The sequence below is a fragment of the Strix uralensis genome, chromosome Z, assembly GCF_047716275.1.
Source record: "Strix uralensis isolate ZFMK-TIS-50842 chromosome Z, bStrUra1, whole genome shotgun sequence".
Lineage (NCBI taxonomy): Eukaryota > Metazoa > Chordata > Aves > Strigiformes > Strigidae > Strix > Strix uralensis.
In genome coordinates this window covers 15,462,119-15,606,297 of record NC_134012.1, presented here as the reverse complement: position 1 = coordinate 15,606,297, position 144,179 = coordinate 15,462,119, and the positions used below count along the sequence as shown (strand labels likewise).

General features: G+C 40.3%; 2 protein-coding genes across 5 annotated transcripts; one reads left to right on the top strand and one right to left on the bottom strand.

Moving 5' to 3' along the window:
* The first annotated feature begins 23,435 nt into the window (after positions 1 to 23,435).
* PDE8B (phosphodiesterase 8B) lies at positions 23,436 to 68,912 on the top strand. Its single transcript, XM_074856592.1, has 21 exons — positions 23,436 to 23,487; positions 28,208 to 28,398; positions 29,670 to 29,729; positions 31,696 to 31,753; positions 36,747 to 36,835; positions 43,799 to 43,877; positions 44,417 to 44,557; positions 47,129 to 47,217; positions 47,867 to 47,927; positions 52,258 to 52,309; positions 55,277 to 55,354; positions 56,248 to 56,324; positions 57,576 to 57,740; positions 58,538 to 58,583; positions 59,016 to 59,151; positions 60,949 to 61,147; positions 62,131 to 62,348; positions 63,344 to 63,479; positions 66,398 to 66,565; positions 68,154 to 68,283; positions 68,800 to 68,912. Exons 1-21 carry the CDS (start codon positions 23,461 to 23,463, stop codon positions 68,910 to 68,912), a joined length of 2,313 nt encoding a protein of 770 aa, XP_074712693.1. The 5' UTR covers positions 23,436 to 23,460.
* A 110-nt stretch (positions 68,913 to 69,022) lies between these two features.
* On the bottom strand, positions 69,023 to 99,043 carry WDR41 (WD repeat domain 41). 4 transcript variants are annotated; one of them, XM_074856589.1, is made up of 13 exons: positions 98,861 to 99,043; positions 94,865 to 94,980; positions 91,424 to 91,472; positions 89,508 to 89,639; positions 89,082 to 89,144; positions 88,468 to 88,579; positions 87,014 to 87,076; positions 84,445 to 84,555; positions 82,950 to 83,134; positions 79,978 to 80,099; positions 77,780 to 77,868; positions 75,879 to 76,012; positions 69,023 to 74,021 (listed from the first exon to the last, which is right to left on the bottom strand). In XM_074856589.1, exons 1-13 carry the CDS (start codon positions 98,909 to 98,911, stop codon positions 73,869 to 73,871), a joined length of 1,380 nt encoding a protein of 459 aa, XP_074712690.1. In that variant the 5' UTR covers positions 98,912 to 99,043; the 3' UTR covers positions 69,023 to 73,868. The 4 variants fall into 4 exon arrangements, with proteins under 4 accessions (XP_074712690.1, XP_074712689.1, XP_074712691.1 ...); XM_074856588.1 differs by lacking the exons at positions 94,865 to 94,980; positions 98,861 to 99,043 and adding an exon at positions 91,931 to 92,147; XM_074856590.1 differs by lacking the exons at positions 84,445 to 84,555; positions 94,865 to 94,980; positions 98,861 to 99,043 and adding an exon at positions 91,931 to 92,154.
* Between the last annotated feature and the right edge of the window lie 45,136 nt (positions 99,044 to 144,179).

Sequence of the window (144,179 nt, the reverse complement as noted above, 5' to 3'; positions counted from 1 at the left end):
TTGTTTCTCACACTATTAGTAGGTTGAAAACCATGTGTTTGATAGATATTACTAAAGACTTAAGCTCAGACAAGAGTTGTACCAGTCTTAAAAATAATATGTTTAAAATCTCATCAAGTTGGATTCTGTGCATTCTGGTGTTAGAGATATCACTTTTTCTTTCAGTAATGAAGCCAGATGTTTAAGAAAGTGAAATATCATAAATTTATCAATAACATAAACACTAGTGGGACTGATCAGTGTTACATTCAACCAGAAGGAGTGAGGATATTGTATAACCTGTGGTAAGATCCTGCAGTGAATTAGATCTATACACTGCTCTTGGGGGTTTGGGCCCTCACAAATGTATGTTGAACAAAGTCTGGCTTTTCAGTGTGTTCCTGGGTTTTGTCCTAATATCTATAATTTTGTACCAACACATGCTTTAAAAGTTCAGGAGGAAAAACTAGCAGATGATGAGAAACTCTCTTTAAAAATAGTTCAAACCAACAGTTTTAGACTTTGGATTTACATTGGTTTGTTTCTTTCCTACCTTATCAACTCAGAAGGTTCCTTTGTTGTCTGTTTGCAGATATGCATTAACTGAAACAGCCAATGCGCATACAGATCTTTTTTGGCCCTCTGGTGTTTTAGTGGCTTAGGGACCATCCATACAGTTCAAAGAGTTCAGTAATGAATCATCTTCAAAGAAGGGAATCATTTTCATGGGTTCCACCAGATTTATACAAGAGGCTATTTTTAGATCAAGGATTTTTTTTCCCCTTAGAGCTATAAGACACCTGTGGCCTTGCCTTAGATTTCAAAAGTCTGCTGTGCTGAAAGTAACTCCTTTAAGGCTATACTTTCATGTTCATTTTATTGTTATTTTTCATTTGGTTGCAAATAGTCTGCAGACAGCTTAAAATTGAAAAGGGCTCTGTACTTCTGTAGCTTACATGTAAAGTCTTATTGGAGAACACTGTTTTCCTCCATGGTTAATGCAGATGGTTGCCTGTGAAAGGATGACCCTTAATTACCATGCTTATGTATATTTTCTGGTATCAATACATAAAGCAGTTTACCTATCCAAGTCTGAGATACTGTATGTTTACAAATTGGTGTTTTATGATACACATACAGTTTTTGGCATATAGCATGTTAAACAGCAATTGAGTAAAGAATATCTTCAACATACCCTTGTTTTATTTGCGAACTCATGTAGTATAACTGCACAGGATCCACTGGAACAAAATGAGGAAAAATGGAGGCAACTTGCTCACAGTTGCAAGGTGTTTCAGTTTGTGTTACTGGTGTTGTAAACTGGATACTAGACATATATGATCGTCTTTGAATTTGGGCTGGAGAGCTACTCCTACAAATTAAAATACAAAACTGTGTTCAGTGATACAACACTGAAAACTTTGTGCCTTTTTGCACTTCCAGCCCCAGTGCAGAAATGTGCAATTCATACATGTAGTCTGGTAGAAACGGCCAAATTCACACATTACCACTCCATATGTTAGAATGCAAATCTTGCTCCTGGAAAGACTTCACTGACATCAGTGAGATGAAGATCTGGCCTTTTTCAGAGAGGAAGATAGCAATGGGCAAAAGGCTATTCAAATTTTCTGAATGTTTTCCCAGGTTTTATTTTTAATCCAAATGATTTGGCCCTGATATCTCCTATTCTGGTTATTGGGCTGTCAGGCACCAAAACAGCTGACAGCATATCACCCACACAGCCCTTAGCTGTCTTAGCTGTAGCTAGTTGTTGGGCTGGGCAGTGCTGCTTCTCCAAATGCCTCATTCCTAACTCTCCCTGATAAACGTTCAACATACCTTGACGAGTGAAGGAGATAGTGGCATGGCATAGGTGCAGCATAGCAGATCTGCATCACTTGGAACGTCAGCTGTGCTTCTTGCCACCACTCCCTTTTGTTGATCTGCCACACTCACAGGATTTTTATTTTTCGCTCGTTCTTTTAGCATAGGATCACTGAAGAGGATAGCCTACCTTCTTTGGATGATGGGCAATCCATTTTTTATGTTTGTATGCATACTTGGTGTATGCTTGTGTGCAAGGTTGGATGAGCCACCTTCTGGTATATCTCTTCCAGTTTTGGTTGTTTGTTTTTTTCCCCCATTCGACCAGTTGCAGAGGCATTGCCATTGCTGAGAATGGGATCAAAGCAGGATATGTTTAAATGTGTGGACGTTCTTGGTTCTTTTTGGTCACAGTTCACATCCTGTGTCTATCCACTGCCAAGTCTCTCTGTTCATTCTTTGATGATCAGTTACGTTTTTTCTCACTCTGGAGGAGAGCAGTTCAATCTGTCTGTTCCAAGTATTATCAAAACTGATGAGTATCTGACAACAGTAGTCATACCTTCTTTTCTGCCACAAACATGTGTGCCATGGAGAGGAAAAAAATCATGGCACACATGTGTGACTTAAAACAGTACTTTGATTGCTGCCTATCACATAGCATTAAGTGTCAAACAGGAAAAATAGTCTGTGCATCCTCTCGAAACGTCTTCCAACTTTTGCTGCTTGTCTGCCCAGAAATTTGTTTGGCAACTGACTTGTATGCTGATGGGAAGTTAGTGGAAATTGGATTTCCTGCTTATTTGGAAATGTCACTTCAACAAGAGAAATATTTCAAAGATAAAATTCTGGAAAAATGTTTCAAGTCAATCAGAATTTACTATATTCAATCTCAGATTCTGTTTATATTTTGATAAAAGTATCCACCTGATTTACTGCTTCTTTGAAAGGCTTTACTTCTAATAAATGAGAATTTTCTGGTGGCTGGAAGGATCCAGCTGGAAAATTTCTGTCTGGCAATCCTGACTTTGATAACTTCATTTCATGATGCAGTTGGAAGGTCCAAAGACACATTACCATAGAGATACCCACAGTAGTTCTAAACCAACTTTAACTTTCTAAAGTTTGAGAGCTAATGATTACAGCAACATCAGCTGTAAAACACACAGAGGAAGGCTGGATATATGCTTCAGCAGCTGGCTGCACTGACAACACCTAACTACAGCCCAACGATGTATGCTTTTGAGGTCTCGTAGTTCTTGCTGAGATACAACCAGCCTCATACTAAGGGGCCAGACCAGGTGCCTAAACACTTCAGTTCTGCCAGTATTGTAAAGGACAAGTAGGTGACCTTGGACAACTGGATCAGATCTACAAAGGCTCACTGGCTCCAATAGGATTGCAGTGCTTACTGCTGCTCTTCTTTCTCATTTGGTAACTGACTTTTACTTTTTGTAATGATATATTTTGCATCTTTTGTAGAGGTTGCACTGTTAGATCAAAATTCGGGGTGAAAAATAAAATGAGTGATTACTTACTCTTCTTACCATCAGCCATAACATCATTTGTGTTGTTACAGATTTGGCTTTGCTCTCTGTGTTTAATGCTTGCAGATGTGTTCAGTGGCACATATGGAAATGGAAAATCATTCCCTTTGAAGGAAAAGATGAAGTGGAGCACTAAGGTGAAGAATTTAGCAACCTATCTTTAAATAAATATGGTTTCTGACTTGATTTGCATCTGAGTCCAAATCAGTCAAAAGAAGCCAAGCAAAATTTTAAATTGGACTAGTAGGCTGCTACTCTATCCGCTGTTATGTTTCTTTTCATGGAGAACCTAGTATATGAGGAGGCATATGAATGAAGTGCTTACACGATATTACTGTCAGCAACAGAAAAGTGAATGACAATCAATCATGTGTGTTCTCCTGTACATAAAAATTCACAGAGACTTCCGTACTGCTTCATGCTGTGTGATAAGTAATAATCTCAGATGGAAATGTCTGCAGTCTGCCTTTCAACAGCAGCATTGGCAATCATTAAACCAAGCCATCTTAAATAAGATAGACACTCTTGCAGCTGTTTCCTTTTCTCAGCATTAGTCTTTTCACTAGAGATCACTTATAAATCCTTGCCAAGTAGAGTGTATTTATTCTGTTTCTGTACACAGTCACAGCATCTTCACTAGTCTTCCAAGGATAATAAAATAATTTGCGGTGGGTACCAGTGAAATTACTGTGTTCATACTATAATGTAATTATTTGAACCTGCATAAAATTTCATTGCAATTTATAGCAAGTGTCTTATGCAACAAAGAAGAGCTCAATTAAAGTAACTGGCATGCATGAGAAATGGAGGAATATTTATTTGCTGTGAACATAGGTAAGGTTTCTAACATCATATTTTTCACTTTCTGACTCTGATAACATGATCGATAACTACAAAATCATAAGTTTCTTAGTACATGTAGAAATGGGATAGATTTTCTTCTGATATAGGCAAAGTCAGTTTGAGACTTCTGTGTCCCAAGTTCTGAGATGGCCTGATGTCTTTAATGCCATGGCTTTTGCCTCCCCCAAGATGTTTGGCTGCAGAGAGAGTTCCTGCTTTGCAGTGAGGATTCCTGCACCATCACAGAGGTTGTCTCAGTGTCGCCAAGTGGGAGCAAGCTCCTAGCTGACAGTTCCTTGGCTGGAAGGATAGTTCTAATCCAGAGATGAAGATCCCACTCTGGAGAAAAATGGGAACTATGCATAGAGTTGCTTTTAGTTATAAAACTTCCAAATGTATATTCCTTAGCTGGCTTATGGTAAGTGTTTTGAGGTGATCATATTTTAAATGTGGTAAGAATGACTGAATCATTTAAAAATATTTCTGCATACATCATGATTGAAAATTAAAATGCCAGATTAGGGAATTACTTTTTTAATTTTTATTTTTAATGGCAAAGGATATTTGTTTGGGCTGTTTTCATGCAGTAAAATACACAAATGCCTGTTAATGCAAATGTATTTCATTAGAACTTTTACAGGAAGAACTGTATTTGCAAATATATGTACCTCTTTACTGGAAGCTGCAAGAGGAATTAAAACACAAGAAATTCCTAAAACATGAAATATTAAGCATAACCCAGCACTCAGAATTTATGGGTGAATAGCACTTTTTCAGCATTTTGTATGCATTCATTGCACATTTTTTAAAAAATTGATGCTGAAATGGATCAACCATGCACACTTCTATAAACTTGCTACCGTTCTTGTCACTAGCAAAATGACTTCTCACCTTCTTTCTCATCTTACTTCTAACTTTTTTGAAGGCTTCTTTCCTAAGGTCTCCCTAAAATCAAATTATCCTAATTTGGATCTGAGAAGCATCATTCTCAGTTTCTGTAGGGAAAAAAAATCACTGGACAAGATGCACTTTTCTTTTAAAGTACGCAAGGCAATCTCCCATTTCAGAACAGATTTCTCTGCAAGATTAGTTCACCATGCTGACTGTTAAATTGCCTTAAAGGCTGTCAGAGCTGTTGTCTCAGAACTACTGTAGATTTAGAGATATGTTGATTCACACTAACTTTGAAAATATGACTTCATCTACCTTGAGGACTTAAAAATGGCTTTCCTTTATTTTTAATGGAAGTTTTCTGAGTAATCTGTGCCTGATACATGGCAGATTCTGTGAAAAACATAATGACTGCAAATTACAGAATGTGTCAGACTGTGCCTTCCTTTACAGCTATATATACAAAAAGAAGGTAGTGTTCCATGGAGCATTTCACATGAGTTCACTGGGACACTGAAAAGATAAGTGAAAGAGAGTTCTTTAAAGGATTAAGAAATCAAAAATTACTTCTGCGTATTTCAGAAATCTCTACGGCCTGTGATGGGGAACGGATGCAGGAGGTATCATATGTGCTCGTCCTGATCTTGTATGTATTAGCCGGTGTTGACCATTCTCAGAGATATGACATTAGTTTGGTGGCTTGATCTGACCCAGTGCACCTATTGTTATGTGTTTGCAATCCTGGCTTCCATTGAAGCCTGACTTAGCAGAATATTTAAGTGCACAAGTAGAACCATCCAGCTTGACTGGAAAAACCAGAGCACCGGTTTGTCTTTACATTTCCGCAGGGTCATTGCACTCAGAAGAAGTCTAAAACACCCTTGGTGTGGTTATAACCTGTGTCTGGCAGCTAAATATAGGACAGATGGTTAGCTCAGTGTTGCTAGAAAGGTCTGGAAAGGAAAAGTGGTATTTCCCCAAGAAGAGCTGTATATGTGAAGATTTCTTGTTCCAATAATGTTATGTGGATCTGAAGACTTGGGGCCTAAATTCTGTGAGGAGTACTAATATATTTGCAGTGCCATTACCAAAATAATCGGTGATGCTCTTGTGTTATTCAGTGCAGAGGATCCAGCTATCCATACTATGTTATCACTTCATCACAAGGTTTCTGCAGAGGGGACCAGTGAGCTGTTTTATGTGTGCCCAGAAGTGGGCTTTTTATGTTTGACGACTGTAACAATTACAGACATTTCATTACAGATGTATTTTGTTAGGAGGCCTCCCAGCCTGATGTCTCATTTACTTTTGGGGAACCATTTAAACTTTAATGGTAACTTGCTATGTGAAGTAAACTGCAATTTTTGGAAAGGACTGTTGGGTGAGAGAGCTAGCCCCTGAAGTTGTAGGAAGCCACCTTCTATAACCTGTTTAATTTCATTAGAGCTTTGAAAAAGTTCACTGCTGTTCCTCTCTGACTCTACTGATGGGAGTCCTAAGGTGCCACCTCTGCTTTCTCCCTTGTATTGAGCTAAGAAGGTCCTAATATATAGCAACATACATAAGTACACAGTGTGGCACTGCATACTGTTTGAATTTCAGCCCATTTCTATGATTCCTGCCCTCAAGGTTCTCTGCTACCCTACCTACCTTGCAGTTCTTTTATTCACCCCATTTTCTGCAGATTTTAAATAGCTTTGCCTGTGGCATCCCAACAAATGCCTTTCAGCAGTCTTGAACAGAACGTGTTTATTAAGTTTCCTTTCTCTAGAAAATAACTTTTATTATTTTATACGTTTTTATCAGTGCTCATATTAGGGTGACCCAGTACATTTGGTAAAATGGTATTCAATTGCATCTTCTGTTCAATATAACTCAATGTCTTTATTCTTCCATACAACTCTGGCACAGATTTTCAGTACAAGTGCCAATATGATAGGCCTGTGATTATCCAGATCACTTTCCCTGCTCTCTTGGCAGCTCATTTCCCCCAGATTATGTCAATCAAGTATTTCTCAGCTTCTTTGAAAACTGAATGTGACTCAGCAAGAAATTTATAGAAGTTACTCTTTTCTATATTGTGATATGCACTTGTGAATAAGTACAGTATTAAAAGGAAATACAGCATATTTCTCTGTAGAACTCATCCAAAGACAGTTGTAAAATACAGAGAGATATAAGGGAGATACATAACAGAAAAATCCAGCAATCTATTTTTCTGTTATAATCTCATGGACTGAAATGTTAGATTGTGAATAATTTATGCATAAGCAGTTCTTCAGTGGAGCTGTATGTGATACTGAGTCTAATCCACTAAAATGAAGAGCTCATGCCTTATAAAAGCTTTGTAGATGAAAATTTTGTCAGTGAATTGGAAATAAAATGTTTTATGGCTTTCAGGAACAGGATTTCTAGATAAAGGTGGTTGGAAAGTGTCAGGCTTTGAACTGTCCATGTGATCTCTTGGAGAAGAGATTAATGTTCTACAGTTCATGATATGTATATACTTCCTGTTGCTTAATAGTTGCTTAATTCTGCAAAATGGTGAGCATTTGGGCCATGCTAACTTTAACTGTACAGAAGCCCTTTTTGTCTCCAGTGATATTGCTCATAAAATAAAATTAAACAGGTGGCCAAGCTGAGGCTGTGGGTGCACAAAATTTAGCTTCTGCAATATAATGTGCATTGAAAATAGGCAGCGTATATTCTTTGGGGAGAGAAAGTGTGGCAGTTAACACTGCATTCAGCAGCAAGAACTTCTGCATTTAATTCTTGAGTGTGGAAGTTCATACTATGCATGTGCAGAAGCCATGGGAGAAGATTGGTTGTTGAGATATTTTGAGAGACAATTGTGTTTCATTATCTGTGGAGAACATAACTGTGTATTTTTTTATTCCTCTCAATATTGTGTTGGTAGTGAGTTGCATAATACATCCTAATTAATCATTATCCTAGTGGTGGGCTAAAACGACTATTTTAGTCTGTTCAAATAGATGTCAGTCCATAAAAACTGGAGTAACAGTAAGAGCTCTCTGTAGAACATTGGCATAACTCTTGTAATGCTGGGTCTGGAAAGAGACACTTAAATTTGGTGGTGCTTCTCCTTGTTAAGACTGGAATAAAATGTCCAAAACAAGTACTGTTCCAGAAAACTTTTAATGATTTTCCCCCACACTGTGGTAATAGTGATGAGTAATACCAAAATGATTATTAGTTATTGTGTAAGTAATAATTTGCTCTGGTGCAGCAGGCCAGCTGAAGGCCTGTGCAATGCCGTCTTTCCATACTTTTGCAAAGCTGATTTGGATTGCAGCTGTATGCAAAAGTTAAACCCTAACATAAGAAATTAATCTTTCCAGCATTTACATGAGTAGAGTAAGGGCAGTGAAATTAACATGACTGTATTCAAGTTTATAAGACTATGTAAATAAGTTTCCAGGTTTGTCTGGGCAATTCTTACTTTTGCAAGGTATGAATACTTCAGGTACATCTAACATGTGCTACTCTGTTCCTCTGGGTCAGAGTTTCCTTCCCTCTGACCGCTTCATGTGTGCTGCTATATCCACCTTGTATAAATACTAGTTCTACTCTTCCTCACTCTGTGTTTGGGTAGGGTTTATTGGATCAGTCAGCCTGTGTGCCCTATTATATGAGGTATTATAAAACTGAGAGGTGATCTTTGTCTCTGAGATTTATGACCCAGATAGATGAGACCAACTTCATAAACACTTCAGTCTTGAATGACAAAATACAGAGGGTGAAAATGCTGGTTTTGGGCAACATCCATGTGGCTCAGTTAGATGACTCACCAGTGGGTAACGCACCTTGCACGTCCCAGAAGGTGATATTCAGATGTCAGTCCTGGAGTCTTAGATTCACACACTACTGCTGCTGTCTGGATTATCTGCAGTGGCTTTGTCAAAATGAAAATATAAATATAAACTGAATTAAATGTAATCATAAATTATTCAGTCAGCATGAGAACCTCCAAGTTGTTTATTTTGATGAGAATTTGGCTTTGATTTGTGTTGTCTGCTCAATTTAGTGTGAGACATGGCACAGACTTTCCTGTTGATAATTTGTAGCTGCACAGTAACAGGTGGTGTTGAGCTGGAGGCTTTGTTACTGGAGAGAGAATCACTGTTGATACTTGAGATGGTAGGGTCTGCTTTGCGAATAATTATTCTATCTGTGGGCTTCTGATAAAAGGATCAATGGCAAAATAGTTAATTTTTACATATATTTAAATGCTATTTTTGGATTTTAGAGTCAATGCTAGATTGTAATGGAAAAAGTGCACATATGTATCTGTTATCCTGAAAACTTGGGAAAATGTAATTTTTGTTTTATTGGTGGTTCTACTGTCTATTTGCAATTTGGAGCTGTTGGGTTTTGTTTATATATTTATTTTTAATAGAATTTCTAGGTATAATTTTAAGGCATATCTTGTGTATGCTAAAATTTTAATTAAAAGGCCAAACTCGTTGGCTTCAGCCGCCTGTCCTGAGACTTGAACAATCAAGACAGAACTGCAAAGCAAACACCCTCTGGCAGTGTGAAGGAGTGGGGAGAGAGAACATTATGTCCTCGAATAAAGTGAAGAATACCCTATTCTTTACTAGAGGTTATTTTGGTATTTTGTAAAATGTAGATCAAAGTTCACAGCTGAGTTTTTTCTGAGTGAAAGACAATTCAGAAAACTTCAGAAAGTGACTAGCACTCAGCAGAACATCTTTGTTCTGGGTTTAGTTTTTTTTTCTTGTGTTTCAGCAGGAGGAATATAACATTGGTTTTAGGCTGAGATAATATGTAGGTGCCTTACAGTAGCTGGCAAAGGAGGATATAAGAAGACCTTGTTGATCCAGCTATGCCCACCTGGGATAAGAAATAAGAGAAAGGGATGCTAAGCCAAAGCTCTGATGGTGGCATCCATATGTGTCTCTGAAGAAGCAGCCTGCTAACCACTCCAGCTTAAGCTTGATATTGATAGCTAGTGGTATCTGTATTGAATAGTGTTGGAGAAATGGTGGACTAAAAACATAGTGCATGCCTTGGGTCAAAAAGTAGTCTTCCTTTTAACCCTTGGAGTTACAATACCTATGTGTGCCGTGCAAACTGGTATTTGAGGTGCTGCTTCCGACTGCTCTCAGACTATTGAGGGGCATAATCTTAGTGGTTTTGAAGGCAAGAAAGAACCTGTGAATTCAGCTCGATCTTAGTTTGTTCACTTTTAGTAAAACACTGTATAGTTTATGTTAGATAAACAGTAGAAGCCAAGACAACTAAAATTTTCTCCTTCATTAAACAACCTGATAGGTTATCTACTACTATGACAGCAGTAGTATTTTAAAAAGTAGTAGTATGTAAATTAATTGAGAACACACTGTTTCATATCAAAATCTCCCTGAACATCAAAATTTCCCTGAACTAAAAGAGTCCTCCAACAAGCAGCAGCCAAAGCCAGCAATACATTGAATGAAGAAAAAGGAGACAGATTGCCTTTTTCTAGTAGGAGACGACTCGTGGAAAACTCCTGAATATCCACGTATTAAAATGTTTAACTTCTTCCTTTGCTAATTTCCAGGAGGAATTTCAAATATGATAACTGTCTTCCAGCAAACTCTTACTGATGTCACAGAGCCCTGGAAGTATGGCCCCCCACAACCCAGCACAGAAGTGGGACTTGAAATTTGTTTTGGCAGCACCTTTCATGTGAGGGGGAGGGAACTGAACAGTGTAAAGCAAATGCTGAGCTGGCAGCTCCTCAGGTGTATGCAGTCAACCTCCAGATGTTTTTTCTTAGTTAGTCTTTGGAAGGCAAAGTTAATCTTACATTTTAAAATGATTGTTTGATTGCAGACTAACAGTATGCTTCAGAAGTTATGAGTATTTACCTAGACCAAGAGCTGATGGAAGATCAGGATTATTTAGCTAGCAGCTTGCTGCAAATTAATGTTGGAGCTGTTTCCATTCACACTTATATGAACATATTACCTGAATCTTTCAGTATTGAAACTCACTTCTTATATTTTTATATCAATTTTAATAGCCATGCCCAAGAATTGATCTACTGCATTGAACCATAGGTCTGCCAGCCTATTTTCTTGTCTCGGACAAGAGCAAAGAGCCTTACACAACAGACAGAAAAGAGGGTGAATGGAGAGGGATCTCTCCCTGTGCCTCTCTTAAACTATGACTAAGGAGCTTCTGAGTGGAGCTCACGTTCCTACTGATGTGTTTCACAGCAACATAGGGGTCTACCTTTGGTAAATTTTATTTAGCTGCTTTTTGAACAACGCTACCTTCAGTGGCCTGATAATTTAAGTGAAAGCATTATATTTGTTGTATTGTGGAGACTATTTATGAGTCAGTCTTCATTCAACTCTACACATTCGTGATTTCATAGATGCCTATTTTGGTTCATTAGTTACCTCTCTTCCCAGCAGAAGCAGCCTGGTCTTTTTAGTTCTCTGTAGATATCTTGGAATATCTATGATTACTCTTGTTGCTTTCTCTTTAATTTTTCTAGATTTGGTTAATTTATCTCAAGGGAAAAAAAGAAGATGTACAGCATTGAAAGTGTGGGTTCATCATAAATTTACATGGCAGCATAAAGTTATTTTGCTAGGCTCCTTGTTCCTATCCTCACACTGATCGCTTTTTTGACTAGATGAACATACAAAGAAGAAAATAAGATTAATTTTTAAATCTTTCTGTGTCTATAGTTTTGGATTATGTCTCTCCTAAACACTAGGGTATATATTTCTGAAACAGTTCAGGCTTAGTTTCTTTGTTTTTCCCTAAGATTGATGTAAGGATATTTGACTGGATTCTACACATGTGACTCACGCTCTTAGAGAGTTGAGAATGGACAGTAATGACAAATGGATTTACAGAAAGAGGTCTCACCATGTCAAAATCCACAAGTCTTGGACAGATTCTCCTTACTGTGACCGATGTTTGGAAAAGTTTGTTTTCCCCATGCCTCTTCACACTGCACGGACATTAACATAACTTACCTGCCATGTGTATTTACTGAAGTGAAATGTGTGTGCTAACAAAATAAATACACTTTCAGAGAAACTTCTGTTGACAAAGTCAATATTAAAAATAAACTTGAGGTCATTGGGGACTGCATTCTGTAATTGGTTTTCTTTCCACGAGTCTAAAAATGCTGCTGTTTGTGACACAAGTCTGTTTTTTTATTATCTGTGTGCTGCTGGATTAAAATGTGGAAGCATATTTTTCTTAAAGAAGCCATAATTTTTTGAACTTGCCACAATAGTTATACTGAGAGTTACTGAAGTTTCATATCCCAGGTGGAGTCCATAGGGTGTGTTCACTGTTCACTTTTAAAAGTATTTCAAAGTGAAATTTGCATGTTTTAAAAAAAGATGTGCTGATTTGGTTTGAATTTACTCAATATTGCAGGTAGGGGAAAGGATGAAACAAAACAGGGCTACATTGTGATAGCAGATATTTCTCTTACACAGTAGTTCAGAAGTTAACGCACTCGGCCAGCCTATCGATTTTAATTCCTTTCTTGTCAGTACAGGCTGGGAGGTGATTGCCTGAGCAGCAGTCATGCTGGAAAGGGATAGGCAAAGACACGCCTGACCTGATCTAGCATTGCAATAGCACCACCTGGAGGGACTAGGTGACCTTCAGGGGCCCCTTCAAGCCAACAGTTTTGTAATTCTTTACTCAGAGGTGTTTCACTGAGCATCTCTAGACGTTAGTTAGGCCCTTCTTCCTATTCAGGTTCTGAATACCTGGGGGAAAGGGAGGAAGTTTGCTACTGCTGTAGACCTTGAGGCACTGTAGATAGTCAGTGGAGAAAGGTATGCCCTTAATTTATGTGTCCTGCTGCTTTGTGAGCAGGAATACCTTGTCAAAATACTACTGGAAATCAATGCATTAGATTTTTGCCATGACTTAACCCCATAATAGGAAAAATTGCTGCACATTGTTTTTTGCTTTGGGGATGTTTGGTAGGTTTTTTTCATTTTTGAACAAGTTAACATCTGTCTATAAGAAGTCATCTGAGTCACCTCTCTGGGCACTCTGCTTTTGAGCAAGAAACATGAGGGTAGTAGATCTGGGAATGTGGGCCATTTATTGCTCTGCTGTAGGGAGGTGGTGAAGGAGAAGGAAAGATTGCCACAACCCAGTTGGCATACTGACCCAGGAGTTCACAAATGAAATAAATCTGAAATTGCTGAACTCCTGAGGTGTGTCACCTGTTCTTTAAACTGATCTCAGTGCCAGAGGAATGAAAATTGGATAACGACACATTAGACTTCCTTAGAAGACCTAAGATCATCTAGGAACTATGTTCTGTTTCCATACTGAACAAGACACTGACAAGAGATAAAAGGTAGCACAAGAAGATGTGGTAGGTAATTGGATAATATGATAATATGATGTGCTGGAGAAGAGTTAGCATGGCTTTTTATGTAAGGAAAGCATAAGCTGAGATGAGCTATCAGCATCAACTTTAGGTGGTATAAGGGAGAGTGTCATTCTGTTCTTGCCCTGTTTTTGCATTTTTCAGTTGTGTGTTTGCATTTTTCAATATTGTGTTGGCCACTTCTGGAGATAGGATGTTGGGCCAAGATTGGTTGGTCTGACTGATTTTTGGTTGTTATTCACAGAGCTTCTAAAAAGGACATGGGAATGTGTTTAGAAATCTCCCCAGAGATCTGTGGGTTTTTATTAAGGGATGTCCTAATCAACTGTGTTCAACCAACTGTAATTTGGACACCACATCTATTCTGTGCTAATATCAAGAACCAGAATAATGATACTGGTCTTAGTAGGACCAATGTGCAGATCATGAACCTTGAATCCATGTAAGTAAAATGGGGGGGGTGTGGGGGGGAAATTGTATGTACAAACCTGCAGGATTGCTTCCAGATTCTGTGGAAGCCTTAATCTGTGAATTATAGGAATAAAAGGGACATGGGCTACCCTTTATGGATTATGGGTTTTTTGTAGTCTATCTTCCCTTTACAGGTCTTAAAGCAGCTGCTGCTGTGAGCAGAGTTGAGGACTGATTGACAGTGGTAGTTTGTATGACAAATTTAACAAAGTAATTGTTAGTAGTATCTTTTCTACTTGATTGTTCTACTTCCTATTATGATAATGTTATTCATAAGGAAGCTGCTACCAAAATGTCAATGGAATGCAAAAAGTCCTAGTATTCTTTTTTAGTTATCATTTTATATCAGGCACACATTTGTTATATTAGAGCTCACAGAATTATTTTACAAGTGTCAGCTTGCTTGCTCAAGAGGTTGCTTAAAATTGCTAGCAACTCGACTGGTACATTTTGTTTTTCTCAATTCTTTTTCTCTTAAGGATGACCTAATTTTTGTGATCTGTTTGTGCTAGCAGTCCTTTGTTCCCCTCTCTCTTCTCCACGTCTTTCAGAGGTTTACTTGGATCCCATTGGTTTGTTTTTCTTTGCTTACCACTGATGTTAGATTGAAGCAGCAAGATTGTATTATCACTACTGTTTGTAATTGCTTTAAAATAGATGAATTATATTGCCGGGGGAAAAAGGAGTGAGAAATCGAGAAAAAACAAATCTGCATTTTCGAATACTTACTTTTCTAATTTCTTATTTGAAGCACAGGCCAGGAAACCGTGTAGAGTGGAATGAGGATGAAGGGGGAAAGATAGAATCTTAACATCTGTTCCTGAAGCTGACTCTTATCAGACAGATCTTTGCAGCTTTGTGTAAGAGCAGTTGTAGGAGTAGACTCTGAGAACCAAACTCAAAAAACAACTTAAGCATCCAGTAGGTTACCAACTGTGTAATTCACAGAAATTCAACTTTAGCCATTTGGTCCTTAGACTTTGAAGTGTTTGTGAGAACTTCTTCTTATCTCCAGAACTGCTGCCAATCTTAGCTTTACTAAGATATGCAGTCTTGGCACATACCTCACACTGAAGTGTGTGTGGAGTTCACAGCCAGAGATATTTCTATGGCAGGTCCCCTGAAGGACCCAGTCAGGCTGGTATTCTCAGAGCACATGGGAAATGCAGTGACAACAGTAGGCTGGTGCATCTGGTATATGATAGACTACGCCCAGCCAAGCTTGGTTTCAAATGCTTCTCTCCCAGGTGAGTGCTCCCTCACCAGGTAAAGGCAGAGTTGATGGAGAAGAGGGAGGTGGGAAAGGAGGTTAAACAATGCTTATGGCTCCTTTTCAGGCATAGGTCACTGAAAAAAGGGGTGCAAGGGTCATGGGTGAGGGAGAGAGCATGCAACAGGAGACTAACTTAGTTGCCCAGGGGTAAGAGAGGTCATGGGAGGAAGAGCTCTTCTTCCCCTTGACTTTCTCCCTCCCCTTTAAAAATTTTCAATTCCCTTGTGTGGAATGCCAACTAGAGGCATTGGGAGGGCCTCATCCCAGTTCTGCTTGCTTTTGGAAAGCAGAATAACCATTGCAGGTTTGTGAACTCCACCCTTGAGCTAGGTGCATGGAAGTACAGCAGAACCTGCCAAACCTATGTGTCTTTGTGGATTTTGGTCCACTTTATTGCCTGTGTGTGTGGTGTTTTCATGCTATATGCCTCTGTATGTGTTGTCCTGAGCTGAGGATTTGGCCCAGCTGAGTAGTTGGATGTGTGATAGCTACAGAAGTAAAAGACTTTTTTTTCCCCCAAGGGAATTTTGAGGTTTGTTGATTGTCAAGAAACATATAGTATTGCATATAGTATCTGGAAAAGAAGAATCCGTTACGGATCATGAATTTTGCTTATACATATGGGAAGAGTACACTCAAAACTACACAGTAAAATTTTCCTGATGTATAGGTAAGCTGTAAGTACTTAAATCATTTGACTGGGGAAATGCTACGCTGCATGAGTTAAAACTAAGATGCAAATATATTGCAGACCTCCTAAATGAGTGCTAAATTAATATATTAAGGAAAAAAACTATGCTTATCTTAGAGTTTTGTAGTGAAACTGTTTAATAATCTTCTTTATGGAGTATGCTGTAAAATTAGGTTTGGTTTTGGGTTTTTTATAACATTAACTTATTTGAGGTGCCACAATTTAGGTAACTCTTAAAAACAGAAAGCATTCTGAAATTTAACTAAAGTTTTGCAAAGCAAAAAGACCTAAATTCCAAGCAGTTAGATCCCATTTGAGTCAATCTGGAGTTGTATAATTATGGAGAAGAGAGGACATAATTTTCAAAACATTCCCATTTCATTTAAGGAGAGCTTGGTTCCGACTGTATTTTCTACAGTAGTAAGACCTGGACTGATTCCTGAAAATGTGGGATAATACCACTTTTTAATGAGGTTTATAAAAATTCAGGGCTGCAATTTAATATATCAATACACTGAGAGAATTTGGTGGTACTTCCCATCCTATCTTTAAAAAAATTTTGTACCCTAATGCTTTATGCAAAATATGTGTGGATGTTGTTTTCGTCCTTTTTTTTTTGCTTTTATTTAAGGTAGAAATTTCATTAACATTTCCTTGGGCAAAAAAACCATGAAGTGAGATAATAAATTTTAGTCAAGAATACAAATATGCAAATACTATTTGAAAGACAACCTACAAAATTATTTTAAAAAGATTGCAAGTACTAGCTTGTTTGCATATCCTGGCCCTGGGTGTGTTTGCTTTTCAACAAAGCAAAAAAACCACAGCTGTGACTGTTGTTTAAAAGACCAGGACACCATTGCTGAGGAAGGGCTGTACAATGGCTGTATAATGCAAACTGGAAATAGCATTGCTGCCTTTGACAGAGTAGCCTTTAACTGTTGATGGAGTGTCAACAAGGGCACAGATGACAGAAGTAGGACAGTATTGTAGGAGTGACACCATCATATCTACAAACCGTCTAAACACTTGGGGACATGGCTTTTGGGGTTACTTTTTGTTGTTGTTTGTCAGCATTGCAAAAATGCAGAGATCATGAAAACCTGGAAGCTTGAAAACTCAATAGTCAGGCTGCACAGCCTGACATCCCAGTCAAAGGGAGTGGGGATAATTCACACAGGGGTAAGAAATAGGCTGGGAAAGGTCTTCAGAGAGAAGACAGGTTTGTTTGCAGCCTTTTTTTTTTTTTTTTCCTCTCTGTTGCTTTCATCTGCAGAGAAGATTCGTCTCTGCCTTCTGCATCCTTCTTCAAGTTGAATTTAAGCTTGGCAAGTTTTCCTGTGTCACAGCTAAAGAGAAGGATGCTGTAATAATCTGCAGGCAAAATAAGAGAGCTGGATGAAAAAACTGGTTGAGAAGGAAAGGCCACATTTTATAGATAATGTAGAATGAGCAAGATTTAGAAAGAGCAAGGGTGGGAGGACTTAAGAGAAACTCGGGTGGATGATGAATTACCAGTTGTGGATGTGAGCAGAAAAAGATTGGTGGCAGTACTTACGGTGCCCGAGAGAAGGTTGCAGGTGGAGGCTGATGGGGGAGACATGGATTTGGAAGGGAAGTTTACTGAAATGGCAACTAGACACATGCATAGGGAAAAGCTGAGATTTCTGTTGCCGAAAGTGGAAAGAGGTCTGGAATAGAGGGGTATAGATGCAAGTCCTCAGTGGAGTTGGTTTTGGAGCAAATAATTTGTTTCATGTGATCAAGAAAAAGAAGGAAAAAAGCCCAGAAAAAAAATCTAGATTTCCTATTTCAGGTAAATGGACCTTTAGGTCAGTATTTCTAAGGCACACTCCCTGCAGTGATACATTTGGAGGGAGAAACAATGCAAGATCTTTGCCAAAGTTAGAGGATATTCTATGGAGGACCTTCTGAAGGGTGAAGAGAGAAGTAGAAAGGGTCTTAGGCTGGAGGACATTTCTGAAAGCCAACATCAGACTAGATTTCAAACAATAAAATGTCAGTGGTGTGAGAGGCAGCTGATGGGGGCGTGGAACATGACTGTAAAGTATTGCTGAACTTTGACTCTGAAGAGTGACACTTAGAGACTTCTCTTTGACTGGAGTGCAAAGAGAACCCAAGTTCAAAATGTTTAAGGAAGGAAAGGCATGAGAGTCATCTTGGGTTGAAACTGAAGCCTAAATAATTTTGTGGTCTTAGCATTAGATGGCGTATAGCCAGTTATTTCAATGGTGTTACCACAAGTGGAAGCCTGTGTAAAGGTTATTGATGCTTTGAGGATCTGCACTGGTACTGGTTTCTTGGTGCCAAGCACCCCACAGGAAGTTCATACTTGCTGTTTTTGAAAATATTTGTGACTTACAGAAAGCTTATATCATACATGTCGTGACTAGGCTAGGTCTTCAAAATGTGTATGCATATTTTTTATTCAGTTCCTATGTATTTGATGGTTCAGGTTTCCGTTACGGATGTTTGTAGAGTTTGCAGTGGCTAAGCCAATGACGATGAAGCCTTATTTCTTCTAAGTACTATGTGTGTTTGATCATAATTTCCAGTTAATAAAACAGCATGACCTTACATTAACCTTAGAGTTCAGCCATCCAACTATTTAATGCTCCTCTGGACTCCTTGGAAATGTGGCAGTGGGCTGGCCTGAGAGGGAGCTGCGTACGAAGCAGAGTGGGTTGGCAGCCCTCTAGTGGGAGCCAGGGAAGTGCAGGGCTGGGAAAGTAGAAGCACAAATCCGGAAGCCACAGCAAGAGAGGAGAATAAAAGAACAGAACTTGATAACAGAGGTGGCAGAGAGTAGTGCTCCCTGAAAGAGAGTTGCCAGAGTAACTGTATTGGTGTGTGGAGAGGATGAACAGAGGCAGGCAGTCAAATGAATCGGGGAAGGAAGGTGTCTGGAAAAGCCATGGAGGTCAGGCCAAAAGCCATCAAGCTCAGGACCAAGTCTTCAGCAGGAGGAGCATGTAGGGATCTATCCTGTTTATTCTCCCAGCCTCTGCCAGTTTATCGTTTAGGGGCTTCTTGAGTCAGAAGTGGCATCTTTATGAAAAGATGTCTTCATTTTTCTCTTGTAAACCTGTCCCTTCTTTGATACACACAAATTGCTAGACAGGTCAAGTGATATTCCTTGTAACAGTTGAAGCGGACAAATAAGTATGGGGAGACTCCAAACAGAGAAAGAGTGGCCAAGTGTTAAGCTATAGAAAAATGCCAGTGAATGGACCAGAAGTGATAAAAAAGTAAAAGAGTAGGAGAAAGATTGGGATATAGTTCCAAGAAAGACAAGACAAAGAAAAGAAGAGGAAGAAGAGAGAGGCATAACATTGCTGAACAGTGGAAGAAGACCCAGACACCCTGGTCAGGTGTGTTGTCGCAGGAAGAGGAGCAGGACACCAGCTCCAGGCCAGAGATGTTGGAGAACAGTGGTGGGCCCTGTGTCTTTTAAGGGAAGTCAGGCAAGGTTAAGACCAGTGTAGAGGTCACACACAGTTGTAATCTTTTTCAGGACTGCAGTCTGGCCAGGAAAAAAAGGGAAGGGATTTCAGGTTGATAATAGTGGTATAATCGAATATGGAAATGGTAATAGACAAAGGATGGGCTGAGGTGTCAGCCCTCAACAGTGGTGTAGATGGGGAAGACTGAGATGCAGAAAAATGGAGATGAGGCCTAGCAAAGATGGGGAGATGGAGCCAGGGGAATGCAGCGGTGCAGTGAGAGCTGGATTGAAAAGAGACTCCTGTTACCTGCCCTGCTTACAAAACCAAAGGGATAGAGATCTGAAGACATACTACTGCATCAGTGTGGGAGTGACTAAAGGGGAAAGAAGATACAGTGGGTAGGGGGAAGGAGCTTTCAGACCAAAAGGGTGTCCATAGACCTTGGTGTCTGTGTGATGCTTCTCAACTGGCACATCCATCCTGAGCCTTTCCAGGAGGCTGAACTCACCAACATCTTTGCTTCACTGCTTGGTTGGCTCTAGTTGCTGTTGTTGTTCTGGAACAATGAAGAATTATTCAAGAAGATCTTGCTGTACTGATTGTTTTTTTATTTTTACAGTGTTACTAGTTGATGATGATTCATAAACTGCAGGGCCTGGAAGTCTGCAGGCATATTGGGGGGTAAAGATTTTTGTATTGGTGGTTTAAAAGGGTGGAACTTTAATGAAATGGTAAGTACATTTTGCTTAATGGTACTGCTATGATAGTAAGGTAATTGATGATCACTGATTTACATAAAAACATACAAATTAAGAAAGTACCATTGACTTTGTCTTTAATTCTTTGATTAATAGCTGATTCCTGTGGAGATTGCTTAGGAGGCTAGAATGATACTGGAAATAATAGTGGACAGTTTAAAATCTTAAAACAAAAATTTTGTCACTATTTTTAAGCTTTTGTTATTCCCAGATGATTGGTTTATGATTTCTTTGCTTCCAACCCTGTGTCTGTTCCTCTGCTCATTGAAATCAGAGATTCTCTCACTGACCTCTTTGGAACCACATGTTTTACCACAAAAGTTTGTCATGAGCTCCTGTACTAATTGATTTAGATGGCAGATCTATTAACAGTCTTTCCTGACAGTCAATCAAATAATAAGAGATTTATTTAAATTGGAAATCATCAGCAATGAGATACTAAGCCAGGAAATGAGCAGAGGTATGGTCATGGTATCACTAATATGCGACATCCACATGGTCAGACTCAACTGGGAATTAGGAAGATGTGGAATTAGTTCCTTCGATGTGAAATTAGTTCCTTCGGCCAAGGAGAGATCTGGGTCATTTGCAAAGGCCAGGCACTCATGTCGTTATTCTTGCTGCTTCCTCTAGCAGTGTCTTCAAAGAGAAAAGTGAGACGGTCTCTTGTACCCAGAGCAATTTCGGCATATAAATCTAAGGGACTGGCTTGTAAAACAGATCTCACAACTCCAAATCCACAAAGGAGAATTTCAGACATAGTTTTTGCTGTATCTGATGAGAAGGTTTATTAATCCATCCTATGCTCAGGTTCATTACCAGTCTTAATTTGAGGATCCCATCTGTTTTAGTGTATTGTATAAGTAATGAAGTTGAGCAGTTTAGGGACTTAAAGGTTGTATGTGGCAATCTTTCAAAGATAGCAGCCCCTTCATCCCTGTGTGGTTCTGATCATATCATGTCTTCATGGGATGGGGGCAAGTTCACCTACATTGGGGCTGTCAGATTTTCTAAGCCTCATGAAGCTTTCCTACTGTTAGCAAAGGCAAGAACACCCTGAAACTGAAAGGGGGAAGAGAGAGAGACCCTGATTTTTAGGTCCTCCTATTCAGGTATTTTCTCTTCATGAGGCTGACACAGAGGCATCAGGGAGAGAAACCTTGAGTCACAGTTGTGTGAGTTTTTTGTTGTTGTTTTTTTAAAATACCCGGGCTAAGAGAAGTGGCTAGCCTATAAAGGAATCTCTGTGAAAGGATTGATAAAGTTGCCTGCATCGATCTATGTCTCAGACACAGTTATTCCATCTTGGACAAAATGGAGTAATTAAAGCTGGATGTCCTCTGAAGTGGTAGAAGAGTAGAAGGCATTCTTTTACAATGTCAGTTCCCTAGTAGCATTAATAAATGGATAATAAAACAAATATCTGTGTTCCAACTGTCTTTTGTGAAGGATCCCAGGCACTTGATCAATACATTCAGGGACAGTCAGAGCTGTGTGTTGTAAAAAAACAGAAGCTTTTGCACTGATACTGACCCAAGTCTTTTATGTACTCTTTCAGATTCCTCCAATGAGACTACTTTAAAACTTCTTTATTTTTTAAAAAAAATCAAATTATATCATGATAAAAAATGTATTTAAGGGTTTCCTGTGTAATACTATTGGAGTATGAATATACTGTTTTTCCTTTTTGGTGGCGGGGAAGAGGGGTTGGGAGCTTTCAGAGAACTGTTTCTCTAACCTTACTCATAACTTATGGTTGGTGGTGGATGCTAACTTCATTTCTATTCTGATATGCTTACTGACATTAAGTTACATGCTGCTATAACAGGAGGTCAAGTTGCAAGTGAATCTTTTGTGTGAGAAAAGGAGAGGTTAACTACACTTATATTGGGGGCAGTTTTTGTTTTGGAAAACAGTGGCAGGCTTTGTAGTTTAATCTTTTGGAGTACTGCCTGTTACCACCTTCTGACATACATTGTTGGGCTGAGAAGAATCGATGCTCAGTGGTGCATGAAAATCCAACGTCTCAGTTGTAGCTATACATAATACCACTGTCCCACATGCAGGCAAGGCTGTTAATACTTAACATGGTATTGTATTCTCTAAGGAAAAAAGTTGAATACTGGTAACTTCATCCATTTTGAATATTTATACACATTCCTTTGAAAAATACTAAATATAAGAATAAGATAATATGTGGACAAAAGTCTCAAACTAATGGGCACTGCAGAGCAAAATGCTGCAGAAATAAGGCTCCAAGATTCCTGTATGTCAGGGAATGGTCCTGGGAATCTGCCAACAATTAGGGTTTTGTTCAAATTACATGTCTTGCAGGGCAATTAGTTTAACTTGCCTACACGTGGCACCTGGGGTAACTGGTACCAGGAAAGCAGAGAATCTGCCCTTTTGGATATTGTTAACTTGCAAATAATCTTTCATACGCATGAAGGGACAGTATTTTAAGGGTTCAAAGGCACTTTTCCTTAAGTACATGCATCTGTGGGAGGACATAGGTATTGTTCAGTTGCTTAACAACCTTCTGTAGCTAATGATCTGAAGTGAAACAAATCAGTAGTGTATAGGAGAGGAGTGTTGAAATGTATCAAGACACAAAAAGTATTAAGGTAGTTGAACTCCTAGGAAATATGGCAATGAAGCACAGACAATATCTGCTGGCTTTCTTGCTGTAGCTTTAAATAATGATGTGCTCTCATGTCTTCTGAAAATGTCATGGCTCACATGGTAGCAATGTTTTTTCCTGAAAAGTAAAGGCTATGATTCTGGAAAACAATTTAAAATCTGCAATCCAAGCAAGTTATCTTGTCTGAAAAGTCACTTGTTTCCTAACCAAACCCATTAAAATATTATTATTGAATATATGTCACAAGATCTTTAGTACAAGTTCTATATTGCATTCAAATGATAAGGTAATTTTGAGCCAGAAAAAAATAGTTTTCTGTAGTCTTAAGCAAAATACAAGTCCTTCTGTGTAACCAAGGTACTCTGTTGGGGAAAGAGGGGAAAGAAGTGGTGTTTCTTGTTTCCTTATTTAAAACCCTACCATTTTTAACTTAGAGGCAAGTGAAATTAGGAGTTTGGTAAGACATGTTCATAAAAGATACACTTCAAAGCAACTAAATGAAGGCTGCTAGTCATATGTCTGCCTGCCTTTGAGAGGTTTCATGGTTCTGTTTGATCTTTCATTCTTGCATGTAAAATGCTGTTTTCTTAAGAACCAGACTGGAAAAAAATATCTGTATCAATCTTCTTTAGCAGGCTTCAACTACAGAAGTACAAATTGGGCCCATGAGACTGACACAAGATCCAATTCAGGTAAGATGCTGTTTCAGTTTCTTGATACAGTCAATTCAGTGTTAATGGGTGAAGAAATTAAGGTTCAACCCCTATAGTTAAAGTATAATGTTTTCATTTTACTTGTGCAAGGACTGTGAGGTGGGTAATTGGTGTTTTGGTTTATCTGATTGCTTGAGAAGAGATCTACAAGTAAATTGACTTGGTAAACAAAGTGCTTAGATTTCTATTAACATCAGATGTCCTGTCAATAGGAGTTGTGTGTGTGTATGTGCATTAGCAAGGGAAAGAGCTGCCTCTCTGGATGTTAAAAGCTGTTCAGTTCTGATATACCAAAGCAGAGAGCTCCATTAGAAAGTTTAGGTACCTGTCGAGTTTTGCTGGGTTTTGCACAACAGAACAGAGAACTGTGCTTTTACAGGTCACCAATCCAAGAAATCACAGCACTTCCAACAAGACAGGTTGAACTTCAGCTTAAGGAGCAACAGCTCTCACTCGTACTTGCTTCTGTTTCTGTACGTTTTGTTCCTGAGGCAGTAAATAGATGCAAAATGTTATTTTTTTAGCTTATAGTGGGTGTTAGAGCTCTCGGATGATAGGAAATTAAATAATCTTAGTCTTTAACATTGCTCTAGTGATACAGCATCCATCTGAATTAACTTTTTGTTAATTAACTATGTAAAATCCAGAGATATTTAGTCACTGGTCACCTTTTCTAGTTGTTTCCCCCCCACCCCCCAATATATGACTATGAGAGGAAAAACCTACATGTGGAAGAAATGGTATTCTCAAGGAAAATACCAAGGAAAATAAATCATGTGTATATGCATCATAAAGCTTTACATTTTTATTTCTGTATTAAGCATTCAGTCTTAACAATGACTCGATCTGATGAAACTGTTTATATTGTAAGACAACTGTGGAACAGTGGCTTCAGCAGTAGACCAGTCTTTGGTTCTGCAAGGAATTTCAGCATAAAAGTGTGGAACTCTTGACAAAAAAATATTCTTTGGACCGTGATCATCTTCACAAAGGTGATCAAGCAGATATTTAACAAATACTCTCGGAGCTTATGTCAGGATTTTACTTTATAGAAATTGGATTTCCCAAAATATCATAGTGCCAGTGCTAGCTGTTACAAGTGAAGATTTTTCATGTAAGAAGGGAAAGTGTTTTGTTTTGTTTTTTAGAAGTGTTTGACATTCTTCTTGATATCAGGTGTGGATGTTATTTTGTCCCTACATTACACAAGTGAGAATCTGTGGTGCTACCGTAGAAGACCTTAAGTAAAAACAGAAAGCAAATCTTAAGTAAAACTATTAACTAGAGTTTTCCATAAAGACATTGTGATACACTAACTTACTTACAGTAAAGGTAAAAAACTTTATGTAAACCCACCTCCTTTGTTTGTGGAACAAACCACATTACCTCAGCTGATTTCACAAGTATTGCACACAACCACACATTTAAAAACTGTGTGTTAATCTTTTATTCGAAATTGACAATGGAGTTACATTTTCCTCTGTGCAGTGCAAACAGTTACTTGAATATCACATTTTAAATGTCTGTTTGTGGGTGCTTAATCATGTTCTCAATTGTCTGATAAGTCAATTTAGTTTGTTAAAACAATTGCCACCAGGACTTTTCTTAGCTATGTTCTTTTTATTCTGGTGTGTGTTTTATGCTGTTATGAGACACCAGTGCCAACCTCAAAATGGCCTGTATTTTCTGTCTGAGAGGTGACCTTACTTGTGACTGTGACCTGCCACAAACTATTCAATAGATTCCTCACTGAACTTTATGACCAGTTGTGTTGGAGGACAGATTTCGTTCAGTTTGTGCTAGATTGTGACCCAGGTGCTGCTGGCATTATGGGGCAAGGGGAACAGTCCAAAGCAAATCTACCAACGCTGACCCTCCAAACACCCTCCCCACATGCAGCTTGCACGTCTGCCTTAATTTTGTATCAAGGCTTGTAAATAGGCATGGTTTGGTTCTGAGACCTTAGAAAAGACCATGATAAAAGTACATGTAAATGACTTTTCTCCAGAGAACACAGGAGAAAGGTGTTCTTTATAAACATTTAGTGAAGATAAAAACACTGTCTTACCTTTTGCAGAAGTGTTTACCAGGACTGATAAAGATTTGGATGTGTCCTCCCTTCAAATACTGAATTTTCTCACCTCGTAGGACATTCACTGGCCATCATCTGTTTCACGGCATTGACATCAAACTCCCATTTCTGTTCTAATGACGGCAGTCTTCCCTGTTGAGCATGGTGATGCACAACGCTTAACAAGAGCTCCTCCCTAACTTAATTCAGAGCCACTCTTTTCCACCTTAAATCTCTTTTGCTGGGATATAATAACATAAAAATAATTATGTAACTTCATTGTTACTTCTTAAATTGCTGTTTGTAATTTTCTCAGTTTAGTTGTGGTACCCTATGTTTCTGTAGTCAGATGGTCTCCCTTGTTTTATTTTGAGCTCTTTAAAGCAAATCTCTGTCCATTTCCTGTATTTGTATGATAAAATGAGAACAACACATGCGATAGTTATACAAAGCAAATACTTAGAAAGATGGTAAAATTTCTAATACCTTACCAAAAAATATAAAGGTCTCCAAAGGAGAAGTCCACAGTGCTCCTAAACCACAACAACACAAGTAAAATGATCTTTTTACAGTAACACTGACAAAGTATACACCAAAAAATAGCTACATGGGTTTTTTGCCGATGAACACAGATTGAATTCAAGCTTTCCCTTGACAGTGTTGTTTATATGGATTATTATATTTTTATCTTGAGAGCATGTCTTGCAATATACTTCTAGTTACATTATGTTTTGATGCTTTATATTAAGCTTCATACAAATGAGAAAGCATGGTAGTAATACTTTTAAAAACCTTTCAAAGTTAGTGTTCTCAGAAGGATTCACACACTGATAATTACCTACCAGTGGGCCATTGGGTGGTTGAATTAAGATCCATTATTTTACAGCTGGTAAATGATTGCATTTTGCAATCCTTTATTTCCAAACTGGGAATGTTGAGAGAAGGAAGATATCAAAAAATGTGCCTCCCCCCCCCCCCAAAAAAAAATTTTCTGGACCATATTGTACTGATCAAACTAGGAACAAAATTAAACTAACAGCAGATGGAACAAACAGAAGATCAGAGTAGGGACTTTACCTGTGTATTCACAGACAAAGTCTGCAGCTTAACTATGTCCCTGCTTTCCAACGCTTCAATGGCTGGAAAAAGATCAGGGATTAGGTAGAGTGACAATAGTTACCTTGTATGCTAAGTGTCAAATAACCCAAATCTATTTGTTAACTGCAATTAAAAATACTCAGTTTAATAAATTGAAAGTTCTTAAGTTATTTCTTGATATTTATGGAAATTTCAAGCATATAATTTTCTTCCACTGTTTAATAAAACCTTGACTGATTGTCCTGCCACAGTAACATTAATTGATTTGTTTTTTGTTTAGAATTCAACAATCCAGACAGCTCAAGATAAGAGAAGAGTTATGGTCACCCTTTCTAGCTTCTAGGCTGATGGTGTTGAATTTCACGTGGTAACACCACAGCTGCATAGAGCAGCACAGATGAAAGAGTATTGATTTTTCTTATGGGCATTTGGGGCAAAATTTTGCCCAGACATGTTGTTTCAGTGACGTAAGGGGATGACTTTTATTTGTGAAATGAACAGGATTTTGCTTTATACATAGATTATTCTCTGGCTGCTGCCTTTCTGTGCAATTTGAATAGCTGTGGATAAACTTTTGTCTTTTTGAGGTCTTTTTCTCAGCATATTTGCACTAAATTAACCTACTTCCTCTGTCACACAGGGTGGCATGGTTAGTGATGAGTTGCTATGTAAATATGTGCAAATTTTGAAGGGGATTGTTTACATGACTTCTGTTCCTAGCTGTGTGATTTGTATGCTGATAATATGTGTATTATAGGGCAAGGACGAAGAATTTTTTCTCTCCTAAAGACACTCTTTCTTTCACACAAGAAGCACAAAAATACAGCTGTTTTCAGCCTAGAGTCTGTGTGACAGCAAACAGACTTCCTACAGCATCAATTTGATTTGTAGAACAGTGGCTCAGCACGCATCCCACCTGATCTTGTGTGAGAAGTTCCTTAAGTTGTTGACGCTACCTCATATATTTACATAATTAGGGACAATTTATTGGGTAAAAATTGTGATGTTTGAATCAGGTTTTTTCCTCTACCTAGCCCTGTCCATACCTGCTTGTCTTGTTCTTTTCAGTTTTGAAATAATATGGTTTAACTCCATTTTATTGTCCATCAAAGGAGAAACAATGAGTAAAACTGTGTTACGTTAATTGTTTGTAACTGAAGAACAATAATTAAGGCACTTTCATTTCAGACGGTTCATTACAATTGAAAGTGTTTGTAGCTGAGATGGCCTGATGAGAATGGCAATGATGTTTGAACACCTACCCGACTGCTCTGGGTGGCTGCTGATTGAATTTGAACATGAGTTAGAAGAGACTTATCACCTGACAGCTGGTTTGGTCCTAAATATAGGTCCTACACAGTTAACTATTGATTATAATCAATAATGAATCTATTAAGAAAGTTGTGCTACTGCGGCAGCTGTTTTATAGTCTGTAGTTCAATCTTCCCACTTTCAAAGTAGATGCAGTATTTCATATAGCAGAAGTATTAAGATTTGCACCATGCAGAGACTGTTTTGCATGTTTTGCAGGTTTTGCTGATCTTTGCAAAAGAAGACAACCAAAGCGATGGTTTCTGGTGGGCTTGTGACAGAGCTGGATACAGGTGCAATATTGCCCGGACTCCAGAGTCAGCACTTGAATGTTTTCTTGATAAGCACCAGGAAATAATTGTTATAGATCACAGGAACTCCAGATATTTTGATGCAGAACATATCTGCAGGTAACCTAAAGGACCTTATGCTTCTCTTGAACTTCAGAAAATACTGTTCAAAACCAAAGCTCCTAATTTTAAAAACAAATGGGAAAAAACCCACAAACAAACAAAAAATTAACCCCCAAAATAATAGTAAAATGGAAGTTTGGGGATTGAGGCTGGGAGGTTTACATATGTGTGTAGGAGGAATACAATAAGAAAAATACGCTTCTGGCAAGGCTGAGCTGTAGAATTGTCTCTTTAGGACATGGGCTTCTATGAGAGCATAAACCAGAGGTGTTGTGAAACTATCCCCTACTGTCTGTACCTGCTTCTTTCCTGGATTACTGCTGCAGCCACTGGGTCAGGCACTGTCAGCTCTTCACAAAATTTCAATTTACTCTTCTAGTCCACATGACTGTCTTGGCAGCTTTAAGGTTGCAAGCAGTTAGTATTGGAGCTCTTTGCTAAAATAGACTGTTTCAGCTAAAGTGTACATTTTGTACCATACGCCATAGTGTGCTGCTCAGCCCATTATAAGCAGTAATTTGCCATGTTTATGACAAGGAGCATTTAAACTTCAGTGTTCATCTACTTGGCCTTTTAGAAGAACTACCATCAACACAACAAATAAATGTAAAGACTGTTTATTCAGGACAGCGTGACATGTTTGAAAAGGTTATCTTTAGTGAGTAAAAGGTGAATGGTTATTCTGATAGTTGGTCATACTTTTTTTCAACTTCTCAATAGTATAGAAAATGGTAAAGTTTTGTTTTTTCAGTATTTCATAAATGATAGTTTGCTTTACTGTCTTTTCTTATGTGCATAACCCCCAAAAAATTCCCACCTCCAAATAAAATTTTACAGTATCCAGAAGGACAATGGTAAATATAAGAGAAGGTGGTGGAGATTCTTGTTTAAATTAGATAATGGGTATTGAAAATGCATTGTATAGGCTGACCTTTCTTGGCCCATGCATTCAGGGCAGTCTGCCCCAAATAAGCCAAGTAAACTGGGCAAACCTTTGTTAGGCTATAAGAGTGGATTTGAAGAGCTGCTGTTCATGCCCAGTGCTTTTGAAGCTCTTGCCTCTTCACTACAGTGAGCAAAACCTGAGGAATCTGGTAGCAAAAGGGAAATGGATTGTCTAAGTGAGGATAGGTAGGTTTTGGCAGTGTGATATTTTCTAGCCTCAATGGTGTCTTTCAGTCCTTGTTTTCATTTATATTTTCTATAAAGATACTCAGAGTAATGATGAGAATATATGTGGTGTAACTGAGAAATTTTTGTTTCCTCAGGTCTATTCGTGCCACAAAACCATCAGAGCACACTGTAATACTTGCTGTGGTTCCACACATGTAAGTATTACTGTTTTGTGAAAGATCTTCATTTTACTCTATAGGAATGTTACATATAATAGTTATCTAATAACAGAAAGTATCTTACTAGCAAGCCTTACAGAGGAAATTTAATAATATTTTGCCTGAAATGGGTTAGTGATGTGTTATGTGGCCTATTTAAGTATTTGATAACTTTCCTTTTATACAGAGTAGTACTATCCCTACCACCTTCAGAGGATCATAATGTAATGGCTTGTATACTATGAAAAATTACAGGGCTATGTGTGGTTTCTAAAATAAAAAAATGGAAAGCTGTGTATTACTTTTTAAAGGAAATAACTAGATCAAATAATACACTGTGGTTATTAGGGAACTGGGTAGTGGAGTAAATTTCAATTGTGTGGGCACTAAAATCACCAGAATGTTGTCCTGAAATCCTTATTCAGTAATTCATATCTCATGTATTCAGGCAGAATTCTTACTGACTTAAACAGATTTTTATCAAATACCTTCAAAAAGAGACCTTTCCTGTCTTTGTTAAAACCCCTGCAGTCTACTGAATCCATCCTAATTTTACTAATTTCTTAGCTCAATTAAAATATTAGGAAATAGAGTGGCAGGAGGACTACTCCTGCCAAGATTAGAAAATAGACTAAGTTTGCTGCTGAGTGAGACTTCATCTTTTATGTAATAACACTTTTTTAGATCCTTTCTCATAGGATATCATAGGATGTCTTTTATCCTCTTCATGCTTTCTTTTTGTAATGTCCTTGTACGTCTGTGAAGAGTATAGGACTTTCTGTAAAGTACCTGTCAGATCTGCTGTAGCAATAACTATCAGGTTTTAGTAATAGCTGCAAACACCTACAAAAGAAGACTATAGCATCAACTTCTGTAATAGTATGATTTTGAGTATGTATTTTATGCAAGAGCGTTCTCACTGCATTCATTATGTTTAGGTAAGTACGTCAAATTTGATACCATCTAATTCTTAAATGTTGTGTGACCATACAACTTACCAGTTCTGTTTAATATCTTTATCAATGATCTGGATGAGGGGATCGAGTGCACCCTCAGTAAGTTTGCAGATGACACCAAGTTGGGTGGGAGTGTTGATCTGCTTGAGGGTAGAAGGGCTCTACAGAGGGATCTGGACAGGCTGGTCAGTGGACTGGGGCCAATTGTGTGAGGTTCAACAAGGCTGAGCGCTGGGTGCTGCATGTGAGTCACAGCAACCCCACACAGCTCTACAGGCTTGGGGAAGAGTGGCTGGAAAGCTGGCCAGCAGAAGAGGACTTGAGGGTGTTGGTTGACAGCCAGCTGAACATGAGCCAGCAGTGTGCCCAGGTGGCCAAGAAGGCCAACAGTATCCTGGCCTGTATCGGAACTAGCGTGTCCAGCAGGGACAGGGAAGTGATCTTACCCCTGTACTCGGCACTGGTGAGGCCGCACCTCAAATACTGTGTTCAGTTTTGGGCCCTTCCCTACAAGAAAGGCATGGAGGTGCTGGAGCATGTCCAAAGAAGGCCAACGAAGCTGGTGCAGGGTCTGGAGCACAGGTCTGATGGGGAGCGGCTGAGGGAGCTGGAGTTGTTTAGTCTGGAGAAGAGGAGGCTGAGGGGAGACCTCATCGCCCTCTACAACTACCTGAAAGGAGGTTGTAGTGAGGTGGGGGTCAGTCTCCTCTCCGAAGAAACAAGTGACAGAACAAGAAGAAACAGCCTCAAGTTGCACCAGGGCAGGTTTAGATTGGATATTAGGAAAACTTTCTGCACTGAAAGGGTTGTCAAGCATTGGAACAGGCTGCCCAGGGAAGTGGTTGAGTCACCATTCCTGGAGATATTTAAAAGACTTTTGTAGACATGGCATTTAGGGACATGGTTTAGTGGTGGACTTGGCATTGTTAGGTTAACAGTTGGGCTCGATGATCTTAAAGGTCTTTTCCAGCCTAAACGATTCTATGATTCTATGATTTTTTTTGTAGATCTGCTGACCAAGAAGAGACTTCCATTCTTCCCCTTCTTAATGCAGGCTTTGATAGGGTAAGTGTAAATTACATATTTAATATAGTAACATGATTGCTTCATAAATTACAGCCAGTTCTACTTCCTCAAATTGAAAACTATACATTTGCTTCTGTCAAAAATTTATTGATAAGAAACCAGTGGTAGTTGATTGGGTATTCTTTTGTTTTCAACAGTGTATCCAAGAAGCACATGAAATAAGAGAAGCTGTGATCTAGCTAATCCTTCCAGAATAAACAGGAGTAATGAGATGAACTTCTTGTGGTCTGGGTGGGTGGTGGGTGCGTTTTGTTTATGTCTGCATCAAAAAAACGATGATGGGGGACCCTGATTAATGTGTGCTGCATATTGCAGCATGCTAACTAGTCACCCAGGTATCTCTGTGTGCCTCATACTGCTGGGATTCCTCCTTTAAAGGAACTACTAACCTAGTCCAGCTCCTCCTGATGTAAAGAAGAATTTTTTTTTCCTTGAGGTTTGTTGTGTTGTTTTGCACCTGTTCTTCTCAGGGCAGTGTTAGAGGCTTTCTTGTACAGGTAGCAGAAGGGAAGGTAACTTTGTACTGTTTCTCAAAGCAGCTTTGTAGGAGAGAGCAGAAAGGCAGGATTTCTCAGCTTTAAAATTAAGGTTCAGTTGCTTACCCTCTTCCAACCTTTGTGTGAGTGACTTTGGAAAGATATTAATGTTATGTTAATGTAATATGAATCATCTGTAATATTAAAGTTAGCCATTTATAAGAAATGTTCTATCACTGAAGTGATAGAAGCACATCAGTGGACACTGTAATTGGGGAGTAATAACTATATATAGCTAAACAATTAACTGTAGTAAGGAAAATGAGAGAAGGAAGAGAACTAACCCAAGCAGAATCTCATGCTGATATGCTCATACTGAATTCAGTATCTGAGATAACTCATATTTAGCTTGACTTTCTTCGCAAAGCAGAACATGCACCAGAGTCACCATTTGCAGATCATCTCCAAATAGAAGTAATAGATCTTGCCTCTCCTGCAAGTGTATTGTTGGGGCAAAAGCATTAAAGGCAAGAGCATTTCTGAAGGGCTTAGATGCTCCAAAAATTGGAGAAGTTGAGGCCAGGAGAAAGGTCAGCACAAGAATGCCAGTGCTTTCTTAGTGCAGTTTTCTCTCTCAGAAAAAAAGTATTTAATATTTTTTCAAATAAGTCTTTATTTCTTCTCAACTCTGGTGTTTTGTTTAAAAACAATGCAGGGCAGTATGTTTTGTGGGCTAGATTATAACTGTAGGTGTAGTACTGAGTAGAGCCAGAGGAGACACTGTGCAGCTCTAAGACACATCTCAGTGGCACACTGTCTGCCTAGGAAAGTAAAATCTTTTTGCACCTGACAGCTGCTCTAACCATTCCCTCTAGCTGTCCTGAATTTATCAGAAAGCTTGCATAATATAGTAATTCCCTACTGGAATTATTTTCAAGCCTTTAAAACACGTCTGATGTCAAAGATCCTATTTTCGCAGTGGGGTGAACATAGGAATTATTTCTGCTTGGATGGGGATCAGTAGGAACTAAATCCATTAACACAAAAAAACCACACACACACACACACACACAAAGATTTAAAAATACCCTTCTTCAAATAGAGGAGTATTTGCAGGGAATCTCTTCCTCAGCAGCAAAATGAAATTTAATTTTGAAAATCTTATCTGTTAAAATTATAAGTTTCTCTTCCATATTTTTATTTTTACAGTCTAACCTTTCTGGTAGCTTTATTTTGCATTATCACTATTCATCTTATCAGCATTTGTCCTATTTTTTCTCATTGTCTTCCTCCTCTTTCCTTGACAAAACACTGAATGCAATCACTCTGTCTGATGGTGGCTGTCTTCTAAATGCAGCTCCAACTTGATTAGTAAAGAGTCTGAGCTTCTACCTAAATCATCTGTCACCTTTTTACAGAGTTTTGTAGACAAAACCAGGCTTTTTACATCAGGTTTGAATCTAAAGATTCTGAAGAACTCCTTTAATCTTTTGGGGGGGATACTTTTGGAAATAACCATAAATATTTTTCATGCAGTGAATATCTGATTAATCTGCTTTAAAATATTCTGTTGCCTTCATGTGTACTTACGATAAAGTAATATCTTTCTGTGTGTACCTATAGTATATATTGTAAGTAGTCCTAAAGAAATCACTTTTGATTTCTTATAATTAAATCAGTGATGACTGATCACTATCCAGATCTGGATCACTATGATCACTAAAAGATCTTATGAGAGAGATTTTGGGAGTCTTTTCTGTTAATTTTATGAATTCCTTTGGCATTTTTCTTTATGCTGAGTTATTTGTTTTTTCTTCTCCCTTCTCAAAAAAATATTATTTTATTATAACTTCTGGGTTTTTTTCCCTATATCAGTAACATCTTTTGTGTTTGTATATTAATGGTGTTGTTAATGCAGTACATTTATTATGCTGACTTTTTTTTCCTCTCAGCCTCATAAATCTAGTAGTGATGGCCTACTTAGGATGGACTAATTTAAATAAGTGATTTGGCTTACTGACTGATTTTTAACTATGATTTATATTAGCAAAAAGGGGACCTTAATATTTGCTGTTACTCAATTACAATCTTATCTTGTATTTTGAACTTCTTTTCTTAAACAAATGTTGATTCTCATTGATCAGTTACTATTAAAACTTTCTGGTTTTCAGCAAAATAAATCTTTAATGTTAAACCTAGCACTACTTGCTGAGCAAGAAGAATGATGCATTCCTTCTAGCTGATTACTCTTGCGGCTTGTGTCAAGTTCTGTATAGGATGACAGTGGAATCCAATTATAATGAAGTAAAATGTAGTTTAAGAGTATATGTTAGTTAAATCAAAATGTACTGCATAAATACTAAACTTTTTTAAGAGAAAGTATTGATGTCTGCCTTCTAATATTTGATATTTAATAGATCTTCATCATCTTGTGCATTTAGATGCACAGATTCAAAAAAAGCAGGAAACATTTCCTTTTTCTGACCTCAATTGATTTCTCAGCTTTGAATGAGCCAGTGATGAATGGCATTAGTACTATAAACTTAAATAAAGAGATTCTTTGCATCTGCAGAAGACTATACAACAGTTAAGAGCAGATTTAGCACTTCAACAAGCTGCAATTCTTGGTTCTTAGCCAAAGGTTTGTGCTGAGATAGTGATTGATTTTTGTTGGTAAACAGCAGTGGTTAAATTTTGTCAGTAAATAGCACCACTTTAAAATTCAGTTTATAAAGACCTTTAGTATGTTCTAGTAAGTTTAGTTTGTAAAATAGGTTGCCATCATTGTTAAATTATATATTATTGATAAATGTTTTTATATTGTTTTAAATTTAGCACAAGCATATTTCAATATTTAAAAGAACACCCTGAAACTGAAAATCTAAATCTTACAGTGCTGTAGAAGACAAGTTTGCTTGTAGGCAGTTTGTTATGCAAAAACACCTTTGTTTTTGACAACTTGATATTGTGCCTGTTGGTTTCCCATGTGTTCATTTAGTGTGTGAAGTGAGAATTACAGAAATATTTTAAGATTTTAATGTTAAGAAGTGAAGCAGACCCATGTCAACAGTTACTTTTAATTTTACTTTTTCACATTTTTCTGGCAACTTGAGATTAAGCCATTGGTCCCCAAAACACAATTTTTCATAGAGGGGAGAAGCATTGATTTCTTAAAAGCTGTTTGTTCCTCGGAGGTTTGAGTGCTGCCTCTTGACTCGCTGTGCTGTGAAAACTAGTGACAACAGAGGGTATTTTCTGTGAAAACTGGAGTTGGTGCCTGAATTTGTAAAGAAGTGATTTAGCTCTTCATAGCATAAGTTTACTAATGAGCAGTAAACTTTAACTGAGGTCAGAGAATCTAATTCTTTTGTATCAACATAATTTTTCTGATTTCAGCAGGACGAAGCACAAGACCTTTCAGACTACTACCTTTCCCTAACAAAGAGAGGACATTCTCTCCTGTCTGAAGTATATAAAAGATTGTTAACTGTTTTCAGCATGCTCCTTACTTTATATACTTTTCTGCGCTTCTGAATTCACAGTGACAGCTTAGTGAGATTACTAATGGAGCAAAGTTACCATCAGAGGTTCAGCTGCAATATTTGCTTGAAAACAAATGAAATGCCAAATGTAATTATTTTTTTTCTTTTTCTAGCATGTATGTTTTATGTCTCTAAGGTATTCCATTTCCATTCTGAATTAAGGGCAGATGTTTAAAATGAAACATCAAGGGTATACTGGTTTTGTGTGAGACTGCGTTTGGGTTTTTCTAGATTACCTGTTTCTAACTGGGTTGCCCAAATCAAATGGGAAAATTCACAGTTGAGGTTTTAGCATATATTTATACTTGCTTTGTATTTAGATAGCCATGTTGTCTTAAGAACTAGAAAATCATTCCTTGGGAAAAGATGATTACTGGACACAAAAGGTACAACTAAAGCTTTTTATTTCCACCGAATCACAGGATGGTTGAGGTTGGAAGGGACCTCTGAAGGTCATCTTGCCCAATCTCCCTGCTCAAGCAGGGCCACCTAAAGCAGGTTGCCCAGGACCATGCCCACACAACTTCTGAAGATCTCCAAGGATGGAGAGTCCGCAACCTCCCTGGGCAACCTGTGCCAGTGCTCAGTCACCCTCACAGTAAAAAAAGTTTTTCCCAATGTTCAGAGGGAACATCCTGTGTTTCCATTTGTGCCCATTGCCTCTGGTCCTGTCACTGGGCACCACTGGAAAAAGGCTGGCTCTGTCTTCTTACACTCTCTCTTCAGATATTTCTATACCTTGATGAGGTCCCCCCTTGAGCCATCTCTTCTCCAGACTGAGCAGTCCCAGCTCTCTCAGGCTTTCCTCACAGGAGAGATGCTTAATCACCTTCATGGCCCTTTGCTGGTCTTGTGCCAGCTTTCTTTGTAAGGTTAGAGTTTTAGATGTAGGAAGAGAAGTAACAGTTTAAAACTATTCCAATCTATTTCATGCACTCTTGATTTGTCTTCCAGCAATTCATGGAGAATAGCAGCATAACTGCTTGTTACAATGAACTGGTTCAAATAGAACATGGGGAAGTGCGATCTCAGTTCAAATTACGGTATGTAGAAGTGTAAGAAACTGCAAACATCAACCGCTTGGTCTACGTAATTGTATCAGGTTACTTTCTGCTTCTTCCCAGCTATGCATATATGTGCTTTGCATCTGTCTGTTAACTAATATACTATGCCCTTATTTCTTCCTTCTGTTATTTTGTAAAGAACATATTTAAGTACCTTAGTAACTGGTACCCTAAGAAAGCTTGGTCTGTGTATGTTTCATTCACTGGTGGTTTAAGTGACAGTTTCCTTAGTGCAAAATTCAGTACATGTCCTTTATTCTGATGCTTGCTTGTGTCCCGTGTGTCCTGAGGTACCCATACTGAATTTGGCAATGTTCTAGCAGCCATTACTTCCAGCATTACAGTCAGGGCAAGATCCTTTCGCAGAAATATTGCAGAACAAAGACTTTGGCTTGTTTATTTGCAAGGGTAGCATTTTAAAAATTCAGTCTTGTGTGTAAGGTTTATGGGCTGCAAATTTATATGACTGTAAAACTTCATGAAGTCATTCTTGATCTCATGTGTGTGAGATTTCCTATCTGATAGCTTGAGCTGAATGCAATCTTGATCCAGCTTCTCATACCCTGAGTTTTTATTTTCTTGCTTGGGCAAGACTGTGCAGACCAGAAGCACAGCCTTTTATCTTAGTGAGAAATTAATTACTTTCATTCTGTTACTACTTTTTCTTTAATGTGAATATTTTTATATTTAATACAGGTGCTTATACATGCATGTAAATATGTTTGCAGTTCAACTATATGGAAAAAAAAGCCCTTGAAGTTGAGTGCCATGCAGAGAAGGTGTAGTTCCCTGGGTGTCATAAATTAATTCCAGCTCCATCTACAGAAAATGCTATCACTCTGCAGGTTTCAGGTGTCTCTATTTAAGAAGTACATTTTTCTAAGATTTTCTTTGCCAACTGGTCCCAAAATGACTTCGTGTTCAAGTGACTACATGTTGGTGCATGCCGAATGCAATTACACTAAAATTTTCAGGGAAAAAATTGAATTTGGGCTCACAACTTTTACTAAGTGTATTCCAAAACTGGGCAGAAAAATAAACCAGCTGTAAAATCTGTGAAGTTAATTAGGTGTTATGGTGGTCCTGGCTTGGTTTGTTGTTCAGTTGTAAATGCAACATGAAATGAGTGACTTCTGAATTAAGTCAGCATAGATCAGAAACATCAGTTTTATTTATAAAGATTAAGCTGTCATTCATACACACAATGCTTGTAGCTTATGTTTTATTTCAAGAAGAAGATGCAAATACAGTTTGAGCATCTTTACATGAGTAGTATCAATTATGAGTGCAGATAATTAAAACTCCAACACAGGGAGCATGATTCATACTGGCTACCATATTTTTCTGCAAGTTTATTTATAGTGATCACCAAAAAAATCTTAAAATTCATTAAAATTGAAAGAAAACAATGTCAGTCCCCAGCAGCATTTCATCTACTGACAGTTCTTTTATCCATATTGTTTATGGAAACAGGACTATACCACCCACTTGTAATTCTGCTTACTTTTCATCTCTTGAATATAGTTACATAAAAGCCTACATGTGAGCCTACTTCCTTTTAATTATGTAAGTAACAACATTATATAAAATGTACTCTGCATTATCATGTGTTTTGTATATTGATAATACACATTATATATATTTATGTGTGTGTATATATATTTACATCACCTCTGAACATGACTGGACTGGGAATCTTTGGCAGCATTGCAAAATACGGTGAAAAGAAACCTGGTGTTTTTGGGTTTGCTACTGCTACTGCCAGATGCAGTCCCAGAATAGTTAGGTAGTTTAAAGATTTTAATAGTTGCAGGCACAGGGTAGCTAAATAGGTAAATACTCTTGGTGGTGTAACAAGTACAAGTAATGCTTATAAGCAACATTTGTACTAACATCTGGGGGCACAAAGTAGCTTTTTAAAAGATAAACTTTCTGAAAAGGTGCATTTGTAACTTTGGGAAGCTGATGTCTTGCAACAGAGAATTTCTTCCTACCTCTGCCTGACTAGGCAGGTGCTCTAAATGAATTTGCCATTAAAAACTAAGCAGAACTCGTGTTTGGTAATGCTATTTGGTTATAATTTGTTTTCATCCATGTGGTTTAATTAAGTGGGAAAAAAGGTTTTGCACTCTATGTCAATCCCACTGGGTCTCTGATCTGTTTGCTGTCTCAGTAGGTCTTCTATACAGCTTTGTAAAAGTGAAAGGGAAGAGCGAATATTTTCAGAAAGTTAGTTGATGGAATTAAACCCAGGATATTTCAGGTGTTCAGATACAACAAAAGCATGGTGAAAAGGTAGGACCAGCCCAAGAAAGCATTATATGAGTTCATGTAAGTAGTAAGAAGTGTCTTTCCATTCCAAGCAGGGACTCTGCTTTTCCATGTAACTTCTTCTGGTTTGACGCTTGATTGGACATCTGTGGGAGGTGTGTATCAGTCAGAGAGGATATGGCCCATTTAAACTTGTAATTTTGCTGTCTTGTTGCCAGATCAAACAAAAATACTAAGGTTTGAATAGTGCAAACATAACTGTGTGTTTTCTTGCATGAAGTTTACGTAATGACATGTGTTAGCAGCTGGTGTACAGACGGGCCTCTATCACTGAGATAAATCAGTTGTTTCACACAGCACAGAATCACACTTTGAAGCCGGCTTGGACTGCTAGAAAATCACTTGTAAAGTCACATTGGGAGCTCCTTTTATTGTATGAGCTGTGGCACTGCTGTCATCTTCTGTATACAACACTATTTGCTACAAATCTTCATCTGTGAGGCTGCTTGTCTATGGTTCTGTGTATATTTCTTTGTGTATCCTATTTGTTTTTGAGTTACTTCCATGATGAGCAGAACTAGCAATGTCCTGTATTTCTTAATTCTCTAGTCATCAGTATTAATTCATACCTCACTATGCAGTCTATGAGCAAGATGTTCCTTTTAGGTAACAACCGTATACAGAAATAAGTTTATGTATGGTGCATTTATGCTCCTTGCAACGAGAGGTAAGTAGAAGATAATGAGCTTGTGCTTAGTCCATATCAAGGATGAAGTAGTGACATCTATCAAAGCAAGTATGCCTGGGTTGTTTCTTTTAGTAGGCACTTTCTGTGTATATATATATATAACTTTGTGGGTTTTTCTGGTATTAGCAGTCTATATTAGTGTTAATCCTATCCTATGTAAATTACAATTTAAGCAATTTAGATTTTGTAGCGAGAAAGTAAGGCTTTTGTTTTCCTGCATTGGTTCAAGGATAGCCATGAAAAAAATGGGAAACAGAGATCATTTTGTTCCTTAATAAAGATCAGGATGTATGGAATTCAAACCACTGAATTATTACTTGGAAGCAGGAAAATTGATATTTTTCTGACTAGGACTTTGAGATGGCTTAAATTTCTTCCTTTAATTATGTTGTATTACAACTTCTTTGACAGTACCAATCTATCTGAAAACTTCATCTATATCTGCTGTGGTGGTTTTTGTGTTCCCTGTCTTTAATGTTCACAAAACTTTCTATTCTGAGACAGGTGGGATGCAGCTGTCCCAGAGGTGGAAGAGGATTCTGGGGAAGGAGTTAGCAGGGCTTATTGACAGGGCTTTAAACTAGATATGAGGGTGAAGGGGGAGATAACTGGGCCTGTTAGGAATAAGCTCAAGGGAAGCGTGCCAAAGCTTGAGGGATGGTGGACTAGTGAGGGCTCTCCCTCTGCCATTTCATTTGAGAGAAGGGAAAGATGTTTAGAAATCATGGAAGCACCTGAGAAGGGTCTGGTAGGAAATGGGGCCCACACTCACAAAAAGGTGTTGGATTCATTAGCTCATCTCAAGTGCATCTATACCAATGCACGCAGTATGAGCAACAAACAGGGGGAGCTTGAAGCCATGATGCAGTACGAGAACTATGACATAGTAGCTATCACAGAAACATGCTGGGATGCCTCACACGACTGGAGTGCTGCAATCAATGGCTACAAGCTCTTCAGGAGGGATAGACAGGGAGGGAGAGGCGGTAGAGTGGCCCTGTATGTTAGAGAATGCTATGAGAGCTCAGAAATCAAGTATAGTGATAACGGGGTTGAGAGTGTTTGAATCAGGTTAAGGGCCAATAAAGCAGATCTTGCTGTGGGAGTCTGCTATAGACCTCCCAACCAAAGCAGTGAGGTGGATGAAGCTTTCTATAAACAGTTGGGAGAAATCTCACGGTCACTTGCCATTGTTCTTGTGGGGGACTTTAACCTCCCAGATATCTGCTGGGAATACAACACAGCAGAGAGGGAACAATCCAGGAGATTCCTGGAATGTATGGAGGGTAACTTCCTCATACAGCTGGTGAGTGAACCGACCAGGGAAGGTGCCCTCCTGGACCTGCTTCTTGTGAACAGGGAAGAGCTTGTGGGGGAAGTAAAGGTTGGAGGCTGTCTAGGGTGCAGTGACTGTGAGATGATTGAGTTTTCAATCCTTGGAGAAACAAAGAGAGGGGTTAGTAAAACTGACGCCTTAGACTTCCGGAGGGCAAACTTTGACCTGTTCAAAAGACTGATTGACAAAATCCCTTGGGAGGCTGCCCTGAAGGAAATGGGAGTCCAGGAAGGCTGGACATACTTCAAGAGAGAAGTCTTAAAGGCACAGGAACAGGCTGTTCCTGCGTGCCCAAACACAAGCAGGTGGGGAAGGAGACCGGCCTGGCTAAACAGGGACCTTTGGCTGGATCTCAAGAACAAAAGGAGAATCTATGACCTTTGGAAGACAGGCCACGTCTCTGATGAAGACTATAAAGATGCAGTGAAGTTATGCAGGGAGAACATTAGGAGAGCCAAAGCGCAGCTAGAGCTCAACTTGGTTACAGCTGTTAAGGATAATAAAAAATGTTTCTATAAATTCATTAACAGCAAAAGCAGGATTAGGGAAAATCTCCCTCCTTTATTGGATGCAGAGGGAAACATGGTAACAAAGGATGAGGAAAAGGCTGAGGTGCTCAATGCCTACTTTGCCTCAGTCTTTAGCAGTGGAACTGGCTCTTCCCTGGACACCCAGCCTCATGAGCTGGGAGATGGGGAGGGGAAGCAGAATGAGGTCATCACAATTAAAGAGGAAGTGGTCAGAGACCTGCTACTCCACTTAGATGCACACAAGTCTGTGGGACCGGATGGGTTACACCCAAGGGTGCTGAAAGAGTTGGCAGATGTGCTCGCCAAGCTGCTTTCCATGATTTGCCTGAAGTCATGGCTAACTGGGGAGGTCCCACTGGACTGGAGGGTGGCAAATGTGACAGCCATCTACAAGAGAGGCAGAAAGGAGGATCCAGGCAACTATAGACCTGTCAGTCTGACCTCGGTGCCAGGGAAGGTCATGGAGCAGGTCATCTTGGGTGCCATTAAAAGTCATATAGTGGACAACCAGGGGATCAGACCTAGTCAGCATGGGTTTATGAAAGGCAGGTCCTGCCTGACAAACCTGATCTCCTTCTATGACAAGATGACCTGACTATCGGATGAGGGAAAAGCTGTGGATATTGTCTACCTGGGTTTTCAAAAAGCATTTGACACAGTTCCTCATAGGATTCTCATAGAAAAACTGGCTGCCCATGGCCTGGATGAGCGAACGGTCTGCTGGGTGAAGCACTGGCTGGCTGGACGGTCCCAGAGAGTGGTGGTCAATGGAGCTAAATCCAGCTGGCGGCCGGTCACAAGTGGTGTTCCTCAGGGCTTGGTGTTGGGACCATTTCTGTTCAACGTCTTTATTGATGATCTTGATAAGGACATAGAGTGTATCATCAGTAAGTTTGCAGATGACACCAAGTTAAGCGGGAGGGTCGATCTGCATGAGGATAGGGAGGCTCTACAGAGGGACTTGGATAGATTGGATTGGTGGGCCAACGCGATGAGCTTCAACAAGGCCAAGTGCCAGGTCCTGCACTTGGGCCACAACAACCCCCTGCATGGCTACGGGCTTGGGGAGGTGTGGCTGGAGAGCTGTGTGGAAGAGAAGGATCTGGGGATTCTAATTGACAAGCAGCTGAACATGAGCCAGCAGTGTGCCCAGGTGGCCAAGAAAGCCAACGGCATCCTGGCTTGTATTAGAAATAGTGTGACCAGCAGAAGTAGGGAGGTGATAGTCCCCCTGTACTCTGCACTGGTGAGGCCACACCTGGAGTATTTGTGTCCAGTTTTGGGCACCTCAATACAAGAGAGATATCAAGGTGCTGGAGCGAGTGCAGAGGAGGGCAGCAAAGCTGGTGAAGGGCCTGGAGAACAAATCCTGTGAGGAGCGATTGAAGGAGCTGGGACTGTTTAGTTTGAGGAGGAGAAGGCTGAGGGGAGACCTCATCACTCTCTACAGCTCCCTGTGAAAGGACGTTGTAGAGAGGTTGGTGCTGGTCTCTTCTCACAGGTAATTAGCGACAGAACAAGAGGGAATGGCTTTAAACTGCAACAGGGGAGGTTTAGACTGGACATTAGGAAAAAATTTTTCACAGAGTGATCAAACAGTGGAATAGGCTGCCCAGGGAGGTGGTGGAGTCACCATCTCTGGATGTGTTTAAGGGTGGTTTAGTTGAGATGTTGGGGGATATGATTGGACTCAATGATCCCAAGGGTCTTTTCCAACCTGAATGATTCTGTGTGATTCTGTGATGTAAAAGCCATTTGTTATTCTGACTGCTAATTGTTAGTTTCTGCTAGAGCATGTTTGGGGAAAGAAATATACTGTTAAGGTGCTGCAGTGCCCATGAGCAATTTTACTATGTGATCTGCAGTAAAAACATGTTAACAACAGGGGTGTCTGAAGCTGAATTTCCTGAAGAAAAATCATAATGGAGATAGTGACATGGTTTGGTCCAAATAATGTGCTACTTTGTGATTCACCAATAAGTACAATATAATAATGTATTTATAGTGAGCAAGACGTTCTAACAATTAAACTAATGTGAGTCATTTGTTAATTTCAGGGCTTGTGATGCAGTGTTTACAGCATTAGACCATTGTCAGGAAGCTATAGAAATAACCAGTGAAGATCATGTCATTCAGGTAGGGGGAAAAAAACTTAACTATTTTGTAGAACTTGGAGTGAGGAACCCTGAAGACATCTTTGCTCAGTAGTTTCTGTTCTGTTTCAGTATTTTAGTTTTGTTGCCTATGTGCAATAAGCTGCCTTATTTCTGGATGCTGCACATTGACGCCCGCTGAATTTTTAAGACTTTTCCTTCAGTAACTTTATTTAGATGATAATGTTGCTTATAATGTTTATGATTTAGATGGTAATGTTGATTATGGTAAAACCAGTATGAAATCTGTAGCAGAACTAGATAACCTGAACAGTAAAGAGTTCTGTTCTGTTTCTTTGCTTTCTGATAACTGCTTACATATCACCTTCTGTGTTCCACTCCCTACTTGAACAAAATGTTTCAACATTACATAATAGTTTTATATGAAAAACACTGAACTGTAGGGCTGTGTGCTTATGGCTTTAGATGTATAAATTTTAACACTTTCATAGTTATATCTGAGTAATTATCCTTTAAGTATGTTCTTTTTCATCTTATCCTAAAGTACTTTTGTTTTGGCAGTATGTTAATCCAGCCTTTGAACGGATGATGGGGTATCAAAAGGGAGAGCTTATTGGCAAGGAACTTACTGAACTACCAAAAAGTGATAAAAACTGTGCAGATCTTCTAGACACTATCAACACATTTATTAAAAAAGGAAAGGTAAGCAAATAAAATAAACTCATGCAAAATTGATTTAGATTTCTATTCTGCTTTATTTTTAATGCTCTAGGTTTAAAAACAGAAGATATGGTTTTCATGAGTGCACATGTAAGACCAGAATTCTGCTCCTCAGATGTCTTAGGAGCACAATAGCCAATGCCTCAGACAAGAGACTACAGATTCCTTTATCTTTGCTTTTAGGATCTGACTGAACGCCTCTACCAATTTATTGGCTTAAAATCAATATAAGAACGTTTTCTGTGTTTCTGTTTTGCTTAGAGCCCATGGAGCCTTTATTAGTTGGAATACAACAATTTGTCCCCCAGTCAGTCTCACAGGTGGCTACATCATCCAACCAAAAGGTTTAAAACTGTTCTAACTGCAGAGCCCTCATTGACTACATGCTTTAAGCACCATGTGGCATAATCAGTTGTGACCAAAATATATCAGCACCCAGTGGGGTTTGTTTTTTTGACTAGTTAGAATATCTGCAGTGCACTGTGAACTCCTGTCATGGTGGTGATGGAACACAAAAGCGCCACATGTTCCTGGCCATACGTTCCCCTAATACATATAGCAGTCTCTTATCCCATCTCCCATGGGTTGCAGAAGTACCTCTCACCCTTCCCTCTCTCCTTTTGCTTCATGAACTTTGTGGAGCTCTTGAGCCTCTTCCAGCAATGATCTGAGCTTTGGTGATCACTGTCTGGAATTGTCTGCAGGTTCACCTTGGTTAATTAGCATTACTTGCAGGTCACTCTTGCTTTGCTCCTCCTTATTTATATAGGCTGCCCAGTTGCTAGCACTGCCTGCTCAAAGGCCCTGTGTGTCTTCTGCATCTGCCCATCTTTGTGATGGAGAAGGTATCTTCCACTCATTTTCCAACTTCATCCTATTCTGCTGCTGACTAGTTCCCTCCTTAAAATCCCTCTTCTTTGAGGTGGTAAGGAGAGAGAAGCCTTCTGCTTTATCTTCCTTTATTCTCCAGTCCATACCAGAGGATATTTTTTTATCTCTGCATCAGTGGACTGCTTAATGAGGGTGCATATATGGCTCTTGATTAGCCTGCAGTCCTCTTGATGCTTTCCTGTAGCAGTGGGAATGGAGGGAAGATTAGTGGCCAGTCAGAAAATGGGCATTTGCATGGCAGAGCAGGATAAAAGATGCCATGAAGAAATTGTTTCTTCATGGTTGGTGTCTTGGTGTCCAGAGTGCCTTGGATATCCATGGTCATGGGAAAACAGTCATGGAGTGAGAATAGGCTATTTGTTACCTGAGGTTAGTTGAAGGGCATCCTTAGGTGAAGGGCTTCTGAAATTTATCATACATATCACTTGATGACTGACAACTTCAAATCTGAATGGTGCTCAACACAGAGTTTGATTCTGCTGCTCCCAAGGGAGATATTCTTTGGATGTGTTGCAGCCACCACTGCTTATGGTGGTGTTGCGTTAAGAGTATGTGGCTGAGGGAGGCTCTCCTGTTGAGGTTCAGAAAGGACCCCCTTGCTTTCTAAACTCATCAGAGAGAAGCCTGGGTGTGGCTAGGTCCAGTCTTAGTCCCATACTTGGTCTAATGGATTATGCGTGTAGCCACTTATCAGAGTCAATGTTTGCCTGTTTCAGAGCCCTCTCAAGGACTTTCTCTGAGACAGTTTCACAAAGTTGAAAAAATATATGATTTATTAAGGTGACAGATACAACAGATTCAGAATTGCCATTGATAAATACACTTACTACAAGAATTGAGTTTGAGTTAATAGTTCAGTGCTTTTGTTAAGAATATTTTCCTGGGTAATATCAGATGTAGTCAGAGGCTCAAATCTTACCAGTCATCCGTGCCTGGGGAGGGGAGAGGTCCAGGCCCGTCGACCCATCCAATAGTTGGAGTTCTTGTCCTCAAAATGGAGGTTTCTAAATACCAGATTTATACTCTTGGCAAGGTGGGGCCAACTCATTTATTGTGTGCGGATTGGCTCTTAACAAGGTTTGTCGCATTGCTGACCAGAAGAAAGGAGTAAGAGGTGGTCAGTGCAGAGGCACAACTGTTCTGCTGGCTTTGCTGAAGCAACGTTGGGCATTGAGGCCTCTGCTTCACCCCAGATATCACTCAGTTGCTAATTACTGGGCTTTGGAGTGATAGACTGCAAACCCTCACACCAGTCCTGTCCTTGATCAGAGAACAAGTTGCTCAACTCCCGTCCTTGGTCAGGTTGGGTGCTTATCAGTACAAGACAAGCACACTGCATTCTTTCTGCATTCCTACACCAACAAGCCTGGTAATTCTCCACAGGTGGTACCTAGCAAGAATGTTTGTAACCCCTCAAAGAGGATGGTTCCTACAGTTCTTCTGTGTACTCTCTCACAAGAGAAACATTTACACTGTTCTTACATTAGCTAATGCCTGTTAAATGTGCTACTTTATATTAATAAATTTTGCACTATTTTTAAAAATGCAAACATTAAATAATATGTAATTTTTTACTATGTAAGGACTATGTAATAATAAGTGAATATTTGATTGAAAGCTATGTATTCTTAAATTCTGTCTCTGTTGTGTGTGTTTGCTTAGGAATGGCAAGGAGTTTACTATGCAAGAAGAAAATCAGGAGACAGTATCCAGCAGCATGTGAAGATTACACCTGTGACTGGTCAAGGAGGGTAACTAACTTGTCCAGAACATGTTTTCTGGTTTTTAGGTCCTTCTCTCTGTTTTCCCCATCTGTAAGTTTGATGTGAACCTCCATGTATTTAGTAGCAGGGTGATGATATAACTGCTGACTTCAAGCAATGTAGAAAGAATAAGCAACGTTGAGAGGTCATGTTCTTTGATGATGTTTGTCCATTTTGGTGTCATCATATGCTGGCTAAAAGAATTGTACAGTCATAATAACTAATAGTGTTACTAGCAAGCTGATGTTTAGGTTCATCCTACCATGCATTTCTTTATAAAATTATTCTACACTAACCAAACTGTTACCCAGTCAGCTGGAAGGATCAACAGCTGGGTGATCCTCTTATTTGTGTGTGTGCTTGTATGTGTGTGCACCTGCAGTGTAGTATGGGCACATTGCCAAATCCTGCTCCCAGATATGCAGGTGAACTCCTGCAGGAGCAAAAGGATCAGGTGTCCTGGGACAAAAACACAACTGTGACACCAAAGGAGCACTTGTCACCCAGTCATCTGTTTGGTGTTGGGTTTGGTATCTTGTTTTATGAGGGTGTTGAGACCTCTGCTTTAGAAAATTGCAACGTATCACTTCTCTCTTTACTATTTGATATGGTAACAAGTGATTATTCCTGTTGCTAGGAAAATAAGACACTTTGTGTCCATCAAAAGGCTGCATTGTACCAATGAAAACAACAAACAGGTATCATATTTCTTTCATGTCATCATTTTCATTGCTTTTAGTAAACTGATATTTTTTGGTTTAGAATTTGATATTTTTCCAAGAGGATGCAATCTGTATTGTCAACGAGATTCTCATTGATTGTTGGAGCAAGCAAGAAAACTTCAGCACTTGCATGGGCTATTGTAATTTTGCAGGACTGCTGAATAGACAAAGAAAGGCTTTAAATCTCTGGAGCATGCATATGACAGTTGAGTCCGTGGTACTGTGGAGCAACATAGACCATAGTCCAAAGGGAGTTCAGGGGCTTTTTTCTAGAGCTGCTCTTGCCAGTCTGATCTGGTGTACTTATGTCTAATAATGGCCTATGGTCAGCTGTCACAAGGTTTGCCAATGTGTCGTTCCCAAATAAAGTGAAGCCTTCATGCTGGACCTAACACATTGCATGCTCATCAGAACATGTTTTGTGGAGAGTTGTAATCCAAGTCATAACCCAGGTAATCCAGCAGTAGCAGCTGTCTCTGCAGTCCAGGCATATATCCATGCGTGCAGGTCCTGCAACAAAGCAGGTGGCATGGGGAGTTGTTTGTCGTATGCTCATGGTTCACTCCCTCTGAAAGTGTCTGAAACAAATGAACATATCACATGCTTTGTCTCAAAAATACTCTAGTACATGGCCTGTAGAGTAAAGAAGTTTGGACTTTTGTGAGCAAAGGAACGAAATCTATCTTTAGTCTGTGGTCTGCAGGGGTGAGATAGAAAGTGGGGATCATGGGAAGTAGCCGGCAACATTTTAGACTGAGCATGCTTGGGAAACATATGTTTCCATGTTCTTTAGGGGATGGGTCTTCGAATTTGGGGGTTTTGGGTATGTATTTGTTTTTTGTCATTTTAGAGCAGTGATGGTGACGTATAGGAATTCTGTTTTTTTCATTTTAGAGCAGTGATGGTGACGTATAGGAATATCTATATTATATCCATGAGACCTCTTAGAGTTACTTTTGTAGCAATACTAATGTGATGGTATCAATCCTGATCAACATTTGGACACAGCAGTCTTCCTGAAATCCATGCCTGAATAGTTGCAGCAGTAGAACTTTTCTCTGCCCTAAAAAAATACTAGGTTTCTCTTCAAGCCAATTCTTTATGGAAGGATAAAAGAAATCAAACAAACTATTTATTTACAGAGCAGTAAAAGCTGTCATGGTTCAGATTTTGATGCAAATGTCTAATGTTTCACTGCATCGATGTAATTATAAATGGCTTGATCTCCGCATTCAGACATTGTATGCACTTAGAAACAGACTTAGAAACATCCTTACATTATTATGCATTGTTAAAAATGTAGACATGTTCTTTGTTGTTACTGACAGCCTCCATAAGGGATAGCACAGTGTGATTAGAGATTGCTGTGTAGGAACCTTCATGGATTTCTGTGCCAGATTTTTCACATACAAAAATTAAGCGTGTTAGATTTATGCATGGAAAAAAAAGAATACATCTGAGAGCGTATTATCTATTCTCACAGTGAAGATTTATGAATGGGGATTGACTTTCATGTGACTGTTCCCGTGTGCTGAAGCCCAGGTAATGATTAATGCTGCCTTTGTCAATTTGAGACCTGGCAGGATAGAGTCCAGTGTTTGCACATTCATAAATTTACAACATAAGTGGTGTTTCTCCTCTTAAGAACTTAGCAGCCCAAGATTAACTGTGTAAGTGGCCTCATAACTTACCTTATGTGGCTCTTTCAGATCATGCCTGCAGAAGAGGTAAGAGAAGTATTCAGAACTAAAATGTGGGTTTTTTTATTTTTTTAGTAGAGCACTTAAAGGACTGTGCCAATGTTTTCTGCCAGTTGTGCAGTAGACAGAGATATATCCATGGCCTCTGAAAGAAGCTCCAGTTTGGGACCAGAATGAGCAGTTCAGATGTCTTATGTCACTGTACCATATCTGATAAGCTTCCTAGATCTTACTCTGTTTGGACAAAATTATTTCTCTGAGAGTTTCACCATGATTACAAGAAAGGTGTTTTAAGTTTTTAAAATCAGTTTTCTGGAGGAGGCGTTGTTCCTTACATTCCCTTGAACAAGATTTATATGGAGCATGAGCACAGGATTTCCCCTTTTTTTTTCTTATTAATTGCAGAAAGCCACTCCTGAATTTTGGTGGGTTTTTTTCCTTTCTCTTCTCTTCTCTTCTCTTCTCTTCTCTTCTCTTCTCTTCTCTTCTCTTCTCTTCTCTTCTCTTCTCTTCTCTTCTCTTCTCTTCTCTTCTCTTCTCTTCTCTTCTCTTCTCTTCTCTTCTCTTCTCTTCTCTTCTCTTCTCTTCTCTTCTCTTCTCTTCTCTTCTCTTCTCTTCTCTTCTCTTCTCTTCTCTTCTCTTCTCTTCTCTTCTCTTCCCTTCCCTTCCCTTCCCTTCCCTTCCCTTCCCTTCCCTTCCCTTTCCCTTTCCCTTTCCCTTTCCCTTTCCCTTTCCCTTTCCCTTTCCCTTTCCCTTTCCCTTTCCCTTTCCCTTTCCCTTTCCCTTTCCCTTTCCCTTTCCCTTTCCCTTTCCCTTTCCCTTTCCCTTTCCCTTTCCCTTTCCCTTTCCCTTTCCCTTTCCCTTTTCCCCGCTTCCCCTCCTCCCCCAATACCAAAATGGAAAAAAAGGTGGAAGGTGTACAAGGATGATGGAAAAGAGAATTTTCATTCCTTTCCTTTCTTTCCTGAATAATCCCTGTGTAATTGTTTAGCCCCTGCCGGGGTCTGAGACCACGCGGCTGCTGCCCCTCCCCCACAAAGGGAGTGAAATACAAAGCCCCGATCTGAGATAAGGAGAGGTTTAATACAGCAGTGCAATAGCAACACAACAACAATAACACTAAGAATAATAGTAATAACAATGAACAGGGCAAAATATCTACCAATATAGCAGTGAGAGAAAACCCGGCGGCGCGAACCCCACGCGATCACCGATTCTTCCCACGTTCTGGCGCCTGGACCTGAGGTCAGCATGGCACATGAATAACCCAGCTAGAGCTTCCTCCCTCACTGCTGGGGAAACTTAACCCTATCCTGGTTAAACCAGGACATCCCTGCAGCATGCACTATCACAAATCATATGGATGCTAAGAGTGCCAAAGTGCAACCTTGCTGTACTCTCCTTTTAATTCACACGTTGCAACCATGGATTTCATGCTTCCATGCAATCGAGCGTTTTGCTATAGGCAGGTGATGAATTTGGTAAGAGGAGCCAGTCACCATAGATTGGATGACAGTATTGGACTCCTAAATAGGATGTGTGATGAGTAATAATGTGTAAGTGCAATGTCAAGCACTGAAGTTTATTCATTTAAGTAGAGGGTATGTACACCTTCTCTAGTAAATACAGTAAAAAAATGTAATGCATTATTTTTAGTCTTTCAGTGTCTCTGTTAGCTATACCTAAATGTGTCGTGCTAATTTTAGAGAGGACTTGAGGAACTGAAAGTTCTGCTCAATTTTCTTATTAACAGCAAAATACTTTCTTGTAACTAGGTAACAAAGGAATGGGATGAAGTGATTAGCAGATATTAAACTGTCATGTATTAGACAGACTGTGCTTTTGTTTCTGAGCAGGATGGAAAAGCAGAGGAGCATTTAATTTGTGTATTGTAGACCAATCAATAGGTGTAAACTTTAAGATGATGGAAATATCCTGCTTAAATTCTAAGATTGAAATATGTATCAGTGGAGCTACCCAAGATGTTTTAGAAGCATGAAGTATTAAGATTTTGTGTTTAACTTTTTCATTCATGGCAATGATCAAAAATTACTTGGAAATAAAGAAAGTTCTGATGGATGACACCTACCTCTACCCTTCAGTTGCTGGAGAGTTGTTTTTCTAACTGGGTTTTTTGAAGTCCAGTTTATCAGTGACTCATGAAAGAATGCTTGCAAAATTAGCTTAGATGGTACTAAGAAAATGGTTTGAAAATTACTGTACAGAGGGTAAAAATGAACATTTTTAGGTTTGGGGTTTTTTTTTTACTTTTTGTGTTTTATTCCTGGAACCTTTCAGGTTCATATGCAATTTGCATTCAAAACACTATCTAAAAATGAATGTCAATCCTCTTGCAAATACAGGCATTAAACAGCAACTTTGTACATAAAAGCACTATAGTATCTGTGATTTCTTGCATTGCGTATCTGTTTACTTTCATGTTATTTCTCTACATCTAATTATACCTAAAGAGTCTTTGCCAAACACTTTTTTTTAAAATAACTGAACAGTAAATGTTGGATAAGGAAGTGTTGAATGTAGCCCTTTTAAAATCTTTTTGTATTCTTTTTCCTTACATATATATTTTACTCTTGATGCATCTTCAGCTTGACAAGAATCATTGTGATGAGAAGTACATGGAAGACAGTTCTCAGTCAGGTTAGAATACTATCATTTACCTTTATTTACTGCTGAGCTTGAGGTTGTGGTCAGGTGTTTTGCTGATATGAAATGTTATCTCTTCCCTCGGTTGAGTTAGTGGTCAGAGCAGATGGCCAATGACAGATGCCAGCTGCTCTGATGTTGCACCATGAATTGGATTTGTAACCATCATTAATAATTGAATCTCCTGTGCAGAGCTCTTGCTGAGCATTCGGAGTTAAGATGCATTGCTTTTCATTGTATTAAAACACTGTATCTGATCCCGAAGCTGGTATACCTTGGCACCGCTTTGTTTGAAATTAATGTGGAACTGTGCTAATTTGTGCCAGCAGATCTGCCCTAGTGTTTCCAAGTTTAGGACCTGTCAGAAGGCCATTGGTTTGGCCCCGGAACAGGACTAAGATAGTTGTCTGTAGTGTCCAGGCTAGACCTAGTCATGTCCAGTCAGCACTGAGTTGTTGCAGTGTGTCTGCACAACCCTTCCTTGCCCTATGTTTTGGGCAGGTTTGCTTACTTGCAGACTGCACATTCAGGCTCTCAGTAACTTCTGCAGATAGCTTTTGAGTAAAGGTGTGGAGTATAAAGGGCTAATCTCTTCTTCCAGTATTGTGTAACGTTTGGAATAACCATTTTCCTTGAGGCACTAAAGGCCGATTTAAACTTGTGATTCCAGTGATCTGATCCAGATGCAGCACTGCTGTCTTACTCTGAGGGAACAGGTTCTCATGCCCTGTTACCTTCTGGCAAATGAGGCCCTTCCTGTTATGAAACACTGGACAGCATTGCAGTGCAATGTCAGGCAGCTTCTGATTTTCACATGGGAGGAGGATATAATGTACCAAGAACATGGGAAGTGACTGCTTGATATCCCCTACTTTTTCAAGAAGTGTAAGAATATGTACAAGCATTGGAGAGTTTTCTGATGTCAGATGATAATGGGCAGGGAAGAGAAGAATTAATATATGCAATTTGCTGCTCTCATTCCCATTACTGCCATCAGAACTGATCCATCATGTGTTTGCTCCTGTGTCTACGTAATAAATGTAGTTTTTCTTTCTCACTGTTTCTTTCCTGCGAAGAGGGGAAGGTGAGAACGTCTGTGAATTAAGCTGAAGAATGCTTGTTGCTAGTTAACAATAGTTACTAGCTTACTAATGTGTTTTACAGATTATATGGGGCATTTAGGTTTGCTCATTATTATCACAAATTTCAGCAAAACTGGGAAATCACATCCCAGGAAGACGTGTTGATGACTGCGGTGCAGTGAAAGCAGGCAGTCTGAGAGTCACATGTATGTGATGTAGGTTATCCTTCCCTGCAGTCCATGGTTGTGCTCCAAGAATAAATTCCCATGGGCATATACCAGTATGTGATGAGTGTAGAAAAATATTCCGTGTGTATCTTGCTGTTTGTGATGGTGTGACTTGTAACACATATGGATGGGGAGACATTCCACTCCTCAGATGAAGGAAAATTTTTTGTTTAGTCATTTAAAAATTTTCAGCTGAAGTTGTAGCATGGCACAAAGTAGCTTTTATGCACCTGTGACTCTCTAGGTGGCACCAGCAAAGTTCCCAACTTGCTAGTTGGTATTTAACACAAGGAGAGTTATCTTGTCTGCTACTGCCACTCACAGCAATGTGTGTGTGTAAATGTTTGCTCCCACTCAAGCGCCTTATGTTAAACTCCTCCAAATGTTAATGCCGAAAAGGAGTTTGAAACAGGAGTCCTAACAAATAAATAAAAATAATTTAACATGCATTAGTTATTCCCCAATCTTTACTGTTGACGGAGGAAAAGGTTTTCAGTTTCTCCAGTCTGGACTACAACAAAATAAAGAGACTCAAGCTGTCTTGTAAATATGGGGTAAAGAAAAGAACTAGACAGAAACTTTATTTCAGTAATTTTTAAGATGGATATGTATTTAATCCTGAATAATTGTATACTAACATTTTTTTTTGCTAAAGACAGGCTGCATATATATTGTCTTGTAACGCTGTTATGCAAAGCCGTCCTTATGTTGGGAATATCAATTTTATGATATTTCTGATTTTCACATGGTGGTTATCTCCTTTTGAAAGCATGCTTGGGTCTCTGATCTTTGAGTGGCATTTCAGATACTCTGGGAATAGGTACTATAGAGACTCTTGCAAAGAGGTGTGTAGATGCGCAGTTGCTGTTTTTAAACATAAGGGAGAGTGCAGACTGTAATGTTTTGGAGGAAAATGAAATTTTACCAAACTTTTTTTTCTTTTTTTCTTTTTCTTTTTTTTTTTTTTAAGGCTCTTTCCAGGCATTTCATCCAGCTATTGCATTTGTTTGGATGTGATAATTTCTCTTGCTTTAGTAAATGACAGTTTCAAGAATGACAGCTTGGTGTATGGTTAATTTTCACAGCAACTGAATTGATTGTTTATAATCATTCTCAGTATGTTGGATGTTTCTTAAACACAGGGTACAATCAATTATTGTGATTAAAAGCAAAAGCTGTCTGAGTCTGAATTGTTCTTGGGCTGGAAGAGTGTAGACTGAGATAGGATTTTTCTCACAGCTAAATTTCTAGGCAGTTAAACTCAGACTTGTTCAGTGCTCAGGGAACAGCAAAAGGGAGTTGCAGGAGGGATTCAACCCACCAGCCTGAGACACCTCTCCTAAAGCAGGTGTCTTAGACAAAGAGAGCCTGTAAGACTGCTGCTTTTAGGCAGCTAAATTTAGGTGAAGCAACTCCCCTGTTCTATAAGGCATCTTGACTTCATTCCAAAACAGCTTTCCAGGTGACTTTAGACAAGTTGCTGTAAATTGATAGACACTGAGTCCCTTGTTCTGATGTGCAGAGATTACAATATTTCCCCCACTTATGTAGTATTGTTAAGATCATTTAATTAAATGCTCTGAATTTTAGATTAAGTCAACTCTGTAGAGGCCTTACTTGATGCATTTTTAGTTTTTGTTTTGTATTTACAGAACCCCATTCTTTAAAATGCAAGAACAGAAGGAAAGACTCAACTGATGTTAAGTCAATAACATCTCAAAGTAGTGATGGTAAGAACGTAAACTGTCAAGAATGTTATAAATAAAGAACAGACTTGCCCTAGGCAATAAAAATGCAGAATGAAAGACAGGTTCACAACAGATTAAACAGAGATTACTCCATCTTTTTAAAACTGCTGTAAAATTTCTTTATTCTGATTTGCGAAACAGTGCCCCAGCACCACCATACGATGCATGGCAGTGTGCAGTGCCTTCACAGAGAGAAGTGGCTGTGCCGTGGGATGGGGGCAGCCTGCTAAAAGATTGCATGGTGAAGTGTTAGTTCCAGCTCTGTTAGAAATCTGCAGCTTGTGCTCCCAAACCAGTATTTTGGTTTCATTAGTGTGGGTCATGAAGGGGTCTATTGCTGCTGGTTACTTGGGAGCAGTACTTCTGCTCCTGATCCCATTTGTGACTGCTTACTGGGGCTGGGACAGTGGTGGCAGAGATTTCTTCCTGACCTTGTAGGTAATGAGAGAAACACAGCTTATGGGGAGCAGGAACAGGTTTCATTAGAACAGTCGTATCACTGAGATGAGGGACATACACACACATACTCTCACAAGAGGACTGTGTCTGACAGATTCATTGTAAATAAAGGGAGAGTGGCAGGTACTGGGCATGAAGTATAATATTGCTCAAATTCAGCTGCATTTCAGTATAGCTGAAGTGATGGATGGACAGAGAAACTGAGCAGAAGTTGAGGGGTAGCATCAAAGAAGGTAGACAACAGTGCAAGAAATAAGAGAGTAAAGCAAGAACTTGCAGGAGGGGATATACAGGAAAAATGGGAGATGAGCTGGACTCTGTCGTGCTGTTCCCCAGTGACAGCCTTCTGTGCTCTTTAAATGCTGTCATCTGATTTACACTTTGTGGCATGTAAATGGTGCTCTCTTTAATGACAGCTCCCAGTTTACAGACCCGACGGTACTCTTCTATGGCAAGGATCCACTCAATGACAATAGAAGCTCCTATCACAAAGGTGAGTCCTGAGCACTGCCTTGTCCGCAGACTCAGAGTTTGGAGTTATTCTCATAGGGAAGTATGCAGTTTGTGGCAGAACAGCCAAGGGTTTCCTGCACCTTGTATTTACAGGATAATTTAAATGATCTGGGTTTTTTTCTTACCGCTTTCTGCATCACATCATCTCATCATCTCATTACAAATCCTAGTCAAGAGAAGGAATATTAAAAAGGGGAAAAGGGTGTCCTTGCTAGATGCACTATTTGTGGCAGGAAGGGCATCCTGCTCTGTTGGGCCATGCATGTGTAGGAGTACATGTGCTTCCAGTCTCACCTTTGCTTTTACCATTGATATTTATAAGATAGCATGCAGAGGAGGGAGAACCTGCAGCATGTTCTGTCCCCCCGGTTTCCTGCAGTCTATCCATGTTATACAAACTCTGTTGTCACAAACCAGCTGCACAGTCACTTTTCCCGCAAACCAGGGTGCCTGCCATCTCCCACCCTCAAACCATTGTTTCTTCTCTCCACATCTTCTCTTTCTGTCATCAGGCTCTTACTTCCCAGCATCACTATGCCTGTTAGAGCAGCTGACTCCGGTCCTTTTCCTTCTCTCCAAGTTTACCCACAGGGAGGCCTGTAGTGCCCCCTCTGCATCTTCTGGTTGCTGGAGAAGACAGCACTGGGGCTTTTTCCCTCTCAGTCCTGGCAGAGCCAGGAGCAATCCTTGGTGCTTCTCTGTCATTGCTGAGTTCCCAGTTAGCAGCTGAGACACAAGGTGGGATGCAAAGAAGAATCATCTTCTTCATCCTCAACCACAGCCAGCTGTTTCTACCCTCTGCCCTTTGTTTTCACATTGAGAAAACTAAGGCTTTATATCCAATATCAGAATATCTGAGTCACATCCAGGAGTTCGTTTGTCTGGTTTTTTTCCTCTAGGGACTGAATGATTGCTTCTGAGCAGCCCTGGCCATGCTGAAGGACTGGGACATGGCCAGCTGTTCGTCTACCCACCTGCAACTATTATAGATATTTCACACACTTCTGCTTTCACTTCCAAGGAGTTTGCCAGTTATAAATAGCAGATGGACACCAGGGAATCTGAGCACAAATTTACATTTTCAGGAGTGTACTTCAAGGGTTGTGGGGAAATTACATAGTATTTGCTGAATGGGAAGCAGCATAATCAAGCCAAGAATAAAGATTTTGTAATAGGAAAAGGCAAAAGTGCTATTCATTCTTCCTTGCCTGCCTCCTTAATCTGCTTTCAGGTTATTAACATAATTAATGCTGCCCAGGAAAACAGCCCCATCACAGTAGCAGAGGCCTTGGACAGAGTTCTGGAAATCCTGCGGACAACAGAACTTTACTCCCCTCAGCTAGGTACCAAAGACGAAGATCCTCATACAAGTGATCTTGTTGGAGGTCTGATGACTGTGAGTAAAATTATTAAAGATGAAATTACTAGTACCAGTGTCTTACATCACAGTTCAGTGCTCTGCTGTGCTAAAATTTCACAAGCAATGGAATCAGAACTCATAATTCATCAGCATTTCACTTAAGTATTTTGGCTTCTCTACCAACAGTAGACACCAAGATGTAGTAAGATATGGCCACATCTCAGTCCACTGGGTGTATTCATCCTCATATATAAATGAACATGGTTGCCACTAGAACCTGTGTCATCCAATCTGATTTGTCTCAAGGAGGTGCTTTTTAGAAACTCTAGAAATTTAGATGGGGTTAGAGGGATTGCTCTACAGCTGGTCCAGTGTAATAGCGACGTTACTTTAGTCAGATTCTGACTTGGTCCTGTAACAGCAGCAACATTGTTTGCCAGAGACAGACCGTCTAGATTTCATCATTGATTACCTCATTTTTTAATGTAAACTGAGCTAATCCTTGTCAAAATAATATAAAGAAAATGAAAAATAAATAATAGTTGTTAATTTGAATGATGAAATCCTGCAGGTGCCAATGAAAGTGTCAAGGAGGGCAATACATCATGTGGTTAATAATATCCATTCTGGAGATGCCATACTAGTGTTCCTTGGATCCTTTCATGTCTGTTTTGAAAGACCTTAAAACAAAGATGGTGCTTATAGTGCTACAATAGAAGCAGTTCTTTTAGTACCCAGGAATAGTACCTAAAGAGAAAGTGCATGTAGTGTTTTTGCAATTAATGATGAATGGTTACTCTGCCTAAAGCTTATGATAAACTTGCTTTTTTCAGGATGGCTTGAGAAGATTGTCAGGAAACGAGTATGTGTTTTCTAAGAGTAAGCCACCATTTTAAACTTCTCTTTGCACATGTGGCTTGTTTTGTAGATGCTAGTGACAGAGCTCTGAGCTAATTTGCGGTGGGATGTATGTCTGGGAATGGTTGTCTAAGTGACTGCAGAACAAATGCTAGACTGCCTCCATTTTGGAGTTAAAGCATGTTCAAATAATTAAATAATTAATTTCAAAATATAGAAAATCAGATTAGGAAAAACTAAATTATCACTCAAAGAAATGTTCACTGATCTTTTTGGTTTATGTCCAAATCATCTGTAATAATATAAACCATATATATTATCGGCTTTTACAGACTTTTTCATGTAAGGAAAAGTTGTTTTTCTTGAAAAAGAATTGTTTTCTAAATTGTATTCTGCACGTGGGGGAAAAAAATAATCCAGAAATGTTGCAATTCCTAAATTCCATTTCAACAGACATGAACCTGAACCACAGTCACCTTTCAGTGCCAAACACCACCAATGATGTTCCACCCTGTATTGCACAGCTCCTGGAAAATGAGGAAAGCTGGGACTTCAATATTTTTGAGTTGGAGGCTGTTACAAATAAAAGGTACTGGACTTCTTTCCCTGGGTGCCTGCAAAAGGGCTGTTGGGGAGCTGTAGCAGAAGGTGCTTTGCTCTGGGAAAACTGAAGCAAGACACAGTAAATGTGAGAGCTGTCTTTCTTTTCATGTGTGTGTGTTTGATACCACTTGTCCCATTTAACAAGCCAGGCATGCACCATGGTCAAGATGCATGCACAGGCCATGGAGAGTCCTATGCAGACTGCTGTCTTCCCTGACAGTGTCTGCAGTCCTCCAAGATTGTTTCCTGTTCAACCTTACCTTGCTTGACTCCCATACACTCTGTCCAGGTGATACTGGCACAGTCTGGTGTTGTTACATGATGGATGTCCCACAGAGGCCCCTTTTTCCTGCTGATGTGCAAATGGTCATGCTGGAAAAAGCAAGCCTCTCCCCTCCCTCACCTAAATCACCATATGATTTAGGAAGTTCTGAGGCAACTGTGGTTTTTGATTATAGGGCTAAAAAACTGGGATGGAGGATAAACCAGTGATAGGATCAAGAGCCCGAGATTTTTAAGCTTACAATGAAAGAAAATGCCAGTAGTTTTGAGGCCATGGAGACCACAAAAATAAACATGTCATCCACAGAGAAAAGTGATTTTTCACTCCAAGATGAAAAGAATTGAAGAGACTACCAGGTCCTTTGTACTCTGTTTGAAGAAAATAGCCATTTTCAAAATTTGCATTTGTCTGGTTTTCATTTGTAGATGTTGGCTTTTGGTGATGCCTTTCTCGGCTTAGGAGCCTTGTAGATCATCTTGCACAATTGAAAAATGTGACTGATAGATACGACTCTGTCACAGGCAACACAGAGTAAATGACAACCCAGAGTAGATTTGGATTTAAGAACCAACAAGATCAGAGATTTACTCTATTTACTGTTTCACACAGAGACCCCTTGGTGTCCTCCCCAGCATTACATTCACCAGACCTCAAACTTCAGCTAGGAGATCAGTGCTGGTGGGATTCAGGATGTGACACCTCTGTTTAGTCCAGCCCATACCATTTGAAGCAAGAAAGTGACAGCCTTCTGCTTGAGAGTTCAGAAGTTCAGTTTTAGACATTAACTCCCTAAACACACACCCACACACGCATGCACACATGCACACAGACACAGACACACACACTTATCCACCGCCTGTTAGCATGTGGAATTCAAGGCGGGGTGGGGGGGCTACTGACAGCAGACTCCTGCCTCAACTCTAGGAAGTGATCCAGTCCTCCTAAAGCTAGAAGAGTTGACATGAAATAACCTGATGCTAACAGCTGCTCTGAGAAGCATCAATATATTTGGCATATTGCCAACTTCAGACAGGAAGTAGAAATCTGGACCCTGTGAAGTCACAGGATTATTTGAAACAGTAAACATTTGACCTTTTTTTGTCTTGGGGCTTTTTAGTCTTTGGGATGTGCCCATGTCTTGTTCAAAATCTGCTTTTTCTTCTCAGGGAAAAAAATGTATTTTGATTGATTGACAGATACTAAAACCACGAAAGACCTGAGCTTTTAAGAATTTTTTCTGAAGTCACAAGAATTGGTGAAACTCTAGTGGAACTGCACCATTTCTACAAAACATACTAAAATAATGTCTGAAAGGATGGTAGATGTAATTATTTGTAACCTTGGCCAGGCTTTTGAGAAGTTATAATTTTTAAATATTTAATATCTCCCCCCTCCTTTTATTTTGAAGGTTTTGTTGGTTTCTTTGTCAAAACTATCACTCTTTAGAATCCCAGAAGTTCCTATTTTACAGTGGTGCTTTTCTCTTCTATTGTTTTTCAGGCCATTAGTGTATTTGGGCTTAAAAATTTTTGCCCGGTTTGGTGTCTCTGAGTTTTTAAACTGTTCAGAAGCAACATTGCGAGCGTGGCTGCAGGTGATTGAAGCCAACTACCACTCTTCCAACTCCTACCACAACTCCACGCATGCAGCAGATGTCCTGCATGCTACAGCCTTCTTTCTCGGGAAGGAGAGAGTTAAGGTATAACTATCACCTAGGTGTGCTTTGGGCTAGGATTTTGGTGTGTTTGCCATTTTATGTGTCATTTAAAAGTCAGATGTTTACTTAAATAATGGTACTGGCTTCATAAAGTCTCTCTGCCCTTGAAGTCTTCCTGTGATGTCCACAGGCCCCCATAGTTTCTCTAAAGTCTGTTTATATGACTAAGGAATTTACATTTCTAAGTAACAATAATAGTGGGGGAGAAACCTGGCTCTTTTCTGTCTCTTGGTAACTACCTGTTAGTAACAGCTCTTAATAAAGCTTGCAAAAGCTTTGGAGAAGGAGGTGCTGATCTCTTCTCCAAGATCCAGTGACAGGAAGTGTGGGAAGGGTTCAAAGCTGTGTCAGGGGAGGTTTAGACTGGACATTAGGACACATTTCTTTACCAAGAGGGTGGTCAAACACTGGAACCAGCTTCCTAGAGAGGTGGTCAATGCCCCAAGCCTGTCCGTGTTTAAGAGGCATTTGGACAATGCCCTTAATGATATGCTTTAACTTTTGATCAGCCTTGAGTTGGTCAGGCAGTTGGACTAGATGATCATTGTAGGTCCCTTCCAACTGAAATATCCTGCCCTATCCTATTCTAAAACAAACAAGCTGTGTAAGCTGTGTAGGAGCAGAGTCAGTATCAAGTCATTCAGACAAGCACACAGAGTGGAAGGACGCCACTAGAGGATCCATCCACCATTAGAGGATTTGATGCAAAGATATTGCTTGGGTGACAGCACAGTAAAAAGCTTCATTAAGGAAAGAGGATTTGAGACAGCTGGGAGGGGGAGTTTTGGAGTAGGTAACCTGCAGGTGCAGTGAGTGGAAAATGATTGCAAGGAGGTAGGATCCCTGCACTCAAGTGTACACTTGTGTATTTGTGGGTAGCTGTGTATTTGTGGGTACCTGGAAATGATCAGAAATTATTTACTGTAATTTCTGTGCAACATTGTAATTTCTGTCTCTGCCTGTAGGGAAGTCTTGACCATTTAGATGAGGTGGCTGCATTAATAGCTGCCACCATTCATGATGTAGACCACCCTGGACGGACCAACTCTTTCTTGTGCAATGCAGGCAGTGAATTAGCTGTCCTTTACAATGATACAGCTGTATTAGAGAGTCATCACACAGCACTGGCATTTCAACTTACAACTAAAGACAGCAAATGCAACATTTTCAAGAATATTGATAGGTGAGTCTGCTAGAGAAGGGGAATGTGCATATGTGGATTGCTTGTTTGGCAATTTTAGTTTGAGGCAGATTGAGAGCCTACCTTCTAAACCAGAAAATATTGTTTAAATAGAGACATTAATATTTAATCCATTTCAGAATCCTATTTAGACATGATTTTTTAAAAGGTTTTAATTTTCCCACCCTGTCCTCCAATTTGTAGTTTTTTGAAGCTTATAGAGATGTTCGATTAACCTTTTATGGATTACATTGGCAGGATCCAGTTGGCAGCCTCCAGGCTGCACCTTGATCTACTGCCTTTTCATTGCAGGAGCCTGGAAATTACTTTTTTGGGCCATGTGTTTCCACTCAAACAGCCAGATGCTGCATGCTGTGTTTGCACATGGCCCCATGCTGCTGGCACTGCTGCATTCACATGGGACAGAAAGGGGTGGTGGTGGAGGAGCTGAAGCTCTAGGAGAGTTGGAGGCACCCTGCTACCTGACATGCACATAGCCTGGCAGTTCACGCTGCATCAGCCTAGTTTTTGCAAGGACAGGGTGGGAGAGAAAGGGATCTGAAAGGGAAAGGGCCTGACTCCAAAAAGGTAATGAATTGGTCTACCCCCCATAACACTGTTGGTTTTTGAAAAACTTGAGATTTAAGTTCCAAGCTAACATACAGTGAGATGGCAATGTGTTTGTGTCATTCCTGGAGAAGCTGTCTTAGTGTTATAGCATTATGAAATTGAATTGTAAATTTTTATCAACTCAGGGGATTGGTTTTCATCAGGTAAAAGTAAGAGAAAAAAGGCAATACAGGAATTCAGAGCTGGAGGAACCTGGAAAGGTATGATCTAGTCCATTTCTCCAACCCTAGACCATACAGAACTCTGAAGATGCCAGCTCATTTGGATGACCCCCCAAGCAGTGTTTTGCATCACTGTCTGGGCAGGGATGAGGAAAGGACAAAGCTCTGTCTGGCAGGTTGTGAGCAGGAACTATTCTTCTTTCCTAGAAATCACTACCGGACATTGCGCCAGGCCATTATTGATATGGTTTTGGCAACAGAGATGACGAAGCATTTTGAGCACGTCAACAAATTTGTGAACAGCATCAACAAGCCAATGGCATCTGAGGAGACCAGCTCACATGTAAGTACTTGCATCACTTTACGCCTTCAGGCATTTCAGTGAAGTTCTCCCAAGACAATTTCATTCACATTATAGCAATTTGCACTGTGGTCAAAAGACACAATTGGATTTGTGAACTCACACCTCAGAGTGGAAAAATGCTTTTATTTTCTTGGTTTCTATGTTTGGCTCTGACCTTAGCTCATTTAAACACTTCATAAGCCTTGCCTTCAAAGCCATCTTGTGTTCAGAAAACATGCATGTGGGTGCTTTTGTATGTGCAAAATTCTGTGCATGGAGCCAGGTCAGCACTTGTACCTATGGTCCTGCCTCCAAACAGTGGGATTTGCCTAAGCCTGAGGTTGTAACTGAGGAACCTGTCCTGATGGTTTTGTGTCTATGTAATCTGGAGCTTTCAAGCTCCATTGATTTCTGAGACCTCTCCACCCCATCCCCACTCCTGATTGCACCAAGAGATGTCCGAGCCTTTATTCCTACCAGTTGTACGCCCTAATGCTCCATCACCAGCAGGGTGTATTTCATAAGATGTCTCCAAGTTTCTCAGCCCAGGCCCCTCTTTCCCTTCTCTTGTTGCCTCTCGAGGTTCTCCAGGGCAGTGTTGCTCACCTAAGCAAAGACCATCTTATCACAGCTTAGTGAAAATAAAGCTTTGTTAGAAACATTGAAAAAAATAAGACCAAATTGAAGGTCAGTGACACTAAAACTAAATAAAAGTAGCTTGTCAGTTTTTCATAACTGGACTTTTTGCACTGCAGACAGTCATGGGTGCAGAAACCCGTCAGGACCAGTGGGGTTTATGACTTTAGGGACAGCATTATGTTAGTTGAACTGACTTACATCTAGGGACCACTGAGCTTCGTTATCCCAACAGTTTGATCTGGAAATCACAAATGCTGCTGAACTTCACTGACTCTCTGGACGCTTAGCACTGTACTCCTCAAGCACTTCCAAGCTCTGGAGGGCTCACTGGATGTGGCCCTGGGTCTGAATTAGCCTGATCATCTTCAGTGTCAGAAGTCCCACAGCACAAGGGGATGTGGTTTGGGCACTGCTGGGGGCCCCTATCACTGTTTCTGCACTGCACCCCCAGTACATCACCTGGTGCTGTGTTTCATGGCTTTGCCCTCCTGGCATGGGCTAAGCGAGGACAGTGGGGATCCCATTTTAAACTGAGGTCCAGAGGAAAGGAAGGTTCACATCGGTGGGCAGCATGGAATTACCCACTCTCAGGTTTCTTGGCACTTACATGTGAACCCAGATAGTAGCTTGCTCCACCAATTTATAAAAATGCCCTCTGAGGTGTCACTGGGAGATATGGCTTCTCATTCCTCCCTCTGACAGCTTAAGTGTTTTTGTGAAATGTGTCCTCCATCTCCACCCTTTTAAAACTGTAGTTTTCTGGTATCCCCACATTGGCCTGTAAGATTTAGATTCATAAGCCTCACTGAAACCACAGTGTTTCCAAGCTCTGAACACATTTCTGGGAATTCTCCCATTTTATCTCATGAATACATTTGTTCCAGCACTTCCTAATGAGATTTTAAATGCTCTCCATACACTCTACTGCAATTAGCTTTTCTAACCTATAGAAAACATTTTCTTTGACTCACTTTCCTTTATCTTACTGATTTATAGCAGAGGCCATTTTAAAATGTACAAGAGTTGAGCAATAAAAGTGGAGCACAGAACCACTTGTATTACAGACTTGCTTTTTTCCCAAGTATTAGGTTGTTCTGTTCCTTATTGTTAATAGTGGCTCTTTCTATTTTTGATCTTGAACAGCAGTTAAGGAACAGGGTTAATTTGGCAGCTCTTCGCTGGGCTGCCCATGCTGAAAAAAATTAACTGCTAAACATAAAGTTAGAAGATTAATGCCTGAATTGGCAAGAGTCACTGCAAAATATCTCCCCATAAACCACAAAGACATTAATTTAGCCATGGTGGTAAAAAGTATTTATGTTCAATTTTTGACTCAAGAGTTGAATTTAGCAGTGAAGGGAGGCCATAATTACACAAATATATTATTTTGAGAATAGCGTTAATGCCATGGTGAGCTGAGGTGGAGGCTTTTTATTACTCAATAAGGAATATAATATACCTGTGCCCTTCTAAACTGTTCAAAACCCAGAAGATAATGCCACAGCAGACTTGTAGTAACTACTCTGTCCCCTCCACCCATGCTCCAGAGCAGTCAATAAGCAGTTTGGCATTTTACTGCCTAGCAAGCAGAGACTTTCTGCAGTCAGTCAGCCACTCCTGCATTTTCCTACTGTTAATCTCATAGATTATCTGAGACTTCATCCTAGTTAGTAACTAAAACCAAGAAGTATTCCAGGCTGAGGGTTCAAAATCCGGCACAAAGGCGGCAGTTTGGAATTGAATGGCACAGACCTGCTTTTCTACCTGTAAAAGTAACAGTCAGTTGTGCAGGTTGGTTCACCTCCTGTACCTGCCACAGTTTTTTCATCTAGGAATGTAAATGAAATTCTAGAAACTCCCCTAAATTAAGCAGCCCCCTACCAGCCCTATCCCCAGATTTAAAGACTGAGCAGTGAGGGTGGTTTATCAGCTTGCAGTTGGTGGACGAGTCCCCTATCCTGGTCCTGTTCCAGGAGGGCAAGGCTGGGATGCAGAGAAGGGTAACTCACCCTACCTGATAAAGAGCCTTTATTTCACAGACTTTGCTATTAATTCCAAGAACCTCCAACTATCATATGTAAGGCTATCATTCATTACTTAGCAAGGCTGCAGTTCTCAGACATCACTTTCTTCTCCAAATTCCTGGTTCTCTGCAGGAAATTAGGTGTCAGGTTGGGTGCCTGCTTACTACCTAAGTGCAATACAGCTGATAATGATGCCCTTGCTCCTGCTAGCAGGGATGCTGGCCACTGGCTCCTGAAACCAATTCTCTTTTACAGAGCGAAGGCAGTGACTGTGAATGTACAGGCAATATAACAAATTTTCCAGATAACCAGACACTGATCAAGCGCATGATGATTAAATGTGCAGATGTAGCAAACCCATGTCGCCCCCTAGAGCTATGTATCGAATGGGCAGGGAGGATTTCAGAGGAGTATTTTGCCCAGGTATGTATGTGTATTTTTCTAGTTTGACTATTATGTTATGTAAGAAAGCGCACACTGGCTGGTCTGCTGTTGTTCCACACAGGGTCTACCTGGCATCACCATGGGAGTCCAGACGTATGCTTTTTGACCCCAGTCAGAACTGGTCTCTCAGTTTCATGCAGAAGAATTCACTCCAGTCAGTTAGCTAGTTTGCTTACCATAAAGCCTGCAGTACAGAATGGTGAAAAGGAGGTTTTATGCTTTCAGCTTTCTCCATCTGGCCAAAACAAAATTATCTGATTAGCCCTAGTCAATTTAATCACCTGAAACTCAAGACCATCACCATTCTAGCTTCTAGTCCCAGTATCTTCCCTGAAGAGAACAGGAAGATCCATGCCTGATGTAGCCCTCAACTGAATCACTGGACTGGCCCCTTCTCTTCTAACAGGCTATCTGAACTTTTGTCATGGTAAGCAGATGATGTATCAGGCCAGTACTGCAGGCAGGTAGGCAGTGTAAATACTTATCACATGAGATCTCTCTGGACAGAACTAGAAGCTCAACTTCCTTTCTTATTTCCTTCCTTTCTTTTTCTAACACAAATACACCAGCCTTCTGAAAGTGAAATACTCTTCTAGTTCTTCATTTGAACAACTGATAGATTCTTAAGCTTTTAATTGCCACTAATTGTGTGGAACTGGAGAGACAGAAAAGTGGGCATGCCTACCATCCAAATTCCTATCATACGTGTGATAGTTATTACTGAAAGAAAATAGTAGTTAGTGCCTGGGACATGTCTGAATTTCATTTTAATCATAGTGAATAAATTCGATCACTTCCTAGGTAAGAACAAGGATCACTTAGGTTGTATCTCCTTAGCAGTCGAGGTATCACAAGCTAGCTTTAAATTGTCAATCTTTGGCACTATCCTGCTGGCAGCAGTGTGAGGTGCTGAGAACTGTTCTGCTCTTCATTAACCTCATCTGGTAATTCTGAGGACTGTTCTGCTGCCAATTCCAGCATTAGGTGCTGACTATACTACTTAACATGTTTTTTTGTAATTAAATTCTAAGACTGTTGAGGTGATTGGCTCCTCCACCATACTGAGCACAACAAAACCAATCCTCTTCCAGTTGTGGACACATAACTAAAGGGCATACCCTTACTTCTGTTCATCTTATAACCCAATACAAGCAGAGAAAGTAGCAACAGCAACATCCCTCTTACTTAAAAGACAAATCGTTTGAAACAGCCAATAGAGATGTGGAAAAATGGAGAGATCAAACCTGTCCTCTGCAAAAGGACTCTGCAACCCCATTTTCCATTTTTAGCTGGTGTGCCCTAATGACCAGATTAGAGCGTTCTGTCTCGCTGGAGCCAAGAGCAATCACAGCACTACAGTAATAGAGTACCTGTGAAAGGGAAGAGGTTTTGATTTCCATCCCTGTTCCAGACAAAATAAAGCACATGAAACTAAGGCAGTTCACCTCAGGGGTCCTAAGGTTTGTTTCAACTCTCCTACTGAAATTCATCTGATCCCCTGGCCTTTGCTACTCCAGCGTGAAAGCCAGCAAAGCTCTAAGGGCTAACTGGAGTTTTGTTTTCTTAGACTGATGAAGAGAAGAGACAGGGTCTGCCTGTTGTAATGCCAGTATTTGATAGAAACACCTGCAGCATTCCCAAGTCTCAAATTTCCTTCATTGATTATTTTATAACAGATATGTTCGATGCATGGGATGGTAAGTACTTCTGCTTTTTTCTTCCTTACTCTAAGGCAGATATTTCTAATAAAATGAATAATCTCAAACTGGCCATGAGTCCATTTTTTTCAAGGGTAGTACCTGTAGAATAGCAGTACAGCATAGGATCTAAGCAATGACATTGCTGAAGCCTGTTTCACTGCACGTAACACCAGCTTTATGAAAGCTGAGCGCTTACCAGACAATCTATGTAAAGAAGGAAGGAATAATGGCTTAAAACTAAGCTTTTTTTAATCTAGGGGTTTTTTTTCCCTTTAGCAATGTATTTCTTCAGAACAGCAGAAACTGAGATCAGTGGTTGTGTGCTAGCATAATTTAATAAGGTCATCATACAAGGGGCTTTGCTTGAAAGAGAAACAGACTGAACAAAGTCTTTCCCCTTTTAGCATTAGCTTACAGCTGAAGGAACAAAAAACAGCAGGAGAATGCCAATTTCAGATTAGTTATTCTGCCCATTCTGTTTACATAGTACAACTGTTTCTCCTGTTCATTTAGCATTTGCACATCTGCCTGTTCTGATGCAACACTTGGCTAATAACTACAAACACTGGAAAACACTGGATGAGTTAAAGTGCAAGAGTCTCAGACTCCCATCAGAAAACAACTGACACCAAGGCAAGAAAAACAGACCTCTTGATCTACCAGTTTCACTGTGAATCACTTACTGACTTGGCTACAAGAGAGATGGTGTTTCCTTTCCAGTGAAATTAAGACTGTGTGGCAAGAAGGAAATATTTTATTCATCACTTTCAAGCTTCTCTGAATCCTACAGGAAAAATGTTTTCAAAAAGGCTACATAATCCACAGATCAATAAGTGCTCTTTGGAAATAACATTTTGTGTCAGAAAATGTACTTCTGAAACTGATTTCTAATACTGAATATGCATTTGTCAAATCCTGTAATTGATACAACTGTATTCACTAACACTTCACACAACTGTTTCTCAGACAGAGGGGTAATCTAGTCACCAGTACAGTAAGAACAGGCTGAAAAATAAGCATAAAAACTTCACAATTATTTAGCATAAATTTGCTCCAATTCTATTGATACTCTTCAGCTCTCTGAATCATAATTCTAAAGAGAACATACACATTAGAACAAGTAAAGCTCAATAAACTGGATACAGTAAAAACCAAACTCTCCACCATTTAAAATGACCTTCTTATTACAGAGTCTATCTCTCAGAGCACCACCCACTCTCCCTTCTTTCTTTTCCACATAAAATCTTGGTAGGAGTCAAAGTCCCTTAAAATTGGTCATATAATAGAGGAAAATAAGCATGTTCTGTATAACTGGTGCCATTCACACATTTCTCTGCCATCTTAGAGATGTTACCATGCAATGTCTCATCAAATTTTACGCAAAAACCATTGTGGCACTTGATCAACATACTTTTTTATAAAGTGGTGTTTGTACACATGGTCATCAATTTTATTAAGCTGATCTAAATTTTATGGTAAGTCCATATATTGTGCTACTTCTAGGATGAACCTGTCGCTTTTTTAAAAGTTTCCAGGTTATAATTTATAACAAAGAGTATTATAATTAATTTGTACTGCTTTTACCCTCCTAATAAAATGCTGGTTTGTTTTGTGATGTAAAAAGTACTTGAAAAGATGTAAATAAGTTAGAAATCAAACATAGTTTTCATTAGTTTTAAGATACAAAATTTATGCTAAAGCTTCCAAAGCACAAATGCTTATTTTTGTACATCTCATTTTAATCACATGCAGAACATGAACATGAGTTCAAATTTTAGACTATTCTCAGACTATTCAGTTAATAAATACTAGCAGAACTGCTGATTTTTAACACTGCACTCCAGTCTGCAGGCAAGACCGTCAAAGCTGTGGCTACAGTTGAAACAGCAGTCCACTACTCATTAAAAGGAAAGCTCTTGAACATAGTCTTTACCTCCCCTATGCTGTATCAAGAATTGAATCTGATAAAGGAAAAAAACCAACCCAAACAGAGTTTAAATTGCTGTGGAAGAAAAGTGACAATGATTGTTGTTTACTGCAGGTAGCTTACATAATGTGCCAACCTTTTTTGTATGTTTTGTACCAAGTTCTGAAACAAAAGGAAACATTCATAAAATGTATGTGCGAAGAAATGTATATAAGCTATATTTTTGTTAGAATTGTAATAGAACCTTACTTCTGTCATAGCTAAGGCAGGTTGCTGTGTATTAAAATGCTGCATTGTGTATATTTGAAGAATGGTGTTTCTGGTGAAGTATGTTTATTCACTCTTTCTTATTATCTATTGCAACATTCTTCAATGGATTTTTATTCAGATAAGCTGATCCTCAGATTTTTATAGTGTAAACTGCTTTTACTATTCCTTGATTTAGAACTAGTGTTCTTAGTGGTTGTACCTTAACTATTCTGATGACTGAACACTCACTGCAGCTTGCATTAGAGAAAATAATTTCACAAGATTCAAAGCTTTGTCATCTTACTTTGTTAAATGCAGCAACACTGTAAGACCACATCCATGTGAAACATTTCACTATTTTTGTCACACTTCTGTCACAAAGAAGAAAATGTGAATGGTGGAAAGGTGAAATAAAGTTCAGCCTCAGTTCTGATTCACAAGTTAAGGCATTAATGTGGAATCAGTGTATTTGTTGCAAGATCCTGTGTTTCTTCCCCAGTCAGAGACTAAGCAAAAAGAGTAATTTGTGTGGAGATGTGTCCTCCTTAAGAGCAAAAGAAATCAGCATAGACTAATCGTCATCTGCCAGTTGTGTCAGATCTCCTAGACTCTAACCTGTCCAGCTGACTAACAGCTGCTTGTTTCATGCTATTGTCAGTGCAGATACTGACAGTAAAACAGACACCTCAGAGTTGTACAACTATTAAGGGTAGGTCTGAAAGATACTTACTTTCATGATGTGAACATATGGAATTCTGCATTACAGTGGGGTGGAAAAAGAAATTTAAAAGGACACAAGGCAGAAGTAAAATTTCTTATCTCATCACCCTAATTCTGCTTACTGCACTTCCCAACAGCAAGTGCCAAACTCTTATTTAACAGGAGAGGGCTAGTATAGCCTTACTGTGTTTACTGTTATGCTCAAAGTTCATTTGTAAAACAAATCATTTAATACTTTAAACTCAAGCATCTTTTAACAACCATCTTCCCAAGGAAGAGACCCTTGGGAGATCTGTTACCAATGGATTGTAACTGAGAACAATGGCACTTTTGATAGATGCAAGTATTTACACATGCATGTAGGACTATTTAAGGCTGAATTACATCCCTGTGAAATGCACAGTGAGTTTTGTGACTAGAACTGTTTAGTTAAATAGATCTGTTTCTTTACCAGGTATTCACTTAAAAGCAGTCACAAAAATGAAATAGTTGTACTCGTGGTATAGGAAAAAGATAATAAAAAGCTTATGTTCCTTCTCTCTAGTTACAACTGAGATCCTGATTATAGCAGTAGCCTCTCCAAGAAAAACTTGTTTTATAAGCTTTTGCTGTAAAGTTTTAGTAACAATGTGTAAACACACACACATTATATGCAACTAAACAGCTATTTCTCAATTGAAACAAGGAAAAAAGAGCCAAAGAGAAACTGATCTCCCCAGCTTGTACTGCAGTCGCCAAAAATGCAACACTTGCTGATAGACAAGCTGAAACAATGCAGACTGACAGACAGAAAGGTTTAACATCCAGAAAGGTTTAACATCCCTTTCTGCCCCAAGTTTAATACCATATACCTAAAAGCATGTTATCAGTTGTCATCCAAACACCCTTCCTAGAGAATAGCCACCCTAAGCAAAGAACATGCAGCTGAAGATTTAACACTGACAACCTTCATGAATTGAGAGAAGGTAATTTAACAACTTCTTCATCTGTTTTGTGGTTTTGAAATATGTCATTTTGAGCTCTACACTCAAATAAGATTAGTTGTACAAGTTGACTAAAGTGGGGGAAAAAAATACAGCTCAAAATTTTACTGTCCCTCTGCCCCACCTTCCAGGGAAGATTATGGTGAGACTCAAGAGGCAAAGCTTGGCTTCTGGGTGGTAGGGGGAAGGCAAGCACCCATGGGGGCTGGAGGAAGAAAGTCTAAAAGGCTTCTTGGTTTCTTCTAGGAAGCTGGAGCTTCCTCCTTTTGATTCTGCTCTTGTCAAGAGTGACTTAGCCTTTTGTTTTAATTGCACTTACTGCAGCTGCTGGATCTTAAATCTGGAATTACAGCCCTGTAGTCTCCTGTACTGAAAACAGTTGTCATGGATTCAAAGGGAAGAGATGGCACTGAAACTTACTCAGTTGGCTCTTCTTACTAAACTGGATCTTCTGAGTAGACCTAAGGACAGCAGCACCTTCTTCTACATGGCTTTACAATCACTAAGTTCCCAGACTCCTCCCTTCCCTAGATCTTTGTTCAAATGACAACTTACCACTCATTATCTCATCCTCCCAGTTTCTCTGTATCAGTTCTAGGTTTAACCTTGTTTTGGTTTTTTTCTTTTCCTTTTGCGTTTTTACTGCATTGGTTCAGGGGTTTTGTTTTAGTTTGGGCTTTTTTTCCCCAATCCTGTTTAGCTTTCAGATTACTGCTGCTATCTCAGACTTGAAAAAAGCATTGTGTACTTAAAGGCTTTTTATTTTTAAACTCTAAAGTACCATTTATCCTTACAAACTTGGTGCAGATTTCTCTGCACTCAAGCTTCACTGAGAATTTAGTATTCATCTGGCAGAAGTGTTGTGCTAGTATTGAACACATCAACTGCTACTGCTTAAGAAAGTATTTTACATCCTGAAAATCCATGGTAAGGCCAGTGTTTTTTATTAGATATAAATTAATTCAATGAATGCACTATGGAAAGACTAAGCTAAACTAATCAATCACACTTAATGCTAGACATGGTAATGGTGCTGTATGAACTCCAGTAGTGTAGGTTAACCCACAGTAAAACTGCAGCTACTGCAAGCAAGACATATCTATATACCTTTGCCAAAAATGAAACCTGCCACACTGGTATTGCCTACTCTTCTCCTTGCTCTTACCCTTGGTGCAGGATAGTAACTTCAAACGCAAAAATTCTATTTGAGAACTGTTTCTTTTGTGTATCATCTACAAAAAAACCCCAAATCTGAGCCTGTAACTAAAGTTTAGCTTCAAGAAATAAATTACATAAAGCAGGAAATCTCAGGTTTTTTTCTGTGCCTTTCTGCATGTAACACTGTGAAATGTCCCCCAGCTGCTTTAGTCATGATCCACCTAAGGATTTTCACAAATCATAATTTTTACATCCACCCATGATATTTTTTAAATATTAGGAATAATATTAGAAACCATTTAATGAGTCATCATTATCTTCAGTCTTTCAAGAGAATGCCATTTCTGTTGAGTAAGCCACGTAAGTTTCACCATGCTGAATTCTCCTTTGAGAAGAACAGTAGCAACTAATAAAAATTCCAATATAATACATGACATTAAGTGTAAACTTCACTGGTAGTCACATTCCCAGTAGCTCAGACTTTCCTTTACACTCATGTTTAACACACATCCAGTTTATACTTAAGTAGCATGCATTCAAGCAATTTAAAATCTAATCTGCAAATCACCATTTTGTGCCAATTTTTGAAACAGTGTTAAACTGCGGAGTCTAGATTCTCGTTCACCATCCTTCCACAAAATAATGAGGTGGTCAGCAGAGCATGTAGCCAGTCCCAGTTCACCGAAGTACAGGAACATCTGCAATGCAACAATTACTATTACCATGATGCTCACATGAGATTGTCAGCTCGCTTACCTGTTCAGTGTACAGCTGGACTATACAAATGTGTGTCTGAAATGTACATCAGTACGCAAAATTACAAAGTATACTTCCTATGTGTTTGAGATTTCATAAAATCCCTACACAAAACTAAATCTTGAACAGCACTTCACATTGAAATATCTCAATTTAGAAAAAGCAGTAAAGCCTTACAGATAGGGAAGCTAAGGCAACGAATATTGAAGAAACTTGTTGCAAGTCAGCAGTAGAAGAGTGAGTGACTTGCGTGAACTATGATCTCCTGGTTTCTTAGGAACAGAAGCCACTGACTGTTCTGTTTACTTGGGTACACTGTCCCCTTCCCACACACCAGCACAGACTACTTTCCACGCCTGGAAGGATCAAAGAGTAAACAACTGTGACAGACATAAGCATGTGCCTGGTCACAGAGGAAGCGAAACCAGCAAGACCTGTGACTCAGGAGAAAAGTACAGCAGCAGTGGAGGAATTTTGCAAGAGCAATGAAGCTGACAAGTCATGTAGTCATCCCTGACTTCAGAGACCTCCACAAGGCTGCCTAAAATTAGCCACTAACTGCAGTTCAACACAACAGCCAATGGAACCAGACCACGTGTGCCACTATAGCATGCTTGCAGTGTCCCAATTCTTCAGCTTGTTGAAGGGACCTGCCCAGGGAAAGCATTCAAGCCAAGGACTGCTACACCCTACCAGCTCTGGGAATAGCCACTTACTAGCTATGCAGTTCCAGTAGAAATACTCTGGCCAAGACCACATCTTTGATCATTACATTTCATCGATACTCAACATTTCCAGCCTCAACTGCTCCAGTCTGACCAGGGTTTAAAAATGAAATTTTCCCTATGTAAAGCACTGCAGAAAATCACATCTACCATCATCTCAGTTACTCCTTGGCTCTGCAGAGTCCTAGCAAAGACCCAGTATGTGCCTCTCATCATCTTTGCTGTGCCTCTTGCTGAATTACATTATGTCCTCTTTCTTATATAGTAACTTTCCATATTGATAATAGGGCCTCTTTCAACAGTTTTTCAGAAAGAAAGGTGGTAGAGAGGTGCAGAAAGACTTGCAGAAACCCCTGGAGCAGAAAGGTTCACCTTAGCTATTGGTGAAAAGCTTTCAGCTTTTGGCAGTAGTGGTTCTGAAATCCAGTCAGTCTCATGAATACTTGTGAGTATACTACTGCAGAACCACACTGCTCCTCTCTACCTGCCCTTGCCCCTGCTTCTGCCAACAATATGCATAGAAGTCCACTGTAAGAAAGTGATTTGTTACCCCAATAGGTTTGTCAAACATGACAAGGTATGGAGGGAAAATGCCATGTAAAACAAAAAAATGCTCTATTAGGCAGACAGAAGCACTGAATGGTACCTGATGTAAAATTAAAGACCTCCTTAAGGCTCACAGCACAGAGGGCTAAGAAATTCCTGAATGAGTTTCATTTTATGTGAGCTCGTTTAGATTGCGAAGTTAAGATGAGATCTGGAACAAACACACAGTTCTCAGTTGTACGGTTTGTAGTCTACAAGGAAACCCAATACCCCACAAGATTATCTGTAGCATGTACGTATACATCTGCACACACAATCCTCGGGCACCAGTGAGTGTTTGAGTTCTCATTAGAACTTTAAGTCAGTATGGATTATTGTTTTCACACTGCACTACATATACCCCACAACCAACGTGTTCCCAGCCTCCAGAAACCGACAGTCAAAAGTTACAGCTGTTAAAGTAACAGCACCAAAATTACATTAGCAAGTGAAATTCATTTTTTCTTGTTCTTACTAAAACTGACCTACCTGCACAGCTGATGAATGACCAATCAAATCACCAACAAGCTCCAAGAAATACATAGGTGTATTTTCCTGCATCTTCTTAGCAGCTTGGCTTGCCTGCCTGTTTGCCCTTCCAAAGCCCCACATGTTGAAAAACCCTGGAAAAAATATCCTTTATTTTGGCAAAAATCACAGATATAATTTATTTCCTCTAGCTAGAGAGAACTACATAAGTCACTTAAAATCTAAAAGCATGACAGTCTGCATGACAACATGATGGCAGCTTTGTACTGTGCAGCATTTCTGTATCTGGATTATTCACCTTGAGGGAGAAGGAAGCATAGCTACTTTGTCTTTTGTCCTTACTAGACGTAATTTAGCTAACACGCTGAATTACTCACCTGGATCAGACAATATAAAGATTTAGCAAGAAATCCGAGGACTGCCTAAATGAACTAACTGAACAGCAAAAGGTAGATGCAGGACAGTGACATTTACCTTTGCTCTGTCCTCCTAAACCACTACATGTGCAGTAAGGAGAGAAATGAGGTGCCAGTCTCTCCCTGTGAGTCCTGCACTAAGGCATTAGAGTGCTGGCATACAGGTAACAAGCAAGTTTCTGATGCTGAATTGCCTGGTTTTATACTGCCCACTGGCTTTCTCCTTCAGATTTAAAACTATCAGCCAAACTGGAGTTTATTACTCCACCTGTTCCACTTAGATAGCAAGAAAATACACATCTGTGTCATAGCCTCCAGAAGAACTGTGTAATAATACTGAAACAAGTAAGAAAGTTGGGTTCTGTACACAATGCAGTTCAGACTTTCTTTTTGCCTCTTCTTCAGCCCCACCAGCACACAAAACAAGAAGTGTGCTAGACCATGGCCCTGGTACAAGAGGTAACTGGAGAGGTGAACAACTACTCAGGGGATTCCTTAGTATAAAAATAGAGCGAATCAACAGCAGTCCACCTATCTTGGTATTGCATACGGTTTCTTTCAAATGTCTCCCATCATAGAAACTATAAATTTCCAAAGTGAAACCAAGTACCACTTGTCACAATAAGAAACAGAACTGTGTAGATCAGCTGTCACCAGCTACACTGAAAAAGTTTTCTAAATCAACCCAGGCAGCAAAAAGATATTTGCAAAAGTTACCATCAACAGGTGAACAGTCAGGCAGACAATATACATCAAGAAAATTATTCACAGCTGGAATAAAAAAATTCCTACAAGAGACAGTAACATCTCATTACTGATGCCAATCCATAAAGCTAATTATATTGTCCAGAGCACCTGTCCAAGACCACAACTACCAGCGCCCAGGGAAGCTGCCAGCCTAGTCAAACAGCAAGCACTACACAGGCAATGTATGTACTTCCTAAAACATTAGCAACTAGCCCTGACGACTGTGACACCCAGAGGTAGTAAGTAAGTGAAGTTGGATACAGCCTCCAAGTGAGTCCCACTGTCATTCCAAGTTCAAGGAGGAGATGTGGAAAACACATGTTTTTGTGCCAGCTGCTCATCCACAAGCTTCTCTTTAGCTTTCTTCACAAGGTTCTGCAACTATTTACTCTTGCATGGTAGAGGATCCAGCACTATTGAGTACAAGGAGAAGTGGATGAAGGTTTGTCAGGCGAGGTCATAATTTTTGTTAAACCAGCTGATACAATGTACACTCTAAATAAGCTTTATGGCACAGAACCACTTCAGCTCGATATTCTAAATTCCCATATCAGATCTTGAAGGGCTTGCACACCCATGTCTTCTTCAGTTTCCCCTCCCACCCCTGTTATCAGTTGGTTGAACACAAGACATTATCTCTTCTTACAAAGCTGTAAGCCTCTCTGTTCCGATATGGTAAATACTGGGTTTCCCGTTACTCTTTTTCAATGTTCTTTTCACCCCCCACTACTAGCAAACCTGTTGGAACTGGCTCAGCTGGCAGCTGTTGCTTTTCTCGGAGCTCCCAAATGCGCACACTGCCATCTTCTGAACAGGAGATCAGCTGCCTGTAAAAACAGTTGATAAGCAACGCTAGCATGGATACTTATCTGCACAAGTCACCTTGTGATGTTTCTATAAAAGAGACAGCAAGCGCCTCAGGTTCTACACAAGTATGCTACACAAGTTTGCTAGAATTCTCAAACGTAGCAGGACATCCAGATGTCCCATACAAAACAAGATGCATTTGTAGTAGGACAAACTACAATGTACTTGCAAAATAGGTGAAAAAAAAAAAATACATTTTCAATCCCATTTTAAAAGCACACCACTCTCTAAAACAAAAAACAAGTCCAGACTGCAAACACAGTTCTATTAACTGGCTTCCATAAGCTTACTTTCACTAAGCAAAAACTTATTTTTTCTTATGGAAAAACAACAAAAGGAAAGATACTCCTTTTCATTACCTGTTTAGAACAGCACATGCATTTACAAGATCAAGGCCCTAATTTTTATCTCCTGACAGACTTTTGCTCCATTGAACAAGAGTATAAAGGGATCTAACAACACAACTGTTAGATTATATATATGTAGCAAATTGTCCAACTTGACTGTCAAAATAAGTTCCAGCTAGAAATTCAGCACTAATGAACAAAGGCTGGAAGTTCTTTTTGTTAAAACATTTCAACTGCTACAAAATATTTAGTGAAAAAATATTTACCAAATATGTCATAGGCCTTTGCTTTATACAAGTAAAATGCCACTAAGCTCAATTTTCACAGTGTAGACAAAAGTGCTTTATCAAGTCTGACTTTGAAAAGAGCCAAGATATTTCACTCTGAGCCTGTACATCAAGCATACTGGATTATAGGCTTTCAACACTGAATTACAATGATGCATTTTCAAAAATTCTGCCACAGTTTGAGCTCAGAGAGCAACTAAGCACCATGCAGCCACTCACTCCTCACTTCCTGCACAACAGTGAGGAGAAAATAAAGCAGAAGGCTCAGTGGTTTGAGCTCAGAGGGCAACTGAGCACCATGCAGCCACTCACTCCCCCTTTCCCCCCCTCCCAACACTGAGAAGGAAAAAGCAAAGCAAAAGTCTCAGGAATCAAGATAAAGACAGTGAGGGATGACTCATCCATTACAGTCACAGACAAGACAGACTTCTTAAGGGAAGAAAAAAAAGAACATAAATTTAATTCAGAAACTAACACCACCACCACTTAACAGACAGAGTAGGACTGTGAGAAGCCTCACAACATCTTGAAAACACCTTCCCCTCACCCCTCCTTTTTACCTGGGCTCAGCTTTTGCTCCTGATACCTCTACCACTTCTCCACCAGCAGCACAGGGGACAGGGGCTGGAGGGTGCAGTCAGTCCTACCCCTTCTTCCACCTCAGGGAGAGGCGGGAAACTTCTGCTATTCTCCCCCCTGCTCCAGTGTGGTCCCCCTCTCACAGGAGACAGTTCTCCACAAACTTTCTCTGACATGAGTCCCTCCCACAGGCCATAGCATTTCCCTAGCTGCTCTGGTGTGGGACACCCCAGCATGTTGCAATCCTCCCAGTGCTGAACTACAATAGCAGTGCTTCTTCCCACAGGGTCCTGGCCTTCTTTGGGTGCAGTCAGCGGCTCCAGTGTGGGGCCCCCACAGACCACAGGTTGGCATCTGCTCCACCACAGACCTCCACGGGTAGCAGCCCTGCCTTCTCACCATGGGCTGCACAGGGACTCTGCACCAGCCCATGTCCCCCCACTTCCTCCTCCCTTCTTCCACTGACCTCGGTGTTTGCACAGATGTTCTCCTCGCAACTTCTCCTCCCAACTCCAACTCCTCCTCCAAGGCTCCCCTTCTTAAATGTCATATTGCAGAGGCACGGCTAATTGGCTCGACCTTGGTGCAAAGGCAGGTCCAACTTGGAGGCAGGGGAGCTTTGAGAAGCTTCTCAAAGGGGATCACCATTGTAGCCCCTCCACCACTACCAAGAACCCCCACCACTCACTCAAACTAGGACAAATTAGATCAACAAGCTCTATCTAGTAAAAGCAAATCAAACTAAAGGTCATGTCCCTGCCCCAGAACTCAGATGTAGCTTTACAGACTATCTCTAGCCACCCTTCCAAATTCTGCATTTCTTTACTGCATTAACAAAGTGTACCATGACTCATACCTGTTTGGAAGTTTCTCAATGTGTAGTACAGAGGAGTCATGAGCAGTTCTCTGGCAGGCAATCACACGCTTCATTTGAAGATTATATACGTATATGCCTTTCCCAACAGCAGCAAACACACACTGGAAAGAAAATCCAATGTAACAACTTACAGAAACAGATAGTGAAAGATCACCCTGCGTGTAATGGATTTCCAACAGTACTATGACATCATCTAGCCTGCATTATCTAGCTTATTTCTGTCCTTGTGTTATTGCTTTATCCCAAACACACAGAATCAGCAAGTTATAGAAAAAATTACGGATTTTTTTTTGAGGAAATGAGACATCCTCCTATACTCTAAGCAGTTGTTTCATTTCTGTATTTTCATCTTGTACCTTACAGTCTAAGCAGAAATCAAGGATACCAACAAATCAACATATTTCTCCAATGAAATTTATGTTTTTACATTAAAATAACATTGTGTTTTGACAAACTCTTGTTTTATCCAGAAAGACTGAATATACAAGAAGCTGTTCTGCATTCTTGCCATTTCTTTAAAAATTTAACTGAAGCTTCACAAAGAATTCTTGCTCAAGCATTTGTACTCTACTGAGTGTAGAAAAGGAACTCTCTCACAGAAAGTTGTTACACAATATTGCAAAGATCTGGAACCATTTTGCATTCAATGCTCTTTCTGAAATGTGCAGGGATTCTGTCTTATAACCATCATGGCCCTAAAAAGCCACAAACAGTTTACAGATCATTGGACCTGGACCCTCTCGTGACTTGTAATTATTTCAGAGGGAACAAACATACAGTCATGTGTACGTACACACAATGAACGTTTGGTACCAAACAGAGGAGTGCAAAATGTTTCTATTCAGTATATATTTGAGTTTTTGAAGATACCTTTATTAGGCGATGATATGCTGGATCCTTCCCCTGAATGGTCTGCTTCCAACTACACAGCACAAACATTAGTGTCTCATAAGCAGTCCACACTACACCCTTGTCAACATTTTGTAAAACTGGTAACCCAGTGTCTTTGACTAAAATCTCCTGTATTTATATTCAACGGTGTTTTGATACTGTTCAAAACTCTTTGTCCAGGTTTTTGCTGGGTTTTGTTTCCATTTACTTTTGTTTTCTCCTCATGCACATCTGTGGTGGGAGCTCCAACAGCTCTGAAACTAAGTGCAGATTTCTGATAGTGCTCTACCAAATCAAGGAAAAAACACTGAGTCCATTTTTATTATTTTCCTAGTTCTGCGGGAGGCTCAATTCAATGGCTTTCCACTCCTGTATCTCAGCCTTTTCTCCCTTAGAGTCTTCTACCTTCAGACAGGCTCTTGAGTTTCATATAGTCTTATAGCTTTGCAAAAGATGAAGTGTAAATTGTACACCTATCTTAACAGGCAAGTTAAAAACCACACACGCACCTATCAGGACAGCAGATGCACTCCTTAGCACTGTTTCCCAGTATTGTCAAATCATTACAATCTCATTTGTTTCTGAATGATGTTTTGCCTACAAGCACAGTGTCAAACCAGACAAGTACATCTTCTCCAACTACCTAACTACCAAGCTTGCTGACAAAGTTCCTAACAGAGAAAACACCAATTTTATTTTATTTTTAACATGAACAGTGTTCTGCTTCTAGATAGCAGGTAACAAAGTAATTCATTATAGGAATACATTTCTTCACCACTTTCTAAGTAGGAACTTTACAATACAGACAGCTCTGCCCTAAAAGCACCTTCTATTTCAGGACATAACACTTGAACCACCTTTTCTTCTCACCATTCAAAAGTCTCATAAATAAAATTCTGTAACTATTTTAGTTTAGTTCCATGAATGGAAGAAAGCCCTCAGCAGTCTCAGATTTCACATTCAATGTTTTAACTATTTCTGAACTTCGCAAAATTCTTTTCCCCTCCCTTAAAACACATCTTTTGTAGCTTTCAAGCAGGGAATCAAAATGTTAAGCCAAATTATAGAATTCCTCCTGAACTGGATTGGCTTTTTGCTCATGCTAGAACTAAGCACCCACAACAAAACTGCTGGAAAGCCTGCCTTTAGAGACAACTACATCTCTATCCCCACGTTTCTCTCTCCAGTGTTTCAGAAATGCTCTTCTTACAAACAGACAAATGCATTGGGTGACTACTTGGCCCTCAGCCTACATTCAGGCTTTTCCATCACTTTTGTTTTGTTATAGCTCATATCTCAGAAATGGATTTCTGGAAATGGATTCATACTCATTCCTCAGCAATGGACCAACAGGCCCCAAAACAGAATCCCACTGTACCCCAGCTATGACACACCTTCTCTTTTGCCATTAACAGTTGGTAATATTTCACAAAAGAACAACCTGAGGATTTTTGGTGTTTTCTGAACAATAACTGGGTTCTGCCTGAGTGTTCTGATCAAGAACTCTTCAATTATCTCCAAAGTATGATTACAGTAGACTGGATTTTGGACCCATACTTGTGCTCTTTACAATTGAGTATAGCCTATGTGAACAGAAGGAGCATATTTATTTACTACTAAGCACAAACTTACACCCATTTTTTAATTCACTTCACAGAACCCTCAGCTATAACTGGTTTAAGAGGTGTATTATTGTGGGAACTGCATTTCGAGAATCATGGAATATGAAAGATATATGCCATCAAAACACACACCTCCTATTTATTTTTCTCTAGTGGTACTGTAAACAATTAATAAATCTTCGTCAGTCAAAAAGAAATGTTGTTGTGACAGTCCATTATGTTAGTTCCCATACCATCAACATATTATAACCTTCAGTTAGTTCAATGATCAAAATTTTTTAATATAAAAACTATTGACTGTATAAAAAATAGCTGAGTGCATTTTAAAGAAGCCTCTCATATTAAAACAAGCAAACTGAAAACACAAAACACTTGGCCTTCTGTGGTAGGGTCATGCTAGTTCATGTGAAGTAGTTTACTCTGTTTAAAGCTTTTTACCTCCTCATCAGATGTTAAGTGTTGAACTGAAGTTTCATTTCGGCTTTGGGATAACTTTATTTCTGGCTGTACATCTGGATGGACAGAGGAGTCCCAGAAGTTGCACTCAGATGCCTGCTTTGTCCAGTCAAGTGCATCCCAAACTATTAACTCACCCACATGAGAGCCTGTCACAAAAGTCAAGTCTAGAGGGGAAAAAAAAACACACAGAGAAATCGAATGATATTAAAAAAAAAATCCATTTTACACAAAGTCAAACCCTAGAAAGTTGAGAGCCCATTTTCAAGTGAAGCTACGTAGAATGTGCAGTATATAACTGACTATACAGAAACCTCTCCCTTTGAGTAAATACTCATTTGATTACCTAGCATAGTTCAGATAAGCAAAAGGAGATGAGCTCTCTCTTGTAAAATTAAAACTAGGAAGGAGAACATTCACCAGTCAGTGCACAGTACACTATAGCAAAGGCAAGGAATGTCACCAGAAGTATGTACAAGTATTTGAAGTTCATTTGTTGCCCACATACAAAACCCTTCTATTCTTGGACAAGCAGGTGTGTCAGCAGCTCTCAGACATAGCAAAGTGTGTCTTTGCCATAAACAGAAATACTGATGACAAATTAAATGGATGAGTTAATGACAACATTGAAGTAGCTGCCCATGAATTTGTTAATCACACATGGAAAGGAACTGCTTCAACAATACTTAATGCAGGTAGCATATTGTTTTTTTAAGCCCAATATTGTTTCCCCTTCATAATAAAAAAGGAGAAAGTAATGGCAACAGGAAACCCCATAAACAACTACCATAGAATCCAAGTTTTCTTCTTTCCAGCTTCTTGCTACCCCTGTACCACAGCCCCTTTGTGCCCAACCAGGCTGTCACAAATAAACCCGAGGGCAAACACACACTCTATCACACCAGGAATAACTTGCCCTGGGCTCTGGGGGTGCTCCATAAAAAAATACAGGGAAAAAGAAAGTAGAAGGGGTTGATACCTGTAGTAGAGTAGACAGAATTTCAAGTAGTAGTTCAGCATTGCCCTAATGAGCAGCAGAGATTGCACCATCTTTCAGAGCCTCTAAATAATGGATCTATATGCAGGCCCACATCTGCACACCCAGAACTTTCAGTTACCTTGGGACTACAGCTGCAAAGGACATGGCATTGTATATTCCATTTTAAGAATCAGAAGAAGAAAATAGGATTTTAGACTTTCCCAACAGGAAGAAGATCCAGAGATCCATTCCCATCCATGACATGGCCTCTTTTGTGCCTTTTCTACATCATAACCTGCCTGGTTTCATTTCACTATTAATCCATAAATGAAGTCATTATACTGTCATATTTAACTACTGTTGCAGCTACACAGGAAGGTACACGTACTATTTATGAAGTTTCACTCCAGTTAAAAGTTTGGTCCAAATAAAAACTCAATAGTTGAAATATCCCACTGGTAACTAAGAAAACTAGTAACATTATAAAATGACTCTTACCATTGACACTGACTAATGATAAAATGTTATCCTGATGGTCAACAAGGCGTTTTACTTCAAGGATATTCCAACCTTCAGACCCATCATTAGAAGTCATCAACCTAAAAATGACTTCAAGGACAGAGAGAAATTGTCTAAATGAGCTTTATCACTCAGAATAAAATGTAGCTATGCTTAAATAAAACACATCATTTTCAGAAAGACACAAACTAAAACATAAGTAAGACAGTTCAAGATGTGCAAAGCCACTTATGACCACTCATAACACCAAAGAAAATGGGAATAAATTACTTCAGTGTTATTATTAAGACCTCTTACTACAGCAGCTACAGGATAAAACATTTCAGCCTAGTAACTGAAATTCAGAGAATCAGTCAACATCAGAAGTTGCAGAAAGCAGAAGTGAAAAGTATTAGACATGTTTACAGATAAGTAAACCAAAAGTGAAACATCAGCCAACATGTCTTCAACTAAGGGTAAATCACGCCTGACAAATTTGGTGGTCTTCTACGACGTGGTTACAGCACTGGTGGAAAACGGTAGAGTGACTGATGTCATCTACCTGGACTTGTGCAAAGCTTTTAACACTGTCCTGCACAACATCCTTCTCTCTTAATTGAAGAGTAATGGATTTGGAGGATGAACCACTTGGTGGATAAGGAATTGGCTGGATGGTTACACTCAAAGAGTTGTGGTCAATGGCTCGATATTCAAGTGGAGAGCAGTGATGAGTGGTGTTCCTCAGGGGTCGGTGTTGGGACCGGCGTTATTTAACATCTTTGTTGGCAACAACAGACAGTGGCACTGAGTGCACCCTCAGCAAGTTTGCTGATGGCACCAAGCTGCGTGGTGCAGTCATCACACTGGAGGGCAGGGATGTGCCATCCAGAGGGACCTGGACAGGCTTGAGCAGTGGGCCTGTGCAAACCCCATGAAGTCCAGCAAGTCCAAGTGCAAGGTCCTGCACACGGGTCAGGGCAATCCCACGCAAAAATAGGCATTGGATTGAGATGAGTGGATTGAGAGTAGCCCTGCAGAGGAGGACTTAGGGATATTAGTGGATGAAAAACTATGAGCCAGCAACGTGCATTTGCAGCCCAGAAAACCAGCCATATCCTGGGCTGCATTAAGAGAAGTGTGACCAGCAGGTCAAGGGAGGGGATTCTCCCTCTCTACTCAGCTCTCATGAAACCCCACCTGCAGTATCACATCCAGCTCTTGGTCCGTCAGTGTAAGACAGACATGATCTGCTTGAGCAGGTCCAGAGGGGGGCCACAAAGATGATCTAAAGGACTGCAGCATCTCTCCTACTAGGACAAGATGAGAGAACTGGGGCTGTTTTGCCTAGAGAAGGCTTCGGAGAGACCTTATAGCAGCCTTCCAGTACTTCAAGGGTGCCTACAGGGAAGATGGCAAGGGACTCTTTATCATGGAGTATAGTGATACGATGAAAGGTAACAGTTTTAAACTGAAAGAGGGTAGATTTAGATTACATGTAAGGAAAAAATTCTTCACTGTGAAGGTGGTGAGACACTGGAACAGGTTGTCCAGAGAAGTCGTGGATGCCCCCTCCCTGAAGGTGTTCAAGGCCAGGTTGGACGGGGCTTTGAGCAACCTGGTCTAGTGGAAGGTGTCCCTGCCCATGGCAGGGGGGCTGGAACTAAATGAACCATTCTGTGATTCTATGATCTTTCTTAAGGGCTCATCTGATTGAAAACTACTATTTGAAAGGGTGGAATATTCTCTAGTAAGGCAAACAAAATCACCAGGAATTAAGACTATATTAACCACTTGAAGTTTCTTTTATATCTCAAGGGCACTACAAAAAACTGTGGGAAGTTCAGATGGAAATTTACATTGTATACCAATGTCTCAACACAAGACAACTATTTTTAATTTGCTCCTGATTCTTTGACTAGAATATCACATTGTTATTTTTCAGCGAAATATTTAATCATATTGAGCAAAGGCTGCTGTTTTGCTAATTCAGTGCTCTATTTTTTCTCCTGGATTTTTTTCCGTATTTTGGGATTTCAGTAATTTTATAAAACAGTCTTATTTGAAAGATTCTCCACTGACAGCTAGACAATGATTTACAGTTTGTGTACACAGAAAACCCTGTCTCCAAGTGACCAATAGAAACCATCACATTGTCTCATTACAGTTTTGGATGGTATAACACGATCCGCAATATCTCATATTCCTGATCTCGTGATAAGGAGGCTCTAGAGAAGCCTAGTATTTGACAGCTCAGATAATGAGTTCCAGACCTTCTCCAGAAAGACAAATGTAGATTGTCACAATCAGATTTGGACAGGTGGCAATAACAGTAATAACAATAACAGAGAATACAGAAAAGTTCTGTCATGCAGATCTCAACAAAATTCCTGAATGAGATTTGTATTGTCTGCCTCTTTGTCAAATAAGGGAAAAAGGAAGAAGGTTGCTAAACACACCAATACCATTTACTTTTCCTATACAATTCCAGCAGCACGCTCTTTACACATATCTCTGACAAACAGCTGTTATAGGGGAACACGAACATTTAACAGAAATGCAACATACTCACTTAGCTCTTTGCCAACAGCTGCTGCAACACAATTTCTAGGCAATTCAACCAAAGCACTGATACCTTTGAAAAAATACAGGAGATAAGGGAAAAAAGGATATTCATTTGCCACAATACAGAAAACTGTTAATTCCTTATTAATAAAGTTCTTCATAATCTCCCTTCCACTTATAAGTTATTACCAAAATAAAAGCATATTGCCTGAAGTGAAAGTTAAATGGCATTGGAAGTGAACAAATTACCTCAGAATGAGGCAGAGTCAGGAGTTTTGGTCCTGAATCCAGCAGAATTCTGAACGTCAAACTTGAGGTAAAGCTGAGAATTGATAATTTTTATTTTAAATACAGTTAAGATGTTTATGTCCTAATGCTGGATGATATTAAAGACACTGTGGTAATCATTGAGACTCTAAACATATGCAGTACCAAAGTTATTAGATATTGATACTACCACAGTATGCATGACACTGAAACATTGTGCAGAGTCAGCTGAAGGAGAATAAGGCACAAGATAAAATGGCCAGCTTGCTGTTACTCTGCTTCATCTTGTACAGAATTCCCCAGTCTGTCTGCCACACCATTAAAGGAAAATTCTCTAAGGAATAAGCTATCTGTCTCTTTCCCCACAAAAGAATTAAGAGATCAGGAGGGAAGACAGAGCCCATGATGCACATCCCATTGACCCCTTGTACAAAAGTTTCAATAGCACTTCACACTAAGCACTATATTACCAATTCCAACTCATATTTGGCATGATTTTTCATACTGAACCAAAAGAAGTATCATCAAAGATTCAGAATGTTTTGCCCACCACCTATCCTCAAAGGATAGAAGGTTTTGCCTACCATTCTGTGACAAAAATAAGGAAAATATTGGTTCTGACTTTGAATTTGATTCACAGCTTCATAGGTATCTTTGTAAAGTATAGCAATAATATGCAATAATTTTTTTTTAAATGGGACAGGTAATATATAAGCTTATTAACATAAAAGCATGACTGACATTGAGATCTGATTACATTTACTGTAATCTGCATTTTCTATATCAAGAGTACTGATTCTTAACAATAAAAAGAAATCTTTACTGCTTTACTACTAGAAAGCTTTACTTAGGAATAATCAAAACCCTGTTCATTCACAGAGAAAGCCAGCCAAAGGATCTGGTCCATACTAAAGCAAACATGTATAAATCAGCATCCAAGGTCTAACTGTAAGTCCAAGCTAATATATACAATTACTGAGATTTTATATATTTTAAAATTCACACAGCACAGGAGATTAAAAGCAGTCTTACTCTGAAACTATTAAGTCTGACATTTAAAAAAAACAGAGAGTGGCTCTAATACCTAATGTTATCATTAGAACTAACGAGAATTTGCCAAGTTGGTTTTGCATCATTATACAGATCCATTTTACTTGCACTTTAACAGCTATAATGAGTCATTTACATTTTTACCTGCATCAGTAAGATGACTGGTCTTACACAAGAGATCTAATTTTCGGTTCCAAACACATAGATCACTCCCTCCAGACAACCATACATCCAGTCTTTGAAGAACTGTCAAACACTGTAGAACAAAAATCAGATATATGTCCCCTGCAAAAGTTCTACAGGGAATTTCTCTGTGAAATGATCATGAGCTTTAGGTAGATAAAGCTGTAGGTACTATGAAATACAGTATGAAGGTGTCACTTTCCTGAGAAATACAGATTTCACTACATACTATGTTTTACATTTTTCCATCAACAATGCAAAAACTGATTTTTCAGAGATTTTTTTCTTCTATTAACATTCAAGAACTAGTTTGACTGTAGGCTGCCTTTTCCAACACAGTAACAAACTAAGCCATAAAATGACCTTTGTTTTACATCTTTTCAAAAAGAAAATTGAGGGATTAAGAGTTCCAAAACCAATTAAGAAATGTGCCCACTTCTCAGCCACTCATTATGTACCTGTTCTTAAAACAAACACTGTTGTTCATTTCAACACACCCGCCCACATGGCCCATGAGGCATACCTGATAGATTCTTATATACAACAAAGCAACACCTAGGGTTTCCCCAGCTTACCTTTACAGTAGAATGGAAACATGACACTTTCTGAACCTGTCTGCCACTAGTGCAGTCCCAAACCTGACTTTATTCATTAAGGAAGATGAAAGGTTTTTATATATTATAAATATAACAGTTGTGTTTGTAGCTAAATGACAGATTGGGAAATAGGTATGCAGAGACTCAGTCTTCTAAACCCTGACTGTCTTTTCAATATTTGGCCAAAATGACATATTAATAAAGGTCTGTTATGGATTTTGTGGCACAGATTGTATCTACTTGTGAGCAACAATGAGTAAAATCCTAGTGTAATCCAATTATACCTACTGGATATTATCAGCCAATAAATTTAACCAACCTGCAGCCTGTCTCAATGCTATCTTTAAAAGTAAAAACCAACAAAAAGCCCATAGAAATTTGAATCCTCTCCAGATCTAAGGATACAATAACTGTTCTATCAGCTGATGCTGTTAAAATCAAATGGGTTTGTTCTTCAGAAGTATCTGATGAAGAAAATGGTGCTATAGCTGTAATTTTGTGTGTGTGTCCATAAAGTTCAAAAAGTTTTTCTCCAGTCTGAAAAATAAAAACACAGAAAACTACAGGTAGTTTTTACATAAGTAACAAATGGCTTTTGAAAGCAAGAACTTCCAAGAGTCTAAAATCTTCCTGTCTAAAGTAATTTATGGATTTACTTCTTATTACCTTCAATACTGTTCAAGATCTTGCACAGAATTAAATAACATATTAAGTATAAGTGTAAAGAAGTAGTACATAATAAAAATGACTAAGAGTAAAAAACCCTCTAAAAGCCCCCAAGAACTAAGTTCTGTATTAAACTCATTTTTTTTAATGTAAATATTGGCCATTCACCCTTTTTAACTGATACTACAGTAATTCAGACTTGTTGACAAACCATCTCTTGAAAGAGTATTTTCTTTTTTTTAATGATTAGAAAAACTTAACCTATATTTATGGCAAACACAGTACTGGCAATTTCCTGACAGCTTTATTTAGTATGTACATTATCTACAGCTTCAAGCTGGTGATTTAGATAACTGCAGCTATTTCTGCTCTGTTAGTTAAATGGCAAAACCCTACAAACATGCAGACGCCTACTGGCATTTTAACCACACAATTAAAATACAGGGTAGTTATAAATAAACTTCTTTACACTTGTGGGTTAAGTTTTTAAACTAAAACTACAAAAGATTTGCTTTAACAAAAACATAATAAAAATCCTACAGAAGTAGAAAATGGAACTCAGTTCCTAAGCTGGATATCTATGAGTTTTACATTCACAGACTGCTCAGATGTTGAGTATATATAGTCTTGAATATTCAAAACCAATTTCCGTTTCCAAATTATAGACTTGTAAAAGGCCTTCAACAACAGCAAAGCGCTAACTGAAACTGCTGAAAAGAGAGGAAAAGTTTCAAGTTCTGCCTTCTGTATTTTAAAGTTACACCATCATAAATGTCACAAATTTTTCAGGTTTCTAAAAAAAGTTGAGTCTGAGATATCTTTCTTCCTTAATTTGAATGTTCGATACTCATAGTTTAGACAATACAGTATATTTCCCTTTTAAATCTTCTATTGAACAATCTAACTTGTATACTAGCTCCCTTGCCACAGGTCTAATTGTCATCCCTTCTCTATAATTTTGTCAATGATACAGAGACACAGCGCAGAAGAGCAGAACAGTGGGTATCACACTTACAGAGCTCTATTTCCACAATAAAAATGATGTCTTGGTACGGTTTTCAGAAGTTCTAAGAAGATTTTTATCACAGCAAGCAATTAATGCCTTGTTTCTGGACTTCAGGAAACGTTTAACTTCCACTGACTTTGGTGCTTCCAATACAGTTTTGTGTTAGCTCTCCACTTAGTCTAATCAGTTATACTACAAATAGATACAGCTATAGAGTCACTGAAATGTACTTAGAACTTAAGTACATATATAAATCTTGGCAGGACTAGGACCTTGCTACGTATTTGTTGAGTTACTAGTCAACATTGCAGTGTTTACAGCAAATACCAAACATATTTTTAAAGAATTAAAGCCACAAGTTCATACTCACTTCTACTTTTCACATCACCATTTCATCTCAAATCTCTCTAAAATCACTATGTCTTCCCATAACATTCTAACTCTTAAAACTTACTGTTCTCCTGGGTTCACAGCGCTTTTACTTTTCTAGCTCTTTGTAAACCAAGATTTGACAGACTCCCCCCACTTTTACATTTTCAAACAGTAGCTCTGTTTTTATTCTGCTTTTCTGCTACTAAACATTTCTAACTCCTCTACAACTTCTATCCTCTCCAGAGCACACAAGCTAACCCCCCCAAAAAAAGCTAACCTGAGCATTCCACAGAAATATGATTCCATCATCTCCTGCAGATGCAAACCTGAAACGAAAAAAAAACCAAACTGAAAACCTCAATATAGCATAACGTAATGGAAAAGCAGAAAACAGTTATGTAAGAACTATGTACAAGAAAGTCATGAAGAACAGAGGTTACATCACTTCTGAATTTTTTTGTTAGCAGCTACAGATGGTTTCATTAACTATATACAGGTACTTTCTTTCAGACTCTTTGTGATTACAATGCTTGTGAAACTTGTTAACAGAATGTTTTCAGGCATAAAGCCATAGGGGTTTTTTTCTCCCTCTTTCTTCCACATACCATCCTGATTTATTCTATTATAGTAAAAAAAAAGCATAAGCTGTATTTTCTTCATATCTTTCATTATTTTATACCCAATGAAGCCCCTTCTTTAAAAAGATTAGAGCAAAAACCAATCTTCCATGCACATCTGATAACACTAATTTCTTATCTTTTGTTGTCTTTTAGCTCTATTATACCTTGTTCTGTCACAACATCCAGAACTTAAAATAGTAAGACTTTCACAACTCAGCAACAACTCTTTAAATTCCAATTCCTTTCTTGAGTAATATTGGAGCTGTGTGCCACTTAAACAAAATTCTGGGAAGAAAACTGGTGTTTGAAAGAAGGTATGAGTGTAATTAATCAACATAGAAGTTCAATAAAGTGCTGTTTCACGTATTTTCCTCCTCATCTTCTAACTAGGATTTCTGTTTAAATATAAAGGAAGAGAGTCGGTTATCCTGCAGTTACATTCTGTTCACCAAGGTGGAGATTCATGGGTCACTTGATTCTTTTCCAGTCATAATCACCATCATCTATAACCTTGTCTGTTTCCTGAAGAAGCAAGAAACGGTCAAATGAGCAACAAAAAAGCTATTATTAAAATGTGTTATGAACTCTGTTTAGTTTAATGTGTCAAATGCTAGAGTACTACATGCAATTTCATCTGTCCATTTTTTGGAAGATTCTTGCTGAGACTTAGCCTTCTTTTATGATCTTCCAATCACTATGACCTTTACTTCACGTTCAAAAAGTACAAGAGAAATTAAGATAAAAAACCAAAACAAAACAGCCTTCTGTTACATTTATACAGGATTTATTTAGTATCTTCAAAAACCAATCGAGTAAATTTTCCACTCACTGGTTTTAGCTTGGCCACTGAGAACACAAGAAAATCCTTCTGCAAAATTCTCAATAAGATGATATTATCTAAAGACCTGAAGCGTGAAACTTGGCTTACACTAGTTGACAAAAAGCACACAATGGAATAGCTGCAGAAACTAAATAAAAACATTTCAGAAGCTGAGTAACAGTACTAATTTTACTGAAAAGAATCAAGTGAAAAATACTATCAGCTGTTTAACAGTCCAGAAACTATCATACTCTTGATAAATAAAACTTCACAATTACTGTCCAGTGAAGCAACTCAATTAAAGACCTCAAACTCCTAGAATATTAACCAGCTATACAACATACTCCTTATCCATATGCTATTTCATAACCTATCTTCAATGTGGTCTTCCAGGCTTTAGTTTTACACTGATTATCATTAGTTTAGCTTCAATGATTTACCTGCTACTATACAATGAAGCCACAAATGGTAAAAGATTTCTGTGTCAGACAGTGTGTGCAATCTAAGAATACTTTGGTATTTCTATAAAGATCAATTACAATAATTGAGTACATGTTTTGGGAAAAATGTACTTTGAGGAAAGGTTATTTTCATAACTTGTCTGGGAAAAAAAAAGGACTGAAAAACCCACAAGATTCTCCTATTTTTATATGAATCTTCTGGTGGATTATTATAATGGAGAAATATAAATTTTATGGTAACACATGTAACTTTTCTGATACATATATATATTTATGACATTAAGAATGAAAACTGATAAGCTAAAAATTCTCCATGTAGTCTTCTGTGAAATTTATATATCTATATATAACTTTTATATATATATTTTTACAAAATTATTAGAAAATAAGATTCTGCAGGCATTCCAAATTTGGAAGAGACCACCAGCCTGATCAGTGTGCATGGGGAAGGAGAGAACCTTCCTTCACAAAACATCTGCTGTACACTGCAAGGTTGTATACCAAACTCATATCCGTGTTAACTTGTGTAGTGTATTGACAAATATATTAGAAATCCCCTTCTGTGCCTAATCCATAAAAGATATAAATTACTAGAGCTCCTTAACAGAGAGACTGTTGCCTATTGCTAAAGGTTTTCTATTTAATTCTCCACATCAGCCACTTCTCTTATTATTGACTAAAGGCTTCACAACCTTACTTTTAAGGCAGATAAATATTTCCTCTCTTACAGGATTAAGTTAAATTAGAGAACACACAAGGATAATAGAAGACACAGACAGACTCTTCTCAGTAGCAACCAATGAAAGGACTGAATTTAGACAAAGCTAGGACAGAAGCCAGGTCATAGCATAAAACTATCATAATTTATTCTCCCAGTCACACTTCCAAAGTGACAATGGTAATGTAGTGACTTCATCTCTGCTTTATAACCAGTTTTCCAGTTTTTAGATAACTCTGTCCTCAGAGTTCACAATAAAGTTGGAAGGAGCTAAGAACAGAACAGATAAAAATTGTCAGAGAATAAGGTCCACAAATGTAAATATTTGAAGAGAGAAACAAAGGAACTGTCAGTTTTCAAAGGAGAAATACATCAAGTTGAACAGGATCAAATTGGAGGAGATATGTAATACAGAGATTAGGCATAGGTTGAATTCTACTAAGTAGTCATTCTGAGTAAAGTGGGGAGAATTTCAAAATCTGAGAAGTTCAGAGAAAAGTTGCATTAACCGAAGCTGAAGTGAATTAAGCATTAGAGTTTCAGAAGAAAGTGTAACAAAATATTGGAAAGAAAGGAACAGCAACATTCAATATTGTTGAAAATATCGTGTTCAACTGCTACACTGTATCTGCAGGAGTCTATTACAAGCTTGTGTAGAACCAAAAGGTGAATTAACAGCTGTCCTCAATTCAAAAATAAAACACATCCACTCAGAGCGGAAGCAGACACTACTGCATATTGTCCTGGGAAAAACTGTGTGTATGCATATACAGAAGGGAACATTCAACTCAGAAACAGCCTGAAAAACAAAAGCCAAATTAGCTAAAAGTATTTTCAAACAAATGAATTTGTATCAAGAAATGTAACTCCATCGTCATTATTTTCTCATGAAAGTGTAACTTACAAGAGAAGCCACAAGATGTAGTAACATACCAAGAACAGGGAGTGTTCATCCCTTGCCTTTTTTAACTCCAGGCTTCCTCTGCCCTCCCCCACCAAAAATAAAAAGAGAGGATTAAAAATATTACTACATTTCCATAAATATTCTCTGAAGTATTGCCAAGGATGCTATGAAACAATTTGAAATGCAACTTCATACCTGCAATCATCTATTTGCACTAGAAATCGTACTATATCTTGATGACCTTTCAACACAAGGAGCTCTGTGTAAGGATTCTGTATTTGTTCTTCACCAATTGTCTGTACAGATGATTTCTAAAATTCATAAAAAAGGAATGAAATTTATTTTGTAGTGACATGATTATTTTCATCAGGTCTTTGTAATGCCTAACAATCTACATATAGACTCATGTGTGAATGTATAGTTATATTTAAAATTAAGTTTCTGAAATACCATTTTGCCTTAATGAAAATCATTACAAAAGATAATTTATTATTTCAAGTAAATAATAAGGCATGCTTTCTATAGCATGTATTAAATTATAATATAGCATTTTCTGTTTAACAAAAACATTTTGTACTGCTTTAATCACTGATACACCAAGATGAACACCCAGTTTAGTCACAAGCTGTCAGGTGGAGCCAGCTTCATGACTCAATTCCCCATACATTCAGTTTTTCATTAAATTACACCTCTTCCGAGAGGTCTGTAAACCTCTCATATCTTTCATCTACTGTTCAATTCTAAAATTCTACATAGAGATGACATATTCACAATAAAGAAGAATAAATGCTATTGTTACATAATATATCAATCATCTGTTGAGACTCTATTCACAAAATACAAAACCAAACCACTTAAGAAAAATAGGGAATGATTAATCATTTTATAGAACAGCATCTGCAATTACCCCCAACTAGACTATTAATTAAAAGAGCAATCAATCACTTGGAGCAAGCTGATCACCAGGCAGGGTCAATAAAACGTTGCATAGGACGGCAGTTTCAAGGCCTGATAGTTCTGCTAATCTCAATCAGTTTCTTTCAATAGAATATAACTTTTTTGTGTTTAAGGTCTTCCACATTCTGGAACAACTTGCTGTTAGACATTATTAAAAAAAAAAAAAATAAGCTAAGTATCTCAGTAGTAATTCAGTGACAGCACTCTCCTCCTTCTAGATTTATTTTACACAACAGTCAACATCATTTTACTTCCAGGACTGCCTCCTCATTAAGGACTTCAACAGAACCTACAGTGTAAAACAGTAACTGCTGAACACTGTACAACATGCAGCATACGTGACAGGTAATCCTACATGGAAGACAAACATATTATCTTCAGAAACTTCAATATTTTCTTGCAGGAATAATAAATTATTTTTCTATTACTTCTGTATTGATACTATGATACTATTCTTTAGAATTTAAGAATGACAAAGTTAATAAATAGGGAAAGAAATGTGTGTTTATTTTTAAAATGAAGAGGCTGTCAAAATGCTAGTTCTTGTGATTTGATCTTGGTTTTGTGCTATCTGATGCATTTCATGAAGCAACTGTTGTTCATTTTATGCAAGCATGTGAGAATACCAGTTACAATTTAAAATAACGCAAGTGGAGTCTGCATGGTTATAAAGAAAAGTTTGGACAAATATGGAAACTTGGAGTTCAGCTGTCAAAAGCTAGTAAAAACATTCCTTTAAAAAAATTGAGGGTTTTAAAATCCTAAGCAAATCTCACCATCCTGGATGACATCACCAATACTGTAGTCAGGAGACTTCCATTTTTATTTATCAACAGAAACACACATTCACAAAACAATTGCAACACCACTTCGAAAAAGTCAGGATTTGTAACATTAACATCCCAATTCTATATTCTGTTGTTCTTCCTATTCAGTACAAGACAGTGCTATTTCTTCTGAATGATGTGTCCAATCTTATATTTTCTTAATTCTAAGAATGCCTGGGAATATTGAAAGGTACAGTGCTGATGAAGTACTACAGATAACAACAAAGTAACAGTTTTTTCCCTCCCAGTACTGTCATACAAGAAGCTATGCTCTCTTCCAATTGTCATTAATATTGACTAACTGTTGGGTTACATGTGCATTCTTTCTCTGGAGAAATCTATTTTTGACATAAACTATTAATCGAACTCTTTTAGCAACACCAAGAAGAAAAAGCTAGATGGTGATCTAATGGAAAACATTCCCAACCTGTATGTTTTTATGCAGGACCTGTAAACATTGCTAAGATAATCACAAAAAAACGGAACACTCATCACAGCTTCAGAACTTCCTATAACCCCTGTAATCTGAAGCATTTAAAAGTGAGTTTTTTCAAAAGCAATTCACTAAAAATATGGGTACAAGAGTACATAAACATAGTTATGTATGCATCATGAAGCATAATAAATTAGCTTATATGGACCATTATGCTACTGCAGTTAGACTGCTCCTGTTACCCTGCTTAACATGTACACCATGGCCATCAACAGAAGATATTCAGGAGCTTAAGTCTAAATGATTTTCAATTCCACAGTAAGAAAAGAAATGGGTAAGGAGAAATTTACATTTCAAGAATTTAGGACAGCTTTGCCAGAGGACTTTTCTATTCATCCAGTGCAATGTCACTCTAATACATCCAGCCTTTTCATGACTGGCTGAAGCCATAGCCCATGAAACAAACACCATAAACCCATAGCCCACACACTGCTATGGGCCTCCCTATCTATTTAAGACTAGTACAGAGAGAATTAATGGTTATGAAGCCGATCTTTAGATGAAACAATATTACATAATGCAGGAAAAATAGTTCAGGGACTAACCCTTATCAATGTTTGTTATTCAGTTTTTCCACAGAGAAGCAAAATTATCACCATCATTCAGCAAAGTAGTAGCAATGGGAACAGAAGTCCCCAACAGGGATCAGGTTTAGCCAGGCTATGAATGGAAGATGGAAGAACTGGACCACATCTTGACTCATGCTTTTATTAAATCACAGTATAACTTAACCATAGACAGAGTTAAACTTTGGAGAGGGACACACACCTATGTAGTTTTCTAGCTCATCTTAGAAAGCTGTTGCATATTTCCCATCTTCCTTTTAAAAACAACAGCACACAAACCTGCTAAATATGACTGCAATACAACCAACATTTTGACTGATGACAAAGGTCAGAGGCATTCCCAGACATCATCATTGCAACTTGGTACAGACTCCAATTTCTACCAAAGTAACTACTAGCATTTGAAAGCAACCATGATATTATCATGACTTGCTCATGTACAGCAGCTGAAAAATAATTACTTCCTCATATTTGTCTAGACTACAAAAGCACTAAGTGTAAGGAGCCCAGTAATAGTGTTCACTCTTGTTAAATCCAGGCTGAGTCCTTTAGCAGAGTCTTAGGGACAAGAAAACCCCAATAATCTCTCAAATCCAGTAAAACTCTTTTTTCTGAAAGGCCACAGAAAGGATGTCAAGTGTTCAGTACACTATATAGGCCTAGTTTATTTTATGGATGCGAAACTATGAAGAAATGCTAGAAGACTACTACAAACTACAACTAGGCCACATAAATAATAAGTTACTTCCTATAATTTACATTATCAACCTGGGAGTCCTGAGGGCAGGACTCCATACCTTGCTAGGTACACAGTGTAACTCCCACTTGCCCAGGATGCAATGAGCAGGAGACAGGAAGCCGGGATGCACCTGACAGGGATGGTTCCCAAGCCCTTCAGCTCCTCCAAGCTCAGATTGGGGGTTTTGCTGTTTGCTTTTCTGTTTCTTCCCCTCCTCTCCTTCTCTTCAATGAAGCGTGTAACCCTTTCTAACAGCCATAAAGTCTCACAGGCTGCGAGCCAGCCTTGAAGGCTCCTTGCTCCGTAGAGCCCAGCGCAGGGCCCAGTCGCGCTACCACGGGACAGCAGACCCACCCCGTCGGAAAGGCACCGCCCAGCGCCCCCTTTCTCACAGCGCGCCCCCTGCCCAGAACCTAAACTTCCCCAGGGCCCTCCACCGGCGCCGTGCTGCGTAAGGGCAGCTGTCCCGATGGGCAGCCCTGCCGCCGACTCCCGACTGAGAGGACAACGCTCCCTCACCCCCGCCAGCGGCCCTTAACGCTGCTCCTGGCCCCGCCTCCCGCCGCGAGCTGCTCTGTCCCCTTCCGCCACGCCTTCCCGCCGCTCTACCTCCGCCAGGCCCTGCGGCTCCCGGCCGCCGCCGATCAGCCACCGCAACATCGGGAGCGGCACCTGCGTCCCCGCCACGGGCGGCTCGCTACGGCAGCGGGACTGCCCCCCGCCGCCACACCAGCGGGTTGGCCGGGAGCGGCAGCTGCCGCTCAGGGAAAGGCCTTCTTAATCGAGCTCCGCGCGGAGACCAGCCCTCTAGCGGGCGGGGCCGAGAGGGGCCTGAGCAATCGATCGTCGAGGGCGGGTCGGGCCGCGCCGTGAGGGGGCGGCGGTGTAGCGGGAGCCGTGAGGCGGCGGTGGGAGCCTCGGGCTGGGTCAAATCAGACTGTGGGCGAATTCTGTAGTTTCATTGCCAAGAGTGTTAATTCCTTATAATGGGCTAGTAAAATGTTTACTAGCTTTTTACTTGCTGTCGTCCAATTTCAGACAAAATTTATGGTACAACTAAAGAATAATTTTTAACATTTTATTATGACCATCTTATCTGTTTCCTGAAGTAAATGACCACCAAATTTTTCTGCATATAACAGATTTCCCTTGGCTGTGACTGCTTTCATTCTCCTTCACTGAACCTCCTTTAGCTCTGCGATGTCCTTGTCAGGATGGAGTAACAAATACTGTACATATACCACCTTCAATATGGAGCTAAACGACAACCTCATGTAATTCACAGTCCTGGTCCTCCTCTGTCCTTAATGCAATGATCTTGGCAGCCTCTTTGAATTTTATGTGCCCATGGAGCAGGGATCACAAAACCCAATTCAAAAACCCACACAAACTCCATTCTTGAGCAGGCTCGGGTAACAAAGAAACCCCTGAAGCCTGTGAACACGTCTAACAGTCACTGCTCTGTACATCTGAACCTACACATTTCACCTGTCCTGTTGCCTTTTTGCCCACGGTTTTTCAGGTAACCAACACCACATGGTATCACGAGACATACCTGAGATTTCCCAAATTCCTAGGGCAGGAGACAATGGTGGTATGCTAAAACCTGAGCTTGTAATAGTGACCAGCCTGAGTGTGGAAATCATGGGATGCGTCCTAGCTCTAGGATAAAATGCTGCTGTAGTGATGTAAATTGACAATTATTGGTGGCATGCAACTTGAGTATTGCCATTTGTTAACTACTGTGAACTCTTTGCAGCTCCCCAGCAAACCAAAGTCAATGACAGTCATCAACCAGTTTTAAGGCAGATGTTTACTCCTACTTTAGCATACTCCTGCTTTCCCATTTCAGTTCAGTTGTGCTAGATTCCCAGCTCAGAGGTGCTGTTCCTGCAGACTAAGGGCACGGTCAGCAGGATTACTTTGCGCATGCAGATACATCTGCCAAGGTTTCCACAGTAATATTTTGTCATTACCAATCTGCTCTTCAGCAGTCTCCCTAAACAATTTGATATCTTCTCCAAACTATCAAGTGTTGACTCATTTTGTTCCATTTCATTTATTGGAAGGAAGGACTGTACAGCATAGCACTACTTACAGTTCTATGACCTGTAATCCTCAAATACAGTATCCATAGTGATACTTCCAAAAAATGAAAAAGAGAGGGAAGAGCACTTACTACACCAGATGTGGGGACAGGGTACGCTGCTCACTCAGGTTAGCACCATGAGTAAGGATCTTAGTTCTTCGTTAATACAGTGAGGAAAATAGACTGCTTGACTTTACCTCTCCTGACACACCTCCTTATTTTACTCTATTCTGCTGTATCCCAATTTACACATCTGGAAGAGACAGGATAGAAAAAATGCAGTGTGGTGCTATGCTGAACAGTATCTCTGTAGATAAATACAGAGCTTTGACAGTCATGGCAGCATCTGGAGGCTGAAGCTGTTATATTGTTTTTGTAAAGGCTGTGCTGAAATGTGTTCTTCAAAACAGGAGCTGGAAATGCACCAGGTTCCTGCATGGTGAACATGGAGCCTTGCATGGCTTCAGTGGTATATTGGGTTTGTGTGGCAAGGTTTTGGTATTGGGGGGCTGCAGGGGTGGCTTCTGTAAGTTGCCAGAAGCTTCCCCCATGTCTAATAGAGCCAATGCCATCTGGCTCCAAGATGGACCCGCCGATGGCCAAGGCCGAGCCACTCAGCGGCAGTGGTAGCAACCTCTATGATAATATATTTAAGAAGGGAAAAAAACTGCTGCACAACAGCAGCCAGGAGAGAGGAGTGAGAATATGCGAGAAAAACAACTCTGCAGACACCAAGGTCAGGGAATAAAGAGGGTGAGGAGGTGCTCCAAGTGCCAGAGCAGAGATTCCCCTGCAGTCTGTGGTGAAGACCATGGTGAGGCAGGCTGTGCCCCTGCAGCCCATGGATGTCCATGGTGGAGCAGATACCTACCTGCAGCTCATGGAGGACCCCACGCCAGAGCAGGTGGATGTGCCCAATGGAGGCTGTGACCCCATGGCAAGACTGTGCTGGAGCAGGCTCCTGGCAGGACCTGTGGCCCCATGGAGAGAGGAGCCCACACTGGACCAGGTTTGCTGGCAGGACTTGTGACCCCACGGGGGACCCATCCTGGTTCAGTCTGATCCTGAAGGACTGCATCCTGTGAAAGGGACCCACACTGGAGAAGTTCGTGAAGAACTGTAGCCCATGGGAAGGATTCACGCTGGAGAAGTTTGTGGAGGACTATCTCCCATGAGAGGGGTCCCATGCTGGAGCAGGGCAAGAGTGTGAGGAGTCCTTCCCCTGAGGGGGAAGGACCAGGAGAGACAATGTGTGATGAACTGACCACAACCTTCATTCCCTGTCCTCCTGTGCTGCTTGGGGGGAGAGGGTAGAAACTGTGTCACAGTCATATGTGGCATTTTCATTTTTCCATCATGTTATCCCTGAAATAATCATTAACAGCAAGAAGCTTTTTGCACAGTCGTCTACAGCCCTATTACTAACTGCATAATGCTATAGCTAACTGTAGGCATCAACACACAGAACAAATGGACCAATCTGCTGCATGAACTTGCATATGTTTATGCATAGGTATCTGCATGTATACACACACATACAGAATACACAAGTATAGATCTTTGTAGCATATATGTACATCAGATTTTAATTCTATATAGGAGGGAGAAAAGCTGATTAATGCACTGATGTTGCTTCCCTGGTTACAAATTGCTGAAGCCTATTACAGTTTCCGCAACTTACACAATTCAGTTTTTTCTATAGATTGTATTAATTGAATAGAGTAGCTAGGAACAAGTAAACAGTTTACAATTAGTCTTATTTTAAGAATTACCTGGGGAGATTTTTACAAAGACTGTACTAGAAAATGTTATTTTAAAGATGACTTCTCTAAATCAGGCTATATGCCTTTGAGGTATAGTTAGCTGTGATTCAGTTTCAAAATCCATGCTTAATCCAGACAGTATTTTCCCATGTCTAATAAATATATCATCTGAAAAGTGCCTGAAAGGATTTCACTCAGCCAGAATCAAATACAGTCCAAATCACTTTACATATTAAAGAACAGAGTTAGAAACAGAGCAGTCCAGCCAACAGATGTTATTTCAATGGACAGCATAAATTATACTTCTCCATGACCAGCATATGTGCCTTAAAAATCCATTTGGCTGTTCCTTATATTCAATGGAGGTTAAATCCACCCCCCTTGGGAAATGGCTACCCTTGCATTCCACCAGTCAAGTGAGTGATACAAATGCTCAGACATCCATTATTCCTGCAGGGAAGTTATCCCTTTCAATCTGTAGGCCTTCTTAGAGGTACAACATGGCCCTGGGTGATGGGGAATAACACAGCTGTCATTTGCATCGTTCTGGTGCTTGAGACCATGCTGTCTGACCAGCTCTCTTAGTCACTGAAGGTGATTAAAAGCACTGAGAAAAAAACAGACCCTGTAGCTCTCACCAGCTCAAGGTCACTGTGGTAGACCTGCAACATGCCACCAGGGAAACCTGGGGGCATTCCTTCAAGGATTCAATACATTTTGTCACATCACCACTATCTCACATCTAACCATCAGCATATAGAGGTTTAGGAGTGGGGCAGGAGATCATCCAGCAATACCACCTGAGCATATTGAATTCCCCCTCCTGGCCTGAGTCCAGGTTGCGCTAGACCTGGGATAACGGCTTGATTTAGGGGACCCTGAATTTAAACTCCTCTAGGAATCCATGAGGGAATGGAAGTTCAATCATGGGTGGTAATTAACTTGACCCTATGTATCCTGAGAGAGTTGCTACAGCATGTCACAGTGTTGTCTCTGAGAGCAGAAATGTTTCCCCCTGAAGAAGGGATCAGCTGCTTCCATCAAGAGTTCCTGGGGTTGCCTATGGGCCAAAGAAGCGCATGAATTCAGACTGATAAATACAAATAAATAATTTTGCATTTTACCAGATTTGGGGGGCTACAAAAAAAGGCTTTGTCACCCCTACCAGTCAACAGATTCAGCTACCCTTGAAGCCACGTTAGAAACTCATGTGATGCCCAATTACATGGGATCACCTTTGCATGCTGTCTTCTTTCTCTGTTGATCATGTGAGCCATGATGTGGACAAATACACAGTAACTCTGCCCCTAGAGACAGATACCCTTCGTGGTCCACCTTGCCACAAGGACAACCAAGTTCCCAGATCTTTGGCCCCGGAGCAGCTCACTCAATGACAAAATCCAGCAGTAATTACCTGAGTGCTTTAGGGTAGTGTCTTATGACTGTGATGCAGCTCATCATATAAGATGAGATGGAGTCAGGTAGTGCAGTGCTCCCATCTGCCCTTTCATGAAGAATTTCAGGAGACTGGGGAGAAGCGGAGAAGGGTGTGGCATTGCTCCTGACTCAGGGAAAACTAAATGGTGACTTGGTAAAAATCTCAAGCAAATGGGATCACCTCTCTCCCCGCAGCTTTAGATGTAACATATAAGTGTGCAAAATGTGTATTAAGTTCTCCTGTCTGGTCTGAATCATAAAAGTTCACCAAAAGTGCAGATGAATATTAGTAGTGGGTAGAGGTTACCCACATGTTTCTAACAACAAGAATTTGTATTTAGTTGTAATTTCTGGCAAAGATTTGGGTCAATTCTTACTTTTGTCACACTGGGTTCACAATCCCCTAATTTAAGGTCAAGGAAAGACTTATGTTTAATACTAATTTAATGGATTAGAAATATGGTCTTTATATTTCCATTTTTAATGCTTTGATCTGCTGCATTACGCAGTTCATTTGTGCTTGAATGATCACTTTTCTGCCTCCACGAACTATGTGGCCTTCTCTGTCATATGGCCAATGTAATCTAGTGTTTTCTACTGTATATTGTAAATAAATATGCTCATTTTTGTGTGTCTGGTGTTTGGTTTACATTTATTTGTGAAAAGAAGCAGAGTATCCTACATAAAGCCATAATGCTGTGTTTCTCTTTGCAAAGCAAATTAGTTTGCTTCTTCAGTGCCCATTTCTTGTATTATATTCTTGCTTAAGGACTAAGGAAGCAGGTGCCATAAAATGCAAAAATACCTTCATAAGTTCCTAAAAGCCTGACTGTACTTTTTGAAGAAAATGGAGCGAACATTTTTTTTTATCTGACAATACAAATTACAAGCTGCTCTGATCTTAAGTGAAGTGTGATGGCAAGACAAGCCCCCAGGTGGCATTCCAACCTTGTTTTTCTAAATCATTTGTTTTCATAAGGAATGGATCTGATTCTTTTGTTTAAAAAGAAATTTTCTTCACTCTCATGGTAGATTTGAACAAAGAAATTAAAGCTGTACTGCAATCTTTTTTTTTTTTTTAAGTTTCCAATTTGTATACGTTTTGGTAATTCAAATGCAGTAGCTTCAAACCCAGCTTGAAATCTGATAGACATTTAATGGAATCATGTAAATTATACTATATTCCAGATATTAAAGTCCATAAGCTGATGATGTCCTGCAACAGCTATTCAATAAAAGATACCATTCAAATTTTAAAGATCACAATTACAGTAAAATTAGTTACATTTCAACAACTTTATGAGAAATGTGTAAATCCAATTATGACTAATACTTTACAACACATGGGTATTAACTGATGCTGGGTCACGATGAAATCCAAGCAGAATTCAGTATTATGGCTACATGAAACCAAAGTGATTCTGGTGGAATTTCTATTTCCTTCCAGGAGTAACAGGCAGAGCTTTGCAAAGAGCACAACTTGCATATCCTAACTTAGGCACCCAGTTTAGGTGCTGAGGTTGTGGATGGTTTGTCTTTATGTCCCTCATTCACCAGAGGAGGGATGGCTCCCACAGAGATTGACTCAGACTACCCTAGGTAGCTCCTTGTCTGAGTTGCTCCCTGCTGAAGCATTTCTTTCCCTATCAGTTTCACAGTTTAAAGGCGGGGGTCTAGTGATGCTCTTGTAGTGTTTTTTCCCTTTCAGCCATCTCATGCCCTGTTGTTACTTTGCTGGTGAATGCCTATGTACTTTGAACACATGGAAAGAGTGCCCACAAAAAATCCTCACTGCCTGCCCTCGAATCCCTTCTTCCAACTCTTCTTTGCAACAAAACCACAACTTCCTTAGAAATGTTGATTCCTTAGAAGGGTTGATGTGCTGCAAGTTGTCCTTACAGCACCGACCAAAACTGCCACCTAATCACATGCACCATGGACTGCCCCATCTGCATCTCCTTGCAATCTGTTTGTTTGTATTTGGATTATAACCTCTTCGAAAGGTGGACCATTTTAGTTTGTGCAGCACTCAAACAAATTGGATCTTTGTCTGTCTTAAGGATTCCAGTGGGATACAGCAGCACAAATACACAGTAACCATATTTAATAAAGTAAACAGAGCTAATTTAAAATACTGATTAAAATACATTAGTATGTAATAGGTCATAAATAAAAACTGACCTACACGCTGCCCTGGATATCTTTCAGAGTGTACTTTAGGAGGAGTCACTAAGAGTATCATCAACCACACTTCCTAAAGCAACAAAACCCAAATTGCTGTGGCAGTGTAAGACTGTGGGTAGCCAGCAGACAGAGGGAAAGGTTAAAGTTCAAACTTTCATCTGTCTTGTTGTGTTTCAGCCCTAAAACTCTCAACAGTACATCTGAAAAGTCATTTCACTATATTTTTAGGGACTAAGCTATAGTTCATACTAGTCACTTGTAGGTGGTATCACTGGGCTTTGGACTGGAGAAATGAAAAACTTCTTTGAATTTAAATGGACTTTGAAACAAAGCCATGTATATTTGTGCACAAAGACTTATGAATAATCCTTTTTAGACTGTCTTGTACTATGCACGTGACATATTTCTGTTTAGTTATCTTCCTCTTTGTCGATCACATTTTATCATTCTGTGTTTTCCAGTGGCACTTAGGTATGGTTATAGTTGTGTTAAGCATACGCTTATAATTTTAATAGCCTGTCCCCTTCACAGTAAATGCAAAAATGGTCACAGGGTATTCTCTTCTTCCCTATTTCAGAAATGGTTGAGTTATTCCTTTGTCCTTACAAAATATTCCTCTTAAGAGGTAAAATATAGCCTGATAGCTGATCATAGTAAGGTTTCATACATGTAGCAAAGAGATCCAAAATGGAAAAAGCCTCTCTGCCTTAACTGTAGTGAGTACTCTGGTGGCTACAGCAAAAGACTTCAGTACCTACAGCACATTAAGTCACCACAATGAGAGGACAGCTCACTTCTTGTTGTCCTCTGGGATCTTGCTGACAAAGTTGTTGAATGCTCTCTACTGTTAATTGTTTAATTCTCTTGGAATGACACTTAGTTCCTGGCCATATGAACACATTGGCAGTGTGATGCAACTGTGCAACTAATTTGTGCAACTCCAGTGGTGGATACTTCTAGTACAGGTATGGCTTTACAAAGACCAACATACAGGATGCTAGCAAGACCTGACTTACTATGTTATGTGCAAGCCTGGTCCTCCAGTCAGAAAACATTATTGCACACCCCTATGAGCAGGGAGTAGTCACCATAAGCCCAAGGCTGATCACATCAGATGACACCAGAAATTCAGCTCAACCAAACACAACTGGAAAGGGGAGAACAGCTCTCTCTAGTGCATCATGGAGATGCTAGTAGAAGGCTGGTAATTGAGAAGGAAGGGTTTTTAATCAAAAGCAAAGTTTCAGTGGGAATAACTCCTAACGGTCTGTGCAAAGGCACATGGGCAGCCTTGGAAAGGGTCTGTAGGGATAGAGGTGGTGGTTGCCCTCATAAATCCCTTCCTATGCTCCTGTCCTGGTGCACCAGGCTGGCACAGGCCACTAGGTAGCCACTTCAGCCATACAATTAGATGGGAACAGAAGATGCATGTACCTTGCTCTGATCTCTGAACTGAGGATGGGGGTGATCAGGAAATTTCACCATTTTTGCCAAGGTCCAATCTAGCAAAGTATTACCATCATATTTCCAATGTGCACTATCTGAATTGGGTCACCAACATATTAAAAGGCAAGTCTGTGTTTAACTATGTTGCCCAAACACTGTGTGGACCACATGCTGATAACTGCATTTCATGTGAATTACTTTCTGTTATTCAAGAGAAATCTTCCTGCTCAGAACAGCAGAATAAAGCCAAATCCTTGAAAATTTTTCATTATTTCATTCATTTATTCCAATCAAGTTGCTGGGAAACAGGCAAATAAATATTTGAAGGAGTAAAGGTTCAGTCATAAAAGGTGGTATCTGGTCTGACTGTAAGGTCCATCACTCCAGTTAAGAAATACACTGGAGTGTAGGTTACATGAGCACCATATACTGATGTTTTCTCTTTCACATTTCAGTCTTCACAGTTTGAAATAAAATGTTGTTCAACTTTACATAATAAGTTCGAACAAAAATTATAATTGATGAGGCATAATGATTTAGAAGATTAGCTAGGGAACAGTTCTTTTCTACACATACCATGGTTAAAAAATATTACTATGTTAATTCATACTATGCTATTAAATAAAATGGCTTTCTAATTGTGACTCCCTTCTCCATAGGAAACTATTGAAATGCCACAAAAAGACAGCAGTATTAGGCCATATCCTTTGCTGCCTTTTCGTAGAAATTCCCCCTTGAAGTAATGAGTAAGGTTAAGTCAGGAGAGAGCCCAATTTTCTTTGGCCTTGATCTCATAAATCCTTGCACGATGTACAGCTGGAAGATTAAAAGTGTTGTTCTCAAGGCTAATTTTGTGGCAGAAGAGTCTTGATGGTGTAGCATAGTGGTTTTGAGTGCCAGCTAACCAGCTATGTAATTTGTTCTGTCGCTGTGCTGGCTTTCCTTGCCTCCTCCCATATGAAACTTGCCTTAGTTGTTTTCCAGGTAGATGCTTCATCGGCACTGCAAGGAAAGTTAGGTGAGAGCTGCAATCTTCCACTTAGTGTGCAAATGATTCCCAAAAGCCTGTTCTCTTACACTGTTCTCTTCATGATGAGTAGGGGAAAAAAAAGGACAGAAAAACAGTTAAGATGGGTGACCAATGAGACCATGAGCCTTGGTCAAAAGAACAAAGTTGGTGTAAAAGCAGCATGAATTTCAAGGGAATCCATTCCCCTGACTAAACAGGGATCCTCAGAATCGTACTCGTTCTCCTCTCTTGCTTTCTTATTAGAATGGACAAGCTGTGTTGATACAAACACTGGGTCAGGTTATCTCTTCTTTCAGTGCTACTTTCTCGAGTAGTGCACTGGTCTCCATGGTGTCCTGTCTTGAAGGACATTTTAATAGGCTTTCAGTCCTTTCTAAATGTTTCCTCTTCTTTCCTCCCAGGCATTCTTCCTACAAAAGTCTCTCTCTTCAGAAATATATTTTAAGCCAAAGGAGCTACTATGTTCAGCAACCCTCATCTTCCATGTAACACAGGCCAGAAAACTTTACCCAACCATTTCTATGGTGAGCTTCCACACAAGCTGCAGCAAGTCCTCATAAAGGCAACCACTTTCCATGTAGGGATCTCATGTGACAGAATCTGGCACATAAGTAGTCAAGCTATTCCAAGGGTTGATTCACCTCACTGTTCCAAAATGTTTAAAAACATCAGACGAATTTTGTCTGACTGTAACATCCAACCAGAAGGATCATGGTGTGTCTTTTTCTGCCATATTTCAATAGCTAATCCATTCATTCCCTGTCAAGTCAGCAAAGTGAGCAACTAAGTACTTTCCTGTACTTCTATATACTTTTTTGTTCTTTCCCAGATATATTCTTGCTCTCCACCTCAGCAGCTGGGCTGTCCTTCCTCACCTCTACTATACTAGTTCTGTGAACTTGCACGCCTGTTTATACCTCGTCTTTCATCCACAGACTTGTGAGGCCACAAGTGGCATAGTCTCACCCTGTCTCATTACTCATCTTCAGTTAAATAAGGAATTGGAGGATGATGTCAACCAGACACCACGTGAAATTTTGTGAGAGGATTGTACTTGAGGGAACCCACATAAGTAAAAACTTAACTTCTGAGATAACCAGAATGTAGATTCTGAGGACTGCTGAGCCCAGCTGATAAAGATTAAAGCTCATATCTCAGCTGCACACAAGTTTCTAAAACCCAATGATCAGCTACTTTGGTAGAGTCTTACATATCCTGAATTCACCAGAAGGTAATAAGTCTCCTGTTTCAGCTGTGGGAACTCAGCCATGGTAAAGTGTAACCCAGTTCAGATGATGATACTTATATTAAAACCATCAAGAAACATTTGTGGATGGTTCTGTTCTGAGTCAAATGGGTTTAACATTTTGTCATACAGTATGCAGCCAAAGAGATAAAAAGCCCAGTTATTGCTGCTCACAGACATGAGCTGCTTCTTTGCAAAGAGCCACCAGATAGTCAGCCTCACTGAAATAATTAGGGAACAAAAAAAGACATGTTCCTGCCCTGGGGCTAGCCACAGCTCCTGTCACTTGTGAGGGAATGGGGAAATACCAGGCCCATAGCTCCTCTCCCAGCTCTGAGGGCCTTCAAAACTGATGGAGAAGGAGTGGTGCTCTTGGGCAGATCCAAATGAGGTGGTGCTGTGGCCCAGCAGCTTTGACCACGTTCAGCACCCTGGCAGCCTCAAGGGGAACCTCCTGGGCATGAGCTAGGGAAAGGATGGAGGTGAGAGAGAATTGGTAAGGACTCACTCAGTTAAGAGCTTAAAAAGGGAAAACTTCGGTCAATCTCTTGTTCTTCTCTTCTAGAGACATGTTCAGCAGTTAGATATGTTTCTCATCAAGAACCACCAAGGCTCTAAATACCAGTGGACTTTTCTAGAACAAAGCTCAGTAGCTTCAATCTTAAATGAACACATTTTGGGGTGTTTTGGTTTGGGGTGCCAGGCTTTAGGTCCACTTTCAGAAGTGCTGAGCACTGCCCACCAAAGGAGGGTTGCCCACAGCTGTTGGTGCTCAGTCCCACTGCAAAACAACAGCCAAAAATCAGGAACAGCTTTGAAACGTGTAGGCTTCCAAAGCAGCTGAAGCAGCTCTGTCGGTAACCAGCCAGCTTGCTACACTGCCAGTCAGGCTTTCTCCAGCAGCAGCTTTTTAAAACCAGAGTTGATTGTTGAACAGTTTTATTCATCGCCACTTCTGCAAGTGCTACTGTGTGAATATGGGGTTTTTTGTTGTGGCAGTAGTCATGTCTGCATGGTATCTTAGCTGGATTAATTCTGGATCCAAAAGAGAATTCAAGAGAAGCAAAGGAAAAGGATGAGGGAAATTCTTTTTCCTTCATATACCTGCCAAAGAATGTACAGGCTCCCCGACCTGCACTTCCTAGATATCCACCTGGGTATGCATCTGGATACCATCTTAGCATTATTTGCAGTTGAGGTTGCAGCTTTTTTTTTATTTCAGTGAGGCTAGAACTGCACATATATTCTTGATAAGGTCAAGGAAAATTGTGCATGCATCCTTGGGGACAGAGCTTTGCCTTCTTGAGCAAGGTATAAGAATCCCCAAAACAGCCCAGCTGGAAAGAAAAAAAAAAGACAGGATAGCCTTTCCTGAGCATCAGTGTGGTTTGGAGGCCAAGGGTCAGTGTGAGTTGGCAGCACCAAGACACTCAGCTCAGCCTTCAGACTGTACTAATGCGTTGCTGCAGTTGATATCAATGCTGCCACCACTTGCACTCCAATCTCCATGACAACCTTTGAGTGAGATGTGGACACACAGTTTACTGGATGACATTTTTGCTTTCTGAACTCTGTATTACAGACAACCTTTGTAATTAAAACAACTGTGAAGCAAAACTGAGTTACTGGATTTGTGATTTAAGCCCCCTCTTGTGTCACACTTTCTGATACTGACTCAGGCTGCTGCTTCTTTCTCCCCATAGCTGCAGGCAATGGGGAGTGTTTTCCCTGGTCTCAGGCAGCCAAGAGGTACCAAAAGGTAAGCAAATACAAAATGACAAATATATAAAACTTGCAGCTTCATGTAGACAGACGTCCCCACCTTTGCCAGACGGCTCAGCTCCCCTTGTCATCTCCCAAGTTAGACAAAGAGCCTGTCAAAACCAAACAGATTGGTACATTCAACAAAATCCCCTCTGACCCACTCATCTCCCAAGACGCTTCAGCTCCTCTCAGCTTTTACATCATTAGCACTCTCAGGGCGGGCAGGGGGTCATTTCTAATTTGTGAATGCCCTTGGACCACAAGCTGGGATTTTTAATTTGTTTACCTTGCATATTAAACAGTACTTTCAAAGGTACTGTCAATAAATCCTCTATGAATAGAGAACTTCATTCCAGACCTAGTCGTTACTTTAACTTTTTCTATTTGATCAGATGAGATTAAAAAAAATTCCTTGAGGGCAATCTCAGTCACCAAACACAGTGCCATCACTGAAATCCCCAGAGGGCTGAGGGCAAACCTCAGGCTTCAGGAAGTGAGGGAAGAGCACTGCTTTGTGAAGAACTCAAACCAAGCTGCTACTTTGGATCCAGAAGTGGTCACTCAACTTACAGGGTTGTGGCAGTGAAAAGTGCCTCCTGGGAGCAGCTCACACATGGCTTCTGCCCAATAAAAGGGATGGAGGGAGCTGTGTCACCCTGCCCAGGGTACCTTGAGGAGTGTCTAGACCTGTGCTATCAATCCCCTAAGTGCCACACACAAGGAACCAACAGGGAAATCACAACTAGTTCATCAGTTTAACCTTCCTTCAGAGCTCCATGCCATGTAGGCAAGTATAGCCCCTCAACGCACTATTACTCCAGCAGGTTTGCATCCTCATTAAATTTTGTTTGTATGCTTTTCCCTCTTGTTTCTTCTCCATGAGAAAGTAGGAGGTTTTATTTACTTCTCAGCTTTTCATTTCCCAAAATACTTTTATTAAGCTTATAGGGCAAAAAGGGAAATGTTTCCGTATGTTTGAACGTAAATGCATGACAGTAGATCAGCAGTGCTCGCACTCTCTCACCCTCTCTGCCTGATACATGGATACAGAGCTATTGAGCTCTAGCATTAGTGTCACATTTAGAGCCACGTGGAACTCAGCAGTTTGGTTTCACAGGGTTTGTGCTAACCTTGCTGCCATTTTTAGCTCCTGGGATGTTTGCTCACTTACATAGGCAAGACCAGATCTGAGTTTCAGTACATCTAAAAAGTTGGAGCAAAACTTAGCTACAAAGTCATCTGTGCTCAGTTTCTCATGGAAACTGTGGCAAAGCTATCGAACATTTAATAATATGTCATCAAATGGTAATTTGGAAGAGGTCCAAGCAAAACTGTCTCAGGTTTGCTCCTTTTTAGTCTCAGAATAGTGCTCCATGTCTCAAGAGTGTGGAAACTAGAGCAAAAACCTAAGGACCCAAGAGATCCCCATTCAGCACAGGTGAGTTTATGATAAATTGGCTTCCTGGTCCTTCTACTCTGGTACAGCTCTCAGCAAATTTCCCTGGCTGCTTCATAGGAAGCTGTAACAGTTAAAAAAAAAAAAAAAAAAAAGGAAGAAAAAAGAAAAAAAGAAGAAAAGCAAACCAGAAACTACCTCACATGCAGTTATGACTTGATCTTCTCCAGGGTAAGGGGTAAGATGCCTTTCAGATAACTATGTTTAGAGGTTAACTTGCATCCTGAAACATCAAGGATTTTCTATAACACACCATGGGGAAAGAAAAGTGTGTTGTCAAACTAAACATAAACTGAGCAGACGCTGTCAGCTGAAGGACAACTACAAGCTCAAAAGATAGTTTCCATTTTCAAGGAAGGATGAGACTTGCAGTGACTGCTCTCACTCAGGCAGCCCTAGCTATGGAGATAAGCACCTCCTGGGCTTCCCCTCTGCTTTATTGTGAGCAACTGCTGCAGTGACCACAGCTCCCTCTCCTACCTGCCCTTGCCTGCAGTACCCGGGTCTTTCATGTACGGATGCTCCACCATGGAGAAGAGATAGTTTCACCAAGCAGTCTGTCCAGTGAGGGTAGCAGGAGTGTGAACGAAAAACAAAGCAAAAAAAAGACAAGAGAGGCAATGGCTAACCTTGGCCTGCGACCACAAAGGGCCACCTCTGCAGACTGTCTCAGCATTTATCTTCCCAGCTGGATCTTCTCTCCAATGCTCTTCACCAGTGTTTCCTTTCCTGTGCTCCTTTCCATGAGGCTGGGAGTGTGGTCTTGTCCTGCCTGTAGACTTTGTGCACATGCACTTCCATGACATGCACCACCACTGTCCCATGGAAAGTCAACAAGTGCAAACAACCCTCTACTGTATGTCTAACACAGCAGCACAAGCAACACCATGGGGTCGTTGTGAGCTGGGATGCAGAGCCACACTGGTGATGTGAGCAGCATCTCAAGGGCCCTGCATAGGACCCTCCTGCAAAGTGGTGCACTGGAGTGGAGAGACTGTAGCCACAACACCAGGGACAGCCAGCTTGAGAGACTAGGCCCCCTGAAAAAGATAGGGAGAGGCCAGAAGAGCCCCTTAGACAATGAATTATCTAAATCAGGCACTAAGATGTAGCACTGATTGAAAAGCTTGTTCAAATTGCTTTCACTGTGATTCATAAATTCTTCATGTAAATTCATATGTTAGGATGAGCACAAAAATTAGAAAGCTGGAATAAGATTGCTTTAATTTAAATAAGAGACATGGCTGTGAATATTAGGCTTTTACACTGTTAGCAGTAACCCATCAGATGTTAACAAAATCTGATATGCAACAGTTTTACATATCCCCTTGTGGGAGAAAGATCAACTTGCAAACCGCTTTATAAATCAGCCACACTGTTAGAGTTAGGCTACTGTATCTAAATGGCTTTTAGATATGCTTCCTGTTTTAAGCTACCATATTTACAAATGAAAGCTTTTTCAAACCACGTCTTTTAATATAATTTGCATATTTAGTAATACATTGATTAACATTAAACACGGATTATTGCAATTTATTTCAGAAACAGATGGGATGCATTAAGTGAAAAGCCAGAGCATTTAAACAGAGCACACTCCCAGGCTGACTCCCGATGAATGATGAATACAAAAACTTTATTAACTAACAAGAAAAAGAAAAACCAAAGAGGAAAGGACACTTCATGCTGGCTCCTTTTCAGGCGCCTCCCCGCTTGAGAGTTTACAAAATTGCCATTAAGGAGAATTTAAATCAAATAATGACATTCAGAGATGCGCGTGGTTTTACGGAAAGCTCTGGCACAGCGAAGACAAAATCCTGATCCTGGGTCTCAGCCGAAAGGAGGAAAAGCCTGCCCCAGGACCCGGAGTCTCGTTCCCCTCTTCGGGCTCGTTCCCCGATGCCACCAGGTGGCAGCCGCCCACAACGCACATTTTCCCGGCACTTCGGGGTTTCTTCCGCGATCCCGGGAAACTTCTCGAGCTGGGGTGAAATTCCGTCGGGTTTCCCACTATTCGCAATGGTTTTCAAATACACTGCCTTTAGTTGTCACCTGAGAATAGGAACACCCTACAATAAGTTGTGGAACTCTTGTGCATGTTTGTGTGTGCAAGTATGTAGATGATGCAAATATAATTTTGACACAAAAATAAGATGTACATAACCTGTATAAAATTATCTATGAATCAGCCACATGTACGTAGATGTCCATGTTTTTTTAATAGAAAATGAGCATTTAGAGCAGCAGTGTAATGTAAACATACTATTCATGTTTACAAATATTCTCTTCTAAGAGAAACCTTTATTTCCCAAAAACACGTTAGCAAGTCTCTTGTCTTTATTTAGCAAAGTACACTGAAATAGTCTCAGGAAAGGAATAGGCAGTTTCATGAAAGGTAGGTCCATTTATGGTTTTCAACCATGACAGTTCAACATATGACTGAGCTATGGAAGTACAGTACAGGAGGGATTACTTCTATATGTGTCCTGCTTCTTACACTCTTCTCTTAAGAAAATGTATCCACTGCTGGGCACTGATTAACCCGTAGCCTGACCCAGTGCATTGGTTTGTATCTTATTTAAATTAGCTTTCTGTATAATTAATGATGCAGCCAATTACTCTGACAAAGGCTGAAATACCATAGCTAAAATAAGCTTTGACACTTCAATAGATCCGTTCGAGTAGTTTACATAAATGTTATTTCTATACTACCCATTCAGAGGTTTTCCTTTTGTTTTACACATTTTACATTTCTAACAGGAATGGTCCTTCCCAAAGCAGGAGATGGAGATCTCCAAGGGAAAGCAGTTCTACCTTCCCTCTTCTGGTCATTTTATTTCCAAGGGGGCCTCATTCTCCTCTCATACAGTTGCACAGGAGCTTTGCAATTTAGGATAGCGAAGGAAGGGAAACCATCCTGCCCTCCCACACACCCTGTATGTCACACACATAGACACACAGGTAGCATATTTGGTTTGTTTTTTTAGCTGCAGAACATAAGTTACTGTAGAGCTGGGGAAATAAAAACTCCATCCATCAGAGCACATAGTTCATCCTCAGGGAATGGGAAGGGCTCCCCTTGATCAAAGCCTGAGGGAAGAGATCTGGGAAAGGGAAGGCATTTATCTCTGGAGTTCACTTAGTGAGTCTATTCCAAAATATGTCCAAAGAGAAGGGGCAAAATCAGTGTAATGATGCTGGGGTTTAGCTCCCAAATCCACAAATTTCCCCAAGCTGTCTATGAATGCAGGGGGAAATTGTAGAAGGACAGGACACCCCAAACAGAAACCTGTGTGATCAGGTCCACCATGACTCAACCCACCACCCCCGTGGTGAGGCATTCATGGGAGGAGAGGAGACACCAAGCTCCAGCCCTTGGAGCTGAGCAAGGTGATCGGCCACTGGTGGTCACAGGGTAAGGAAGCATTTCTTTTTTCTCCTCCATCTCTGTTCTTCTTTCTCTGTCCTCTTGACCCTGAGGACTCCTGTAGAGGGAAATGGTTTTCAACACCACTTTCTGTAGAGCAAAGAGGAGAGCTATGTATGACACAGGCACCTCCTGTGCAGACCCCAGTGAGAAGATCAGCCCATACATGTCCGTACCAGTGTGTGGATTCATACACGGCATTGACAGGCACCCAGTTCCCTCTTACAGCCTGGCTGAGAGAAGGAACATGGCTTGGTCGTTTCAGATCCTGCTGTTTGATCTCTCTTCATCTCCTTTCAACTCAATCAGTAGACTACCTTGACTGCCTTACTTAAACCTCTTAATGTCCCATCCCTCTATTTTCCCCTCGTTTACCTTTGTGTTGCTATTACTATGTATGTATGCAACTCTGGACATTGCTTTGGGTTACAATTTTAGGAAAGATGCTGTGCACAACTGTATCTTCACTTAAATCTCTTTCAGATTTATCAACCACTTAAGGATACTTGGGTAAGTTTCTTATCATTTAATAGACAAAATTATTCTGAATAGGGAGCATTTATTTAGGAAAAAAACTGAATACAGAGAATTAATTCATGAGCTTTTTAAAACATATGAGCTCTCCCAGAACTGGGAGGAAAATTATTTTTTAACATTTTGGATTGCTGTGGCACAGAGTCAATGTTTCAGTTACACTATAAAAAGCACCCAAAAATTACCAACACCTCCTTTCCCCATCTTCAAAGTTTTATTAAATACTCAAAAGTATTTAAAAGGTCAGTTACTCATTTCACTGCTATCAGGGGATTACTCTAACATGATGTGTTTGTCTCCTATTGTGAGTAGTGAAAATCCCCCTGTATCCAGCGTGTTTTGTTTGGATTGAGATGGCATGCAGCTGATGGCTGTGACCTTCATGGTGGCTTAGATCCCTGGCTGGCACTGATTTTTGATTTAGTGCCGATCTGCTGCGCTTGTCACAGGCTGCAAGGTGCTTTCCATGCACTAATGGAACAGCTCAAGGGCAGAGGGGCCCTGTAAATGTCTATCTTTCACCAACACTGTGCTAAATAGAGAGCTGAGTTTTCTACATGTGAATGACAGACTCTGAGATTATATACAGGAGTGAACTGGGAGTTCTTTAGCCTGGGCTGATGCTCAGTGGTAAATAAATGTCACTGTAAAATGGGAGGTTTTTATTATTCTGAATGGTAATGAATATAAGTGTACAGTGTTAAACAGAATACTTAATATTGCCTATATATCCACATCTGATGGCAGGAACTAGCCATGTACAGACCACGTGCCCCGTAAGCAGTTGTGTATTTCCTTTGAATCCTAGAGGATTTGCACCAGGGTTCAGTCTGACTCTGTCTGCATTAATAAGTCATTAATAAATCCTGTTCCTTAATGACATATTCAGCTGAAAATGAATTCACCCCGAGCTCTCCCCAGCAGGAAAGCGACACACCACATTGCAAATGGCAAAGGATTCCATGTTAACTGTTTGCTTATTCATGAATGTTAGGAACAGATAAAGGACCAAACCAATGGTGCCTACATAGGGAAAATCTCCTGTTAGGCTCCATGGAAGTTTATTCCACCCATGAATGCAGGGAGAGGCCACTAGGTTTACCTCAATGGTATAGGGAGTAACACAATGCAGTTTAGTGTCATATTATTCTGATCACTAAATTTTAATAAAACAGGTCTTCACAAGGTAAACATATTCCTTGCACTCAGAACATTGTACTGAGCTGGTTTGTAATTTCCATATATTAGATGCAAGTGGGAATATTCAGATAACATAAACAAATGGGATAGTGAATACGTTCCCTCTTAAGTATAATGGACCAGATCATACCATCAGCTTCTGCACAGAACTCCTGAGTGAAATAAAAACAAAGAAGAGCTCTGCATGGTCTTGGAGAGGAATGGGGAATTCTGCTTACAAGGCAGAACCATGTCTCTCTCAGCTGATCATCTCTCTTTTTATTATTGGAAAAGGATCTGTTTATTAACTACTTAACTGCTTTTTTAAATTGTTGGATTAATGATTAAGTTTGCCATCATGAATTTCCAAGGTGGGAGAGGAAAGGAAAGAGACCACTGCCTCCTTGTTCTGCCTCTTGACAGCTAAGTGGATTCTAAAGACTACTCAAAACTGTGTTTTACTGCCTGTTGTCCCACAGAGAAGCAAGAGGTAATTGAAACCCAGGAGCACTCTGGCCATGGAGCACTGCTCAGGACCAGCTTTCCTGACTTCAGACCATATACTGGGCAAAGCTACATTGAGACGGTTTTCCAACCAAAGGGACGCAAACAAGCCATGGTAAAAGAAAATTATTCAACCTCTTCTTCAACCCAGTTTTCCTGCTTGCAAAAAGAAAAACCCACACAAAACCCTATGAAATTGAATTAATATATTCTGAGTATATGAATTATGAAATCAACAAAGGAATTTTTATAGGGTAGAGGGACTAACATCCACTATGGAATTCTGTAATACAGGTGTAATACAGGAGTAATTTTCCAAAAGCCCTTTTGTTTCCAGCAATAATGAGTACTCTATGAGTTTTGTGTATAGGAAAAGACCTATAAGAGAGGACCTTTACTCCTCTGATTTGGCCCATGAAAGTACTTTCACTGTTTTTGACAGACAGAGGATAAGCAGGATCAGGCTATGGTGCCTCAGTTTCCTCATCTGTGACAGATGAGAAGTGCTTTTCCTAAGGTTGTCGTTAGACTAATTAATAACAACTACCGGTCTGCAAGAAGAGTCTTACATGGATGACAGAGAGAAAGATCAATCCCAACTGGGGCTGAGCTCTCTGCTCAGCTTCAGCCTGAGACTTGGCTCTGAGGAAGATGATTTGGAGGGATGAGGGTGGCACAGTATGACTCTGGGCTGTGGAGGACTGGGGTTTCCCTCCAGCACCTGCTGCTGCCTGGGATTTGTTTGAGCATTGTGGTTGTTTGGAAGACATTGAAGAGGGACACCTGGAGCTGTCAAATCATACACCACCCAGAGCTGCCAGGCTGGCACCCTGCCTCATCCAGATTGCGGCTGGGCACTCATCTCCCTCCACTACCTGTAAGGGAGCCAACGTCTGGCAGCCCCATACCATAGAAAGTCTGAATTCCTCCTCTCAGCTTGAACTCAAACACCACAAGAAGTTCAATATCTCACAGTCTTAGCTGTCATGATGAGAGGGCTTAGTGGTTTTAGGATGCAGTTCAAGTACAAGCAAAGGGTACAGTGCTGCACCAAACCCCCGACTCACTTCCAGCATGCTTCAGGCTGAAGAGATGAGGGCCACCTCCCCTGCCCTGGCACCTTGTCCTGGGGCTGTCCCCATAATCCTGGGACCCCTAGGTATCTGAACACCTGGCCATGTCTCTTTGAAAAGTGCTGCAAGAAGTCTGGTCCTGGTGGTGAAATTGGGATCCTGGAAATAACTGCTGTGAGAAAGGCTTGAACATCAGTAGTCGAGACTTGATGTGGAATATCATCGCAGCTGACAGGCTGCTGGGAAACTGCAGGCAAGCATGCTTATTGATGGTCATACTTAAAAGATGATATATCTTTTGCTCTGGTGTGAACATGATGCTTTTACATCCCTGGATACTCTTATATATTCCATAGCATGGGACTAAGTTAGGGGGGAACCATAAAATGGCCCAGTTCACTTCTTAATTTCTTCTTATGATAAGAAGAAATCAGATCTAGAGAGTAAATTTTATTTTCCCCAGCCACAGTAAAACTACCATTGGAAATTGAAGACATACATGGACAGCACATGAGAGCATGGATTTACCTAACACATAGATGAAATTGTTTGAGAACACTTCATCTTTACATTAACTTTTCCCCTGTAAAGCTGCCAAGGTCAGTGAGACCTTGGTTCATCTGCTGCATAAGTGCTGGCTGCTTAAGCCAGAGCTGCTGTGGGACAAGTCTCTTGAATCATTCCTACCTCCCAAATTTGTCAATCAGTGGAAAACCTCACAGATGTGTGTCAGAACCTTTCCCAGCCCTCTTTACCCCCTACTACCATTTACATTTTCTAACACAGCGTATTTCCATGTGTTCCTCTGAACATACCTGCTCTCTGGTGTGAGACAACAGAGCATTGGCTAAAAACATGATTTACAAAACTTACTGGAATTGTTCATTGTGCTCTTTCTTGTTCAACTGAAGAGCCATACATAGAGTACTTACTGCATGTGAACTATGAATCCCTACAGCTGATCCACGCTGCAGATGTGTCAATAGATGGATAATGCAGTCATCGCATCCTATGAAAGACCCTTTTTTTTAAATCTTTTTGCGGTTGTTTTTTTTAAGCTTTTAACTTAGGCTCATGTACGTAAGACTGAATTCTGTGGGAGTCTCTGGGACCGGGGTCTGAGCTGGCTTTTTGTGTGTGTGAGGGCGAACACTCAATTGCTGAAATGGCTGGAGAGTCCCAAAGTGAAGGATATTAAAACCTAATTTTCAGGCTTAATTTTAGAAAAAGCTGCTTCAGTGTTATGTGGTACAGAGATATCTCATTAGCTCTTACCAGATCCCTGCCTTTGGAGGGCTCTTTCACTGTGCTAATGGCACTTTGACATTTTGTGGATTACTCTTTCAGGTTCCATAATCAATTTAACATTAACATTCATGTAAACTATTAATGAAATAATATTAAAAAAGAAAAATGTTCCTACAATACTGCAACATTTTAATGCCTCATTAAAATCATTAGTAATGCTAATATTAAAGAACTTACTTCATCTTTCAGAGAACCCCAAAATAAATCATAATCAAATGTTTGCTAATGTACAGACAGAGAAATAATTTATACATTGCTGGCATATAGGCATCACGTACGCTAAAGATGACACTATAAGGTCATATTATTAAGCACTCACAACTAGTTCTGGCTTTGGAAACTCATTGTACACAGTATTATTTTATAATTATCACTAAACATACTGAATATTGTTTGTGGTTTTTATTTATGAGAAAAATATATATTGTGCCTCTCAGCCAGCCAGTGCTTTCATGGAATTCAAGTTGCAAACAATGACATGCTTCACTGACCTCAATGACTTACAAAAGCCATTTATATTCAGTACTCTCATTTACACTATCTTTAAAAATGAGTAAGAGACATATATTAATAGCAAGAAACTGGGAGAATGATTGCATCACTACCTGTCTCCAGACTTACTGCAACACTTCATTCTCCATCAGTTGAACTGACATGGGAATGTAAATGTCATATATAATAGTTATATAAAATTTTACTACATGTCTAAGGGGAAGTCTGTAGTCCCCCCTTTGTTGGCCAACTTTTACAGCCATGCTGAAGAGCTGTAGCCACAGGAGTAGCCTTTACTCAGTTACTTGTAAGGGTGAATCCCAGAGTGGAGCCCTGATATGAGGCACACCAGGGCTTTAGCCATGTAACAGGGACTTCCTTAACAGTGGGCTGGGAGGAGAGCTGGCACCAGATGGGTTCAGCACTGTTTCACACAGGCACCCTCTGGGCACATGGTCTAGAGAAGCGACAAGGAGGTGCTGAAGCTGAGGCTGGAAAGCTTTCTCAAATGGGTGTATCGCTTGGTTTAAAGTAGTGCAGATACCCACTTACACTGACATGCTACCCACTCCCAGACTAGCAGTCCTGTGATATAAGGTGGCAAACAGGTGGGTAACTGCTCATCAAATCTGCAGCAAGGAGCCAGAGAGAGAGAAACCCTGCAGCCCTTCCCTGAGAGCCCCACACTGTCAACCAGCTCAGTAGCCCAGGTGCCAGGATCTGGCCTTCTGGCCTTTAGGGTAAGCGCCACGGGCTCAAGCTGCCTCTTGCCTTGGGGGTGATCCCTCCAGCACAGGCAGGGCCTGGCAGGGCTGCTCCAGAGGCAGCCGCAGCTTTCCCTGACATGAGCTCAGCATAGCCGAGGTCACCATGCTAGGCTGGGGACAAGCCAAGTCCTGCCACACTCAAATGAAAAGCAAGCTTGACTGGGATGCTCCCTCCATTAAGCCACAGCATTCAGTTCATCTCTCAATCTGGAGCAAAACACACTCATTTTTAAAAATCATCTCCTCATCATTGGGGTCTGCTGGTCATTGTGCTAGACATTTGGGAATGGATCCACTGGATTAAGGAGGATCTTTGATCTTAGCTTCCAAAAATGAGATATCCAACCTTTCCCACCAGTCTCCCTACCTACCACTGAACGGCACCCTCCTTTACAGCGAAGGCAGCTTGCACATTCTCCCCTTATTTTGAGCGTTGCCTGACCCAAGCTCTCGTTGTTGAACAGGTTTTGCTTTGCAAAACCTCCTCAGGGAAGCTTGGCAAATAAATCCAGCAGCATAGCCTTGTGAATTCAGAATCAGAGGGCTGATTCTGGCATGGTTTGCATTTTCTGTTTTAATTTGTCATTTGGTTTAGATGAAAGGTTAATTGCATTTTCTCTTAATATATTTAATACATTGTGGTAACAAGCAAGCTCTAGAAATGATAAAGTCATTTGTTAAAAAACTCAGCTACATCATCTTTAGCCATTCATGTTCCCTTCAGAGAGAAAATTAATTGTTCCAATCTAGTAAGCTACAAAAGAAATACAGCCGACAAAGGGTGAAATATGAACATCAATGGTAAGTTTCGAATTTACCCTATTTATTTAGAATGTAAGATCTCATGACCCACTAAAATTCAGTTCACAGTGTTTTATGAAAAATAATGGCTGAAATTGAATGTCTTAATTTACATTTAATGCAATTAAGAATGGTTTAAATTATGACTGATGAACAGCACACACAGATGTCAGTCAGTTTCATCAGAATAAATTGAAGTCAGTGTCAATGAATGCTCCACTGATAAATCCCACTTTACATAAAATTAATAAAAATAAGGAAATATAATCCTTAGCTAATTGCAAAATGTTCTGGAATTCCCCTGAATTTTGGAGGGGGGGTGGGGAACTGTAACTAGAGAAAGCCACAAAGTAGCTCATGAAGAGTGATTTATTTTCAAAGGTGCCCTGTGTGAAGTTGTGAAATGGTCGGAAAGTCTACTACAAAGGGTGTTTCAGTGTAGAAATACCTTACTTTACTGAAATGACGTATGGCAGGATGAGGAAGATGCCTGTAACGTGCAGCTGTGCATGATCGCAAGAGTGCTGTGCTCCTCGCAGCTTCCTGGGAAGGGAGATGTGCTGTGTCTCCGCACAGGGCACAGCATCTGAATTGGCTTTTTCACTGCTTTTGCAGCTTACTGAGGACCTGATTTACCTTCGCCAAACCTGATGCCAGCATGGATTAACCCAGAGTTTTCAACCCATGCAGTAAACACAATGCAAGTATCATTTAGTGCTCTCACATGTAAACAGTGTCAACTGCTCCAAACAAGAATTATCTTTCAGTTCTCTCTTTGCACAGGGCCTGGCACAGCAGGACATGGCTCAATACTGGTCCCCCTAAGCACTTCCACAGTATGGAGGATAATTTTTAAAAAACTAATACAAATGCAGGCTGATTTACAGAATGGTTTTGAGGTAAAGCAAGTGTACACTGGAATTTCACTAAATATTTGATAAATGTTTTTCATGCTAACACGAGGACAGCTTTCATTCTGCATTCTGCATAGAGGAGATGTTGTTTTCTAAATGAATATAAAACATATGAATCATTTTCCAGTCTGTCCTCCAGGAGCAAACATCAAACATAGGGAGCACTGAAAGCTCAATACTTGGCTTACAAAGTAATTATGGTGTGTTCCTGTGGTCCTAGTGCAGGAGAAAAAGAGAAATCCAACAGACATTGAAGTCAGTAGGTTTTTGAGCATTTTTTTATGTCTCTGTAAGGACTGCAGAGGCTGGTTTTAATAAATCTAAATTCTCAGGGTAAACAAATATTCTTTCTACGGAAGACCAGGGAAATGCAGGAAAATATTGAGCTTCCTCATCACAAAAGCCTACATGTGCTCGTGATAATCACAATTACCAGGAAAGCTCTAGAAGACAGGCTTATCTGAAACACATGAGCTGTTCCCTGCAATTTGACAGTTATGTATAAACTCTTTCCTGGGTAGAGGTCGTGGGTTACTGACCATTTGTTTGTGTATACATAAAGACAAGTGCCTTTGAGATACTTCCATCTTCACATCAAACTATTTTTAGCCAAAATGCAGTTGCTCTTCTTTGTGACGGAAACCATAATTTTCTAAGACCAAGACACCACATCTTCTAAAATGTATGCAAACGCAATTTATGATGCTAGTGTAACTAACCTTCCCAATAATATTTTGCAGTTGAAGCTTTTCTTTTCACAAGGTGATTTTAGAACAGGTGGCAACATCCCAAGTTTAAATTGGTACTTAAATGCACATGGTATATATTTTGAATAGGTAAAAAATTACTTTTTACCTCCTTCAGGATATGCCCATTCCTCCTGGTATGTCTGTTCTGTGATATCAGATTAATCAGGATGCCTTAATTGTGCATTCTCTGTGGGCGTGGGTGTTCATTGTCTGTACGTTAAAGGGTTCAGTGTCCTACCTGTCCTTATACAATATGGCCACTGGGCCAATCTGTGCCCTAGATAGGTCAATTGAAAAACGTATTATCCCAGGGGAACTGAAATGATTTACGCAGCCCCTTTCCAGTGCCCAAAAGCAAAGGGATACAAGTTTAGGCCGCCACAGCATCGTGCAGTCCTGCTTGCACTTTCTACCCCACCGAGATGTCTGTCTGCCATGCCAAGCTCAAACTGCTGGGCTAGCATTTCCACAGCCCTGCGCAAAACGAGCTGTTGACCTGAGAGCCATGGGAAGGACCTGTCACCAACAGATGCTGAGGACCACCGCTGCCCCTTCAAGCCAGCAGGAGCTCTGCGTGCTTCACACAAGGTTTTAGCAGTGTCCCTTATTCCACATGTGGAGTGTACTGTGTCAAACACAGCTCATTTAATTTGTGCCAGAGACTGCGAAGGGACCAGACTAAGCACTTACCTAGGGCCAAATTCTCAAAATGGAGATGCCCAAGACTGCAAATCAAAAAATGAGGTATGTTCAAAAGTGCGCTCAGAATTGCATGCAGTATTAGTACAATGTGTCTTTGCTATGCCCTTATTATCTTGTAGATATATAGTGTAATTTATGCTAATAGACTGACTCTCAAATTTACCCTTGCTGTGCTAGTTACTTTTTTAGAAAGTACAAATGGAACATTGTTAACAAAGAACCAGAAAAAAATGGAAATAGAGGGTGAGGGGAACAGCCCCTGGTTATCCAGTGCAGCCTTCGATGCACAGAAAAGTGCCTTATATTTTACTCTCCTTATATTTTCTAATGCTTTTCCAATTTAGTTTTAAATGCATAGGGCTTCATGTGATGGGGCTTCTCTGCTTCCCATGAGAAATTGCTCCAGAGCTGTACTATATATTTTGCTGTCAGGAAGCTTTTCCTGATTCTTAACCTAACTTGTTCGTTTGTTAACTTCATCCTATTACTCCTACTTATATCTCCTTTGTCAGCCTAAATAACTTTCCCACCCTCATTTGATAGCTGTACCCTTCAAACATTTGTAGCATGCCATCCTGTCCTCCCTACTTAGTCAAGCTACACATATTTTGTTTTTTTAACTCTTTTTTATCAGTCATTCTTTCCATTCCCTTACTCACATTTGTTGCTGTTCTCCACACAGTTCGCTCTTTTGTTCAGACCAGAAAGCAAATGATATTCCATACGCATGTTTCTCTCAAAAATGTTATGCGTTTGTCTGCTTGCCTCCTGTGTCCACAAATTATCCCCTATGCAAGATGAACATACAGAGGGAAGCACAAATGAAGGAGGCAGGATTTGCATAGGCATGGAGACTGTGTTGGAGTGACACAGAATGCTAATAAAACAGGTTTAAGGGGTTTTTTTATGTACATTTTTTTTTCCATTTGACTTTAAGAGATCATCACTCAATGTTATTTCTTAAACTGAAGACTCTAAGGCGAATGCTTTGACTTGATTTTAAAGACATTGAATTTTTTCTGCTGGTATAAATAGTATGGACACAGTAAAAGTACTTGAGAGAGCCTAATGAACCATTTCTTACACCCCATTACCTTTAGTCTGATATGACTGAGAGTACGGGCACTAATTATCCTCTCTTTCACAGGCACCGACATAGATCTACAGTAGGTCTTAAAACACAATATTCCATACAACTCTTAACAGTTCCTCGTGTAATACATTTCTGTATTTTTTTCTAATCGAAATTTAAATTAGAGCCATGCCACTTCCCATCTACCTGCCACTTATATATGTTTTATGAACAATTCTTTAAGATGATTTCCTACCAAAAAAGTGCAAGTAGCACACAGCCAGTCACAGGGTGAGTCCTAAAAATTAAAGGATTTTTCTTTGAAAGGAGTGAGGCAACCATACTGCTCTAATGATGGAGCACGGTGAAGACTCACACAGGAAGGCTGCCAGTACAGGGAATCAAGGGAGTGTGAGACAAGCGCAAGATCAGAGCTCATCTCCCCTGGGTCCCTCAGAGAATGGAAAATTGCTTTTACTAGTTTGGCTTGCTCTTCTGTACAAGCACAGAGTGAGGAGCAAGGCTGATCTAAGTGTACAGGATATCATGCATCACTCTACATTGCTTTGCATTTTGCAGAAAGCCTTGCTAAGGCAATGCAGGTGCATCAGGTGATGTGTAAGCCCTGTTGTAACCAGTGGCTATGTTTTTGCAAATTATTTATTCTTCTGTTGGACTTCCCAGGCTCAGATCATGTGAGGAAACCTGCCACCCCACTCCAAATCCTACCCTTGTGATCCACCTGGAATGCAAAGTGTAAGGTGCCAACACCTAACTCCTGGGGTAAATGCTGCTGCCAACTGGACTGTTGATTTGCACGACTGTAACTGAGCTTGAACCTTTATCTCATGTCAGATGGAAGATGAAGTTTTCTGCTGGTTAACGAGGAAACACTTGGAAACATATGAGCTGCATATTGGGATGCAGATGGTTCTATAAGACAGTACATACATTTATAAAGGAGACATGTAAGGTCATTGGGAACCATCTGCTTTAAATATTTAAATGTCCTTACACTAAACGTATGAGTAGTTTTGCCCTGGACTTGTAATATTAGCCATCTACCAATTTTTTATAATAATGGTGAAACAAAAGAAAAATGGGAAGGTGGGAGACAAGGCATGGCAACCAATTTACAACATCTGGGCCCCACACAGCCAGCTCAGAAGCAACTCAACCTGTCCAGAAGCAGTTTGCACTCTTTGCAGTGTCTCACCCCCATGCAGAGTGTGTCTTTTGGGAGTGTCCTGGGATCCTATGCCCTGGACAAAACGCTGCTCTGACCCTGGGAGAAGAGCAGGCACTACGCAATCTAGGTATCGGGAAATTCCTCCTCCTTGTACAGGGTGTTTCTGTGGAGGGTAGTTTTGGTGTGATGTGTCTCATCCAAACAGCAAGATTTCTGAAGCTCCTTTCCTTGCACTAGTCGGTAGCCTAACACAAGTGAGCACTGGGGAGTTATGGCTTCAGAAAACTGCACTGATTTCTCCAAGTAGGCTGGTTCCCACCTTCTTTCACTTACCCCCAGTAACAAATCTAAATAAGCCCGCTGTCTCACTCTCTCTGTGTTGTACTCCTCACATGGTTTGAGAGCATTATCCTTGCAGGCAGTCACAGAGAAAGTCGTCACCTTTAACCGCCCTCAGTCCAAGCTACACAGACCCATGCTATTTGTGTAGACAAATATAGCGTTAAATCATTTGGGTCCTCCCATTCTTTTGAAGTATTTTCCTCTAAGCAGAACCCCCCAGGTGAAGAGAGAGGGCTCCCGGGAATGCATGCCCCAGCCCTGGCTCTCAGCTGCACTTCTGGGGCCAGGGAGGATGATGCCCACAGCCCTGCAGTGTTCCCAAGAGCCTCCCAAGGAGGAGGAGCCTGAAAACGTCCATGTACACTGGGTTTAGTTCCTTATTGAAGCTCCTGGCACCAACACGTGAAGGCAGAGAGCACCAGCTTCTTTCTATCTCTGGGTTTCTCATCTGGGTCTCTCTAATCCACCTGCTTTGGGCTTCCTGGGCCAGTGCACCCCGTAGCGTTAGCTAACACCATTGCAGAGCCACACTGGACACACTACTCACAGTAAGCAGAGCTGCTGCTCATGCCTGTGTCCTCAGAAGACTAGTTTCTTCATGTACTTCATGTTTCTTTAAGTCTCCTCCACAATCTGACGAACAGCATCAACACAGCAGTTACCAAGCTACTTTTTCAAACGGTCATCTGGATTCACATCTTTTGCTGGGAATATACATATATAATATGTATTATATAGACACATAGATGTATTATTCCTGGGGTCACACTTGCCCTGAGGTCTGTCACTGCACTGTAGTTCTTCCTTGCCAGTCTGTCTAGCAAACATATGAACATATGGTGATTAATGAATTCAACAGGTCAGATGGATTAAGTTTGATGGTTAAAATCTGTTACCAAAAGAGGGAAAGCTGATCTATTGCTCTTCTCTGAAAAGTAGTGAGGAGTAAAACCACAACCAAAACCATTCATGGGGGTTTTTTGTCTGAATCTTTCTCTCTCCAATTGCCCGGAACTGTAGAAATAGCTCTGCCTACAATTACCAAAACATAGGAACTGACCAGGACAACCTTCTCCCCAGCACAAAGCCTTGAATCATGCTATTGAAAAATACACTCGTTTGTTGTTGCTATTGAATTTCGCTGATATTATCATTTAGAGCCTTGTCTTGCGCCTACTGAAGGGAAAAGGCAAACTCCACTGCCTTCTGGGAGCTCCCATGCTCTTCCAAGTTCTCTTTGTGATCGCTTTTTTTTCATTTTCCCCAGGAGATATTAGTCTGTGTTATTACAGATTCACTACATCTATCTTGTTATCTTCATTTCAGTATTTCTGTCCTTTTTAAAGATCCCTTTACAAATATTGTTTGCACCATCTTAATAGCAGCTTTCAATTCAGAGCAACAATGCGACTTCTTAATGAAATTTGTCCACCTATCTATTCTTGGATAATATTCATAACGAGCCCCAAATGGCTACTAAGAGAAAGAGTGAAGAATCTGAAGAGAAGAGAAGCAGCAAAAATAAAAGATGAAAAGCAAAACTGTGAGAAATAATTGCACTGCTCTGTTCACACTATTAAAAAGCATATCAGAGGAAAACAATTAAATTAGGTTACTGAGTGTCTACAGGAGTTTTAAAGCTCTACTGCCAGTTCAATTAAAAAAATACCCTAACAACAGCACACTTTCTAAAACAGATGACATTCTCCAGCAGCCTGAGATGGTCTCTGTGACACTGACAGCCTCCGGGACCTCCCCTTGTCCTTTGGAGCATTATAGTCTAGCCAGGATGATTTCAGACTGTCAGGGCCCAAACACAGCTGTTCCTTTTCTGGAAACCAAACAGCCCAGCCTTCCACTTTCTATGGCAACAACAGTGAGCCCTTCGCAATCTGACCTGCTGAGGAAAACCTGCTGTTAATTAAATGTTAATTGCCTTAATGCAGTCTGCATTATGTGGAAAAACGCAAGTTATTTTAATCTGTATTTTAAAGAATACATCTGAGGCTTAAAATGCCAGGCAGAGGCACCTTATAAATTGACAGAGATATATTGCTCTTGCCAATTTGGTGTTAGAAAAGACCCCTATGAGCTTAATAGACACATTGTTCTATTATTTTTCAGACTTTCAGGTAGACACTGTTTCAGACAATTTAATTTTATTTCAGTGAAAACCACAAATGCAGCATTAATAGCCAATTTTAAATTATATTAGGATGTATTGATTTTTTTTATTACATCAATTATTTAGTTTTATTTTAAAATGCATCAGAAGTCAGGTCCTTTCTAATTTCAACTGACAGAGTGTGTGATTTGAATGAAGTATCTTGATTCCTGGATAGACATGAACACCTTTGTGCTGCCCTCTTTGTGGTAGGCAGATGCTTGTGCAACCCTCCTCAGATGGACCATGCCACATGTGAATCACTGCCAGGACCCCCAAGGAAATAGGATTGCCTGCTTCCCAACTCTGAGGGGTTTCTATAGAGCAACCTGCCTCCTTCCTGCAACCTGCTGCTGCTGCTTAAACAGCTCACCTTCTCTTAAACTACTTAGCACCTGGGCAAACAGAACTTATTGCTGCAGCAGTTTTCCTGACAGCTTGGCCCAGACTCTGCAGAGACTTTCCATCCCTGAGGCTGGGGTGCTGGGGAAGGGAGGAACTAGAAAGCACAAAATCTTCTTTGGGGTGACACAGGAACAACCTCTCCCTAGCTGCTTGCACTGGCCAAAACTCAGTTTAATGGCTGATAGACTCCCAGCATTTAGAGCTGGGAGATGGGTGATGGCTCGCTCCAGCTCCTGCACTGTCCCCACTTGCAGGGCAGATATGACTGCTGGGGTCTTCACAGGAGGAAGCTGAGACTCAGCAAGAGCCATGGGCGCAAGGGTAGGAAAGGTTCCTGGCTGAGACTGGCTGAGTTTATTGCACTGCTTTTCCTCCAGAACAAGTTTATTATCGTATTTTACCTTACATGGACTGCTGCAAATACTGTGATGGTCTGTGCAGGGTGATTGCAAGTGATGCAACAACAGAGTGCTTTGGAGATGTTGAAATTTGCTAAAAGAGCAGCTTTCCCTGTGTTTGCCATGTGTTCTTTTTTTGTCCTGTTGCCAGCCATGGTGATATCTGAGACTAATTTCTAAGATTTCACTGAAGACTGGCTTGAACTTACTGTAACTTCTCTTCCACTCTCCTTCTTATAGAAATGCCAACACACACACACACACAAAAAAAAAAAAGATAAAAATTGGCTTGTTCCCATTTACATTCGGCTGACTCAAGAAGCAGCGTGGATGAAACAAGGTATCCCACAATGGATGTCTGCAGAAAATCACTGGTCGTGTAGCTATGTTGCCCAAACTGTCTTTTGAGAGGAATAATTTGGGCAGATGTGTAAAAGGCAGACCCAACAGCACCAACCATAAATATGTAACTCTCTCTCCTTTCCTTTTTTACTTATCTGCAATTTGCAAAGGCAAAATATCAAAGTTGAATAGCAGTAATGAAGAGTGAATTTCTTTGCTGGTGCAAATGGATGTAACACACTGAAGCTGATAAAGTTCCACTGGTTTACACCAGCAGCAAACACTGCTTAAAATAAGCTACATCCATGCTGCAGTGGTCTCAGGGGTATATGGGAATACTGTTTCTGTGATTTGATGCAAAACTATTTATAGCCTCAGAATTTAACCCCCTAAAAAGGAAGCTACCAGAGGGAAGAAACCAGTGGAGGTGAGTGCTGTCAGGGAAGCACCAGCACTGCCAGCACAGCCCAGGGTCCTGCCTAAACACAGAGCCAGCATCCATGGGCACATCAATTTCCCAGAGACCTGCCCCTCTCTCGACCACATCTAGATTTGATCCCCAATGTTTACAAAACTGGGGAGTGTCTTGGTGGTTTTAGACTGTTATGTGCATTATTTTTCTCATCTTAAAGCTGCCCATGTAGAGAAAAATACAGGGCTTCAGTAACAGTTACCAGCATGATTTGCTTTTATTACCTTTCTGTTCAAGACCCTTGTTTCCCCTTGTAGCATGTCAAATTGCCCCCAAAACCATATTATACAGCAGAGAAATGTCGTTCACACTTCACTGGCTATTGATTTAGTTTATTTATTGGCACAAAATCAGCCTGAGATAAACATTTTGTCCCCCATTTCCACTATTGTAAGCGATATAGTTCACTGCAAGATAGGCAAACCCCAATGTGCTGGGTCACAATTCGACATGGCTTTCTAATCAATGTGTGAAAAATTACCTAATGAATAATGGGTTGCACATTTCCACAAACAAATTAACCAGGGTGAGACTGAAACTAATGATTATATTTATCTAATGTAATTTCACATCTGTTACTAGAGCTAGTAATTTTTTTTTCTTCTTTCCATGGCATCCTTAGAATTACAGCTCAGCTTTTGAGAGACAGACATTTTACATCCGTTTAAACACATAATGTTTAGATTTATTACATACATACTTTTAAAACCACAAGATATTTGGGGAGTCTGTTATTATTTTGCAGTACTTTGTGGGGGTTGAACTGCCTTTTGAAATGCAGTGTGGTTCTCACACCAGAGCCAGGGTGCTCAGACTCACAAGACCTCCCATACAAGGAACAGCAAGAGTGATTTTTTTTCCCAATATACAGCCAGTTGAGATACACCTTGATAATTTTTGCTGGAGTTAGGCTAACATTATTTGCAGATGAAAAAGCATGACAGTGGGAAGGAACCTCACGGGCTCATTCTTTATCTCCTTCTTAAAGTAGATTTGCATCTTCTTGGTGAAATGATCAGTTTTGTAAAACAAATGTTCCCAGAGTCTGACTGCTAAGTCCGCATGGGTTCAGCAAGCGCAATTGGCACCGCAGGTTTATTTTCCACTGGGTGTTTTTATTCTTCAGGTGCATTAAAATTTTGCTTGGGCTGTCAAGAGTGGCCTGGACACCCTCCCTGGCCTCCAGAATATGAGGTATTAACTTGTCTGTTTCTGTCCCTTTCCTGAAAGAAGTGTTTCAAAGAAGGGCTTGTAAGATGGGCCACCAGGGGAGGAGAAAGAGGACAACACTGGGTTTCCTCCCCCTAAAGCTGACTCACCACAATCCCTGTGGGGGCTATAGAGACCCCTTTGCTGCAAAAACCTTCCTTCCTGTTGCTGGGGACTGTATCTGCTCTGTCACATCCGGCAGCTCACAGTTGTCTTTAAAGATGTTGCAAGAAAACCAAAAGTCTCCAAATGATGTCACTACTTGAGTCAACATTATTAAACAATTTCACAACCTGTCTCAGTCGCAGTGGCAGCTTTCATAAGGATTTATTATCCAGAGAGAGAAAAAGAGAGGGGGCTGAGAGTGCGTAGAGGTTTGAAAGTCATTGTACCGAGAGTTTAATTATTGTATTTTTCACTGAAGTTGAAAGTATTGAGGAAAATCTAGCCAATTTCATATTACCTCATTTGATTAAAGAAGTTGTATGATTGTTCAGAATGTGTAATTGCCATTCAGCACAGCTGAGCTGAAAAAAAGCTTTTTGACTTCATATCCTTAATATTTGGCAATATTTAGTAGCCTCATTGGATTAGCCAAACAAAACAGAAAATTACACAAGCTTTATTCTGAAGACATTCTGACAATTGATTTGGCTGAAAATTATGAGTAACACAATGTGTATTTCTGTTTCGATTTGTTGGGGGGGTGTTATTTTTAGTAGTATACATTTTTCTTATCAACATTAGGAAAAGTCCTCTATAGAGCCGTGTCAGATGTGGGACAATATGTAACTTCATGGGTGAATTTTCAAACCACAGGGAATAAAGCTTGACACAATATCATGTTTATTAAATGGAGAAAGACATGCAGACATCCCACAGTTGTATGCCCTATAAGCCTACAGTACCAGTTTGTATTTGGCTTCTTTATTGAGAAGAGAGACTCTAAATGTGCACCACTACAGATTATTTTTGAACAGCAGCTAGCCCTTATTCCCTTCAGTGCTGCTTCCAGAAATAAATGACCTTGTTCTACTCAGAAGCTTGTGGAACAGCTGAGGAACATTCTGTCTGGGTCAGTCTTAAACTGTTTGGTTACAAAGCAGACTTCTGGACCTCTTGTTTTGGAGGCTTCTTGTTCCACCAATTGCAGAAGAGGTGGTCCATGTAATACTAGCACATTACCTAATGAATAGTGCATTGCACATTTCCACAAATTAACCAGAGAAGCAGACACTAGCAAGTGTCTTCCAGCCTGGTAATGGTTGAGCTGCTCCCTTCCGTGGTGGCATCTTCTACAGTAGCTTGTTAACTCCCATCTGTGCAGTGAAGGACCCTGGTATAATACCTGAAGAGAAGTGTTTCTGACCTCTGGGTTGTGAATGGACTGGGTTACCACCCACTATGTCCATTCCAGCTGGAGTCAGCTCATGGAGATTGAGATACATGCTGCCGCTGGGGGATGCAGGGAGGTGTCAGTGCTAGGCGTAACCCTCTGCAGTGGGGCAGCTGGGCATCTCAGCAGCCACCCCCTTGTTCAGGGGTGACTTTGGTGGAGTTCTGGGGCATGTGGGATGGAAGTTGGAAAACAGTATGAAAATAGTGGCCAACATCCTAGAGACAAGCTCTCATGTAGCCACACTGCCCTGAACACTTGATTGCCTAAATGTACCATTCTTCTTCCTAAAATACCTTTTCTTTTTGCCCTCAGTGTGATGGCTGTAGCATGTCCTGGGGAGGCCATGCAGAGGCCACACAGGTGGAGGCCTTTGACAAGGCACTGCAAACCCAGCCTATTTCTTTATTCCTAAGGACCACCTTGACAAGGACAAAGCAGCTGTGAGCAGCCAAAGGTAGAGTTGTTTGTCAAGGAAACATTTGATGGTTGTTGATAACAAGTACCCCATTCAACATACTCACTCAATTATTTTTGCTTCTTCTTTACCCAGTGCATTTGATTCAGTTAAAGCCATTTAGTCTAAGTCAGGCTCGCTCAGTCCTGGACATATAACTCAATACAAGCAATTCCTGGTTTTATAATAATTCACTGATCACTGCACAGACATTGTTGCTGGAGAAAGTAGTGAACTCTGTTGATCAAAAGAGACAAAGGATGATGATGGAAACACAGTGCAGAGCTGTCCAGAGGGACTCAGAACATCTATACTGAAAGCACAAATGGCAAGATAACCCAAACATCAGCTTTTCTAGCAGATGTGGTCTGAGTGTCTCAGCCTGAGTCCAGAAAGAGGTCACACCAGAGAGGCAGTATAACTTCAGTCTCCGTGCCTTTTCATGGTAACCAGACTGCACCGTTTGCGTTTCTCATTTTCCCTCTGGTAGAAATTTCTCACTGAAGGTTTTGACAATTTTCAAATAATGTCATGGAGAGTGTGACAACATGAAATGAGAGTAGAGCACAATGATGCAGTAAATAGTTACATTATTAGAGAGGCAGATGCTGGCATTGAAGCAGGGTTGTTGGCCTAAAAAAAATAGATTAAGAGGGAGAAAATAGAAAAAAATCTGTGAGGAATCAGAAGCGGTTGATAGCATAATAACATTCATATGCAAGCAAGGGTTTTCTGTGGCAATGTGAATCAGCTCACATGCTAATATGACCAGTAAATAAACCATAGTAAGATTCTGGAATTGATATTATTACTCACCAAATACAACTCCAGGCCAGTGAATCATGTCTGCGATTGCATTTTGGATTCGAAGCCCTGGCACTGGATCCCAATGCACAAGACAAAATCCTGCAGCAGCACCTGAGTCACACCCAGCCATCTACAGACAACCTAAATTCAACATAAACCCGGTGCTTTGTATCTCCTATTGGCTCTTTCTTGGCACTCTTTAGAGTCCTCAGAAATATGCCCTGAGTGAGCACAGAGACACTGGTGAAATTTAGGACATTTGAACGTGCTATGGTACCTAAATTGAAGCCAGCAAGGAGTGATTTGGAGCAAGACTGCTGCAGCCTGGTCTGTCCCTTAGGCAGTCAAACACAACAGTGTCTCCTCACCCTGCTGTGAAAGCCTGTCACCCATCTCTTGCGCCTATCATCCTCTCCCCAAATGACTATAAACTGCAGTCTGAATTCAGTCCATAAGAATAAACTTTAAGAGTATCTCAGGTGTTCCTGTGTGCCTCCAGGGTCCAGTGCAACAACCTGAGAACCTGATATTCAGGGAGCCTGGGCACCAACAACACCAGCATAAGACTTGAAGAGTTTCACGTACCACTACATTGAAAATCAGCTGCAACTGCATTGATGCAGACACCCAAACCAACTAGGAATTTGTGAAAACACAAACCCACCTTTAGCAAATGCAGGAGTGCTGCTGTAATCCTTGGAAAAGCCATGGTAGGTGAAAGCTACTTGCTTTCTGGGATAATGTTGTAAAGCAGAGCAGTTGAAGAGCAATTCAGCAACTCAGGAACACTCTAGCTGCCACCATGTCAGCTGCCTGTCCTTACATGCAGTGCATTGTAGGTCTCTACAACATGCTGTATTGTAGGTATTTCTCCACAGAAATGCAAAACGGAGAGAAAATTTCATATGTTGCTTTCTTGTGCAAGGCAGGACAGACTCAGAAGTAAGCAAAAACATCCTGTGCAGGCACTCAGAACACAATGTTAGTCTCTCAAAAGCTGTGGAAGTGATGGCCTGGGCCTACGCATAGCTACTCTGTCCAGTGTGGCTTGGCTAGAGCACAAGTGCGATTCCGACTGCCTTTGCCAGACAAGATGCTTCCCTGGGGCCATTTCAAGAAACTTGTGCTGAGGCAAACTGGACACCTTCAAGACTTTCCACTGCTACACAGACCCTGATAAGAGGCAGGACCAATTAAAACTGCACTGAGTACGTAGAATGAGGAAGGCTTTTGCCACTAAACAATTTGTGATAGGTCAAGTGCCAGCTCGTTTGAATCTTTTCTGACAGTTTGGAAATTAGAAGACCTAGATGTGACCAAGAGGTATCAAAGTCATTTCACTGAGGTTCACCAGTGGAATGGCACACATGATGGCTGAAGGTGAGGGCAAAAGGCACAGCTGGGAATGGCGTGCTAAATCCTTTTTCAGCTGGTGTGATTCACACAGGTAATCACAACAGTATGTGATGCCTCAAAATCCTAGAGACATCAGATAAAGCCGGAGTAGGCAGGTAGATAATCTTTCATGTACAGGATCCCAAACTGCTTTACTCATAAATTCAATCTGAAGCTAGAGGTAAAATATAAGGATCAAGACAAGATTTAAAGATGGGATGGGACTTTGTGGCTTGGTAGAAAGAGCACCTCTAGAATGACTGTGCAACTGCAACGTCAAAGGTGGCCAGGATCAGAACACTGCAATTAATGGACAGAAGAGATTTGCGTATTGGTAGAGACTTTGGACAGAACAAGTTGGGAGGACATGATTTGAAAAAAATTCTGAACTAGTTGTGGAGTTTGATGAGAAGGTAGAGAAGGTAACAGGAGGATTAGAACTGATGGAACTTGGCAGACTACGTTACTCTGAAGAGGAGACTTAGGTACCAAGACACTTAGATGCTTTTCAAAAAAATACCTGCAACACTGGATCCTTTCAATTAGCAAATAATGGTGTAACCAGCTTCTGTCAGTTATAACATAAAGAAGGATGTGTATGAAAGGCATCAACAAGTAAAAGGCTGGCTTTGTATTTTGGGTGTAACTGATCACATGTATCATCCATGAATGAAATCTACAGATTTACACACTACTGCAGAGACTAAGAGAGGAGGAGATAATGAATAAAGGACTATTAGAACAATTTATTGTAGACAGAAGAAGAATCATTTCCAACAGAAATGAGAAAGGTCTGATATAAGTGAGGATATAAACCATGTGATGAGTGGGTCAGAAACAGCAGAAAGCTCAGAGCAATGAGCTAATAACACAGGATCCCACATCCTTTAGAAAGCATCTCCATTGTAGCTGTCTCTACCTAGATGGGGTCCCTCAAAGCCCAGTAGGATTCTCCACCCCTGTGGGGATCTGTCCAGTCACAGTTTGGGCAAGCACGAGTTAAAATTGCACAGGAGTTAAAACAGAAAGAGTGAAGTGACAGTAATATAAAATATAGTGGAATTATCTTTTGAGTATTTCTTGTAGTAATTAAAATTTCAGGAATAAAGTACAAGATAAGAACACAAGCTGACAACGAATACAGTTGTGGGTGTTAATTACTGCTTATAATAGACACAAAGATTAGAGCCACCAACTGTACCAAGTGTAATTCTTTATTTAGTAATTTAATATTCTTTCCTGTTCATCTCAATGCATTTTTATATGTATGACCTTCTGTAGACTTCTCATTTTGTTCTCCAGTTGAAAGAGCAAAGCTGGTTAATTTCTGGTGACATTTTGTGGCCGTGTAGCTGCTGAAATACCTTTTTACACTTGGTTTTGTTTATAAATCTAAATTCAGTGTATATCTGCTTAGTGACACAAGCCTGCGAGCTGGGTGACATTGCTGAAATGAGACCCCCCTCCTTCTCAGGGACTCCGTGAGTGTATCTTGGCCTCAGGGGCCCAGGGGACACCAAAGAGCACTGTGTAATGGCTGTGTCCATGGCAAAGAACAGCTAGACCATGCTATGCCCCCTTCAAATATCATGTCTTCTGCTCACCCAGTGTATCATGACTGACATCGACTGTGCCTGTGGCACAACCAAATCCTCTGGATACAATGACATGGGGAGTCCTTGTGTTACAGTCAAATCAAGTTTTGCCCGGACTGTGATATAAGGCTGGAAGGTTAACATCACAGCCTTCTGGTACACAGGAATTTCATTATAAAGTAATGTTCAAGCCTTGAAACAGGGGATGGTGCTTCCTCTTGATTATTAGGTACCAAGAATTTGGGAGGGTGCTTGTGGTCATTCTGAAAAGCTCTTCAAAAAGTTATCAAAAAAATAAACCTTAAAAGCTTGTAAAGGAGCCACAGGGAATCATAGCTGCCACTTAAATTATATTAAAGGGCAATAAATTGAAACCAGTAAAAAAGAAATGTGTCCTTACAGGGTGCATCGTCAGCTTATGAAATTCACTGTAGCGGGAGGTCAGTGAAAAAAGTTTGCAGTTTGTTTTTTTCCGAAGTACTTTTTGGATCACTACCATGATGCTTCCAGTGCTGCGAGAAAAGGCTAATCAAACTTCATACTCCAAGGGACAAACTGTGTATGGGGTCAGGAGAGAACGTCACTCTCACAGACAGTGTATTAAGCATATTCTGCATTTTCCCTCTCGACCTTTGAAGGAGGGTAAGGCTCTCTGCAAAAGAGTTGTGTAACCTCCAATGGCAAATCCTGCACAAATGCCTCTGGATTCCTTCCTCCTGGGGAGCGATTCTCCACTGGCAGATTTCAAAGCTCGTAAAAGCATAATTTTAGCTCTGAAAAATGTATTTAAGCATAAGCATTGATGAACGATGCAATGTAAAGGTGAAGCAGAGCTCTTGAGCCTCAAAGACGGTCTCGGGAGAAGCTGAAGCAGGCACAATTTATTGGCAGATAAGAGAGGCCACCTCCCACCCATACCATGGTACAACATCCCAGGTTGAAGACAAAGAAGGCTTATCTGTGCATGAGCCCTGGCTGAGAGGAGCGTGAAAAGAGAGACACCCTCCCGCCGTTTTCTCCCCGAGGAGTAGAAGTAAATCTCACAGAGCACCTTGTGTAGCTATTAATGCAGCCCCTTGAGCACTAGTCAAATAAAAGGATGATGGTTAATCAAAGAGAGTCCCCTACAACATCCTGGGCATGAGCCCCTCTGGCTCTTGCTGTTATTCTTGTTGTGATGAGGTGAAAAATTAAAACCATGCTGTCCCTACTCCCCCACTCCACCACCACCACCTCTGTTTTCCTCTCACAGTTGCATTGCTGCCATGGGTGATGATCGGTCCATGACATTTAAAAGGAGCCTGTGGGTCCTACATCTTTTGGGGCAAATTCCACTTCTCTGAGTTAAGCCATGGCTGTCAGCTGTCTTGCCCAGAGATTCTGGGTACATCGCATGCATTCATAAAGTCAGACTGGCTCTCAGGCCCTGGCTCTTACCTATGGCTGAATGAGCTGCTGTAGCACAAACTGTGGCCAGATATTTGAATGCAGTTCATGTACAGTCCTCTTATTTCTTTCAGAAAAGACAGTCTACAGAATGGCGGAAAGCTTTCTGGCAGAACAATTTTGAGCACCCATCCTGCAAATCTTCACACATGCATCTGCTGAACTCACAGCCAGGTCAACATGGGCTTTAAAGGCTGCAGGATCAGGGCCTTTGCTTCATTGCCCCTTTTGTCCTAGTTGTAACTCTGTTACGGCTATCAAAGAGCTGACATAGATCTATGACATTACAGGATGCTAATTTCCAAAGATTCCTCTTCTTTTTCCTTTTGCAACATTTAGATTTTTCCTGTTTATAGCACACATGCGTGAAAAACTTAAATTCCTTTGTTCTCCCTTTCGTCTCTATGCTGAAAGGCTAAACAGGCCACGCTTCCCAGACCAACCCGCTCTAAGCTCAGCTTTAACGGCAGGCAGGAGTTGGTTGCCGTTGTCAGGGGTTGCTTTGAAAAAAAGGGATCTTAATTCTAGCATTGGAAATGAAGAGGAGTTTGCTATTAGCTCTCATATTAATAATTTAGAAAATACATGCCAAATCACTTGTGTTCTCTCAGTTCTCTCTGAACACAGCTGCAAACTGCATTAGGTGCTAGGGTGAATGGATATATTTCAGATGAGATATTTGTACTGAATTATTAGGATAGTCTGTATTACAAAATTACTAATAAACATTGCTTCTGGCTCAATTTAGCCTGAACTCAGTGAACCTAGCTAGTGGTGAGAAATCAAAAACTCCGAAATACCCAATGAATGAATCTAACTAATCAAGAAGCCCTGCAGGAAGTAGATGCCAGGATTAATGAGCCAGTGGTTTCACCATGCCATGCTGTTATTTCTTCACATAAATGCCCTCAGATGAGATTACCTTTGTCATGAAAAGGAGAAAAGGAAGGTTACATACTTTCAACTGACAGGTTAACTGCCATACCTCCATTACTGCAAGATACATTTTCATGTGCAGAGATTTTTATTCTGAAGAATGAAAATTTAAAGACCACAACACAAATTAAACCACATTTTCATTTCTAGGAGCAGGGATCATTGCTGCTAGTACAGTAATATAATCTGTGCTGCAATGTTATCTGATCCCTTGCCTTGCACAAACTTTCTTCCGATGTTGCTCAGTGAATGCAATCTCCAACAGAGGGTAAGAGCAGGTTCTGCCTTCCACAGGGATTTGAGGGGAGGAAGAGAGTAGAGAGAGGGTGTTAAAGCATTTCATCAAGAGAGCAAATGAAAGGTTCCGTGACACTATTATTATGTATATTCCTTAGACATTAGGAGTGATGTTGTGTTTAGAGGGAAGTAAACCTATGTGCATACGTGCCGGTGTGGAAATTAATCCATATATATGAATGTAAATTTCAGTCCACTTGCACGCTGGATGGAATTGCTCAAATCTAAAATGCACCATAAGTTAAGCAAATAAGCCCAGTTTGTAACAGCCCCAGTGTCTGGTGTTAGCTGCTTAGTCAGTAATCGGCTAATTGCTATTCAGCATAAACGTTCCCTCTCGATTTATGTGGAATTCACTCATTTATTTTAATCACTTTACATGAATGAAGCAGAGCTGTTCATGTTGTTAGGTAGAACTGGTCAGTGTTGTTTAATTTTATCTTTTAATGTTAGCACAAGTGAGATTTTGTAGTAAAATCATTCACACACAGCCTGTAACATGTATGAGTGAAACCTGTGGTCCCCTTCCTCTCATCTATGTTAAATACATAAGAACATCATTTTAGATGTTTTATGTTGCAAAGCTTCAGCTGGTGCTAAGGGTACATATAATTTCAAAAATCTCCAGGACTCAGAACACGAAGATCTATTGCCATGGAAACAAATGTTGTATCAAAGTTGAGTAGGATCAAAAAGCTTTGCTCATAACCAGGACAACAGTTGCATTAGAATATGGAGGAAATGATGGATGCTTTAGGAGCGAGAATTAAGCTGAAGGACCTTTGTAAGTCCCCTTCCATAGAGCAGTGTTTCTTGTCAATTCAATCTTACAGGTTGCATCTCAATCCCCTGCCCCCAGTCAGAGAGAGCATTTTTCTCTACCGTTAAAAAGCACATATTTTTTAAAGATCTTCCATACTGCACTTTACAACATTCCTACATCATAAAGCTGTCTTGCTTATAGCAATATAAAGCAGCTGTAAAAATCACATTCTTGTAAACAACCTTCCATACATTTGGAAGAAGTAGAGTGAGATTTGCACTCCTCTGCATTTAAGTGGAGACCTATTTGTTCTCCAGGCTGGGAAGGGACCCCTGTGGAATCGGGAAGACCAAGGGACATCCCTGATGGGCCACTGCCTCTCCTTGGCCCACACAGGGGCACCAGTGGGATAGGGGGGCTGGGGGTACTCTGATCAGCTCTGCTCTGTAGGCATCCTGTGCACCCACATCTTTGATGACTGATCTAAACTGATGATGAATTTCAAACTCAGAGCTAAGCCTGGGTGCAGAGGGACAACTGCTTGGCCCAAGACTGGGCTGGGAAGTAGACGGAGGGCTGGAAGGAGGGCCAGGGCACAGTGTCTTCTATCCCTGGGCGTTACTATGGTATGAATTATGGTATGGGACCTGTCTTGCCTAGCCTGGCCTACCTCAGGATGAGGATCCTGTGCTGTTTCAGCACCCGCACAAGCAGACTCCTGTAGAAGGGCGCAGGGCTGCTTCCTCAGGTGACCCCCAGCAGAATCACTCATGGCCTCGATCACCAATAATTTATTCTGCTTTTATTTCTCTTTTAAATTAAATATGCATACATAATATGCACTTTGGAGCAGGCAAGGACCCTTCTGCGGGTGCCTATGGAGCCGGGCACTCTCAGGTGTGTAATTAAGAGGTGTGTAATTGATGTACAAGGGGAAGAGATCTCGGTGCATTGCATAAAAAAAGGGCGGGGGACGGAAGAATAAAAAAAGAAACCCAAACCGGGCTGTACGATGCTTGCCACAGTCCTGCACTCCCCCCCTCGCCCCTCCCGATAAAGATTGCACAGGAGTAAACCAAGGGATTCCTCTTCCGTGGGATTCGCCCCGCCAGCAACCGCGCAGTCATTTCAGAGCCGGCAAAAAGGTCTGCGGCAAACCGGCCCTCCGCTCCCGCTCCCGCTGCAACCCCAGCCCTCGATCCCCGGCCCCGCACCGGCCCCGCCGTGCTCGCTGCCCGCCCGGCCCCGGGGCAGGTGCCCCCGACGCCCCTCCCCGCCTCAGCCTCCCGCCGCCCCGCTCCCCCTCTCTCCCCGCCTTGCTTCGCCGCGGAATTTCTTGTGTCTTGCAGTTTAAAGACCAATCACGCAGAAAGATTAACAAAAGTTTATTAGTCATGAAGTATTAAAATTGTGATAAATGAAAGGCTTCAATGCAAAATTCAAGCAAGCAAACTATCCCCAAACTTGTGACAAAGGACTTAGTGAATCCTACAGGAGGAGGAAGTCCTGTCTTTTTTTTTTTTTTTTTGCCTGCGGTTCAAGACACCTCTCATATCTCACACGCCACATCAAAATCTATAATTCTTCATATCACATACTGAAAATGATATTTATCCATTCACATTAACTTGATATAAACGTGTCCGGAAAAGTCAAGTATATATTTTATATTAGCTCAAACATTTATTAAGAAACCCAAAATGCAATAAATAAGCACAGACAATAAGTTAAAACATATCACGAATCGACCAGTATGTAACAAGAATGCTTTATCTACACAAAACATCCTATTTCACATCGTTTGTTCATTCCTCCAGCGGCCCTGCCCTGCGGCGGGGTGACCGGCACATGCAGGCGGGCGGGCCGCGGGGCCGGGCCGGGCCGGGCCGGGCCGGGCCGGGCCGGGCCGGGCGTAGCGGGGGCCGCGGCGGCGCCTCCGCCGGCGGCAGCGGAAGATGCAGGAGGGACAATAGCAGCAGGAACGTAAAGAAATGCGTAACTAAAGGTGGGGCGGATCGGCAACTCAACTGTCACGAAATCAAAGATCCGAAAAAGGGAAGTGCTCTTCTTCTTTTTTTGCCTTTTTATCCCCCGTGTGTTTCAGGAAAAGAAACTTTTTCTTTTCTTTTTTTTTTTTTATTTTTTTTTTTATATTTTTTTTCCCCCGACCTCTTTCGCTCTCTCTCCCGCCTTATCAAAACGGATTTGATTCTCTCTGGGGTCTCCGTACCTCTCCGCGAACCCGCCTGGCAGCCCTCCGACGGCGCCCTCGCAGCGGAGGGAGCCGGCGGCAGATAGCTGCTCTTAAATAAACCATAAAAATTAAGAAAACAAAACCAAAATGCAAATTTCTTTGCAAAGCCGGCGGGCGGCCGGCGGGA

Bases quoted from the DNA above. Each gene is read 5' to 3' on its own strand.
- PDE8B (XM_074856592.1), top strand. From the start codon at position 23,461: ATGAGACTGACACAAGATCCAATTCAG. The intron at 47,218-47,866 runs GTAACTAACTTG...TCCTGTTGCTAG, and splicing joins CCTGTGACTGGTCAAGGAGG to GAAAATAAGACACTTTGTGT. The intron at 58,584-59,015 runs GTAAGCCACCAT...CCATTTCAACAG, and splicing joins CGAGTATGTGTTTTCTAAGA to ACATGAACCTGAACCACAGT.
- WDR41 (XM_074856588.1), bottom strand. From the start codon at position 92,103: ATGTTGATTAATTACACTCATACCTTCTTTCAAACACCAGTTTTCTTC. The intron at 89,145-89,507 runs GTATCCTTAGAT...GAATAAAGTCAG, and splicing joins CAGCTGATAGAACAGTTATT to GTTTGGGACTGCACTAGTGG. The intron at 77,869-79,977 runs GTATGAGTCATG...CTGTTTTTACAG, and splicing joins ATTGAGAAACTTCCAAACAG to GCAGCTGATCTCCTGTTCAG.